Consider the following 144,179-nt stretch of genomic DNA (forward strand, 5'->3'; position numbering starts at 1 on the left):
TGACTGTCAGCATCACTTTGAGGTTATTCGAAACACTTACTACAATACTGTAAGCATCACTGAGTTGATTAGCAACTATCACTACATTACGTTTAGCATCATTTTGAGTTCATTAGCAATTCTTCCGACATCACTGTCGCAATATTTTGAGGTTCGTAGCAACCTTTACTACATTACTGTCGCATTATTTTGAGGTTCATAGCAACACTTACTACAATACTGTCAGCATCACTTTGAGGTTATTCGAAAGTTTCACTCCATTACTGTTAGCATCATTTTGAGTTCATTAGCAATTCTTACTACATCACTGTCGCATCATTTTGAGATCATTAGCAATTCTTCCGACATCACTGTCACATTATTTTGAGGTTCATAGCAACTCTTACTACATTATTTTTGCATTATTTTAAGGTTCATAGCAACTCTTACTACATTACTGTCAGCATCACTTTGAGTTTATTAGCAACTATCACTACATTAGTGTTTGCATTATTTGAGTTTATGAGCAATTCTCACGACATCACTGTAGCATCATTTTGAGTTCATTAGCAATTCTTACTACATCACTGTCGCATCATTTTGAGATCATTAGCAATTCTTCCGACATCACTGTCGCATTATTTTGAGGTTCATAGCAACTCTTCGTACAAGACTGTCAGCATCACTTTGAGTTTATTAGCAAGTATCACTACATTACTTTTAGCATCATTTTGAGTTCATTCGCAATTCCTCCGACATCACTGTCGCAATATTTTGAGGTTCGTAGCAACTTTTACTACATGACTTTCAGCATCACTTTGAGTTTATTAGCAACTATCACTACATTACTGTTAGCATCATTTTGAGTTTTTGAGCAATTCTCACAACATCACTGTAGCATTAAATTGAGTTCATTAGTAACTCTTGCGAAATGACTGTCAGCATCACTTTGAGGTTGTTCGAAACTCTTACTACATCACTGTAAGCATCACTGAGTTTCTTAGCAACTATCACTACATTACTGTTAGCATCATCTTGAGTTCATTAGCAATTCTTCCGACATCACTGTCGCAATATTTTGAGGTTCGGAGCTTCTTTTACTCCATTACTGTCGCATTATTTTGAGGTTTTTAGCAACTCTTAGTACATGACTGTCAGCATCACTTTGAGGTTATTCGAAACGTTCACTCCATTACTGTTAGCATCATTTTGAGTTCATTAGCAATTCTTACTAAATCACTTTTGAATCATTTTGAGATCATTAGCAATTCTTCTGACATCACTGTCACATTATTTTGAGGTTCGTAGAAACTCTTACTACATGACTTTCACCATCACTTTGAGGTTATTTGAAACACTTACTACATTACATTAAGCATCACCGAGTTGATTAGTAACTATCAATACATTACTGTTAGCATCATTTTGAGTTCATTAGCAATTCTTCCGACATCACTGTCGCATCATTTTGAGGTTCGTAGCAACTTTTACTACATTACTGTCGCATTATTTTAAGGTTCGTAGCAACTCTTACTACATGACTGTCAGCATCACTTTGAGGTTATTCGGAACACTTACTACATTACTGTAAGCATCACTGACTTGATTAGCAACTATCACTACATTACTGTTAGCATCATTTTGAGTTCATTAGCAATTCTTCCGACATCACTGTCGCAATATTTTGAGGTTCGTAGCAACTTTTACTACATTACTGTCGCATTATTTTGAGGTTCGTAGCAACTCTTACTACATGACTGTCAGCATCACTTTGAGGTTATTCGAAACACTTACTACATTACTGTAAGCATCACTGAGTTGATTAGCAACTATCACTACATTACTGTTAGCATCGTTTTGAGTTCATTAGTAATTCTTCCGACATCACTGTCGCAATATTTTGAGGTTCGTAGCAACTTTTACTACATTACTGTCGCATTATTTTGAGGTTCGTAGCAACTCTTACTACATGACTGTCAGCATCACTTTGAGGTTATTCGAAACACTTACTACATTACTGTAAGCATCACTGACTTGATTAGCAACTATCACTACATTACTGTTAGCATCATTTTGAGTTGTTGAGCAATTCTCACGACATCACTGTAGCATTAAATTGAGTTCATTAGCAACTCTTACTAAATGACTGTCAGCATCACTTTGAGGTTGTTCGAAACGTTCACTCCATTACTGTTAGCATCATTTTGAGTTCATTAGCAATTCTTACTAAATCACTTTCGAATCATTTTGAGATCATTAGCAATTCTTCTGACATCACTGTCACATTATTTTGAGGTTCGTAGCAACTCTTACTACATTATTGTTGCATTATTTTAAGGTTCGTAGCAACTCTTACTACATTACTGTCAGCATCACTTTGAGTTTATTAGCAACTATCACTACATTAGTGTTTGCATTATTTGAGTTTATGAGCAATTCTCACGACATCACTGTAGCATCATTTTGAGTTCATTAGCAATTCTTACTACATCACTGTCGCATCATTTTGAGATCATTAGCAATTCTTCCGACATCACTGTCGCATTATTTTGAGGTTCATAGCAACTCTTAGTACAAGACTGTCAGCATCACTTTGAGGTTATTCGAAACGTTCACTCCATTACTGTTAGCATCATTTTGAGTTCATGAGCAATTCTTACTACATCACTGTCGCAACATTTTGAGATCTTTAGCAATTCTTCTGACATCACTGTCGCATTATTTTGAGGTTCGTAGAAACTCTTACTACATGACTGTCACCATCACTTTGAGGTTATTTGAAACACTTACTACATTACATTAAGCATCACCGAGTTGATTAGTAACTATCACTACATTACTGTTAGCCTCATTTTGAGTTCATTAGCAATTCTTCCGACATCACTGTCGCAATATTTTGAGGTTCGGAGCAACTTTTATAAATAAATAAAATAAAAATAAAAAAATAAAACAGTAAAACTGAAGAGTGATCACTCAAACCCACAGGCTGAATGGGACATCTCTTAAAAATATTGAACCACTGAGTAAAACCATAGAAGCGCTCCTGTCTAGTCGGTGCTAACAAGTTAGCTGTTGCGTGAGTCCAGCTGTGCTGTCGAGGAATCCTGGTCAAAAGCCTCCACTCATCAAACAGCTGGTGTGTTGGTGGATCTGTGGATCCTGCTGGAAGAAGCAGGGTGGAGCTCTGAATGCTTCCTGTCTCAAAGAGCTTCTCTGTGCAGCTCCCATCAGCTCCTAAAAACAGGAAACCAGCAGATTCACTGTTGAACGGTGGCATTAAAATGTCTCAAAAGCTGTCCTGTCCACCATTTGTTGGTGCAAAGACATTTAAAAACACCAGTTGAACATTTTCCAAAGTTGCTCTCACCTTCTTTCAAACACCTGGAATGATTTCCTCCAAATCAAAAGAAACTGGTAAAAAAACAACAACAAAAACCTCCTGGAGAATCAAACTCCAGCCTCTGCTCCAACTGGACTTGGGACTTCAAATGACCCCCATTCACTGACTGTTGTGCTGTGGGTCTCCTGGACAAACATGGCAGGATCCTCTTGATCTCCAGGAGTTTAAAAGAGCAGCTCTTTTAAAATGGGTTCTGGCTCCGTTCAGGTTTAGAGAGCTGAGACTAAAATCACACATGAATGAAAGAGGGAACCCAAGAAAACAAGTCAGCATGAAAGAGGAGCAGATTTTAAAACTCCTCATCATTTCCACCTCCAGGAGTGAAGCCTCCCAGGACCCAAGAGGCTCCAGCTGGCAGAGCTCTCACTGGTTTCTCCACCATCTCGCTAACGTGAGCTGGAGCATCTGAGAACCAAACAGTGACCCCCTTCATTCCAGAGCCGACTCCACAAACTCTGAGCCCCCACTTTACCCACAGCCAGCAGGCCTCCTCAACACTGCATGACACACGACGACTAAATTTAACACTGAAGCGTCTCATCCAGAGATCTGTGACATGAGTCTGCTGTGGAGGGTCAATCTGTCTGTCCACATTCAGATCATTAACACAGCGACTCCTAAGCACCAGTAGAGCCTGTTCATCGTCCCTGGGTGGGCTCAAACCACCAGCCTCTCGGTTAACAGCCGAGCGCGCTGACCGATTGCGCCACAGAGACTCTGAGGCACCTGCTTTTCATGAAGAGTTTTCAGGCTAAATTTCAGTGTGTGAGGTCCACACTGCACATTTGAGGGACCATGAAGGACAGAGGAGAGTCTGACTGTCATGGTGAAAGCCTTCAGCACTAGAACTGAAACAGCCCCACCATCTTAACCCCCCCAGACCAAACAGGCTTCATCAGAAACAGACACACCTCCTAGAACATCCAGAGATCATCAGTCTGATTAATAGAACATGGCAAACAAACAAGAACATGTTATTGTTTGATCAGAAGCTGAAACAATGTTTCTATGTTTGTCTGTTCTGGTCTGAATGAAAGAGGAGGTTTTCTTGGTCATGTGACGTGGATGAGAGTTCAACTAGAACTTCCTGATTCAACAGGATTTTAGTTTGTTGGGATTTTGTCAAAGACACCAACCAAACCTCTGAGTGGTGCAGATGTCTGCTGCCTCCTCAGAGCAGACTGGAGCTCAGCCTCACTCACCTGTGGGAGCCCCAGCAGAGCCACCATGTGATGGAGTTTCAGTTTAGGATCCAAGGTCCTGGATTGAATTGGTGTTTTGTGTTTTTAGGCCTCCTGGCACCATCAGTGGTAGAGCAGAGTGGTGTAGAGGAAGCGTGCTGGGCCCAGAACCCAGAGGTCGATGGATCAAAACCATCCTGTGCTAAAAGATCAAAATAAAATGAACCTGCATCTTTAGAAATGTGTGTCTGTTAAAAAGAGGTTCATAAGGATTTTGTCTTCCTCCACAATCACCAACCATTGTGAGAGTAAACAACAGTCCACTTTCTGACTGAAGCAAAAGTAGACTTTAAAAGGTTTTTCTGATTCAACATAGCAGCTAAATTTCCATTTCCATTTCCTGAACAGGACAGGTTAAAAAAAAGGGAATGTCATGACTTCCTCTGTATGTTAGAATATGAACGACTAAAAATGTTCATGCCCAGTTTTAAGTTAGAATTAAACTGAAAACACAAAAATCTTCCCTCTTCAATCCTGTCACTCAGTGTTGTAAACTGTTTCAAACAAATTCTACTGTTCAACAGTTCAAGTGTTTCTAATGAAGCTGAATGTTCTCCTCTACTTTCCTCAACTGGGTTTCTTTCATGTCCTCCTGAGATCAAAGACAGAATTCTAGGTACAAATAAAAACACTATCAAAGCCTCCTGATGACATCATCATCAATTCTGTCTTTGATCTGTGTCTGTCCAGCCTGTCCTGAGTGGATCCAACAGTTTCCCATGGGTGACTCTGTCGTGGTCTCTCTCCTCCTGCTGTCTCCAACTCTCAGAGCGCTTCTACTGGTTTCTCTCCATCGTCCCTGTTGCTAGGCAGAGCACTGGTGAGGACTGAGGCCAGTGATGTCATCACCTCCAGCTGAGACCTGCCAGGTGGTCCTGCTTCATTCAACTCTGCTGCCTCTGCCACTGCCCTGACTGGTGAGGCTGACAGCAGGTTCTCTCTCTTCTAAACTCTCTGTTTACAATGGAGGCTGAAATCCTTGTGATTGGTGGTTCAATCATCAGGTCTGTTGAACTCCCAGGAGCCATCACCTGCTGTCTTCCTGGTGCCAAAGTTGTGGACATTATTGAACGTCTCCAGGACTCATCGACCTCCACCCCTCCTGCAGGTTCTCCCTGTTCCTGTGTGGGTTCTCTCTGGTACTCCAGCTTCCTCCCAAAGTCCAAAGACATCAAGAGGGTAGTGGTTACCTGGACACTCTAAATGACTGTGAGTGTGAATGGTTGTCTGTCTGTGTGTGTTGGTCCTGGGATGGACTGGTGACCCATCAAGGGTGAACCCAGGGCTGGACTGGCCATCTGGCCGATGCACATCTTTGGGCCGGCCCATAAATGTCATAATTTTTTTTTCAAAAGTGTATAGTTTTTAATCGACCGTAACGGTATCGGAGACGCGAAACGCGGCCCATTGGTTGATTTTCTTGAAGGACATTGGGCTCGTCCAATGAAATCTCTCAGCTCTCTCTCTTTCTCTTAGTCAAGCCATGCTGTTGCAATGGAAGTGGAGGAGTCAGATCAGACAGTTGGAGACTATTTTAGTCGCCCTTCTTCCACACAGAGGACTGATTTTTTAAAGTTTCATCCTCAACAAGATTCCATAAACCCTGTCGTCCAGAGGCTCTTCGTTAGAACGGACGGCACGACGTGGAAATGGCTGACTTATTGTGGTCAACGTCATGCTTTGTTTTGTTTTGTTTGCCCTGCTTTTAGCAAGCCCAGTGATCCAAGTGTCTTCATTAGAGGCCTGACAGACTGGAGGCATGTGCACCAAAGAGTAGAGGAGCATGAGAGAGGCATGGCACAGAGGCAGTGTGCTGAGGCCTATTTTTGAAACTGCTCCAGAGCAAGACTGGCCACCTCCTTGAGGGAAGACAGCTGACAGGACACCGTGAGCAGGTTAAGAAGCAGGGCTGGACTGGGACCAAAAAATGGCCCTGGCATTTCTCATCCCTGGCAGCCCTCCATGGTTATTTACACAATATGTGTAAGCACACGCCATACCAGAGGATGTATGCGCACATTTTGAAGTTTCAAAAATAAAAATAAAGTGCAGTATTCTACATGGAAGACAGTAACCATGTTAAAAGAGTGATACTCTTTCACTACTCAGAGACCTTCTTCTTCCACTACACGTTCCAACACCTGACGTCTCTTCTTCCCAGTCCAGCCCTGGAAAGAACACGTCGAGTTTTGGAAATTCGGCTGCTTTTCTTTTCTGGAGTCTCTCTTTTTCGGCTCCTCCTTTCTCCTTCCTCTTACTGGGCAACATTCTTCATGGCTTCTGACTGCAAGGCGGCCGCTGAGTGGTGGCACTACAACTGGATGGGTCTGTTTCTCATTTTAACACAAAACAAACTAACCGCTGTTTCTGCGTTTTTACCAGAAATATATATTTTGAAATGCCTGCTCACACCGGCCCATCCGGCTACATCCACCAAACTTTACACACATAATATAATATAGTAATATAATATAATAACCCTGAACACAAGCCCCAAAGCAGTAGTTGTTTTGTTTTTCTTCATAAAGGAGGTGCACAGTCATGACTACGATATCTCTGGCAACAAACATGGAAGGGGCTTTGGGGTCTTGTGTTTCAGCTCTGTAACTTCTGGATGGCTGAAAATGTCAGAATCAGTCCTCTCACTGACATCAACCATTGGTGTGACTTTTGGTGGCTTCAGCTCAAATGAAACCAGGGAAGAGGGGCCAGACTTTGAGGAGCCCCTTAGGGTTAGTGGATGCCCCGGGACCGTGCTTGGGCCCCTTAGCACCTAGATGGCTGAAATTCCCAGCACATGCTACTCTGGGGCATCACACTATGTGTGTAAAGTTTGGTGGATGTAGCCCAAGTACAAACACCAGAACCCAGATTTGATCCTCAATTCTGCTCCAAAAGGCTCTCGGAGTGCAGAAGTCCCAGACCCTGATTTTGCCCAGTTTCACAAGGGGATAGTTTTTTCTCTTTGAACCTAGGAAGTTGAAATTTTAGTGTGTTGTTCTGTCCTCCATAAGGATCACATCTGTGCTGGTTTGACCCCCCTAAGTCCTTTCTGCTGTCCATAAAGGGCGTGGCAAAGTCCAGTAAAGTCTTTAACTTAAGCATCATAACTGGTCAAAGTTGCTCCAAATGAGATGAGCTTTCTGGGAGGAGTTCACACCTCTGCCAGAAACCAATATTTAAAATTTTGAAGCCCCACCTCCTTCCTGAAGCTACTTCCTGTTTGGGAGGGGGTTCTAGAATTATTCCACCAGATTAGGATTTCATAAAGTTTCAGGTCTGTATCCACTGGAGAGGCCAATGAGAGCAAAAGAGCAACAGGGTCAAAGGTCAACAGGCCTCGTGTCTCAGCCAGGCCTCAAAGGGTTAAGTGAGCCTTTTGGAGCTCCTTTGAAAAAAGGCCTGTCACCAATCTTGTTCAGGACCAACATGAAGAAGGATCTTTGGAACATTTTCACATCTTTAAGACCGCCTTGACTCCTTTTTATAGCAGGAGTCACTGAACAGCACAAAGCTGCTATTGCAGCCATCAGGCCTCATTTCTGATCAGTTATTATTGTTGAAACAAAGCTGAATATCAATTATTGATTTTTATTGTCATCATTTTGAACACCTGATAAGAGAAACACAATAAAAACATTTGAAAAGGAAGGATCAGAGTGTTGTTGTACTGCAATACTTTAGTACAGCATCAGAGACACTCAGTTATTGATTGCCTGAATGATTGATTTACCCAGAAGAGGAACAGCTTTGTTGGAGCAGTAAAAATACACACATCAGAACGACAAAGTTACATTGGAAAAGAAACTACATGACATTACCAGCACAACATCTGAAGAACAGTTAGGATCAATTTAACTGGCCAGATAGTTAGGACTTCTTTAATGATATCCTTGATGAACCCAGACATCAGAGTGGTTTGTTCCCCTCAATCATAAATCTGTAAATACAGCGTGAAGTGATGGAACTAAAAGGCCACCTCTGAGTGCAGGAGTGAGCCTCTGTGACGGATGTGACGTCAGCAGACCGCCATTAGTTTGAGTCATTGTTTATATTCTTAATGCTGATTGGTCGATCTATAATGGTGACAAATGGACTTCGTAGGTAGAATAAAAATCCAGAAATTAAATGAATTTGTAGATTGTCTTATTAATCAAAAGATGAAGTATTAAAAATATTTGTTTTTTTTCCTCGAAGTGAGCGACAACTACTGGATTTTCTCACAGAAGACAAACCAAACAAACAAACAAACCAAAGATTATACACAAGAACTGAGCTAAGATTCTGAAAACAAAATGCACCCCGCCTCTCACCCGTAGACGCTGGGATAGCAGTTGAAGAGGCCAGTGACCACGAGGAAAGACAACCTGAGGCTGACGCAGCGCAGAAAAGACATCAGGCAGAACCCCTGAGAGCAGAGCTTGCTAGCATTGGTGAAGGCATGAGACTCAAGCAGGAACTCCAGAACCACTGAGAACAATTAAAGACCAACTTAAAAGAACCATGAGGTAAGAAGTTCCCCCTCAGATGTGATATTGAACACAAAGTCCCAGAAAGTAATAAAGAACTAGAGGAGCAACAATGATCTCCTGGATAAAAGTCAACACAACTGCTAGAGAACAAACTGATGACATCAATGAGTCCCTAAATAAGAGGCCACTTTGATTCTTAAGCCATGATTCAGCGCTCAGACCCTGATAAACCCTCCAGATGAGGGTTGTTCCTGATTGTCTCATGTTTGTATTCCTGCTGACCACTGACCCTGGTAACCCTCCTGATGAAGGTTGTTCCTGATTGTCTCTTGTTTGTATTCCTGCTGACCACTGACCCTGATAAACCCTCCAGATGAAGGTTGTTCCTGATTCTCTCATGTTTGTATTCCTGCTGACCCCTGACCCTGGTAACCCTCCTGATGAAGGTTGTTCCTGATTGTCTCTTGCTTGTCTTCCTGCTGACCCCTGACCCTGGTAACCCTCCTGATGAAGGTTGTTCCTGATTCTCTCATGTTTGTATTCCTGCTGACCCCTGACCCTGGTAACCCTCCTGATGAAGGTTGTTCCTGATTGTCTCTTGTTTGTATTCCTGCTGACCCCTGACCCTGGTAACCCTCCTGATGAAGGTTGTTCCTGATTGTCTCATGTTTGTATTCCTGCTGACCCCTGACCCTGGTAACCCTCCTGATGAAGGTTGTTCCTGATTGTCTCTTGCTTGTCTTCCTGCTGACCCCTGACCCTGGTAACCCTCCTGATGAAGGTTGTTCCTGATTGTCTCTTGTTTGTATTCCTGCTGACCCCTGACCCTGGTAACCCTCCTGATGAAGGTTGTTCCTGATTGTCTCATGTTTGTATTCCTGCTGACCCCTGACCCTGGTAACCCTCCTGATGAAGGTTGTTCCTGATTGTCTCTTGTTTGTATTCCTGCTGACCCCTGACCCTGGTAACCCTCCTGATGAAGGTTGTTCCTGATTGTCTCGTGTTTGTATTCCTGCTGACCCCTGACCCTGGTAACCCTCCTGATGAAGGTTGTTCCTGATTCTCTCATGTTTGTATTCCTGCTGACCCCTGACCCTGGTAACCCTCCTGATGAAGGTTGTTCCTGATTGTCTCATGTTTGTATTCCTGCTGACCCCTGACCCTGGTAACCCTCCTGATGAAGGTTGTTCCTGATTGTCTCTTGCTTGTCTTCCTGCTGACCCCTGACCCTGGTAACCCTCCTGATGAAGGTTGTTCCTGATTGTCTCTTGCTTGTCTTCCTGCTGACCCCTGACCCTGGTAACCCTCCTGATGAAGGTTGTTCCTGATTCTCTCTTGTTTGTATTCCTGCTGACCCCTGACCCTGGTAACCCTCCTGATGAAGGTTGTTCCTGATTCTCTCATGTTTTTATTCCTGCTGACCCCTGACCCTGGTAACCCTCCTGATGAAGGTTGTTCCTGATTCTCTCATGTTTTTATTCCTTCTGACCCCAGACCCTGATAAAACCTCCTGATGCAGGTTTCTGTTTGCTTTTGTAACCCAATCCTGGAATATCCATGTCTCTCTGGGTTCATGTGGAGCAGGGGTTCGAGTGCCATCTCCACCTTATCACCAGATGTTACAGTTGATTGCAACTTTAATTTTGGTTTGTAATTCTAAGATTGTACCACATAAAACACAAAAATACATTCATATGAACAATAATGAACTGGGCCCTTTAAGAAAATAAAGTGTCCTCATGTGAGTTTTCTCACTTTTGTTAACCTTGAAAGTTCGTGGGCTCCAGGTCAGAGTTCTTTCAGATCAAGTGGGGTTTGATCTGTGAGTTCCAAAGCTAATAATCCCTGAGATTGAAAGTAGCAATGAGTGCATTCTTTCTACCGTAAACTGTAGCTGGTGCTAATCCAGATGCCTGGCGTGATCCTACCACAGAGCAGATGGTTCACCTGCTATTCCAGAGCATGTAGACACTGGTGTCTGGAATCAAGCTGGGTGGCTCACCATCTCTGGAATCTACTGGAATCTTGTGGACCGCCCCCACTGATCTAAAGACACAGGCTTCCAGTCTCTGTTGTGATTCATTCAGGACTGATCTCTCTTCTGTTTCTCTGATGTTGAACAACTTTAGACCTGATTAGCAAAGCACTCAGTCCTGCTGAATGCAAGTACTTGTATGAAGATTCTCTCTAGTGGTTCAATTTCTTGAATTCAATTCTTGAATGAATTCACAGTAAAATTATTTTACACTCACACAAAAAAAAATACGCTCAGCATATTTTGACACAATAAGAATACCATTAAATATGAAACTGCTCCTGTTTAACCAACGTGTCAATAAAAATATCAACTATTTCACATGTTTAACATGCTTTAAATCAATAACCTCACCAGTTTTTGGTGAAATCAACATTTTTAGTGTTTTAACTCAGAATAAAATAAATATGCGAATAAATCCCCATTTTTCTCTCTTTGCATAAAATACACCATTTTACATGAAGACTTGTTCTCTAAACAATAACAACAAACATTCCTCACATCAGCACAAAACAGCTGTGTGCTAAGACCAGTAGAAGAAATGTGCATTTTAGGGTGCTCCTACAAACTGAGGTGCTCTTATGGCTCCAATAAACCCTGACAGAAGAATGGAGATTCAGCATAGCACCGCCCCCACAGCGTGAGGCAGCAGCAGCAGCAGCAGCAGCAGCAGCAGATAGCAGCTCATCTACCAACAGTCAAAGGATATCTCTCTGATTTGCATGTGCTCCACTCCTGAAGACGTCAGGGTTCAGACTCCCAGCAGGGTGGAAAGAGTTGGCCGACGTGATGACCGATTATTCTGGTGTCACACTGGCGTCAGGACTCCTCCTGGCTCTGATTAATGTGGTCACTACCTGCGGCGCCACAGAATGGACAGCACATCTGAAATTAGAAAGAAGAGGACAGGCTTGGACGCCTGGGATAGAGGGTTGAATGTAGTATTTGAACGATAATCAGTCTCTAATCTCAGTTTATCTCATCGCTACCAGCAAGCAGGCTCACAATAGACAAGCAAAGGGGCAGCGTGAACATGTTAATAACATGAACGTCCCGTAATGTGAGGCGTTGTACCGTGATATCTTTGAATTAGCATTTTAAGTTAATTTTATGTAAACAGTCAAATAAAATCACATTACCACGCAATGCCGTAACTTGATTTTCTTCCCGCTCTTCTTGGAAACCAAACGTCTGTCAGCCGTCTCGTCTCCTCTCCTACGCGTCTCTGCATTGAGCTGTTGGGCTGAGAGCGCCCCCTGCAGGTTCGGTGCACTTCCGTTGGGGGCAACTGGTTTTGCAGCGTTTTCATTTTGGAGCCGCTTTCTTGGTTCGCTTCCTGTTGTGCTATGCATCGTTTCTCTGTTTGCGGCGCAAAATGTGATGATGCATTTGTTTTTGTTTGTTGCATCACGCTTTTTTCACTTGCACGGCGTTAGTCTTTTTACCACCTCGTGTACATGGAGCCGGTCTGGGCCTACATCTCAGCAGACCCTTGCTACTGCTCTGCGTTGTGTTGAGTGTTGAGTGGGAGAAGGAGACTCAGTGTTTGGTATTCGCCCAAACAGGTGGTGTGATTTATTTCTGCACAGAAATAAATTTGAAAAATGCAGCAGCATTCATCCACCGGACCGGGGGCGCCACCAGAAATTTTGGGCCCCTTGAAAGATTCAAATTTTGCCCCCCAAATCCCCCCCCCCCCCCATCATCATCACTGCATTTTTTGTCAGACTTTTCATTGCCTGTTCATGGACCATGAGTTTGTGTGACTTTAAATAAACGTATAAACTTATTACAAGTTACTTAATTACAAAGCGTGGAAAACTTTCTGAAGTGCTGAATGTTGTGTTGATTTGAACTAAGAATCTGACCAAAACTTGATCATAGACCTGCGACCTAGGGTGTCCTGGTGCCACGTGCACCGGTGGGCATCCTTATGTTCAAACATGGTGTTCGTTAGGGACAAACTGTGACTTGCACAGAAGTCCAATAACTGAACACCACTCTGGTTCAGGTCGGGCCTGCCGTCCCTCCCAATCACACCCCTCCAGGTCACGCTGTCGTTGCCCACGTGAGCGTTGAAGTCTCCCAGTAGGACAATGGAGTCCCCAGCCAGGGCACCATCCAGTACCCTTCCCAAGGACTCCAAAAAGGGTGGGTACTCTGAACTGGTGTTCGGAGCATTCGCGCACACCACCGTCAGGACACGTTCCCCGACCCGAAGGCGCAGGGAAGCAACCCTTTCGTCCACGAGGGTAAACCCCAACGTACAGGCAGAGGGTCGAGGGGCAAAAACATGTGAGACAAGCCCCCAGCACCAGCACCACCCCACCTCTCCCACCAGCTCGTTGAGGTTTCACCACGTTTCAAAATAATGCGTCTCAATGGGGTTCCAGCTTTCACTGAGTGGCTGCCTTTTTTTCTGTCCCAGTCTGTGCAGAGATAAAAGCAATTCCAATCCTTTTTTGTCTTTTCCCTGCCATTTGCTGCCTTTTTGTACTTCAAGTTCATCACCAAAATATTTCCACTACATACAAACAACATGAAGACATCTTCACTTACACTGCTCACACAGTAAAGACTTCAATGCCCAGGTCGAGGCGCCGAGTCTTCTTTGTAGCAAAGTCACAAATTCAATATTTGAAGTCCAGTGAGCGAGCCAATTCCCTTTCAGCTGAAAGTGTTGCAGGACCCTTCAGGCTCTCTTGCCCCATGGTCGACCTGAGGTGACTCAGGATCAGTCTGAGTTCACTGAATGCCCTTCCTCCACCAGCAACCGTAACGGGCAGAGGGCAAAAAAATCCAAAGTGCACACAAACCTCTCCAAAAATGCTCTGGAGTTGCATTTGATAGACTGCATAGAGCAGATCAGGACGAGTGCAGTCAGAAGGGAGAGTGGCAGAATGGACTGCACTGTTTCAGGGATGCAGGCCAGTGAGATGCATTGTAGTGAACTCACACTCAGCCTTCCATGTGTTCCCCTAACAGTCAATAATTTAACTGAACTGTGATAAAGGCTGGAAGTAACACAATAAAGAAATCAACTATAAAGAATGTGTGACAGATTAGACCCACATAGGGATACCCACACGCCTCCAACCCACAAGTTGGGTTTGTGGCAGAGCACTGATGGACCGGGGCCTTAAAAACTAGAATCCTACAGCCTTTATGTACTGCTTAGCTCCTTCTCCAAACCTGGTTCCAGTAGTTTGGGTGGGCGTGTCCTCCTGAAGCTGAATCTGTGCATATTGAAGGCACCCATTAGTCATGAGTTCAGCACCAGCAAAACGTAGTATTTTATCTTGTACTGAGTCCAGTTTATCTCGCAAGTTCACCCACTTCAGCTGTTTGTTCACCGTGACGACAAAGGCAGCGTTTTTAAATGAGAACTGGCACTGCACCGCTCGCTGTAAACTTGTTCTCCTGGTTGGCTCATCGGGCCGCGTTCATCAGAACCCTGTTCTCATTCACGAGCGTTTAGAACTCTCAAGGCCAGTGAGCCTACCTTCTTGGAGAAGAACTGAGGGACCAGTTGTCTGCCTCTTTTCTTCCTCTCTTCTTTCTCCCGTCTTCCTCTTCGTTTGAGCCAACCAGACTTCATTATTACCGCTCGTTTCTCACACCGTCCATCAGCGACTCAGCGGCAGTGAGCGCACACCTGCAGCAGCGGCAGAGTGACGGAGCTCAGAGCGGCATTCGCGGGTTTGAATTGGACTGCACCATTGTGCAAGAGGGGAGGGGGATGACAATGTGATGAAGAACTCAAGAAAAAAGTAATGGAAATCGACAACCATGTTTAATTAGCTCATTTTAAAGTATCTTTTTTTTTTTTTTACTTTACAGCCCCACTGAGGGCCCCTGTCAGTGCTCGGGCCCTTAGAATCGTTCCCATGTACCCCCCCCCCCAGCAGCGCCCATGGTCATGCCATCCATTGGATCACCAGCCCTGTGAAAACCTCTTCATGTTCATGTGTACTTCATTTTACAGAGAATCCAAACGATCTGGTGGCATTTTCAGGGGACACAATGGTGCAGTGGTGAGCACTGCTGCCTCCCAGCAGGAAGGTTCCAGATTGGAGCCCCAGCTGTGTGAGTCTCCATGTTCTCTCTGTTCCTGTGTGGAGTCTCCATGTTCTCCCTGTTCCTGTGTGGTTTCTCTCTGGTACTCCAGCTTCCTCCCACAGTCCAAAGACATCAAGAGGGGACGAGGCTGATTGATACTCTAAATTGACTGTAGGTGTGAATGTGAGTGTGAATGGTTGTCTGTCTCTATGTGTTGGTCCTGTGATGGACTGGTGACCTGTCCAGGGTGAACCACCCTCATGTCCAATGTCAGCTGTGATAGGCTCCACCCCCCCACACAAACCTTGACATATAATCAGTGTAGAAAAGGAAATTTATTGACACTAATGACTAAATCTGTCAGAACTGAACTGGATAGAAACTCTGAGAATTCAGAGGAAAGACCAGGAGGGAGGAACACAATAATAGATAAGAGGAAATGTGGAGTCTGGATTCTTTTCTAGAAGGAGACGGCAATGACAGTCCTGCAGAGTGACATCACTGACATGAATGGATGACTTCAGTCACATGATTGGATGACTTCAGTCATGTGACTGGATGACAGTGTAGATACCAATGTAGAGGTTGGGGAAATAGTCTCTGAGAACCCAGCTTGAAGCCACGCCCTCCTTGTTCTTCAAAAACCCAAACAGCGACCATCAGTCTCCCTCCAATCCTGTACTTGGTTCAGTGTTGCTGTTCCATTTTGCAGCAGCAGGTGTCGCTGTGATACCAGGTTCAGTTCAAGATTCCCAACTCCAGCTCATGTTGGTGACCTCAGTGGCAGATAAAATGGCGCTTCAGTGGATCATGTGATCAACTCATGTGTGTCCTCACTGCTCCACAGGTCTGTCAAATGTTCTGTAAAATAGTTGGACCCAGCAGAGCTGCTAGATTAGGAGTTGATGGAGTCGTTGCAGATACCAGGGTCCAAAGTCCAGCTTGAACCTGGTTTGTGCAGTTCTTTGTCAAGCTAGCAGCCATTCTTTTCACTGCCAAGCTAAAGTGACTTCTGTCAACAAAGGTCAACATACAAAAGGACATTTCTACTGGCAGTTCAAGATTTTGATCAAACTCCTTTTTCAGAGCTGGAACCTTCCTCTTGTGTCAGCTTTCTGTTCCCATCTCTATGGTAACGGTCAGTTTTGACCCACGTCTTCAATCAGCTGTCAAATAAACTAAAACAATTTTCTATCCTCCAAGTTGTTTCCATCTCTTGGTGACCTTGTCAGGCTTCCTTATCCATGGAAATATTGGTTTGAATATTTAGTTGTTGGCCTCTGGACCTTTTTTTAGTCACTAAACCCTCGATTTCAGTTAAAAAAATGGTAAAATTAACCTCAAGAAAATCCTAGAAATGAACCAAAGGTTGTTGTGTTTCCTGACCGTTACTGAGGGTGTTAGAACACATCTCTGACATGGATTGGTTTGATTTAGTATTCATTTTAATATCATTAACTATTGGAACATCCATGGTGTTATGGGTCAGTTTAGACCCTCATATATTTACTTCAAGAAAAAGAGAAAAAAAGTCTCTTTTTCAGCAACAGAACTTTAATACAAACACAAAATGAAAAGCAGAACAAGCCAGAACCCAAAATATGGATTTGGAAGGTGTGACAGTCTAGACCCCACTGTCACTGTTTGTCCCTAACCCACCTCAATAAGTGCACAATTGTTTGGTGGGATAACATGGACAAACCCGGAAACAACCAGCAACATTAAAGGACGTTTATTCAACAAAACCATGCATCAAACAAATCACAACCTTCTCCTTCACCAGGGCTCTGAACTGGATCCTAAAAGAGTCAGGGTGGGGCTGGAGCCTTTCAGTAGGCGTCGAAGGCTACGCCCAAATTGGGGCGAACCATTCCCTGTCCGGAGACAGGGGAACTCGAACAGTACATGGACATGTGAATGGGTTTGGTCAATGAAGGACACTGGACATTTGTTTATTGCAAAGTAGTAGATATATATGGTCACTGAAGGACATGGTGTTTCTTTGCTGTATGTTAAGGTACACAGAACAATTTGGGAAAACAATACAACTCCCCTTAACTGGTCTTTGGTCTGTCTGGTGGGAGGGGCCATGAGAGTATATAAGGGGTGAGAGTGGGCTTACAAGGCAGTCTGCTGTTAACTCTGCTGGGGTGAGGTGCTCATTGCTGAGGTCCAGAGGTGAATATTGTTTCTCAAAAGTTCTATTGTTTCCAAGTTATGATGTTCTTTCTATTGATTAAGATAAGAGTAAACCATGGTTGATATGCGCATTGACTTATTCTTGTTGAAAGTATTGTGACTGCTAAAACACAGAATATGCATATTTGATTTATTCTTGAAAGTGTACTGCTAAAACAGACTGTACATGTTTGATCATCGTTAAATATTTTGATTTGTATCTGAGTTATTATGCTTTTGTTTTGAGCTCGTTATTTCGTTTTGATGATTTTTATTACAGACCTCTGGTCCCTTCTGTATATAGCTGCTTTATTACATTTGTGTATCACAACTGGGGAAATATTGTTACAACTTATGCAACTCTGTTGTGTTTTGCCATCAATGGTTTAATGTCTGGGTCTCACACTACCCATACCCGTGTCTGGGGTGTGACAGAAGGTCAACAAGCAACAACCAGTCAAGCAAATCAAACCAACAGAAACCAGTTACTGGTTCAAAACCAGTAAAAAACAAAAACAGAGGAAAAGTCTACGTGTGTAACAACATACGTGTGTCAAAAACTGACCCACTTCTTTTGCCAACATGAGCCCACAGTGGTGGTGTCTCTAAAGAGGTGGAGCTCTGTCCTTCACCTGCTAGGTTCCAGCAGGCAGCTCAGGTCTAGTTTTCTTCACTGAGCCTCCATGATGAGTTTCCTCTGAGAAGTTCTTGTCCAAGGTCCCAGCTGGTAAAACCATTGTCACCAGTGATACTGGGACCCTGCAGTCCAGTGGTCTTATCAGGACCACACTGGACCTGCCGTCTTTGTTTGTTGTGTTGTTGTGCAGGTCGATGGGAGAACGAGGCTGATGAGAGTCCCTGAAGCTCCCATGACTGGGAGAGGAGCTGCTGGCAGTGTTGCTGACAGTGCACTTCTGACTTCAGGTTTGGCTCTGATTGTTGCTTTATCATATTTTGATCACTGGTCCAGACAGACCCTCACTATTTGATCATTCAGTGAACAACATTTGTTGGTTTGATTTGGTTGAACTAGAGGTTCCTGACAAAGTCAAAAAGCCTTGATACAATAAACAAATTGATGAGGTTCTTTGCTGCATTTAAAACCTCACACAGGAGGAAGGTTAAATCACGTGACCATCACCTTTGTAAGGACAAGGTTTTGTCTTGATGTCATTGTCACTGCCTTTCTACAATTTCATTTAGCAGATGCTTTTGTCCAAAGCGACGTACAACACAAGCAAGAATTTAGACCTAATTAAGGAAAAGTCCAAAGGAAGCGCAAAAGTACTACAGTGGTGACTTGGTCACAGGTACCGCCATCTAGTGGCAGAAGAAGTGTCGCCCCCCCCTTTTTTTTTTTTTTTTTTTTTTTTTAATATAACAGACATACAACACAGTTAGTGCTACATAATCACTAAGTGCTGGGTCTTGGACCCTCTGACTGATTCTACCCCACAGGACAAAGAGGAGAAGAGTCAGGTTAAGTGCCTCGGTGCTCTCTGAACAATTGAGTCTTCAATTGTTTCTTAAAAGTAGAGAGGGACTCAGCAGAACGCACAGAGTTCGGTAGTTCGTTCCACCATTTGGGAACAACAGAAGTGAAGAGTCTGGCTAGGGATTTGGAGCAGCGCTGGGCTGGAAGCACCAGGCGTCTTTCGCATGCAGAGCGTAGTGGGCAAGAAGGAGAGTAGACCTGGATCAGGGATTCCAGGTAGGCTGGAGCCGTTCTTGTGACTGTTTTGTAAGCCAAGAGAAGTGCCTTGAATTTGATCCTGGCTGCCACTGGAAGCCAGTGAAGAGAAACCAGCAGCGGGGTGACATGTGTCCTTTTGGGCTGGTTGAAGACCAGATGTGCTGCTGCATTCTGGATCATCTGCAGAGGCTTGAATGAGCATAAAGGCAGACCTGCCAGAAGAGAGTTGCAGTAGTCAACGCGTGAGATGACAAGAGCCTGAACCAGAATCTGTGTGGTCTGTTGGGTCAGGAAGGGTCTGATCTTCCTGATGTTGTAAAGGGCATAACGGCAAGACCGAGAAACTGAGGCCACATGAACCTGAAAGGTCAGTTGGTCATCAATCATGAAACCCAGGTTTCTGGCTGAGTTTGTGGGTGCAAGTAGGCTCGGGTCAAGTTGGACACTGACGTGAGGCTGAACAGATGGACAAGCTGGAAAGACCATAAGTTCAGGTGGATCCAGAACACAAGGTGGAGGTCAGTCAGGACCCCAGAAGGAGACCAGCATCTGGAAGGTGGAGATGCAAAAATAAACAGTAGTATTTCCACCTCACACTCCTGCATGTATTCAAGTGAACAGGAACACAGATTCATGCTCAACTTCTCCTGTGTGTTCATCCACAGTCACTAAACAACAACAACCAAACAAAGGGGGTTTGCTAGCATGGCTGCTGAGGTAGAAAGGCTCTGTACAAACTGAGTCCTTTTACCATTTCTTTCCTGCTTCTAGCGGTGCTGTCGTCACTTCCTGTGACCGCGGGAGGGAAGGGGTCCCCCTTCAGAATAAGTTTGATATCATTGTTACTTCCTCTTCAACATGCCTTTAGCAGACCAACTCACTGACTAGCTCAGTGAGGTAGTGTGGCTGAGTGGTTCCCTCACCCAGGACGGACAGACGTGCAGTAGATGTTGTTACAGACAAGAAAACAGTTTACAATGCAGAATGTGGGAAACATGGAAATGTTAATAACAGCTGAAGAAGGAAGCTTCTGGTAGGGGAGGCAGGGAGAGCAAGCCAGCTTGATGGGGGACTGGATGGCAGACTGGTTCATGGAAGGGGAGCGCAGGCCGGTGTAACAGTAGGGAATAAGAGGGGGGGGGGCGATGCAGGCGGCGGTTGGGGCTCTGGTGGATCTGTGGAAACACAGAGACTGCGAGAAACCAAGGCCAAACTACAAAGTGCAACAAGTAATGGTAATGACAGTTCCAAAAGTGTGCAGGGAGGAGAGGAGGAGAGAGGGGGAGAGGAGAGGAGAGGAGGGAAGGGCTCCATGTAACCTGACGTGTCCCCCAGCAGTCTAAGCCTATAGCAACATAGCTATCAATGGTTCAGAGCTACCTGAACCAGTCCTAACTGAAGGCTCTGTCATAGAGGAAGGTCTTAAGCCTGGACTTAAACGTAGTTAAAGTGTCTGCCTCTCTGACCCATGGAGAGATGCTGGTTCCACAGTAAAGGAGCCCGGTAACTAAAGGCTCTACCTCCCAGTCTGTTTTTATTGATACTGGGAGTCACTAAAAGACCTGCATTCTGGGAGCGGAGTGCTCTGGTAGGACAGTAGGGACTAATGAGCTCTTTCAAATAGGATGGAGCTTTATCATTGAGAGCCTTATAAGTTAGCAGAAGGACTTTGAAGTCGATTCTAGATCCTACAGGAAGCCAGTGGAGAGATGTGTTCTCTCTTCTTAACTCCCGTCAAAACCCTCGCTGCAGCGTTCTGGACCAGCTGGAGACTCTTTAGAGAGTATTTAGGACATCCTGACAGGAGAGAGTTGCAGTAGTCCAGCCGAGAAGTGATAAATGCATGCACCAGTTTTTCAGCATCACTCTGGGAAAGGATCTTCCTAATCTTAGCGATACTTCGCAGATGGAAGAAGGCGGTCCTAGTCACATGCTTTATGTGGGAGCTGAAGGAAAGGTCCTGGTCAAAAATGACTCCAAGGTTCCTTGCAGTTGTACTCGGAGTTAGGGTGATGCCATCTAGAGTAGTGATCCGATTCAAGAGTGTGTCCCTGTGGTGTTTAGGTCCAAAAATGATTACCTCAGTTTTATCTGAATTGAGCATTAAGAAGTTACAAGACATCCAGGATTTAATGTCTTTCAGGCAGTCTTGCAGATGAGTAAACTGGCTTGTGTCGTCTGGCTCCATCGACAAGTAAAGTTGTGTGTCATCTGCATAACAGTGGAAGTTGATCGAGTGCTTCCGGATTATGTCACCTAATGGGAGCATGTAAAGAATGAAGAGCATCGGTCCTAAAACTGAACCCTGTGGTACACCATATGTAACTCTGCTGTACTCTGAATAGTCATTATTAACATGAACAAACTGAAACCTGTCAGATAAGTAGGACTTAAACCATTTTAGGGCAGTTCCTTTAATCCCAATGTCATGATCTAGTCTCTGTAGCAGGATGCTGTGGTCGATGGTGTCAAATGCAGCACTGAGGTCCAAAAGGACAAGCACAGAGACAAGACCTCTGTCTGAAGCTATAAGAAGATCATTAGAGACTCTGACCAGTGCTGTTTCAGTGCTATGGTGTTCCCTGAATCCAGATTGGAAGGCTTCAAAGAGCTCGTTGCTGTGCAGATGTTCATGTAGCTGCTCCAGGGCAACCTTCTCAAGGATCTTGGAGATGTAGGGGAGGTTGGATATTGGCCTATAGTTGGCTAACACATCTGGGTCAAGAGAAGGTTTTTTAAGTAAACGGTTGATGACAGCCTGTGGCACATAACCTGTGACTAAGGAAAGATTAATTTGGTTCAATATAGAAGTGTTGACTAGAGGGAAGGCATCCTTAAGGAGGCTTGTTGGGATGGGATCCAGCAGACAAGTGGCTGACTTGGAGGAACCGACTGCAGAAGTTAATTCTGGCAGGTCGATGGGGGAGAAGCTGTCCAAGTATGCACCAAGTCTGGGAGGTGCTTCTATGGGGACTGTAGTTTGTCCTCCATTACTGGCAATCTTCGTTCTAATATTCACAATCTTTTCAGTAAAGAAAGAAAGGAAGTCGTTACTGCTGAGAGTTGGGGGGATGCATGGCTCAACAGCACTATGGTTCTTGGTGAGCCTGCCCACGGTGCTGAAGAGGAACCTGGGGTTGTTCTTATTCTTTTCTATCAGGGACGAGTAGTAAACGCTTCTGGCATTACGGAGTTCTTTTTTATATATTAATAAACTCTCCTTCCAGGCTTGGTGGACTTCCTCGTGCTGGCTGGAATGTGTCTTCCTTTCCAGTTGTCTGGTCTTCTGTTTTAAGGCACGCAGCTCTGGGCTGTACCAGGGAACTATTCTTTTCTGGTTGATAAACTTCTTCTTCAGGGGAGCTACGGCATCAAGTGTCCCAAGGAGTGCTGCTGCAGTGCTGTCCACAAGATAGTCTACCTGTGAGGGGGTGAAATCAGCATCACTGCCCAATATATTATTACAAGATGTGGCAGCAAGCTCTGCTGGAATAAGCTCCTTAAATCTAGAAACAGCAGTGTCAGATAGACATCTACTGAAGCGGGACTTTTTCCCAGGTAGGATATAATTTGTTAAAGTAAATTCAAATGTAATTAAGGAGTGATCAGACAAGACGGGGTTCTGAGGAAGAACTATGATGCGGTCAGCTTCTATTCCATAAGTGAGTACTAAATCAAGGATGTAATTAAAAGTGTGAGTGGGTTTGTTTACCCTCTGACAGAAGCCAACAGAATCAAGAAGCGACTTAAACGCAGTGGCCAGAGAATCATCATTGACGTCCACATGGATGTTAAAGTCACCCACTATCATGACTTTGTCTGAATTCAATGCCAAGTTAGACAGAAAGTCAGGGAATTCTTCTAAGAACTCAGAATCAGGTGCAGGAGGACAGTACACCACTGCAAGTAAGAGTGGTTTCTCTGCTTTCCAGTCTGGGTGGGAAAAGCTGACAATAAGGCTCTCAAATGAGTTATAGGAACTGTTAGGTCGAGGGTTAAGCACCAAATTTGACTGATAGATTGCAGCTCCTCCTCCTCCTCTGCCAGTAGTGCGAGGTACATGGTAGTGAATGTAACCAGGAGGGGAAGATTCATTTAAACTAACATACTCATCTTGCTGCACCCAGGTTTCAGTGAGTGCTAATACACCAATCTGATAATTAGAAATTAAATCGTTCACTAGGAGAGACTTGGATGCAAGAGATCGAATATTAAGCAAACCACATTTAATAGTTTTACTGGGTTGGTTTGCTGGAGCAGTTGTTTTAATTCTAACTAAGTTGCTATAAGTTACTCCTCCAGATTTGGGTGCAGGCTTATAAAGCCTCAGGGCAGACACAGTTTCTATAGGCTGGGTGGGTGACAACACGAAGGAACCAGCAGAGGGGCGTGTTAAACTGCAGCTCTGCCTGCTGGTCTGAACTCTGGGTGCTTGTCAGGGATTAGTATGGCTAACAAACTGGCCTCTGTTCCTAGACAAGAGAGATGCACCATCCAAAGTAGGATGGACGCCATCTCTCCGAATCAGACCAGGCTTTCCCCAGAAGGAGCTCCAATTGTCTATGTAAGCCACGTTGTTATCTAAGCACCACCTAGACATCCAGCGATGGAATGAACGCATGCGGCTAAACATGTCGTCACTCGCTAAATTGGGCAGCGGGCCAGAGAAAATTACGGAGGCCGACATTGTTTTTGCGTAATTGCACACCGAAGCCATGTTAACTTTAGTTAATTCCGACTGGCGAAGCCGGGTGTCATTAGCGCCGACATGTATTACAATCTTACTGTATTTAACCTTACGTTTTGCCAGCAGCTTTAGATTTGCCTCAACGTCGCCCGCTCTGGCCCCTGGGATGCACTTTATGCTCGCTGGAGTCTCTACCTTCACGTTGCGAAGAACAGAACTGCCAATGACTTCACAGCGGGGCTGCGAGCAACAGAGCCGACATGAAGAGTTTCACTCTCAGCGGGTGTGTCGCTGAGTGGGGAAAAGCGGTTGGAAACATGAAGGGGTTGGTGGGCAAACACGGGCTTACTGCGTCTAGGTTTCCCTCGTGATGTCACCCAGCGGGACTGGCTAGTTCCCGGCTGCTCGGGAGCTGCTGGGGAGCTGCGGGGGAGCTGCTAGCGGTGGCTAGGCTAGGTGGCTCCACACCCGCTAAGGTGGACTGAGCAGCTCCTGAAGGTAAAGGACTAGCGCTAGCTTCCATGGTGCGGAGCCGAGTCTCTAACTCACTAAGCCTCGCCTCCAGGACTACAAACAAACTACACTTTTTACACGTACCATTATCACTAAAGGAGGCAGAGGAGTAACTAAACATCTGGCACATAGAGCAGGAGAGGGAGGGAGAGGTGGGGGGAGAGGCGGAAAGAGAGAGAGCGGCCATAGCTAGTGTGCTAAGGTGAGCTAGCGGACCTGTGGCAAATATAACAAATAGAACGAGGAATTTCAGAGCAAAGTCCTGCTAAAGAGTTAAGTGACAGAAACCTCTGTATTACACCAAAACGTTGTATACAGTGGTGCTTAAAGCGATTAAGTTAGCAGTACACCTGAGGGAGGATTGAGAAAGTCGAACAACACAGCGATAGTATTACAGGCAGGAAATGACGTAACATGCTCACCGGTATCGGGTCAGCAGGCAGAGAACATGAGGAAAAACTCTGAAGAGACTGATGAACAGACGATGAGCAGGTGGAGCTACAGGTGGCAGCTTGAGCCTCTTCAGGTCTGCAGCCTCCTCCAGCAGCACCAGGATCTGGGATGAGGGGAGAAGAAGATGAGTTAGTAACATGTATGAGTACAGGAGGACAGAGAAGAGGAGAGAGAAGCCCAGTGCACCATGGGAGATCCCCCAGCAGCCTAAGCCGATAGCAGCATATCTAAGGGCCAGCCTAAGCAGCCCAACTATAAGCCTGATCAAAAAGGTTGCTCTTAAAGGTCGAGAGGGTGTCTGCATCCTGGACTGAAACTGGGAGACGGTTCCACAGGAGGGGAGCCTGATAGCTGAAGGCTCTGGCTCCATTCTACTTTTAGAACTCCAGGAACCAACAGTAACCCTGCATCCTGGGAGCGAAGGGTTCTCGCTGGATAATAGGAGACTAGGAGCTCTGTCAGGTACGAAGGAGCCTGACTGTTGAGGACTTTGATGGTAGAAGGAGAATTTTGAATTCTATTCTGAGTGTGATAGGGAGCCATGCAGAGAAGCCAGTACAGGACAGACATGGTCTCTTCTACCAGTTCTAGTCAACACGCAGGCAGCAGCATTTTGGACCAGCTGGAGAGTCTTTAGGGACCTACTGGTGGAGCCTGGTAGGAGGGAATTGCAGTCATCCAGCCTGGAAGTGACAAAGGCATGGACTAGTTTTTCTGCATCTTTTTGAGACAGGATGTGTCTGATCTCAGCAATGTTTCACAAATGAAAGAAAGCAGTCCTAGAAATTTGCTGAATGTGGGCATGAAAGGACAGATCCTGATCAAAGAGAACTCCTAGGTTCCTTAGGGTGGTGCTGGGGGCCAAGGTGATACCTTCCAGGGTACCTGTCTCATTAGATAGGGTGTCTCGAAGATGTTTTGGGCCCAGGACAATGACTTCAGTTTTATTGGAGTTTAATAAAAGTTTAATAAAAGGAAATTAAGGGTCATCCAAGGGTTCTCCCCAAACTCTCAGGGTGGGTCTGACCACATCTGAGCAGGACACCATGAACAGGCTACATGAGGACATCTCAGTGTCAAATCTGTCATTTCCTGTTGCCAGTAGGTGGCGCTGTGGTCACTACTGACCTGTAGATGTGTTCAGACTGGGATGTTGATCAAACCTGGAAGTTTCAAACAGATCTGACAGGTGGAGAGGATTCAGAAGAGTTGAAGCTTCATTGTAGTTGGAGCCTGAAATTGAGGTGAGACTGAGGGCTCACAGGAGTTGCAGGTAGGTGCTGCCCCCTAGTGACCCAATGGAGAACAACATGTAATGACATGAACGTTCTCCATTTTTCCATTTCTTGAGGCCGTTACATAAAAATATGAAGTTGATCCAAGTCAGAAACCTTCAAACTGGATGTGAGTCCAGTTGTTTCAAGTAGAGTCAATGGTGACACCCCAGTAGTTTGTAGTCTGCTGGGTATCATAGAATGTTTGCTAGTGAATGAAACGTGGCAGCCCTGCACCAACTGCTCAGAGTTCATGTTGCCTGGGTGGACTGCATGTTTGTGTTCCGTCGTCTGTCTTGGAAGCCTCGTCTGCTCCTTCCTCCACAGAACTCTTTGCTCACAGGAAATTCCAGTCTGTTCATGACAGATGTGGTTTTCCAGGTCATGGAATGATTCACAGGGAATTGTTTTTGGGAGGCAGCGTCCTGGAGGGTTTGGTTTGCTCTCCGTTTGCTCAGTGATTAAATAGAAACCAACCTTTGACATGACAGTGCAGTGTGGCTGATGTTTGTGTCAAGTAAGTTGCATGGAACAAACAGCACTGCAAACTGGGTTTCAGCTGGAGGTTCAGAGGAAAGTAGAGAAGTCTTCCAGGAGCCTGGAGCTCTGTGGTGGGTTGGAGCTGAACTAGAGAGGATTGATGGTGGAGGACCAGGAACACGTCACTGGAACCAGAGCCACACTGCAAGCCAGTTTGCTCTCTTGCTTTCTTCCAAACGTTCAAATGTTCCATTAGAAGTGGAACCTTCCTGTCTCACTTTACTGAGTCCCAATGAGGGTGTGGCTAATCTGAACAGGTCAGACCAGCGTTGACTGCACACTCCAAACATCTTATTAGGAAGGGGTGGTGAACACAAACATGCTAACTTCCTTAGCGCGAGCCAGAGACCAGTCAGTTTACATTCCAGCCCTCATTTGGTCTCAAGCTTTTGGTTTGTGAGTGAAAGAAGAATGGAATCCAATGTTGTTGAGGAAGTCAAATCAGCTGAAACTCAAACATTTCTGTTTTAATGGAGAAACTCCTGGTAAAATCTGGTTTTACCATCAAAAATAATCTAAATGTTCTTTTCACCTTCAAACAAACTTTCCTTTCCCCGTGAACAATGAGCATAAATCAGCTGCAGCCATGTTTTAGGAATGTTCCTACTGTGTAGTGACCAGTGAGGAGAGGCTGTTACCATGGGGACAATGTTTACTTTGTCCTGTTACAAGGAGGAGGGATTTACCTGTGGCTGAGCATCGAAGGCAGCTTCAAGGAACCAGAAATGCCCTTATTTGGACATGACTTGGTTCAAGGATTCCCCTGAAATTCAAGGCCCTGAATGGGAAAGTTGTTACAAACCTGGTAACTTAAACAACCAACCAGTCAAACCACAGCTACCAGTTTAAACTTCAGACATGGAGGTTCATTTTCATGGTTGACTTCCAAAACTTGACTTCAGAATTCATTGAACTCAAACTTCCTCCGTGTGTGTGTGTGTGTGTGTGTGTGTGTGTGTGTGTGTGTGTGTGTTCGTGTGTGTGTGTGTGTGTGTGTGTGTGTGTGTGTGTTGTATTGGATTTGAAGGATGTCAAAGAATAGAAAACTGCCTCACCACCAGAGGGCAGTAGAACATCAACCATAGAGGCTCCCACTGAGGAATGAACACCACCACCAGCAGACGGCTCTCCCTCTCTGACAGCATTTAAAGGAGGTTTCCTGGAGTGACTGGTCTGATCAGTCACTCCAGCTTCCAGTAAACCATTCAGTTGAAAATACCAGCAAGTCCCATAAACCTCCTGAACATAGAGAGGGAAACATCCCTCAGACTAAGGACACACAATAAAAACCAAAGAAATGCTTGGGTCCAGTCCCCCCTGAATGAGGACACCTGAGCAGACCTGACTCAGGCTGACCAGGTTGTGTTTGTTCATGTTTAGTGTTGGTGAGTGTGTGTCCTTGTGTGTTTGTGAGTGTTCATATGTGTGGTGTGACTGAGCTTGATCCAGGAGTGTGGCTGAGAGGAGCAGAGAGAGAGCAGTGCTGTGTGACAGGAACTAAACTCCACGTTCCAGTACACAGAGCTTGATGGGCTCTGTTGGTCCTCTAGCAGTCAGACCTGGGTTCAACACTGCTGCAGTTCTACATCTGGACCACGTTTTGTTCAAGTCTAATTCATGTTTCCCCTTCACACAAAACTGGTCATGCATTTGTTTTAAATCAAAGAATTCTTGTACTTTATTCCATCAATGTGAACCCTTTGTTCATGGAAACCGTTTCATCTAGCAAATCTATAACCTGCACTTCTTCTGAAGATCTTGTGTCGCTCCATGTTGGAGTTCCAAAGTTGGAGGTAAGAGTGAGGGTGTGAGAGGAGGGCTGGACGGGTGAGGAGGGAGAGGTTGAAGTGGATAAAAGGCCAGGCTGCAGCACAGATAGAGGAGTTGTTGTTGCCCAGTTCTGATGGAGGAGCCAGAGTGAAAGGAGGGATAGGAACCTGAAGGAGTGAAAGGAGAGGTGTGTATGACTGAAGGGGAAACGCCTCCTGGCTCCTCCAGCTGTGATTGGTGGGAATGGTCAGTGGGCGTGACTAAGGTGTGTGTGGGTATTGTAGTACAGTTGACTAATAGCTTGGCAACCGGCCCAGAAGATACACAGACACAGAAAGTTAAAAATGACGTTCATGTTTTTCCTCTTGTCTCTTAATCCAAGTGCCAATAGAAGAACAGGTTAAAGGTGCAACTTGTAAAATGAGTATTGTATCAACCGTCCTAATCGAGGAGAAGAACCCAGAGCTTTTCCTGTCTTAAACTGACTTGGGATCTGCTGTGATGCAGGAACGGCTCAGTGGACTTGCCATCGTGAGCATAAACCACGTGGTCTCAAATCAGTCGTCATATGATGTTGTTGATGACTTTGCTGCAAGAAGCACCAGCAGAGTAAAGCTGGAGCAGTGATGAGAGGTGGAGGTGCTATTTATGTTGTATTTCATATTTTTGGTATTTCTTTCTAATTCGTTCAAAGTATTTTGATGGATTCTTTAAATAAAAGATGTCCAAGGTAAAGCTGTTCAGTTTCTTGTGAGTTTGACCACCAGCAGTGGAATTTACTGGGATGCAAGAGGGGCGCCACCAGAAAGCTCTTCAACCTTTCTCCTCATTTGATGCTGCAAAACCTTGAGAGAAGCCCAGATTCTTGACCTCTTTTTCATGCCACAGAGGCAATTGACGGCCAGGCACGGAGACCAGAATCAAGGCGTAAGACGAGGCAGGAGGAGGAAGCCCGCAGCCCAGACCACAGAAAGCGCACCACGCACATGCTCCCAAGGGAGACAGCCCAGCTCCCCGTAACACCACACCGCTTTGTTTGTAACCCGATCTGCTGACCAGCGAGACGCCACCACGCACGGCTGTCGGCTCCATAAAGGAGGGAGAGGAAGCGGAAAGGACGGAGAAGGGTCGGACCAGGTCTACTTCTAGGTGACCACTCACTATCGTCTGCCACACTGCCCCTCACGGTGGGGAGTGTAGCGCTATCCTGCCAAAATATTAACTATTAATTATTCGGGGCACCACCCTGATGAGTTCAGGGAAACTAAAATGCGACCAAACTTGTAACAGTTACCAGTCTCTAACAGAGTTTATCTACTAACAGTCAATATTCTGTAACATTAACGACCAAGGGACAGCTCTGATGTTGGAGGATGAGATCAGAACACTGGCTATTGCTGAGACACGTGACCACAAGTTTGTACACAAAAGACACTACGACTTCTCTCTTATCATAAAAATACATTTATTAACAGTGCATCAATCAATCAGCAACACGTTGGTATAACGTTTATCTAACCAAAAGACACAAGTGATAATATGTGTGTGTGTGTGTGTGTGTGTGTGTATATGGAAGAGAGAGTGAGGAGGGGGGGTGGTTGCCTAGCAACCAGTTAGCATTGCAGCGGGACTAGCAGCTAGGCTAGTTAGCTGAGGCTCGCTAGCCGCTAGTTAGCACCATGGAGGTATAAACGTGGAATGTTGATAAATAAGCGGAGCGCTTAGCGAGAGAGAGAGAGAGAGAGAGAGAGAGAGAGGACAAAGGTAAACCCAAAAATGTGTGTTAACACACTTGTGCAGTATTAATAACAGGTAACACCTTCTTGAGAGGTCACGGTTATTAATAACTAACATCAATAAATAATGTATAATGCTATGTAATTTCTGCTAATTACAGGACTTCGTCACATTAACAGAACATTCACAGACATCATACAACACATTGAGCTATTTCTCTGCCCAGAAAATGCCTCGTTAAGGGAATCCTTACTTGACCCGGTGGAGCGGTAAGGGATTTGATCTCTGTTGATCCAGCTCGGTTTGGCTCGGTGCGGAGGGCAGCAGAACGGCGGCGGGGCAGCCTGCAGGGTCTGCTGGAGTTACTGGTGGGAAGGATGAAGAAGCTGGGATGAGCTTGCTTTCTCCAGGGACCAGTTAACGCGGATTGCGTGGCTCGACGATCATTTCTCTGGACGAGTGGACCGGGGGGAGAGGTGTCCTTTGCGTAGTTCTCTGCCGTCGCTGCACTGCCAGCTCGAGGTCCGAAGAGGAGAGCCGAAGAGGTCGAACCTTCTTTGCACTGAAATTTTATCTGGTGAGGCAGATGATGTCACTTCCTGTGGGATGGTACTGGCTTTCAGCAAATAGCAGTGCGGCACGCAAACTTCCGGTCAAGCGAGGCACGAGTTTTTGGAGGGGTCAGTGGCCAGATTGAGCCCCCTGTTTATGACCCTTTGTTTCAAGAAACATGTGGGCACTCAAATGCAGGCTTCAGAAAGGGGTGTCAGGCCTCACAGGCCCAAAGTCCTTTCTTCAGCTGGACTGATTGTCACATCTCTGAATGAATCTCTTGGTCTGGTTGAGTTGGCACAACAACAGAAACATTGGTAACATTTCTTGTTACTGATGGTTTACTCTAATGTGGTCACCAGATGTTGACATTCTACTACTTGTTTGTTGAGAGTTTGCAGATCATCTCCAAAGACCCTCAAAATAAAGAGTTACCAACGTGAGTATACACATATTGTGTCGGGCTGTCGTACCCTTGTATTTCGGACCATGAGAAGAAGACACCGCCACTTCCAAAACAAAGGCTTGTCCATCTGAAAGAAATGTGACAGTGGTGAGGGGAATCTTTAGTTCATAATGTATGCTTGCTCTTCAAGATGAATAATATTTTGCAACATCGGTAAAATTTCAAGTAGGCAATTTCTTCTGAGATTAAATTCTTTTATTTGACCTCCTGGAATTCAAACCCTGCACTTGTGACAATGGAAAGGGTAGACTGAAACAGAGAAGATGGAAAACAAAGCATTTTATTCACAATGTTGTCAGAAGCTTGAATACACTAACCTGCACCTACACTCACCTGAGAGCTCACCATAAGAATAAAAATCCCACAGTCTTTACCATAGATCTGGCATGGCAAACCCTAAAATCAGCAACAACAACAAAGAATAAAAACAGGAAGAAGGTAAGACGCGTGAGTGAGAGGTAAACCTGCCCTCTGACAACCTCTGTCAAGTGTAGAGTTTTGGCAAAAGCAGTGTTTATTTGGAGTCGTTAAGAAAGCATTTATTATTCACAGCAAAGTCAGGCCCAGTCTTCTGTCCAGCTCCCACGATCGACTTGCTGAGCAGTTTGTCTGAATACAAAAATTATTTTGGGAAAAGGAAAGGAAAATAATATTTTGGGAAGGGCCAAAACACGCAAGTACAGGCTATAGGAATGTAGCCAAAACACACCAATAAAGGCTATAGGAACGTAGCCAGAACATGGAAGTACAGGCTATAGGAACATAGCCAGAACATACAAATAAAGGCTATAGGAACGTAGCCAGAACACACCAATAAAGGCTATAGGAACGTAGCCAGAACGTACTAATAAAGGCTATAGGAACGTAGCCAGAACACACCAATAAAGGCTATAGGAACATAGCCAGAACATACAAATAAAGGCTATAGGAACGTAGCCAGAACACACCAATAAAGGCTATAGGAACGTAGCCAGAACGTACTAATAAAGGCTATAGGAACGTAGCCAGAACGTACCAATAAAGGCTATAGGAACGTAGCCAGAACACACCAATAAAGGCTATAGGAACATAGCCAGAACATACAAATAAAGGCTATAGGAGCGTAGCCACAACGTACCAATAAAGGCTATAGGAGCGTAGCCTAAACGAGTCTTTCTGTAGACCTAAAACTGCTTCTGTGCTGCATCACCAAACCATGCATGGAGGCCTGGGAGTCTGAAAACATGAGCTCTCTCAGGACTGGCTTCATTACCAGTCATGTGGTCACGGGTAAAGAGACGCACAACAGTTTAAAAGTCCTTGAGACAGGAAGTCAGAGTTGGAAGAAACATGAATTAAACAACTTTATTACCACGACATCTGGTAACAGTGGCATTTCCTTCCACAGAGAATAAAGTGGTCTGGCCCGTTTGCCTTGGTCCATGGCGGAAAGACTCAGAGGTCCCTCATGGCAGCGTCCTCCTCATAATGAACTTTTGTGTGACCACGTACATATTGTTGTTGTTTCATATCCACTCACTGGAAAGTTGGCAACAATGTTGCTTTGTGTCTGCTTCCATGTAGGAACGACATCATGTCCTCTTTGTTAATGTCTTTGCTCTGTGGAAAAACAACAACTTTGAAAGTAGACAAAAGTCTAGCCTTCAGCTCTCAGGCTCCCCTCCTGTGGAACCGTCTCCCAGTTTCAGTCCAGGACCCAGACCCCCTCTCGACCTTTAAGAGCAGAATGAAGACCTTCCTTTTTGATCAGGCTTGTAGTGGGGCTGCTTAGAAGAGGTTGTTCCTCGGGAAGGTAGTGGGGTGATCTTCAGTGAGTTGTTGTGTTGAGCGCAGGCGGTGTTGAACGGATTCCAGGGTGTCTATCAACACCAACAGTAGGATAGGACGTGGTTCCTCCATGTGCGGCAGCTCAAAGTGTTGACTTCTAGACACAAATCACTATTCTACTACAATAAAGTGCTCTATGAAGAGTCTTTAATATAAAGATGACCACGTGCCCTGATGTCCACTAGATGGAGCCATTCGGTTTTTTTTTTAAGTTCTCCTCACAACCTGTGCCTCTTCATTGTCTTGTAATGCCATCCAAATTCATTGGCTGACTGCCCTCCTGTGGTGACATCCTGAAACTACCACTCTTCTTATCATGCAGCTACAGTGAACAACACCGATTGTCTGCTGCTTTTGAAGAGAAATGTGACGTCAGCAGGAGTTTTGTAGGAAATTGAAAGTGAAACTGTTTCAGTGACCCCCCCCCCCCACACACACACACACACACACACACAGGGAATGTACTTGGCCAGAGGCATTTTTACTCTATGAAGGACAACAGCTGAGCTACATGAAGGTGTAGAGACTATTCTAACCAGTCGTTACAGAACCTCCTCTCATGTGAGTATTCATTATTCTACGAGCTCATTAGTAGGTAGTGGCTAGTACGCTTTAATCCTAAGCCATGTAGTGAGGAAGTCAATCAGCACATTTATGTATCCTGTGTATGGTGCCCAGCTGGGGACAGTCATTTGAACTAAAGCCTGCATAATCACTCAATAATATTATCAACACCAACAGTAGGATAGGACGTGGTTCCTCCATGTGCGGCAGCTCAAAGTGTTGACTTCTAGACACAAATCACTGTTGTTATTATTATCAGAGACTTGAAGGTGAAAGTGTTTCTGTCAGACTGGTTGTTGAAGATTGTAAAATTACAACAATACCGATTGAAAACACACTTTTTAACCACACTGCCTTCAGACAATAAAGTGCTCTATGAAGAGTCTTTAATATAAAGATGACCATGTGCCCTGATGTCCACTAGATGGAGCCATTCGGTCTTTTTTTTAAGTTCTCTTCACAACCTGTGCCTCTTCATTGTCTTGTAATGCCATCCAAATTCATTGGCTTACTGCCCTCCTGTGGTGACATCCTGAAACTACCACTCTTCTTATCATGCAGCTACAGTGAACAACACCGATTGTCTGCTGCTTCAGGCGTTTTTATACCCTTAACAGGAGAAGAGGGAGAAGATGGATGAGTGGAAGGATGGAGGGATGGAGGGAGGGATGGATGGTGGATGGATGGTGGAGGGATGGATGGATGGTGGATGGATGAATGGAAGGATGGATTGTACAGATGGGTATTTCTACTTGTTTATTCATATTGCACACTGGTCACTGTCCTTGTATTGTACTTCATGTATTCAATATTTTTTCTATAATAAAGTTCAAATATCAGTAGCAATTCAGTTTAACTTTTTACGATGACATTACAGAAATTAAGTTCAGTGCAGTTTTTAGACACTTGACTTTCTAAAATAAAACCTTTTTTAGAAAAAGACATTTTTGATTTTTTTAAAAATTTGTTCCTTTGTTCTCTCTTTGGTTTAGTAAATGGACTCATTGTTATTTAGCACCTTTCTGCCTTAGCACTCAAAGTACTGTAGAGTCTCTCATTCACCCGTTCACATATCACACACACACACACACACACACAGACACACACACACTGAGGGTGAAGCTGCCATGCAAGGAGCTGCCTGCTCATCAGGGGCACTTAGAAGCTCAGCTTCTTGCTCAAGGGCTCTTTGACATGGTCACTGGAGGGACGTGGGGATCGAACCAGAGACACTTTCATGTGCTCGACAGCCCTCTGCCTGGGAGCCATGGAGCCACATCTGCTGTATTTGACTTCATTCATTCATCCATCCATTGTCTTCCTCTTATTCCTACACATTAAGGATCATGGGGGGTGGAGCCTATCCCAGCAGCCTTCCGGCGAGAGGCGGGGTTCACCCTGGACAGGTCACCAGTCCATCGCAGGACCAACACATAGAGACAGACAACCATTCACACTCACAGTCACACCTACGGTCAATTTAGAGTATCAATCAGCCTCGTCCCCTCTTGATGTCTTTGGATGGTGGCAAGAGGCCGGTGTTGTATTTGAATTGATGTATGTAAATAATATTGTGTGTGTGTGTGTGTGTGTGTGTGTGTGTTTCTGTAAATGTGATTTACAGCCTGAACACCATGGGGAAAACCTATTCTGTATGTAATGACACTGGCTACACGTGGCACCACAACACTAAATCTGGGGTGAGTATTCACGGGATTTTCACAACTTTCACTTTCTCCAACCTAAGAAGAACCAAATGAAATGTAGAGATTGCCTTATGTGACATGGGTCCTCTTGTAATCAATCATCAAGCTGCCACTCCATCAGGCTCAAGCATCATTGCTGGTTCTAAGCAGGCTCATGGTCCTTTCTTGCCAAGCCTCACCCTTAAACCAGCAAGTGAACCTGCTCCAGGTGCTCCACCTGCTCCAGGTGCTCCACCTGCTCCAGGTGCTCCACCTGCTCCAGGTGCTCCACCTGCTCCAGGTGCTCCACCTGCTCCAGGTGCTCCACCTGCACCAGGTGCTCCACCTGCTCCAGGTGCTCCACCTGCACCAGGTGCTCCACCTGCACCAGGTGCTCCACCTGCTCCAGGTGCTCCACCTGCACCAGGTGCTCCACCTGCTCCAGGTGCTCCAGGTGCTCCAGGTGCTCCACCTGCTCCAGGTGCTCCACCTGCTCCAGGTCCTCCAGGTGCTCCACCTGCTCCAGGTGCTCCAGGTGCTCCACCTGCACCAGGTGCTCCAGCCTGTAACTGAGGCTGGTCTGGGGCCTCCATGGTGCCTCAATGTAGAGGAGCAGCAGGAGACGTTTGCTCCATGGATCCAGAAGAGGCTGGTCTCTGGTCGGTGGGGTCATGAGGGATGAGATATTAGAAACTCATCACCCAGACCAGCAGAGGAGCAGCACTGCTGCCTGAGAACCTGGAGACATGGACCACCTCTTCCCACACCTGCTCCATCTCCTCCAGACCTGCTCCACCTCCTCCACACCTGCTCCACCTCCTTATGCTCCTGCGTGCAAACATCAGATGTGCTCTCTCCTTCACCTGGAGCAATTGGAGGTCTGGGTCTGCAGGTCAGGAGTGCTCTTTTCTCCTGAGCTGAAAGTGAACACCACTGGAAAATCAACCTCGAAGTCCTGGCTCAATCTCGACTTCAGAGGGAACGACACCAGGCTCTCTGATTGGTTGAGTGATGTCACACCTGTGTGGGGTTAGGGTTAGCCTAGGGTTACACCTGGAACCCACCTGGGAATACTCAGATGTCTATTGATGGCCTCTTAGTGCCCTGGTCTGTGCTCTGATTTTGAATATCTGATCTTAACAACAAAAGGGGACTGTAATAATGCAAATCATTAGGCTTTGCTGTAGCACGTGCAGCACAGGATGAGATACGGATACAACAGCATCAGAGGGCGGGGGTGTCACCAGCCTCGCCAGATCAGGATCAGGTGGTGGTGGCGATGGCAGGGGCCAAAAAAGCACCTTTGATCTGCATTCCCCTTGCAGACTAAAACTCAACGTTACGCACCTTCGTGAAATATGACAACAGTCCACTGACTTCATTCACTTGAATTAAAGACCACCTCTGGGGGTTCTTAATGTTTGCAAGAGGGGCTGATCTCTCACAAACCAAAAAATCCCGACAGTCTCAATGATAGAGCCTTCATCTTTTGAATTTCGGACTTAAGTAGAATTCACCAGCACCTGATCGTTCTCAGTTTTTTGTTTTTCCATCCCAAAACAAAGGCCACGTCCAAGGGGGCTGCTGCCCATTTCAGAGTATCATTTTGTCAGTGATATCACCATTCCATGGGACTGACAAAATACACTGGCTGAAGTGAAACGTTTGTCACCAGTTTTTGAAAGTGCAGTAAAAAGGTCATGAACAGTGGTTTTTTTTAGTAAAAACAGTAAAATTAAAAACAGATGTGTACAATACAATTGTACATTTATACTACACAGCCAATCATAGCATTGACAGTGCTTGTGGATGTGCCCTGCCCATAGGAGCCGCGGCACCATAAAGGTTAGCTAGCTAACAACAGTTCAGCAGACTTAAGAGACGGCAACAGCAGCTCAGTGGTTGAGTGGTAAACCCTCAAAAATATTAAAAGTAAACTAATCAAAATTTCTGGTGTAATTTGATTCTTTTAACAAGCCATGTACCTTGCTATTCTCTCATCAGGTGAATTGGTGTGATACTGGTGTGTGGCCACATCGTGCACAACTAATGTTGCTCACAGACATCCTCAGTGCACTCAGGGATCTTGTGTGTCTGCCCAGACACATGAATATTAAAGGGAACACTGCTCCCATGCTAAGGGTTTTCAGGGCAGACAAGTTGCACTTCATCCTGATATGTCAGGACCTCCTGAAAGCTGCCATCACCCCATGACCCTGTTTGACATTCATGAAGCATCTGGATGGTAGAGGAGTCAACAGCACATTCCCCCTCTGATTCACACCGTACCAATCTGACAGGAAGCAGTTTGCATAGGAACCAAATGTCAGCGTCCCCTTCATCATGGCATTCTTAAGGATCAGTGCTGGGACCACTTGTCATCATCATCTATTTTCTCCTTCTTGGTAACACTCTGTGCAATTATGGAATTAACTGTTATGCTGATTACACACAAATGTATACCTCCACCAAACCTAATGCCCCCCACCACCCTCAGTGACAGTCTGCAGTCCATCAAAATCTGTAGAGCAATCCTCTCAAACTAAATAAAAGTGCTTATTTCATCCACCCCTTCAATATTTCCATTTTCTAAGCTTTATATGATCAGGAAAAAACTGATTACCATAGCTCTTTGTAATGATGAACTGGAACCCTTGAAGGAACACTGAAGAAACACTTCAGGAACAGACAAATAGCATTCAGATCCTGATTGTCTTCTCGTTGTTTCTCTGCAGGAATACAGATCTTTAGCACCTGGTGCTACTGCAGTCTTTGAGGTTGGCTACCCAATCTACCTGAGATATGAAAATCACAAAGAGGCTGATCTACAATGTGATTATGGTGGATATAAATACACTATAAGAGAATGCAGAAACAGCTCACAGTTTCAACTGCTCTGTGGAACCGAAGGACATTACCACGTGTGCCCGCATTTTGGTAAGAGGCTAAGATTGTGTCAATATTGAGAAACCAGTTTACTGCTCAATAACATCACTAACTGGTCTGCTATTTAGGTTTTTATGGTGAAGAATTTTAACAAGTATAATACAGATTAATTATTATTACTGATGGTTACATTTTTCAAGTATTGCTCACTTCTACCTGCCATTGATTTAATGTAAAATGCTGAGTCTGAGTGCATTACATTATTTCCAATTAATGCCCTTTCCAATTAATTCATGTTGATCCTACTAACAAGAGATACTCTTGCAACAGAAAAGGAGAAATGCTTACAACAGCAGAGACAAGAGCAAGAACGACTACAACAGCAGAGACGAGAGCAGCAACGATTAGAACAGCAGAGACGAGAGCAGCAACGATTAGAACAGCAGAGACGAGAGCAGCAACGATTAGAACAGCAGAGACGAGAGCAGCAACGATTAGAACAGCAGAGACGAGAGCAAGAACAACTAGAACAGCAGAGACGACAAAAGGAACATTTAGAGCAGCAGAGACGAGAGCAAGAACAACTAGAACAGCAGAGACAGGAAAAGGAACGCCAGGAGCTACTACGACAGCAGAGGCAAGAGCAACAAGAATTATGGGAACTACAGAAGCAAGAGCACAACCAAATGGTTTACATTGACCAAGGACAAGCAACCCCCACAGAACCATTGGATGAGGTGGGTTTCCTCTTGTTATCCTTAGTATCACAACTCGGGCCATAGTGTTTGGTTTGGAACTACAGCCCTTGAGACTGTCCAGTTTTACCTTTAGTTGTGGTCTTCTCATATGGACGTCAGTTGTGCTTGTGTGTTGTGGTTTCCCTGCCTGCTTCCTGTATGTGCATTATGGTCCTGCTTCCCCCACACAACCTGACTCTCCTCTGCTAAAATCCTTCAAAATCAATTCTGCACATCCTGTTTTTTTAAAGTATGTTGTCCTCCTTTTCAATGCAGCTTTCAGTGGTGGAGCAGAAGTTTGCTGACATCCTGATGGAATTTAAAATCAGTGAAGATAAAGGCCGTACAGTGGGGAAACTGGAAGACAGGATGAAGATGCTTCAGAATGAGCTAATGATTAAGTATTTTGGAGTTGATCGTGTGACCTTTTCCTCTCTGTTAGCCATAGAACGAGCATTTGGCTATGAGGATCTTACCCTCACAGAAAGACTGAATGTGGTTAAGGCTATGTTGCAGCTGCTCCAAGACGGTGTCTCTGGCAGAGAAGACTACCTGTCAGCCTCAAAAACTAAAGAGCACATCTTTTTGCTCAGTTTATTAAAACACATGCAGAAGGAAAACCCTGACCTGGCAGTCAGGATCTTATACAGCGTCACTGAGTCTGTGTCAGCTCTTACATCTGCCAGCAGAGTGCTTCTTGGACATATCCTTTTTAATGGCATCTGGACACCAGTGGAAATCTTCCTTTTTCTGCAAAGGGTTATGAAGAGGCCAAGCAGCAAAGTCACAGCTGTCCTTGAAATAGCACTGACCCACAGACTAAGCTGTTCCTCTGTTTTAAGTGCTCTCCAGGAAAGAGATCCAGCAAATGGGCTGCGGCAACAGGTGGAGAGTGAGGATGATAAAGACCTTGACACACTGATGAGTGAAATGAGGGAAGCAAACTACCCAGAGACAATATTGAACATTGTCGAAGATGTGCTTCGACATGTCAAAGACGAGCTGGCCAAACTGCCCAACAATCCAACATTAAATAAAGACCAAATCCACAAAGGAAAAAAGAGGATATGTTCACTTTATTTGGATGATCCAGACATTGCTTGTCTTCAGAAGGTGTTGCTATTTATGTCTATAGCTGTGAAGGAGTGCACAAAGGTAACAACAACAGGACTAGCAGGATGGTTCGGAATGGTCCAAGTCCAAGGCTACTTCCCCAGACTGACTCAACTAGCATCCTTACTTGTACTGCTGCTGCCACAAGCCAGAGGAGAAAAGGGCCGGCTCATAGAAATTTCCACAGGTGAAGGAAAGACTTGCATTTTAGCAATGTTTGCAGCCATACAAGCCATCCGTGGAATCAAGCCGGACATTGTGACAAGCTCTCCAGTTTTAGCAAATCGGGACCAAAAAGAATGGGAAAACTTATTTTCCAAGCTTGGTTTGACATCATCTGTTGTTCCACCAAATAAAAGGACAAATGAAAATTTTGAAGAGCTGGTTAAAGAGGCATACAGCCAGGACATAGTTTATGGCACAATAGGGACATTTGCAGCTGACACATTGAGACAGGACTTTGAGGGGCAAACAACAAGGGGGACTAGACGGTTTGAGATGGTAATTGTAGACGAAGTTGATTACATGACCTTGGACAACGGAGTCCAAATAACATTTTTGTCTCATCAGGACAGTATTTTGAGGCACATGGAACAAGTCCTTGCTGGTATTTGGGCCCGGCTGTCTGCATGTCGACCAATAGAAATGATGGACTCATGGGAGATAAATTGGATCAGTCGACCCCAGTTCTTCCACAACACTGTGGTATCTGCATTGGATGTCTCTGAATGTGAGGACTTTTCCATCGAGGACATACTGCAGCTTGGAGTGAGTCTTAAGATTTTCTCACAAAATGAGATTGATGATTTGGTAAAAGCTGATTGTAAAGGGGAAGCCCAGGATGCAAAGCAGGACTTAATGGATACCAAGCTGAAGGCACTTGAGAAAATCATGAACAAAATTGGACCTGCTGAACAATATAAACTGCTGCGAGAATTTGAGACGATAGTTGAAGGAGGTGACCTGTTTGAATACTTCTCTGTGACTGACAACAAAGCCATCACTTATGGAGAAATCTGGCATTCACAGTCGCCAAAAGACAAAGTTAAACTGCTTCTGCTTGAGAGGGGCTGCGCATGTCAAATCATGGCAGAGAATAATCTCATCTCATGGACTGTTGACTATTTAAAATCCAAAATCAAGTATTCGGATGAATGTGATCCAATGCATAGTCAGGAAATCAAAGCCTTTATTGTGATCCCATCTTTTTTGAAGGAGTACACAGAACAGCTCTTACCGCAGTTTGCTGAGAATGCGCTTAGAGCCATTGTGATGGTAGAGGGTAGGGAGTACCTGATTGAGAAAGGCCCAGAGGCTGAGGCAAAAGATGAGGATGAAAGTAAGAGCCATCAGTATGATGCCATCATACCTGTGGACTTTGTGTCCAGTGGCGTGCTACAGAAGAGCACAAAGTGGGGGGATGGCCTCCAGCAGTTTTTAGAGATGAAACATTGCCTGGCCATTTCGCCACTGACTACAGTGACAAACTACATGTCAAACATCCATTACTTTGAAAAGTATCTCAGTGGAGAAGGCATTTTTGGTGTTTCAGGGACTTTAGGAGGAGATGCAGAGAAATCCTTCCTATCTGAACACTACAAGATCAACAGCTATGTCATACCAAATCATCGGCGTAAGAAGGTGGTAGAGCTTCCTGCGGTTCAGGTGCGAGGAGGAAACAGACTGTGGATAGAGAAAGTCTGTGAAACTGCAAAGAAAGTTGCTGACGGAGGACAGGTCGTTCTTATAATATGTGAGGATGTCAAGACAGCTAATGAGCTACACGGAGAAATGCAAAAGGATCAAATGCATCCAATCACCATGTACACAGTCAGTGGGAGGCATGAGATTGAGAATCAAACATTTAGTGGAGGAAACATTATCATTGCTACAAATCTTGCTGGACGTGGGACTGACATACGTATTGACCCAAAGGTCAACACATGTGGGGGGCTCTTTGTCCTTCTGACATATGTTCCAACAAGTCAACGTGTGGAGAAGCAAGTCTTTGGGCGCACGGGTCGTAAAGGAAATCCAGGCAAGGTACAAATGATCCTCAACACAGAGCAACTTGAGTCTGCTTACCAAGGTCAGTCTGTTGACATCATCAGGCAGCTCAGAGAACAGAGCGAGCTCAACCACATAAAGCATATGGAGAGGGAGTTCCATGTGATTGACCTGAAACAAAAACTGTTCTCCACATTTTGTGGATTTTTGGATGATTTTCGAGACAAATACACTGAGAGGGAGAAGATCAATTGTGATGGCATAAACATAAACAAAGTTCCAGAATGTTTTAAAAGCTATCGGGCAAAATTTGATTATCATCCTGCTGTGACTTCACTGAAGGAGTCATGGGCTTTCTGGCTCATTCAACAGGAAGCACACATTCGAGAAGTCCGGAAGGAAACAGACATCCAGGAATTAATGGAAAATCTTCGAGGACATTTACAACAGAGAAGCTCCTCACTTCTTAAAGGGAAAAGCAGGAACTTCCATGATCATATCAAGCAGGCAGCAAGCAGAACGGACCTACACCATTGCAATAGCAGAGAATGCTATGGTGCACAGCAATACTGGCAGAATGCTGCTGAATCTGATCCATTTTTTAGTGCTGTTGCCCTGTATAACAAGGCTTATGTAACAATCAACCTTCGCAAGAAAGGTTACATGTCTGAAGGAAAAGAGTTGCTGAAGAAAGCACAGGACTTGGTGGATGTTTTTCTGTCTGAAACAACAAACACTATGATTTTCTGCAATCTCTCATCAAAGAGTGATTTTAAAATCCACCATGAAAACACTAACCTCTTGCTGCAAATGCAGGTCAGGATGAACATCTTTAAATCTTGGAAGGGTTACATTGAGAGTGCCCTGGATAAGATTGTTGAACTTCAGAAAAGTGGAGATGATGCCATCACAGAAGACTCATCGACCTTCTCTCTCCTGGAAGAGAAAGACTTTGTCACAGCAAATGAACTTAGGAAAATGTACAGTTATGGTCTGGCAATCGTATTTGAAGTAAAAAAGAAGCCTAGATTTTCCTTTGATTCTCTCATCTGCTTTTTCATCGGTGTCTTGCAAGTGCTTGGTGGCACTTTAGTCTGTGCTTTATCATTTGGTGCAGCTACAAATATTGGCTTGGGTTTAATAAGTGAGGGAGTGTCTGACATGATTAGTGGCACTATTGGGATTTTCAAGGGAAGTTTCTCCTGGGCTGACTGGGCCATTTCTAAAAGCATCAGTATCGGAGTATCTCTGGTCTGTGGTGGATTACAGTTCCTGTGGAAACATGGACTTAACGGACTGAAGAATATAAGGACATTGATCCACAGAGGAGTTAAAGGCATTGTCGGAGGCACTAGGGCTGCGCCAGTTACAGTGATGCAGGTCATCAAACATGCAGCAAAGTATACCGCTCAGGAACTAGGAACGCAAGGAGTACTTGCTGCTGTGAATTATGGTATGTATGAAGGATTCAAGGCTACTTTTAAAGAAATATTTCAGTCAGCTTTCAAGAAGAAAGTTTTATCATTAGTTAGACAAAACCAAGCCTTGGATGATGCTCTGATTCAGTTCATCAGCCAGGAAGTACCAAAGGAAGCAATCCAAGCAAAGACAGATAACTTTGAAATTGATCCTGAGTCCAAGAAGCGCCTTCACAAATCAGTTATATACATGACCACAGAAGTCATTCCACAACTGCTAACAAACCTCACAAGGGTGCACGAGGTCATTAACATTCTGCATCAAGTGGCCAACTCTGCCTTGAGAGTTCTGGAGAAAAATAAAGCATCAAATATAGTTGCAACTGTCACCGTGGCTTTGAGTGCAGCCCAGTACATGACGTCAGTCATTGAAATGTTAAAGGCTGTTCCAACAGAAGGTATCATCAATGACCAGTTTATCCCTCAGTTTTTGACAAAAATGGAATATCTGGAAAAGGATGAAGTAAAAGATGGAAGAAAAAATTTGACAGATGTGAAACGGCTGAAAGGAGATTTCATTCAGGAAATTGCAGAGTGTGTGTCCGAAGCTTTTGTTAATGCTTTTGTAGAACACCTGGCATCCATTACCTCTCGCATCACCAATTCACGGGTAAACCACAAAATTGGGAAATGTGTTAATAATGTCCTTGGCAGACAGAAAACACAGCGATTTTTCGATGATCAGAGGACAAGTTACAAACTGAGGATGGCCACGCAGGCGCCAATGGAGCCCCTGCCAAAGGCTGAAGAACAGGAACTGTTGCTCTATGCAAAGAGTCTGGACAGCTCTGGGATACCTGCCACGGCACTTCATCTTCATATTCTCACAGAAAGCAACTTGCTGGAAGGCAAAGGTATCCGCATCACTGTCACAAATGAGCAAGGAAAAGCTCTCTATGAAGAGTACTACCCAGGGAGAGGAAAATCCCATGAAGACATAACACTTCAACTGGTTAAAAGCAAAGACACATCTCAACAGTAAGCATCACATCTTTGAAATTAATCATCACACTTGAACAGCAAAGAAATGTTTGATGACTTTGATAGCATTCAATGATTAAAATTACAGATGTATAAACATGTAATAATGAATATGTATAATAAAACTAGCACTGGCTGCACAGTGGTGCAGTGGTCAGCACTGTCGCCTCACAGCAAGAAAGTTCCGAGTCTGAGTCCTGGATGGAGCATAGGGTCTTTCTTGGTGACTCTGCATGTTCACCCTGTTCCTGTGTGGGTTCTCTCTGGTACTCCAGCTTCCTCCACAGTCCAAAGACATGCCAGAGGGGACCAGGTTAATCCAGACTCTAAATTGACTGTAGGCGTGGGAGAGCCAATGGTTGTCTGTCTCTATGTGTTGGCCCTGCCATGGACTGGCGACCTGTCCAGGGTGTACCCTGCCTTTTGCCCGACAGTCACTGGCATAGGCTCCCCCCCCCCACAACTGGAAGAAAATGGATGGATGGATGGATGGAAGACTAGCATCATAGAGTTTCTATTCCACATCACAACCCTGTTGAAAGACATATTTCTGAAACCTCCAAGTCCATGGCACTTTCTGCGACTATCGACGTATCCACAACATCTTTGTTATGGCAGGCATGATTTAATTCATTCATTCATTCATTCTTCGTCTTCCACTTATTCCTTTCTATTAAGGGTTGTGGGGGGGCTGGAGCCTATCCCAGCACGTACGGGCAAGAGGCGGGGTTCACCCTGGACAGGTCACCAGTCCATCGCAGGGCCAACCTAGAGAGACAAACAACCATTCACCCTCACATTCACACCTACGGTCAATTTAGTGTATCAATCAGCCTCGTCCCCAATTGCATGTCTTTGGACGGTGGGAGGAAGCTGGAGTACCAGAGAGAACCCACACAGGAACAGGAGAACATGGAGACTCCACACAGAAAGATCCCGCGCCCGAGCCGGGACTCAAACCCGGAACCGTCTTGCTGTGAGGCCCCAGTGCTGACCACTGCACCACCGTGCAGCCCAGGCATGATTTCATCCATCATTAAACTCACCTAAACATCTTTCACAGGAACAATGGTGACCTATCAGCTGTGAACAGAAGGATCAGAGGTGAACATCAACCATACACTGGTCATTTTAGGGTTGTGCATCCAGATGGCACAACGAGCAACGTAGACTCGGAGGGCCAGAACTGCTTATTCCATGCTATTGCCCAGGCAACCACTGATGGGCACAGAGATGTCAACAATCTGAGAAAAGATGCCGCAAATCTTCGCAGGAAGTGCAGTCAAGAAGTATGAGTACTACTTCTGTTCTGCTAATCCTCCACATACACTTACAATTGATAGACCATTTGGAAAAAGTGTGTTTTCTCTGTATTGTTGTATTGTGTGTTAGCTATAGAACACTTTATATTGGGCATGTTTTCTTACTTTAATTCTGAGTTAATAAATGGTAACATTACATAATGTTGTTACTGATAATATAGGGCCTCATCAATGAAATTGATAGCTTTTTAACTGTATTCTGTAAGAAGATATGTCTGTGTAATAATCATCTCACAGAAAAAGTTCTGACAAAGATGAGGTTGGAAGTACAGCATGTCAGCTGATTATTCGTGTGGAGAGGATGTAACTTGGACCATGTGATGGGTTCTGATATCTTTGGCTGCTCTCCTCAGCTCCAACAGAATATACCACAGAACGCTGCTCTCCTGAGGCTGCACAGACAATATGAGGAGTCCTTCAAGAATCCAGGACTTTTCACCATCATTGGGGGTACAAAAGAGACAAGAGTGGAAGACACTCGAAAATTCCTGGATGCCATCAACACCAGTACTTTATCAAGGGAACAAATCGATGAAATGAGAGCCTTCCATCTTGGTATGGTGGCAGAGTACAGAGAGTAAGCGTTTATTTATCATTCCTATCGCTTTCTGTCGTTAACACAAAAATGTTAGCAGGTCAGGTTATACATGTGTATACTACCAATACTAGTGGCAGTTCCAAGAGTTCTATTATTCCAATGTCACTATGATTAAGAACACATCTGTATCTTTTCAGCCTGAAATCTGCTCGAAAGTGCAGCAACAATGAGGTGAATGCAGATCACATTCCGCCCAAAGACAGCTATTTGACAGCATTGAGGATTCTGGATGAAAAGACTGAAAGTCCAAGGTCTCATGAAGAAGACACGAATAAGCTCCAAAATCTTTATAAAGAGCTGAGGAAGGTCAAGCACAACAACCGAGGAGACACCTTACTGTGTATGGAGGTCCGCACTGAACATCACAAAGAAGCCCTCACTACTGGGAACAGTCGGGCTGCCAAGATATGCAGGTATGTGAGATTCAGACTTACCTCACTTGTAAAAGTGTTCCAGTCTTTGGAGGACCTATGAAAAATATTGGAAGTAGAGGTATTATTTTGGGCATACATACAGGATTCCAGGAGTTTAACCTGGTGAACAAGAGAATACTCTCCTTGGGGAGCAGTGCTTTGTTATTGGACTTCTGTGCACATTACAGATTGTCCATAACGAACATCATGTTCAGCATAAGGGTGTCCACATGTGCGCTTGGCACCAGGACACCCTGGACTGCAGTTAGATGATTGACTTTGTGGACTTGAGGTCTTATGTCTTGGACACTTGGGTTAAGAGAGGAGCGTAGTTGTCAACCGATCACAAACTGATGGTCAGTTGGCTACAATGGTAGGAGAGGACGCCGGCCAGGCCTGGTAGGCAAAAAAGTATTATGAGGGTCTGCTGAGACTGTCTGATGGAGTTTTCCATAAGAAGGAGTTTTAACTCCAACCTCTGGGAGATTTCCTCTGGGAACCATGTCCCAAGGGAGGCAACAGACATTGAGTCCTAGTGGGCCATATTCCATGCCTCCCTTTTTCGAAGCAGCTAATCAGAGCTGTGGCCATAAGGTGGCCAGTGCCTGTTGTGGCGTAATCTCAGAACCCACTGGTGGACACCAGTGGTGAGGGATGCCATTAAGCTGAAGGAGTCCTATCAAGCTTTTTAGGCCCATGGGACTCCAAAGACAGCCAACAAGTACTGGCAGGCGAAGCAGTATGCAGATTTTGCGGTTGCTATGGCAAAAACTCAGACATGGAAGGAGTGCGGCAAGGCCATGGAGAAAGAATGGCTTCAAAGAGATTCTTCACCACCATCAGCCATCTCAGGAAGGGGAAGGAGTGCACTCTCAACACCATGTATGGTGAAGGCGGTGTGCTGCTGACCTTGATTCGGGATGTTGTGGATCTGTGGAGGGAATATTTAAAAGACCTCCTCAATCCTACCAACACATCTTCCAGTGAGGAGCAGTGCCTAAGGAATTTAGGGTGGGCTCTCCTAACACTGTGGCTGAGGTTCCTGAGGTGGTCAAAGAGCTCATTGATGGCAGGGTCCCAGAGGTGGCTGAGATCTGCCCGGAGTGTTTCAGGGCCCTGGATGCTGTAGGGCTTCCTTAGTTGACACAACTCTGCAGCATCGTGTGGACATGGGGGGGGGGGGGGACCTCTGGATTGGAGACCAGGGTGGTTGGTTCCTCTTTTTAAAAGGCGGACCAAAGGGTGTGTTCAAATTATCAAGGGATCTCACACCTCAGCCTTCCTGGAGAGGCCTATTGGGTGGGAGGTGCATCACATAGTTGAACCTCGGATCCAGGAGGAGCACCAGGACAGTTTTTGTCCTGGTCATAAAACAGGCACAGCTGGTGTGTTGAGGGGATCCAGTTTGGTGTCTGCAGGATCAGGTCTCTGCTTTTAGAGGACGATATGGTCCTGTTGGCTTCATCAGGCCATGATTTTCAGCTCTTGCTGGATTAGTTTGCTGCAGAGTGTGAAGCAGCCATGATGAGAATCAGCACTGCCAAGTCCGAGTCCATTGTTCTAGCCTGGAAAAGGGTGCAGTGCCATCTCTGGGATGGGGATGAGACCCTGCCCTAAGTGGAGGAGTTCAAGTATCTTGAGGTCTTGTTCATGAGTGACTGAAAGATGGATCATGAGATCGACAGGTGGATTGGTGCAGCATCTACAGTGATGCGGACTCAGCATCAATCCATCGTGGTAAAGAGGGAGCTGAGCCAAAAGGAAAAGCTTGCAATTTCCTGGTCGATCTACGTACCTACCCTCAGCTCTGGGTAATGGCCGAAAGGGTGAGATCCAGGTACAAGCACCTAAAATGAGTTTCTTCTGGGGGTTGGCAGGGCTCTCCCTTAGAGACAGGGGAGGAGGTCGGAGTAGAAGTGCTGCTCCGTCACATCGAGGGGAGTCAGATGACGTGGTTCAGGCATGATGAAGTAGCCTACTTGGGCAGCTGCCCCCTGACCTGATCCCAGATAAGTAGAAGAAATTGGAGGGATGGATGGACATTAAGGAATCAAATATTGCAATATCATCCATTAGTATAAATACCTGGGACTTACAGGAAAAAGTTACAATTTGTCCAAAAATAAATCATAGACATAGATCACAAATGCCTGAAAATCATCACAAAAATCTGCTTCCTTGTTTCTGGTGACAGGAGAAAAGATGCTACAAGTTCTAGGGCTAAAGTCAGGGAAGTTGGTCCTGAACTGCATGGGAGGCTGACCAAAAAAGGAGGATGATAGAGTACAATAGAGAAGTAGAATAGAAGATAAAGATACCTCATTACTCCTGAGGGGAGTGGTCTTGTAGTCTACATCTATGTAATCATCTATGTCCATAAAAACCTGTAACAAATCAACACAAGCTATATTAGCCAGTGATGAGAACTCCGTGAATGGAATGAAATAATTTGGTGTAGGCACAAATGAGTTTGTTAAATAGTGGAGTGTATTGGGGCACTCAGTATCGTCTGAGACCACCATCTTCTTTTCCAGTTCAGTTTCATTGCTCCATCTTCTCTGACTGTGACGGAGGCTGTAGCATCTCATCTCTTACATAATACAAACACATTGTGTTTTTTGTAAGTAGAAATCCCTGCCAGGGAGTCTCCGTACGGAGACAAAGCAAATCCAAGTGGGTGAAAGACAGCATGATGGCCTTTTGGAATCACAGAAGAAGGCTTGAAGAGTTTTAGAGTATTTCTGTTAGACCTGCCTTCACCAGGCTACCAGAATCAGCACAAGAGGAGACAGTTTGTCCACACAAGGAGCTCAAGCTTTAAACAAATGAGGTTTATTGGTGTACAATGGTCATGGTTTCTCTGAGGTACAACAAACAAGTAAGACACTGAAAACGCACGGGTGCAAAAACTAAAATTTGGAAAAACCCTAAAATCTAAACACGGGCAGCACTATAAGCTGAAAGAACGATAACAAAGGGCGACCACCAGACGAACTCTGGGGGGAAACAAGAATTTGGAGAGGAAAATAAATCAAGGCTGAGGAATCAGCGAGCCAAATTAGAAGAGGAAAGGAAATCCAAAAAGTCAGCACTCACCTGCTATAATCCGGAAAATAACTAACAAAAATACCACAGAAAAACTGGGTCTTCTGGCTCACCCCAGTGGCTCAGGAAAAAGGTGGAGTGAAATCACACTTAGAAAAAAGTTCACTCAACGAGGAGTGCTCTCTACTCGGACTAGAAAAAAATGTAACAATGAAAAACTAGAAATCAGCGACGAGGCAGCGAACTTGGAAAAAAACTTACAAATTGAACGGAAAGTGAGCAGGTCAGGACGACGAACGCTATTTAATATTCTGGCAACACAGAAACGACCAGCTCAGACTTATAGACCCCGGAGGGTCATCAGTGAAATGGCTTCAGCTGGTGTTTCCCGTGTGCCGCAGAATGACTGACAGAGGAAGCAGCCAATCACCAACCAACAGGGGCGGAACTTGGGGCTAGGCAGAGAGAGTGAGTTAGACACAGGAATGCTGGATCATAACAATGTATTGAATAAGAGTTTCTGTGAAAGTCAGAGCATCACTTTCGTCAAATGTATGTATGGAGGCAGTGAGAGTGAATAATCTGGGAAAAATCTCAATTCTCATTGTAATTTTATGGGTCAAAATTGGGAAAAAAATAATGACTGTTTTTATGATTAAAGTTGAAAACCCACTGAGTGACTGCCCCACTGCCTGAACTATGGGGCCCCACATGACACTTCAAACAAAGCACAACATCAGTCTGATCTCCATATTAAATGTATAGCAGCATGATTTACTCACTTGGGCTGTTTTTTTCCCCCCACGTATGCAGGAGGGAGATCGCTAAAGGCTTAGCTAAGGGCGACATGGAGGAAACCCTGAAGAAGATGTTCATAGTGTCTCATCCTACAACTTCACGGTCTCTCAAGCAGGATGCAGGTAACCACAACTATGATTCATAGTCATGTGCAAGAAAATCACAAACAGGACTTGTGACATGGCACAGCCCTGAACTTGAACACAACTTCTCTTTAGGACGTACACAGATTGGAGGGCCATGAGCTTCCAGCTTTCAGGCTCCTCTCCTGTGAAACCATCAGTCCTTCTCAGATCTGAGAGGGGACACCATCCCTGCATTTAAGAGTGGCCTTCATTTGCTTTTGATAAAGCTTCGAGTTCGAGCTGTTTCAGGCTTGACTTAAACCATCCCCTAATGGTAGTGTATGTGCCGACTGGCAAAGACTTGCCATTAGTCAGTGGGTTTCTCTCTCCCTTCCTTTCACCTCTTGCAGGTATTTCTGCCTTCAGAGCAGTAGACCCACAACCCACAACATTCAATATGACTTTGCTGTGTTCTCTTCCCACCTGACTCTTTTTCTTTTCACAGGTATGAAATCCAAGACCACCAGCCACAGTGCAGACTACTATGAAGTGGGCTTCAGGCTGATGATAGAAAAACACTATGATAAAGGCATCATTGACACCAGTGAGAGGGACCGTCTTGTTTCATGGGTTAACGATGGGAGCTACAAGAGCCCAAACACTCAAGAGTACCAGTCATTCAAAAGAGCACTTTCTCGATCACAAAATGCTGAATAAGATCTGAGCCATGGAAGCAGCAGTTGATGGAATGCATAGGGACATTTGCAGGGAAAAAAGTAAAAAGAAGACTAAGTTTCAGACAAGGACACACATTTGAATTTATTTAATGTCAAAGCTATTCTAGGGCTGCATGGTGGTGCAGTGGTTAGCACTGTAGCCTTACAGCAAGAAGGTTCTGGGTTCGAGTCCCGGCTCGGGCGCGGGATCTTTCTGTGTGGAGTTTGAATGTTCTCCCTGTTCTTGTGTGGGTTCTCTCTGGTACTCCAGCTTCCTCCACAGTCCAAAGACATCAAGAGGGGACGAGGCTGACTGATACTCTAAATTGACCGTAGGTATGAATGTGAGTGTGACTGGTTGTTTGTCTCTGTGTGTTGGCCCTGCGATGGACTGGGGACCTGTCCAGGGTGTAACCCGTCTCTCGACCGTTGATGCTGGGATAGGCTCTAATCATAATTAACCCTTACCAAACCAAGAACATCTACTTGCCTCTTTATCAAGGCTTCCTGTCATCGTCTCCTGCTCCCCCTGACCAAGGATGTTGTATGAATGTTTTATTTTCGTGTCTGGACGTTGGCAAAAACCATCCTATATGGGATAATACAAACACATTATATTTAAACAAAAAATAAGGTACACTTTCTGGAAAGTCATGGCTACAATTACTTTTCCAGATATCAAAAACACATGGACACATGCACAGCCACTGATTGTTACCTAGGTACAGAGAGAGGGTCCAGAGGTCCAGACGACACCATTTTATCACCAGAGACGGTTCTACATCAAGATAATTCTTCTGTAAATTCTCTAAACAAGACATGGAAAAACTCGTCCTTGCATTTATTCTTAGGAGGCTAGATTATTGTAATGGTGTCTTGACAGGTCTCAGTAAAAAATCAATCAAGCACCTGCAGCTCATCCAGAATGCTGCCGCCAGAGTCCTGACCAACACTAAGAAAATGGACCACATTACACCTGTCCTTAAATCACTGCACTGGCTCCCTGTGTGTCAAAGGATTGAGTTCAACATCCTGTTACTGGTCTATCAGTCACAGAATGGGCTTGGGCCTAAATACATGTCAGAGCTGCTGGCTGGGTATGAAGCATCCAGACCCCTCAGGTCATCAGGGACAGGTCTACTCAGCGTCCCCAGGGTCAGAACCAAGAAGGGTGAAGCTGCTTTCAGCTTCTGTGGTCCACACCAGTGGAACAAACTCCCTGAACCTCTGACTGCGTGTTCACACTGGACGCGAACGCGAATTTCGCCTGCCCGAGTAGCGAGTATTTCCGGCAACGTTTCCTTCTGCCATTTCACCATGAATATTCACAGAACTGTTGTGTTGTACCTGCCGTGGAAGGCAGAAATACACCAGAAAACTAAACGCCGTCGTATCTGGGTTATCAACACCATCTAGAGGCGAGCTCAGCTCAGTGAATTGAACCACTCGGTGAACCGAGCTCCTCCAAGGGCTCCGTCTGCATAACCTCCGCTTCAAGCGGTATTTTCGGATGACGACTGGCCAGTTTGACGACCTGCTAGCTAGGATCGGTGACAGAATGTAACGAATGGATACCACTTTATTCAACCGGTTCTTGTAATTTTTACACGTAGTGTCATATAGCACCGGGTTTCCACACATAGCCACATCAACTTGTCCGCCATCTTGTCAGTCACAGCCAGTCAGTCAGTCAGTCAGCCATGACGTCGGGACATCCTCAACGCTGATTGACTGTCTTGATGTGAATTTTTCTCCAAAGTTCAATATTTTCACCTTGTGCGAATGGCAAATATTTCACCTCGCGAATTTCGTGGCACGAATATTTCGCCTCGCGAATTTCACTCATTCGCGCCGCCAGACTGAAAATTCGCGTAATTCGCGCGTTCAAATAGACTTTGAATAGAAACTGTTCACGCAAATTTGCATTCGGTGGAAACACACAGTAAGGGGGGCACAAACTGTAAGCTCATTTAAATCAGGGCTGGAAACACTGCTGTTTCCTGCAGCCTTCTGACAGTGTATTGATTTGGTATTGATGGATTGATCTAATATTGATTTGTCTGCTGTCAGATTGATTTTAAACTTTTATTGATTTGAAATGACTTTTGAATGTTCTAATTCACTTACTTAATTTTAAACTCTTGAGAACTTTCAGTTCTCCCTCTACCTCTGTAAAGCACTCTGAATTGCCCTGTGGATAAAAGGTCCTACACAAAGAAATTTTCCTTTGCAAAAAGAAAAAAAAAAAGTCGGCAAAAAAGTTGACCAAAGTCTGGTGCTTTTTCAGTTTTCAGTCAGTGAGTAATGTTCTATTCATTTATGTAACTCTATCTCACATTGATACACAGAGTTGTTTTGAATCTTTTCAATCATGTGACCATCATCATAACAGCTGTTGACCTTGTTTGAACTAGTTGGTGGTGCTAAATATCGCCAGCTTGCTAACATTAACTAGCTCATGTTAGCTAGCTAGCTAATATTATTTTCTAATTTCAGGCCTAAATTTGAGATTGACTGTTAAAATTGTTCACCTCACCTTTGTAACACAAGGTTTTGTATTGATGATGTCATTGTAACTGCCTTTCTGATTCTTTTCATCAATTAAATGTTAGCTAGCCTGCCCTTGCAGTGTATTCCATCCATAGACATACAGTATATACATACACTAGATGCCACATTGACTGCTGAGGCTCGCTACAGCAGCGTGCCTACAGGGCGGCCATCTTGGAACAGGGCTACTTGCTCCTACAGTGCATCCAGAGACATTTACATGTGTATCAATGATTACATATCTGGAGGAATGGTGTTTCTACACAATAAAAGTGATATTTAACTGCTCAGTTGTCATGCTATTGACACCAGGTGTGTACAGAGACCAGTTTGGCTCAGTGGCTTTCTTGTGCTTGCACTCTGGTATTTGAGTGAGGTGAGTTGTGCAATGTGGTGGAGCCTAATTTTGGGGAACCCAGACACCACTAGTTTTAGTAGGTTTGAATGGTGGTTGTCAATGGCAGATTGTGTGTCTCCAGTATGTCCCCAAGCAAAAACACATCATCCGTGCCAGTCTCCTCACGGACCACATGCATGACTGCTGACATTTTGGGAACTGGCTCTGAGTGGACCTGGCCAATCACCCGCTCTGCTGCCCGCACCACCTTGACTGTGCCTTCAGTTGGAATCATAGGCCCACCATTATGTCTGAGCACAAGTAGGTGGTAGCTCTCATCATGTGAAGAGTGTATGGCGTCTGTCACCAGGCTGGCACTGCACACATCACAAGAGTCCTTTTTAGAACCCTCTGAACCACAAACCCTGTGATAAAGACCAAAGCATTGTCCACAAGACCACCAAAGCCTGTGGGAAGGGAGTTTGTCTGCAGTTTCAGCAGAGGAGATCTCAACAGCAGACGGAGAGGCTGTGTCATCCTGTGCTGCCACGTTGCCTTGCCCACTTGGTGAGACACCACACCGGACCATCAGATGCTGGAAGATGCCCTGGAACTGTCCGGCAGAGGGATTGCTGTTCCAGCCCCCTGAAGGGAAAAAAACAACACCCACACACTACAATTGCACCACAGAACTTCACTTCTTGTTTTATAAAGGCTGTAAAATGTGAACCTTACCTGGTGCTCTGATGGATTAAAGGTTCTTTACAGCTCTGAATCAAAGGCAAATTTATTTGTATAGCACCATTCATACACAGGGCAATTCATAGTGCTTTACAGAGAGAATGAGAAATTGAAAGTTAGAATCAGTTTAAAATCGAAAACATGAATTAAAACATTCAAAAATCATTTAAAATCAATTTGACAGCAGACAAATCAATATTAGATCAATCATCAATACCAAATCACCCAGATCAATCCCAAATCAATACTATCAGAAGGCTGCAGTAAACAGCAGTGTTTTCAGCCCTGATTTAAATGAGCTGACAGTTTGTGCCCCCCTCAGAGGTTCAGTTTGTTCCACAGGTGTGGACGCTGAGTAGACCTGTCCCTGATGACCTGAGGGGTCTGGATGCTTCATACCCAGCCAGCAGCTCTGACATGTATTTAGGCCCAAGCCCATTCAGTGACTTATAGACCAGTAACAGGATGTTGAACTCAATCCTTTGACACACAGGGAGCCAGTGCAGTGATTTAAGGACAGGTGTAATGTGGTCCATTTTCTTAGTGTTGGTCAGGACTCTGGCGGCAGCATTCTGGATGAGCTGCAGGTGCTTGATTGATTTTTACTGAGACCTGTAAAGACACCATGACAATAATCTAGCCTCCTAAGAATAAATGCATGGACGAGTTTTTCCATGTCTTGTTTAGAGAGAATGAAGGCTTTCTAAAGTGTTAACAATGCCATAAATAACACAAGCATTCAGTAACCCTTGATAAAAGGAGACTCACCATCAAGTTGGACCAGTTGAAGAACAAAAGGTCTTCTCCACTATCACATTTCTCCTCACTGGTCCAGACTTGGGGGACCTCTGGACTAAATGGAGAGTTGAGGAAATGGGCTTGTGGTGGCCCTGCGTTCCACAGACCTCCTGTACAGTCACCAAGCGCTGGCAGACACAGTCCTAATGGAACCAATTATTTTAAAATGACAGTAAGAAGTAATAAATAAGGCATGACAGCTTTGAAGGAACTGCCCAACATTGGTTTGGGAGTTGTGCTGTCCTGGATTGGCAGGAAAAACTCCTTGAAAGTTTTGTCTTCAAAGAAAAGTGTCCTTCTCATGTTGAGCTGTGGACATCAGCTGACTGCCTCTGTTGCCACTGCCTTGTTGGCAGGAAAAGCCTGAGCCAGAATGAAGAGGGAGTTCAAGGCAGTAGGTTTCACTGCAGAGTTTAGGCCTTCATCCAGCAAGGAACCAGAATGATGATGTCAGCACTCCTCCAGCACTGCTATGTACCTTTGAGAGGTCGGAGAACAACATGACTTCTCTCACTTGTTATAGATGTTTATCTGTATCAAGAGATAATTGATGTCATGTATATATTTGGATATTGATGTGTCATTCATGTTACATAAAACATGTTAAACGACACGGAAGGTCATGGGTTCATGTAAGGTTCAGCTTTCTGCCTCTTTAGTTTTCAACAAATATTAGTCACTTTTATGGAAATGAAGCACGACCTGCCTGCTCATTAACTGTCAACCAAACTGCTGGAGAGAGCTCATCGTTACTGGATGGGAATGTTAATGATGTCTATTAGCATAAATGGTTCCAATATTGAGCTTCCTAGCTACCTTCAGTCTCAGAGGAGCTGAGTCTGTCAGGGGGAGGCAGGGTGGAGCAGCAGGAGCCTGCTACAAAATGACATGGAGAGATGAAGGAATCCTGAGGAGTCTCTGTGTGACTGAGGTGGAGGAGACGTGGCTCCTTTGGTGCTGACAGGATTTGAGCTCCTGACTCTATTTTAGTTTATTTCAGTGTGACTGCAAACATCAGCTGCTCACCCATCAGCTAGCAAGTAAACAACAGCCCTGTTCAGTCTTCTAGCTTCAGTGGAGGAGCGGTCAGGTGACTCTGTGTGCTCATGTCAGGTGACGGCTCCATGAGAGCTCCAATCCCAGCAGTGGACTCATCCACACTCTGGAGGAGATCCAGCATTTTGTTGGTGACCCAGATTCTGGACTGACTACTGAACAGCAGGAGGAACCATCTTCCTGTTGCCTTTCTTTGATGCCTCTGTGTGAATGAGAGTGGGAGGGGTTGATCTGCTGGGAGGCTCTGAGAACACCACCCACTGCCTTTGGAGGGAGGTCATCTTGAACCTCTGCCTCTGCCTTTGCTGATGGTTCAAGATGAAAAGATGGAGAAATTGTCAGATGGTGAGGCTCTGAAGATTGGAGCCTCCACTACCCCAGTTTTCCAGAGGCTGATTCCTGAACACCAATAAAACTCTGCATCCACTTGTTCTTCATGTTCAATGGCTCCTTCCTCCTTGTTCTGATACAAAAGTCAACAGCTTCTACTGGGATGTTTTGCTTCTCATGTGAGAGGCAGCAGGATCATTCGTGTGTTCATGTTGACAGCAGACAAGGAGGAAACCTGGGAGGAGCTCAGTGACTTTTATCAGTGTGTCTCACTTCAGGTGTGAAGGCCTCTCAGTGTGAAGTTGAAAACCAGGTGGCCAGGAGTTGAACCTAGAACCTTTTGATCCGTAGTCAGACTCTTTATCCACTGCACCACCAGCCCTGTGAAGAAGGTGCTATGTTCATGTGTACTTCATTTTACAGAGAATCCAAACAATCTGGTGTCACTTTCTGGTGACACAATGGTGCAGTGGTCAGCACTGTTGCCTCACTGCAAGAAGGTTCCAGATTGGAGTCCCGGCTGTGTGAGTCTGCATGTTCTCCCTGTTCCTGTGTGGGTTCTCTCTGGTACTCCAGCTTCCTCCACAGTCCAAAGACATCAAGAGAGGACGAGGCTGATTGATACTCTAAATTGACCGTAGGTGTGACTGTGAGTGTGAATGGTTGTCTGTCTCTATGTGTTGGTCCTGTGATGGACTAGTGACCTGTCCAGGGTGAACCCACCTCTTGCCTGAAGGCTGCTGGGATAGGCTCCAGCCCCCCACAACCTTGATGGATAAGCAGTGTAGAAAATGGATGGAGGGGCATTAAACATCATAAGTCCATTTCTTTTGAGTTAGCAGTCAATAAGGAACGATCGAGTGAAGACAGCACGCTGCTACTTTATCTTTTGATTAATAAGACAATCTACAAATTCATTTAATTTCTGGATGTTTATTCTACCTACGAAGTCCATTTGTCACCATTATAGATCGACCAATCAGCATTAAGAATATAAACAATGACTCAAACTCATGGCGGTCTGCTGACGTCACATCCGTCACAGAGGCTCACTCCTGCACTCAGAGGTGGCCTTTTAGTTCCATCACTTCACGCTGTATTTACAGATTTATGATTGAGGGGAACAAACCACTCTGATGTCTGGGTTCATCAAGGATATCATTAAAGAAATCCTAACTATCTGGCCAGTTAAATTGATCCTAACTGTTCTTCAGATGTTGTGCTGGTAATGTCATGTAGTTTCTTTTCCAATGTAACTTTGTCGTTCTGATGTGTGTATTTTTACTGCTCCAACAAAGCTGTTCCTCTTCTGGGGAAATCAATCATTCAGGCAATCAATAACTGAGTGTCTCTGATGCTGTACTGTAGTATTGCAGTACAACAACACTCTGATCCTTCCTTTTCAAATGTTTTTATTGTGTTTCTCTCATCAGGTGTTCAAAATGATGACAATAAAAATCAATAATTGATATTCAGCTTTGTTTCAACAATAATAACTGATCAGAAATGAGGCCTGATGGCTGCAATAGCAGCTTTGTGCTGTTCAGTGACTCCTGCTATAAAAAGGAGTCAAGGCGGTCTTAAAGATGTGAAAATGTTCCAAAGATCCTTCTTCATGTTGGTCCTGAACAAGATTGGTGTCAGGCCTTTTTTCAAAGGAGCTCCAAAAGGCTCACTTAACCCTTTGAGGCCTGGCTGAGACACGAGGCCTGTTGACCTTTGACCCTGTTGCTCTTTTGCTCTCATTGGCCTCTCCAGTGGATACAGACCTGAAACTTTATGAAATCCTAATCTGGTGGAATAATTCTAGAACCCCCTCCCAAACAGGAAGTAGCTTCAGGAAGGAGGTGGGGCTTCAAAGTTTTAAATATTGGTTTCTGGCAGAGGTGTGAACTCCTCCCAGAAAGCTCATCTCATTTGGAGCAACTTTGACCAGTTATGATGCTTAAAGACTTTACTGGACTTTGCCACACCCTTTACGGACAGCAGAAAGGACTTAGGGGGGTCAAACCAGCACAGATGTGATCCTTATGGAGGACAGAACAACACACTAAAATTTCAACTTCCTAGGTTGAAAGAGAAAAAACTATCCCCTTGTGAAACTGGGCAAAATCAGGGTCTGGGACTTCTGCACTCCGAGAGCCTTTTGGAGCAGAATTGAGGATCAAATCTGGGTTCTGGTGCTTCTACTTGGGCTACATCCACCAAACTTTACACACATAGTGTGATGCCCCAGAGTAGCATGTGCTGGGAATTTCAGCCATCTAGGTGCTAAGGGGCCCAAGCACGGTCCCGGGGCATCCACTAACCCTAAGGGGCTCCTCAAAGTCTGGCCCCTCTTCCCTGGTTTCATTTGAGCTGAAGCCACCAAAAGTCACACCAATGGTTGATGTCAGTGAGAGGACTGATTCTGACATTTTCAGCCATCCAGAAGTTACAGAGCTGAAACACAAGACCCCAAAGCCCCTTCCATGTTTGTTGCCAGAGATATCGTAGTCATGACTGTGCACCTCCTTTATGAAGAAAAACAAAACAACTACTGCTTTGGGGCTTGTGTTCAGGGTTATTATATTATATTATTATATTATATTATGTGTGTAAAGTTTGGTGGATGTAGCCGGATGGGCCGGTGTGAGCAGGCATTTCAAAATATACAGTATATTTCTGGTAAAAACGCAGAAACAGCGGTTAGTTTGTTTTGTGTTAAAATGAGAAACAGACCCATCCAGTTGTAGTGCCACCACTCAGCGGCCGCCTTGCAGTCAGAAGCCATGAAGAATGTTGCCCAGTAAGAGGAAGGAGAAAGGAGGAGCCGAAAAAGAGAGACTCCAGAAAAGAAAAGCAGCCGAATTTCCAAAACTCGACGTGTTCTTTCCAGGGCTGGACTGGGAAGAAGAGACGTCAGGTGTTGGAACGTGTAGTGGAAGAAGAAGGTCTCTGAGTAGTGAAAGAGTATCACTCTTTTAACATGGTTACTGTCTTCCATGTAGAATACTGCACTTTATTTTAATTTTTGAAACTTCAAAATGTGCGCATACACCCTCTGGTATGGCGTGTGCTTACACATATCGTGTAAATAACCATGGAGGGCTGCCAGGGATGAGAAATGCCAGGGCCATTTTTTGGTCCCAGTCCAGCCCTGCTTCTTAACCTGCTCACGGTGTCCTGTCAGCTGTCTTCCCTCAAGGAGGTGGCCAGTCTTGCTCTGGAGCAGTTTCAAAAATAGGCCTCAGCACACTGCCTCTGTGCCATGCCTCTCTCATGCTCCTCTACTCTTTGGTGCACATGCCTCCAGTCTGTCAGGCCTCTAATGAAGACACTTGGATCACTGGGCTTGCTAAAAGCAGGGCAAACAAAACAAAACAAAGCATGACGTTGACCACAATAAGTCAGCCATTTCCACGTCGTGCCGTCCGTTCTAACGAAGAGCCTCTGGACGACAGGGTTCATGGAATCTTGTTGAGGATGAAACTTTAAAAAAATCAGTCCTCTGTGTGGAAGAAGGGCGACTAAAATAGTCTCCAACTGTCTGATCTGACTCCTCCACTTCCATTGCAACAGCATGGCTTGACTAAGAGAAAGAGAGAGAGCTGAGAGATTTCATTGGACGAGCCCAATGTCCTTCAAGAAAATCAACCAATGGGCCGCGTTTCGCGTCTCCGATACCGTTACGGTCGATTAAAAACTATACACTTTTGAAAAAAAAATTATGACATTTATGGGCCGGCCCAAAGATGTGCATCGGCCAGATGGCCAGTCCAGCCCTGGGTTCACCCTTGATGGGTCACCAGTCCATCCCAGGACCAACACACACAGACAGACAACCATTCACACTCACAGTCATTTAGAGTGTCCAGGTAACCACTACCCTCTTGATGTCTTTGGACTTTGGGAGGAAGCTGGAGTACCAGAGAGAACCCACACAGGAACAGGGAGAACCTGCAGGAGGGGTGGAGGTCGATGAGTCCTGGAGACGTTCAATAATGTCCACAACTTTGGCACCAGGAAGACAGCAGGTGATGGCTCCTGGGAGTTCAACAGACCTGATGATTGAACCACCAATCACAAGGATTTCAGCCTCCATTGTAAACAGAGAGTTTAGATGAGAGAGAACCTGCTGTCAGCCTCACCAGTCAGGGCAGTGGCAGAGGCAGCAGAGTTGAATGAAGCAGGACCACCTGGCAGGTCTCAGCTGGAGGTGATGACATCACTGGCCTCAGTCCTCACCAGTGCTCTGCCTAGCAACAGGGACGATGGAGAGAAACCAGTAGAAGCGCTCTGAGAGTTGGAGACAGCAGGAGGAGAGAGACCACGACAGAGTCACCCATGGGAAACTGTTGGATCCACTCAGGACAGGCTGGACAGACACAGATCAAAGACAGAATTGATGATGATGTCATCAGGAGGCTTTGATAGTGTTTTTATTTGTACCTAGAATTCTGTCTTTGATCTCAGGAGGACATGAAAGAAACCCAATTGAGGAAAGTAGAGGAGAACATTCAGCTTCATTAGAAACACTTGAACTGTTGAACAGTAGAATTTGTTTGAAACAGTTTACAACACTGAGTGACAGGATTGAAGAGGGAAGGTTTTTGTGTTTTCAGTTTAATTCTAACTTAAAACTGGGCATGAACATTTTTAGTCGTTCATATTCTAACATACAGAGGAAGTCATGACATTCCCTTTTTTTAACCTGTCCTGTTCAGGAAATGGAAATGGAAATTTAGCTGCTATGTTGAATCAGAAAAACCTTTTGAAGTCTACTTTTGCTTCAGTCAGAAAGTGGACTGTTGTTAACTCTCACAATGGTTGGTGATTGTGGAGGAAGACAAAATCCTTATGAACCTCTTTTTAACAGACACACATTTCTAAAGACACTGGTTCATTTTATTTTGATCTTTTAGCAGAGGATGGTTTTGATCCATCGACCTCTGGGTTCTGGGCCCAGCACGCTTCCTCTACACCACTCTGCTCTACCACTGATGGTGCCAGGAGGCCTAAAAACACAAAACACCAACTCAATCCAGGACCTTGGATCCTAAACTGAAACTCCATCACACGGTGGCTCTGCTGGGGCTCCCACAGGTGAGTGAGGCTGAGCTCCAGTCTGCTCTGAGGAGGCAGCAGACATCTGCACCACTCAGAGGTTTGGTTGGTGTCTTTGACAAAATCCCAACAAACTAAAATCCTGTTGAATCAGGAAGTTCTAGTTGAACTCTCATCCACGTCACATGACCAAGAAAACCTCCTCTTTCATTCAGACCAGAACAGACAAACATAGAAACATTGTTTCAGCTTCTGATCAAACAATAACATGTTCTTGTTTGTTTGCCATGTTCTATTAATCAGACTGATGATCTCTGGATGTTCTAGGAGGGGGGTCTGTTTCTGATGAAGCCTGTTTGGTCTGGGGGGGTTAAGATGGTGGGGCTGTTTCAGTTCTAGTGCTGAAGGCTTTCACCATGACAGTCAGACTCTCCTCTGTCCTTCATGGTCCCTCAAATGTGCAGTGTGGACCTCACACACTGAAATTTAGCCTGAAAACTCTTCATGAAAAGCAGGTGCCTCAGAGTCTCTGTGGCGCAATCGGTCAGCGCGCTCGGCTGTTAACCGAGAGGCTGGTGGTTCGAGCCCACCCAGGGATGATGAACAGGCTCTACTGGTGCTTAGGAGTCGCTGTGTTAATGATCTGAATGTGGACGGACAGATTGACCCTCCACAGCAGACTCATGTCACAGATCTCTGGATGAGACGCTTCAGTGTTAAATTTAGTCGTCGTGTGTCATGCAGTGTTGAGGAGGCCTGCTGGCTGTGGGTAAAGTGGGGGCTCAGAGTTTGTGGAGTCGGCTCTGGAATGAAGGGGGTCACTGTTTGGTTCTCAGATGCTCCAGCTCACGTTAGCGAGATGGTGGAGAAACCAGTGAGAGCTCTGCCAGCTGGAGCCTCTTGGGTCCTGGGAGGCTTCACTCCTGGAGGTGGAAATGATGAGGAGTTTTAAAATCTGCTCCTCTTTCACGCTGACTTGTTTTCTTGGGTTCCCTCTTTCATTCATGTGTGATTTTAGTCTCAGCTCTCTAAACCTGAACGGAGCCAGAACCCATTTTAAAAGAGCTGCTCTTTTAAACTCCTGGAGATCAAGAGGATCCTGCCATGTTTGTCCAGGAGACCCACAGCACAACAGTCAGTGAATGGGGGTCATTTGAAGTCCCAAGTCCAGTTGGAGCAGAGGCTGGAGTTTGATTCTCCAGGAGGTTTTTGTTGTTGTTTTTTTACCAGTTTCTTTTGATTTGGAGGAAATCATTCCAGGTGTTTGAAAGAAGGTGAGAGCAACTTTGGAAAATGTTCAACTGGTGTTTTTAAATGTCTTTGCACCAACAAATGGTGGACAGGACAGCTTTTGAGACATTTTAATGCCACCGTTCAACAGTGAATCTGCTGGTTTCCTGTTTTTAGGAGCTGATGGGAGCTGCACAGAGAAGCTCTTTGAGACAGGAACCATTCAGAGCTCCACCCTGCTTCTTCCAGCAGGATCCACAGATCCACCAACACACCAGCTGTTTGATGAGTGGAGGCTTTTGACCAGGATTCCTCGACAGCACAGCTGGACTCACGCAACAGCTAACTTGTTAGCACCGACTAGACAGGAGCGCTTCTATGGTTTTACTCAGTGGTTCAATATTTTTAAGAGATGTCCCATTCAGCCTGTGGGTTTGAGTGATCACTCTTCAGTTTTACTGTTTTATTTTTTTATTTTTATTTTATTTATTTATAAAAGTTGCTCCGAACCTCAAAATATTGCGACAGTGATGTCGGAAGAATTGCTAATGAACTCAAAATGAGGCTAACAGTAATGTAGTGATAGTTACTAATCAACTCGGTGATGCTTAATGTAATGTAGTAAGTGTTTCAAATAACCTCAAAGTGATGGTGACAGTCATGTACTAAGAGTTGCTATGAACCTCAAAATAATGCGACAGTGATGTCGGAAGAATTGCTAATGATCTCAAAATGATGCGACAGTGATGTAGTAAGAATTGCTAATGAACTCAAAATGATGCTACAGTGATGTCGTGAGAATTGCTCATAAACTCAAATAATGCAAACACTAATGTAGTGATAGTTGCTAATAACCTCAAAGTGATGCTGACAGTAATGTAGTAAGAGTTGCTACGAACCTTAAAATAATGCAACAATAATGTAGTAAGAGTTGCTACGAACCTCAAAATAATGTGACAGTGATGTCAGAAGAATTGCTAATGATCTCAAAATGATTCGAAAGTGATTTAGTAAGAATTGCTAATGAACTCAAAATGATGCTAACAGTAATGGAGTGAACGTTTCGAACAACCTCAAAGTGATGCTGACAGTCATTTAGTAAGAGTTGCTAATGAACTCAATTTAATGCTACAGTGATGTCGTGAGAATTGCTCAACAACTCAAAATGATGCTAACAGTAATGTAGTGATAGTTGCTAATCAAGTCAGTGATGCTTACAGTAATGTAGTAAGTGTTTCGAATAACCTCAAAGTGATGCTGACAGTCATGTAGTAAGTGTTGCTACGAACCTCAAAATAATGCGACAGTAATTTAGTAAAAGTTGCTACGAACCTCAAAATATTGCGACAGTGATGTCGGAAGAATTGCTAATGAACTCAAGATGATGCTAACAGTAATGTAGTGATAGTTGCAAAGAAACTCAGTGATGCATACAGTAATGTAGTAAGAGTTTCGAACAACCTCAAAGTGATGCTGACAGTCATTTAGTAAGAGTTGCTAATGAACTAAATTTAATGCTACAGTGATGTCGTGAGAATTGCTCAACAACTCAAAATGATGCGACAGTGATGTCAGAAGAATTGGTAATGAACTCAAAATGATGCTAACAGTAATGTAGTGATAGTTGCTAATAAACTTAAAGTGATGCTGACAGCAATGTAGAAAGAGTTGCTATGAACCTCAAAATATTGCAACAGTGATGTCGGAGGAATTGCTAATGATCTCAAAATGATGCGACAGTGATGTAGTAAGAATTGCTAATGAACTCAAAATGATGCTAACAACAATGGAATGAAACTTTCGAATAACCTCCAAGTGATGCTGACAGTCATGTAGTAAGTGTTGCTACGAACCTCAAAATAATGCGACAGTAATGTAGTAAAAGTTGCTACGAACCTCAAAATATTGCGACAGTGATGTCGGAAGAATTGCTAATGAACTCAAAATGATGCTAACAGTAATGGAGTGATAGTTGCTAATCAACTCAGTGATGCTTACAGTAATGTAGTAAGTGTTTCGAATAACCTCCAAGTGATGCTGACAGTCATGTAGTAAGTGTTGCTACGAACCTCAAAATAATGCGACAGTAATGTAGTAAAAGTTGCTACGAACCTCAAAATATTGCGACAGTGATGTCGGAAGAATTGCTAATGAACTTAAAATGATGCGACAGTAATGTAGTGGTAGTTGCTAAACAAGTCAGTGATGCTTACAGTAATGTAGTAAGTGTTTCGAATAACCTCAAAGTGATGGTGACAGTCATGGAGGAAGAGTTGCTACGAACCTCAAAATAATGCGACAGTAATGTAGTAAGAGTTGCTACGAACCTCAAAATAATGCGACATTGATGTCAGAAGAATTGCTAAAGATCTCAAAATGATGCAACAGTGATGTAATAAGAATTGCTAATGAACTCAAAAAGATCCTAACAGTAGTGGAGTGAAAGTTTCGAATAACGTCAAAGTGATGCTGACAGTCATGTAGTAAGTGTTGCTACGAACCTTAAAATAATGCAACAATAATGTAGTAAGAGTTGCTACAAACCTCAAAATAATGCGAAAGTAATGTAGTAAAAGTTGCTATGAACCTCAAAATATTGCGACAGTGATGTTGGAAGAATTGCTAATGAACTCAAGATGATGCAAACAGTAATGTAGTGGTAGTTGCAAATCAAGTCAGTGATGCTTACAGTAATGTAGTAAGTGTTTCGAACAACCTCAAAGTGATGCTGACAGTCATGTAGTAAGAGTTGCTACGAACCTCAAAATAATGCGACAGTGATGTCGGAAGAATTGCTTAAGATCTCAAAATGATGCGACAGTGATGTCGGAAGACTTGCTAATGAACTCAAGATGATGCTAAATGTAATGGAGTGAAACTTTCGAATAACCTCAAAGTGATGCTGACAGTCATGTACTAAGAGTTGCTACAAACCTCAAAATAATGCGAAAGTAATGTAGTAAAAGTTGCTACGAACCTCAAAATAATGCGACAGTGATGTCGGAAGAATTGCTAATGAACTCAAGATGATGCTAACAGTAATGTAGTGGTAGTTGCTAATCAAGTCAGTGATGCTTACAGTAATGTAGTAAGTGTTTCGAATAACCTCAAAGTGATGCTGACAGTCATGTACTAAGAGTTGCGACGAACCTCAAAATAATGCGACAGTAATGTCGTAAAAGTTGCTACGAACCTCAAAATATTGCGACAGTGATGTCGGAAGAATTGCTCATGAACTTAAAATGATGCTAACAGTAATGTAGTGGTAGTTGCTAATCAAGTCAGTGATGCTTACAGTAATGTAGTAAGTGTTTCGAACAACCTCAAAGTGATGCTGACAGTCATGTAGTAAGAGTTGCTACGAACCTCAAAATAATGCGACAGTGATGTCGGAAGAATTGCTTAAGATCTCAAAATGATGCGACAGTGATGTCGGAAGACTTGCCAATGAACTCAAGATGATGCTAAATGTAATGGAGTGAAACTTTCGAATAACCTCAAAGTGATGCTGACAGTCATGTAGTAAGTGTTGCTACGAACCTCAAAATAATGCGACAGTAATTTAGTAAAAGTTGCTACGAACCTCAAAATATTGCGACAGTGATGTCGGAAGAATTGCTAATGAACTCAAGATGATGCTAACAGTAATGTAGTGATAGTTGCAAAGAAACTCAGTGATGCATACAGTAATGTAGTAAGAGTTTCGAACAACCTCAAAGTGATGCTGACAGTCATTTAGTAAGAGTTGCTAATGAACTAAATTTAATGCTACAGTGATGTCGTGAGAATTGCTCAACAACTCAAAATGATGCGACAGTGATGTCAGAAGAATTGGTAATGAACTCAAAATGATGCTAACAGTAATGTAGTGATAGTTGCTAATAAACTTAAAGTGATGCTGACAGCAATGTAGAAAGAGTTGCTATGAACCTCAAAATATTGCAACAGTGATGTCGGAGGAATTGCTAATGATCTCAAAATGATGCGACAGTGATGTAGTAAGAATTGCTAATGAACTCAAAATGATGCTAACAACAATGGAATGAAACTTTCGAATAACCTCCAAGTGATGCTGACAGTCATGTAGTAAGTGTTGCTACGAACCTCAAAATAATGCGACAGTAATGTAGTAAAAGTTGCTACGAACCTCAAAATATTGCGACAGTGATGTCGGAAGAATTGCTAATGAACTCAAAATGATGCTAACAGTAATGGAGTGATAGTTGCTAATCAACTCAGTGATGCTTACAGTAATGTAGTAAGTGTTTCGAATAACCTCCAAGTGATGCTGACAGTCATGTAGTAAGTGTTGCTACGAACCTCAAAATAATGCGACAGTAATGTAGTAAAAGTTGCTACGAACCTCAAAATATTGCGACAGTGATGTCGGAAGAATTGCTAATGAACTTAAAATGATGCGACAGTAATGTAGTGGTAGTTGCTAAACAAGTCAGTGATGCTTACAGTAATGTAGTAAGTGTTTCGAATAACCTCAAAGTGATGGTGACAGTCATGGAGGAAGAGTTGCTACGAACCTCAAAATAATGCGACAGTAATGTAGTAAGAGTTGCTACGAACCTCAAAATAATGCGACATTGATGTCAGAAGAATTGCTAAAGATCTCAAAATGATGCAACAGTGATGTAATAAGAATTGCTAATGAACTCAAAAAGATCCTAACAGTAGTGGAGTGAAAGTTTCGAATAACGTCAAAGTGATGCTGACAGTCATGTAGTAAGTGTTGCTACGAACCTTAAAATAATGCAACAATAATGTAGTAAGAGTTGCTACAAACCTCAAAATAATGCGAAAGTAATGTAGTAAAAGTTGCTATGAACCTCAAAATATTGCGACAGTGATGTTGGAAGAATTGCTAATGAACTCAAGATGATGCAAACAGTAATGTAGTGGTAGTTGCAAATCAAGTCAGTGATGCTTACAGTAATGTAGTAAGTGTTTCGAACAACCTCAAAGTGATGCTGACAGTCATGTAGTAAGAGTTGCTACGAACCTCAAAATAATGCGACAGTGATGTCGGAAGAATTGCTTAAGATCTCAAAATGATGCGACAGTGATGTCGGAAGACTTGCTAATGAACTCAAGATGATGCTAAATGTAATGGAGTGAAACTTTCGAATAACCTCAAAGTGATGCTGACAGTCATGTACTAAGAGTTGCTACAAACCTCAAAATAATGCGAAAGTAATGTAGTAAAAGTTGCTACGAACCTCAAAATAATGCGACAGTGATGTCGGAAGAATTGCTAATGAACTCAAGATGATGCTAACAGTAATGTAGTGGTAGTTGCTAATCAAGTCAGTGATGCTTACAGTAATGTAGTAAGTGTTTCGAATAACCTCAAAGTGATGCTGACAGTCATGTACTAAGAGTTGCGACGAACCTCAAAATAATGCGACAGTAATGTCGTAAAAGTTGCTACGAACCTCAAAATATTGCGACAGTGATGTCGGAAGAATTGCTCATGAACTTAAAATGATGCTAACAGTAATGTAGTGGTAGTTGCTAATCAAGTCAGTGATGCTTACAGTAATGTAGTAAGTGTTTCGAACAACCTCAAAGTGATGCTGACAGTCATGTAGTAAGAGTTGCTACGAACCTCAAAATAATGCGACAGTGATGTCGGAAGAATTGCTTAAGATCTCAAAATGATGCGACAGTGATGTCGGAAGACTTGCCAATGAACTCAAGATGATGCTAAATGTAATGGAGTGAAACTTTCGAATAACCTCAAAGTGATGCTGACAGTCATGTAGTAAGTGTTGCTACGAACCTCAAAATAATGCGACAGTAATTTAGTAAAAGTTGCTACGAACCTCAAAATATTGCGACAGTGATGTCGGAAGAATTGCTAATGAACTCAAGATGATGCTAACAGTAATGTAGTGATAGTTGCAAAGAAACTCAGTGATGCATACAGTAATGTAGTAAGAGTTTCGAACAACCTCAAAGTGATGCTGACAGTCATTTAGTAAGAGTTGCTAATGAACTAAATTTAATGCTACAGTGATGTCGTGAGAATTGCTCAACAACTCAAAATGATGCGACAGTGATGTCAGAAGAATTGGTAATGAACTCAAAATGATGCTAACAGTAATGTAGTGATAGTTGCTAATAAACTTAAAGTGATGCTGACAGCAATGTAGAAAGAGTTGCTATGAACCTCAAAATATTGCAACAGTGATGTCGGAGGAATTGCTAATGATCTCAAAATGATGCGACAGTGATGTAGTAAGAATTGCTAATGAACTCAAAATGATGCTAACAACAATGGAATGAAACTTTCGAATAACCTCCAAGTGATGCTGACAGTCATGTAGTAAGTGTTGCTACGAACCTCAAAATAATGCGACAGTAATGTAGTAAAAGTTGCTACGAACCTCAAAATATTGCGACAGTGATGTCGGAAGAATTGCTAATGAACTCAAAATGATGCTAACAGTAATGGAGTGATAGTTGCTAATCAACTCAGTGATGCTTACAGTAATGTAGTAAGTGTTTCGAATAACCTCAAAGTGATGTTGACAGTCATGTACTAAGAGTTGCTACGAACCTCAAAATAATGCGACAGTAATGTAGTAAAAGTTGCTACGAACCTCAAAATATTGCGACAGTGATGTCGGAAGAATTGCTAATGAACTTAAAATGATGCGACAGTAATGTAGTGGTAGTTGCTAAACAAGTCAGTGATGCTTACAGTAATGTAGTAAGTGTTTCGAATAACCTCAAAGTGATGGTGACAGTCATGGAGGAAGAGTTGCTACGAACCTCAAAATAATGCGACAGTAATGTAGTAAGAGTTGCTACGAACCTCAAAATAATGCGACATTGATGTCAGAAGAATTGCTAAAGATCTCAAAATGATGCAACAGTGATGTAATAAGAATTGCTAATGAACTCAAAAAGATCCTAACAGTAATGGAGTGAAAGTTTCGAATAACGTCAAAGTGATGCTGACAGTCATGTAGTAAGTGTTGCTACGAACCTTAAAATAATGCAACAATAATGTAGTAAGAGTTGCTACAAACCTCAAAATAATGCGAAAGTAATGTAGTAAAAGTTGCTATGAACCTCAAAATATTGCGACAGTGATGTTGGAAGAATTGCTAATGAACTCAAGATGATGCAAACAGTAATGTAGTGGTAGTTGCAAATCAAGTCAGTGATGCTTACAGTAATGTAGTAAGTGTTTCGAACAACCTCAAAGTGATGCTGACAGTCATGTAGTAAGAGTTGCTACGAACCTCAAAATAATGCGACAGTGATGTCGGAAGAATTGCTTAAGATCTCAAAATGATGCGACAGTGATGTCGGAAGACTTGCTAATGAACTCAAGATGATGCTAAATGTAATGGAGTGAAACTTTCGAATAACCTCAAAGTGATGCTGACAGTCATGTACTAAGAGTTGCTACAAACCTCAAAATAATGCGAAAGTAATGTAGTAAAAGTTGCTACGAACCTCAAAATAATGCGACAGTGATGTCGGAAGAATTGCTAATGAACTCAAGATGATGCTAACAGTAATGTAGTGGTAGTTGCTAATCAAGTCAGTGATGCTTACAGTAATGTAGTAAGTGTTTCGAATAACCTCAAAGTGATGCTGACAGTCATGTACTAAGAGTTGCGACGAACCTCAAAATAATGCGACAGTAATGTCGTAAAAGTTGCTACGAACCTCAAAATATTGCGACAGTGATGTCGGAAGAATTGCTCATGAACTTAAAATGATGCTAACAGTAATGTAGTGGTAGTTGCTAATCAAGTCAGTGATGCTTACAGTAATGTAGTAAGTGTTTCGAACAACCTCAAAGTGATGCTGACAGTCATGTAGTAAGAGTTGCTACGAACCTCAAAATAATGCGACAGTGATGTCGGAAGAATTGCTTAAGATCTCAAAATGATGCGACAGTAATGTAGTAAAAGTTGCTACGAACCTCAAAATATTGCGACAGTGATGTCGGAAGAATTGCTAATGAACTCAAAATGATGCTAACAGTAATGGAGTGATAGTTGCTAATCAACTCAGTGATGCTTACAGTAATGTAGTAAGTGTTTCGAATAACCTCAAAGTGATGTTGACAGTCATGTACTAAGAGTTGCTACGAACCTCAAAATAATGCGACAGTAATGTAGTAAAAGTTGCTACGAACCTCAAAATATTGCGACAGTGATGTCGGAAGAATTGCTAATGAACTTAAAATGATGCGACAGTAATGTAGTGGTAGTTGCTAAACAAGTCAGTGATGCTTACAGTAATGTAGTAAGTGTTTCGAATAACCTCAAAGTGATGGTGACAGTCATGGAGGAAGAGTTGCTACGAACCTCAAAATAATGCGACAGTAATGTAGTAAGAGTTGCTACGAACCTCAAAATAATGCGACATTGATGTCAGAAGAATTGCTAAAGATCTCAAAATGATGCAACAGTGATGTAATAAGAATTGCTAATGAACTCAAAAAGATCCTAACAGTAATGGAGTGAAAGTTTCGAATAACGTCAAAGTGATGCTGACAGTCATGTAGTAAGTGTTGCTACGAACCTTAAAATAATGCAACAATAATGTAGTAAGAGTTGCTACAAACCTCAAAATAATGCGAAAGTAATGTAGTAAAAGTTGCTATGAACCTCAAAATATTGCGACAGTGATGTTGGAAGAATTGCTAATGAACTCAAGATGATGCAAACAGTAATGTAGTGGTAGTTGCAAATCAAGTCAGTGATGCTTACAGTAATGTAGTAAGTGTTTCGAACAACCTCAAAGTGATGCTGACAGTCATGTAGTAAGAGTTGCTACGAACCTCAAAATAATGCGACAGTGATGTCGGAAGAATTGCTTAAGATCTCAAAATGATGCGACAGTGATGTCGGAAGACTTGCCAATGAACTCAAGATGATGCTAAATGTAATGGAGTGAAACTTTCGAATAACCTCAAAGTGATGCTGACAGTCATGTACTAAGAGTTGCTACAAACCTCAAAATAATGCGAAAGTAATGTAGTAAAAGTTGCTACGAACCTCAAAATAATGCGACAGTGATGTCGGAAGAATTGCTAATGAACTCAAGATGATGCTAACAGTAATGTAGTGGTAGTTGCTAATCAAGTCAGTGATGCTTACAGTAATGTAGTAAGTGTTTCGAATCACCTCAAAGTGATGCTGACAGTCATGTACTAAGAGTTGCGACGAACCTCAAAATAATGCGACAGTAATGTCGTAAAAGTTGCTACGAACCTCAAAATATTGCGACAGTGATGTCGGAAGAATTGCTCATGAACTTAAAATGATGCTAACAGTAATGTAGTGGTAGTTGCTAATCAAGTCAGTGATGCTTACAGTAATGTAGTAAGTGTTTCGAACAACCTCAAAGTGATGCTGACAGTCATGTAGTAAGAGTTGCTACGAACCTCAAAATAATGCGACAGTGATGTCGGAAGAATTGCTTAAGATCTCAAAATGATGCGACAGTAATGTAGTAAAAGTTGCTACGAACCTCAAAATATTGCGACAGTGATGTCGGAAGAATTGCTAATGAACTCAAAATGATGCTAACAGTAATGGAGTGATAGTTGCTAATCAACTCAGTGATGCTTACAGTAATGTAGTAAGTGTTTCGAATAACCTCAAAGTGATGTTGACAGTCATGTACTAAGAGTTGCTACGAACCTCAAAATAATGCGACAGTAATGTAGTAAAAGTTGCTACGAACCTCAAAATATTGCGACAGTGATGTCGGAAGAATTGCTAATGAACTTAAAATGATGCGACAGTAATGTAGTGGTAGTTGCTAAACAAGTCAGTGATGCTTACAGTAATGTAGTAAGTGTTTCGAATAACCTCAAAGTGATGGTGACAGTCATGGAGGAAGAGTTGCTACGAACCTCAAAATAATGCGACAGTAATGTAGTAAGAGTTGCTACGAACCTCAAAATAATGCGACATTGATGTCAGAAGAATTGCTAAAGATCTCAAAATGATGCAACAGTGATGTAATAAGAATTGCTAATGAACTCAAAAAGATCCTAACAGTAATGGAGTGAAAGTTTCGAATAACGTCAAAGTGATGCTGACAGTCATGTAGTAAGTGTTGCTACGAACCTTAAAATAATGCAACAATAATGTAGTAAGAGTTGCTACAAACCTCAAAATAATGCGAAAGTAATGTAGTAAAAGTTGCTATGAACCTCAAAATATTGCGACAGTGATGTTGGAAGAATTGCTAATGAACTCAAGATGATGCAAACAGTAATGTAGTGGTAGTTGCAAATCAAGTCAGTGATGCTTACAGTAATGTAGTAAGTGTTTCGAACAACCTCAAAGTGATGCTGACAGTCATGTAGTAAGAGTTGCTACGAACCTCAAAATAATGCGACAGTGATGTCGGAAGAATTGCTTAAGATCTCAAAATGATGCGACAGTGATGTCGGAAGACTTGCTAATGAACTCAAGATGATGCTAAATGTAATGGAGTGAAACTTTCGAATAACCTCAAAGTGATGCTGACAGTCATGTACTAAGAGTTGCTACAAACCTCAAAATAATGCGAAAGTAATGTAGTAAAAGTTGCTACGAACCTCAAAATAATGCGACAGTGATGTCGGAAGAATTGCTAATGAACTCAAGATGATGCTAACAGTAATGTAGTGGTAGTTGCTAATCAAGTCAGTGATGCTTACAGTAATGTAGTAAGTGTTTCGAATAACCTCAAAGTGATGCTGACAGTCATGTACTAAGAGTTGCGACGAACCTCAAAATAATGCGACAGTAATGTCGTAAAAGTTGCTACGAACCTCAAAATATTGCGACAGTGATGTCGGAAGAATTGCTCATGAACTTAAAATGATGCTAACAGTAATGTAGTGGTAGTTGCTAATCAAGTCAGTGATGCTTACAGTAATGTAGTAAGTGTTTCGAACAACCTCAAAGTGATGCTGACAGTCATGTAGTAAGAGTTGCTACGAACCTCAAAATAATGCGACAGTGATGTCGGAAGAATTGCTTAAGATCTCAAAATGATGCGACAGTGATGTCGGAAGACTTGCCAATGAACTCAAGATGATGCTAAATGTAATGGAGTGAAACTTTCGAATAACCTCAAAGTGATGCTGACAGTCATGTAGTAAGTGTTGCTACGAACCTCAAAATAATGCGACAGTAATTTAGTAAAAGTTGCTACGAACCTCAAAATATTGCGACAGTGATGTCGGAAGAATTGCTAATGAACTCAAGATGATGCTAACAGTAATGTAGTGATAGTTGCAAAGAAACTCAGTGATGCATACAGTAATGTAGTAAGAGTTTCGAACAACCTCAAAGTGATGCTGACAGTCATTTAGTAAGAGTTGCTAATGAACTAAATTTAATGCTACAGTGATGTCGTGAGAATTGCTCAACAACTCAAAATGATGCGACAGTGATGTCAGAAGAATTGGTAATGAACTCAAAATGATGCTAACAGTAATGTAGTGATAGTTGCTAATAAACTTAAAGTGATGCTGACAGCAATGTAGAAAGAGTTGCTATGAACCTCAAAATAATGCGACAGTGATGTCGGAAGAATTGCTAATGAACTCAAGATGATGCTAACAGTAATGTAGTAAGAGTTTCAAACACCCTCAAAGTGATGCTGACAGTCATTTAGTAAGAGTTGCTAATGAACTCAATTCAATGCAACAGTGATGTCGTGAGAATTGCTCATAAACTCAAAATGATGCTAACAGTAATGTAGTGATAGTTGCTAAAAAAATCAAAGTGATGCTGACAGTAATGAAGTAAGAGTTGCTACGAACCTCAAAATAATGTGACAGTGATGTCAGAAGAATTGCTAATGATCTCAAAATGATGCGACAGTGATGTAGTAAGAATTGCTAATGAACTCAAAATGATGCTAACAGTAATGGAGTGAACGTTTCGAATAACCTCAAAGTGATGCTGACAGTCATGTAGTAAGAGTTGCTACGAACCTCAAAATAATGCGACAGTGATGTCGGAAGAATTGCTTAAGATCTCAAAATGATGCTACAGTGATGTAATAAGAATTGCTAATGAACTCAAAAAGATGCTAACAGTAATGGAGTGAAAGTTTCGAATAACCTCAAAGTGATGCTGACAGTCATGTACTAAGAGTTGCTACAAACCTCAAAATAATGCAACAATAATGTAGTAAGAGTTGCTACAAACCTCAAAATAATGCGAAAGTAATGTAGTAAAAGTTGCTACGAACCTCAAAATATTGCGACAGTGATGTTGGAAGAATTGCTAATGAACTCAAGATGATGCTCACAGTAATGTAGTGGTAGTTGCTAATCAAGTCAGTGATGCTTACAGTAATGTAGTAAGAGTTTCGAACACCCTCAAAGTGATGCTGACAGTAATGTAGTAAGAGTTGCTACGAACCTCAAAATAATGTGACAGTGATGTCAGAAGAATTGCTTATGATCTCAAAATGATGCGACAGTGATGTAGTAAGAATTGCTAATGAACTCAAAATGATGCCAACAGTAATGGAGTGAACGTTTCGAATAACCTCAAAGTGATGCTGACAGTCATGTAGTAAGAGTTGCTACGAACCTCAAAATAATGCGACAGTGATGTCGGAAGAATTGCTTAAGATCTCAAAATGATGCTACAGTGATGTAATAAGAATTGCTAATGAACTCAAAAAGATGCTAACAGTAATGGAGTGAAAGTTTCGAATAACCTCAAAGTGATGCTGACAGTCATGTACTAAGAGTTGCTACAAACCTCAAAATAATGCAACAATAATGTAGTAAGAGTTGCTACAAACCTCAAAATAATTCGAAAGTAATGTAGTAAAAGTTGCTACGAACCTCAAAATATTGCGACAGTGATGTTGGAAGAATTGCTAATGAACTCAAGATGATGCTCACAGTAATGTAGTGGTAGTTGCTAATCAAGTCAGTGATGCTTACAGTAATGTAGTAAGAGTTTCGAACACCCTCAAAGTGATGCTGACAGTAATGTAGTAAGAGTTGCTACGAACCTCAAAATAATGTGACAGTGATGTCAGAAGAATTGCTAATGATCTCAAAATGATGCGACAGTGATGTAGTAAGAATTGCTAATGAACTCAAAATGATGCTAACAGTAATGGAGTGAACGTTTCGAATAACCTCAAAGTGATGCTGACAGTCATGTCCTAAGAGTTGCTACTACCCTCAAAATAATGCTACAGTGATGTAGTGGGAGTTTCAACTATTCTCAAAAGGATGCTTCAGTGATGTAGTGAGATTTGCTACTAACCTCAAAATGATGCTGCAGTGATGTAGTGAGAGTTGCTACTAATGTTAAAATGATGCTGACAGTGATGTAGTAAGAGTTGCTACGAACCTCAAAACCTCAAAATGATGCAGGGTGACTTTGTGGAAAGTCTTGCACTCCCAACACATTCATTCTCACTAATGCAGTGACAGGTCAGAGCCAAGGGAGCCTCCATGTCCACAGATGTCCACATGGCAGCTGGACTTCCTTTTTCACTCCTTCCCGTTCCTCCTGGTACTTTTTGTTTGTTTGATGGTCTGAAAATGACACCCAGAGTAAATCAATACATTGAAATTAGAGATGAAATAACCTGGAGATATCAACTACTGCTTTAGATCATTTCCACACAAACCTTTCTGGTTGGCAAACATATGAGGCTCAAGGACCTGAACCAGTTCCCTGAACCCTTCCCTCTCAACAGTGCTGAGGGGCTGGCAGTCCTTCAGGATGAAATTCAGCAGAGCCTCATCCAGCATCTGCTTCCTGGAAGCTGGATGGTTAAAGATGAAGGAGAGAAGAAATGAATAGGAATTAATGATCAGTGAAGCAACTGTGAGTCAGTTGGAGAGTGGCTGTATACCTGAGTTCATCCTGGTGGATCTGGGACTTCATTCTCATGCCTGGCCCCATCATGCCTCAGCACTGAAGAGGTGCTTTTGTTGAGATGAGACGCTTCTGTCCAACAAATGCGACATTCAACCTGCAGAAAAGAACATGAGTACTCAGCTAAAAGTTCCTTTCTTCATGGTGACTGGTGTTTCTTAGTCTTAGACCACCAGGTTTCCAATGAGGTGTATCGGATACGTTGTTGTGTGCCGCTGAAATCCGTCCAATTCCAGCGTTGTTTCCTCATGAAATATGTTTGCCTTAAAGCTCATTAAAGTGTTGAACCACAATATCGTTCACCATAACTGAGTCAACTTCAAGATAACCTACTTCTACATTCCAGTCCCGGCTGCTCCTGTTCTGCTGCAGTCCAGAAAACAACAACCCGATACAAGTGGCGCTCCTTCCCACAGCTCCGGCCCGGATCCGCATGGTTCCGCTGACTGACTGTGAGACGCGCTCCCTCCAGAGTGGCACAGCCCGATGGGGGTCCTTATCTGACACGGGGGCGTAAAACAGGTGAGATAGAAAGGCCTGGTTTATTCTGCGTCGAGGGAACGCGTTGCTCTGCAATACACCGCCAAGCCGCTAGGGGGTGTGGCTTTGTCTTTGTATTGTTTACGGGGCTCTTGTCGGATTCCTCGGTTTTCTTCCGGTCACAGACAACAATTGTTGGCCATTTGTCAGTCTTTGTAGTGCCGCGAAGAGGCGTTGTAGAGGTGGTCGTACTTGAGCACCTCCTCGATAATCCTTTCTTCAGCTTGGTTCATTTTTTCTTGGAGCTTTTACCACAGAAACTTTGAAAATGGCGGTGTTGTGTTGCGACTGAACCGGAAATGACGTTTTGGGCGGACCAATCACAGTCCTCGACGTTGACGTCACCACGCGTCGACGCGATGCGTAAGCAGGATTTTTTGGAGGCGCGTTTCAGGCTACGGCGGAGGTACGAATACTACTCGACACAGAAGCATAAATCAGGCTTAAATCAGGCTTTATAGTCCAACAGGAAGTTAGCATGTCAGGGATGAGACACGCTTATCGTCCAACAGGAAGTTAGCATGTCAGGGATGAGACACGCTTATCGTCCAACAGGAAGTTAGCATGTCAGGGATGAGACACCCTGATAGTCCAACAGGAAGTTAGCATGTCAGGGATGAGACACCCTGATAGTCCAACAGGAAGTTAGCATGTCAGGGATGAGACACGCTTATCGTCCAACAGGAAGTTAGCATGTCAGGGATGAGACACCCTGATAGTCCAACAGGAAGTTAGCATCTCCATGGTTCCCTTGACCAGAAGCCAGTGGGATCGTTCCATTCTGACATCTTGATTGACATTTGTCCTTCTCTTAGCTAAATAGCTGGCAATCATTTGAAAAAAACCTTGATTTACTTTTTGTATTTTGATCTTCAGCTCATTTGCATACTTTTGTTAAAATTCTCCCCCTTTTGTCTTTTTTTTCTGCTGTTTTTAGCACAAAGTCCACCTGGTTCCTAAAGACCAGTTCAGCATGGACTACGTTGAACCTTCAGTCCGCTGCATCAGCACCCATGGACGGTTCCCCCCTGACAGGAGGATTCTGGTGAGGAACATTAGTGGGACAGCGCTCTTGTTAGAAGGGTTCTGATCCACCTTCCCTCCCCCTGTAGCTCCTCCTGTGTCCCCTCAGCGCTCTTGTTAGAACGGTTCTGATCCACCTTCCCTCCCCCTGTAGCTCCTCCTGTTATTTAGATTTATTCTGGGTCAACATCTGCATCTGTTGAAGTCCTCAGTCTCCATGCAGGTGGTGTTGTTCCAGATAAAAGGTCTCAATAACAGCATCACTCCAGGTGAAACCATTCCAAAGAAGGCTAAGTGGAGCTGGCATATCAGCCCCCAATGGAAGCCTGCTGCTGCTGCCAAGCTCTCCATGTCATCATGGAAAAGTTGATTGTTCAACTCAATGTTTTTCCCATTGGGAGGAGATTTGTTGTTCCACCATGAAGTCTTTTCTGGTGATGAGTTTGTGTGTTGTAGTAGCATGAAGACATCTTGTTATCATGATCAACTCCTCTGGCCTGGTGGAAGAACGCTGCTGTGTTTGGATTCAGACGAGTCAAATCTGAACCAGGGACTTGTAGTTTTATCCTCGGTCTCCGGACTCATAAAATGGAGACCGGCCCAGTTTGACACTTTTGAACTCCTCCATGATGTTCAAATCTCATGACTGAGATTCGTGATTGGAAACATCGGCGGTTCAGGAAAGAAAACATGTACCATTGAACATCGCTCTCATCCTTCTACTCAGAACGCTGCGGTGGACTCCACCGTGTCCAGGCTTTGGGCAGATACGTCTTCATCCTCCACCACCACCAGCCGCTCCACCCCACCCACCCTGTGCAGGTCTACATTACCAGGGTCGGATCTGGCAGGGTGGAGGATCTTTGATTCATCTTAGCTTTCCTGCTCCGGCTGTTTGAGAAACATTCAAATGGAGATGGTTGTTTGTGTCTTTCAGGCCACGCCAACGCCTCCTTCTGTCCCCACGCTTACGGCTGCCGAAACGTGCCGGTGTCTGAAAACCAGATCATTCTGGATGTGCCGGACCACCAGGTCCTCCTCACCTGCAGGTTCCTGCAGGCAGAGCCCTGTGGTGGTAGGTTTCCTGCTCCTCTGCTGGACTGATACCCTCTCCCTTTCCCCACACGTATCTGCTGTTTCTACTCTGTGCCTCCTTCTCCTCTGTCAGGCCTGGACTTCTTCCTTCTGTCTCTCCAGGATCACGTCCTGGTGGTGCCTGAGAGCAGCTCCAGCTCCAGCTCCCTGAACCAAGAACCACTGGAGAAATCAGACCACTTCATCAGCAACTGTGGCCTCAACAGCTTTCATGTCAAGTCGGTGTCTCTCAGCCTGAGTTGGTCCCTGTTCTGTATCCCTGAATGTTCCAGAGGAACAGAACTGGGCCTGACTGGGACGCTTCTGTCTGCTCAGATTTGGGTTGTGAATGCATTCAGATGTCATTTACAAGCATTGGAACTAAAGACCTGAGCCTCAAGAATATTTAGTTCTTGATTTACTTTCTCTTGCAGGGTTTCATTTTGTGCTAATTTTCTTTTGAAGATCTTTGTTTTTTGTTGTCCTTCCATTTAGCAAGTTTGGCTAAGAACCTTTTCCCCACTAAACTAATTTTCCTAAAATGTCTCGCTAACGTTTCCTTTTTCTCTGTCGTCCCTCCTGTCCTTCGTCTCCATTCTGTCTCAGCTCAGCTGTGTCTCTTGGGCTCTCTTCAACAACGGCGCCCTGCCTTGTGCCTGCCATGAGGTTGGAGGTGAGAGTGACACCTGCGAGTCATTTGGTGGTCGGTGCCGCTGCAGGCCCCACGTGATTGGCCGAGACTGCTCCATGTGGGCCGCGGGCTGCTGGGGATTCCCCACTGCAGACGTGAGTGTCAGATTGGATGAATGATGAGTAATAAGGGCTTTTAATGATGAGTGAGAGGACGGACCAAACCAACCTGTCCAACCATCAGAGGACAGTTTGTTGTTCTAGTTTCAACTCTTACTACATGACTGTCAGCATCTCTTTGAGGTTATTCGAAACTTTCACTCCATTACTGTGAGCATCATTTTGAGTTCATTAGCAATTCTTACGACATCACTGTCAGCATCATTTTTAGGTTACTCGCAACTCAAACCACATGACTGTCAGCATAACTTTACATAACATTAACATAACATAATACATATAACATTACTGTTAGAATCATTTTGGGATCTTTAGCAATTCTTACTACATCACTGTCGCATCATTTTGAGATCATTAGCAATTCTTCTGACATCACTGTCCCATCAGTTTGTGATCATTAACAATTCTTTTGACTTCACTGTCGCATTACTTTGAGGTTCGAAGCAACTCTTACTAAATGACTGTCAGCATCACTTTGAGGTTATTCGAAACACTTACTACATTACTGGAAGCATCACTGAGTTCATTAGCAATTCTTCCGACATCACTGTCGCAATATTTTGAGGTTCGTAGCAACACTTACTACATGACTGTCAGCATTACTTTGAGGTTATTCGAAACTTTCACTCCATTACTGTTAGCATCATTTTGAGTTCTTTAGCAATTCTTACTCCATCACCTTCCCATCAGTTTGAGATCATTACCAATTCTTCTGACATCACTGTCGCATTATTTTGAGGTTCGAAGCAACTCTTACTGCTTTACTGTTGCATTTTTTAAGGTTCGTAGCAACCATTACTACATGACTGTCAGCATCACTTCAAGGTTGTTCCAAACTCTTACTACATTACTGTAAGCATCACTGAGTTAATTAGCAACTATCACTACATTACTGTTAGCATCATTTTGAGTTCATTAGCAATTCTTACGACATCACTGTCGCACTCATTTTGAGATCATTAGCAATTCTTCCGATATCACTGCAGCAATATTTTGAGGTTCGTAGCAACACTTACTACATGACTGTCAGCATCACTTTGAGGTTATTCGAAACTTTCACTCCATGACTGTTAGCATCATTTTGAGTTCATTAGCAATTCTTACTACATCACTGTCACATTATTTTGAGGTTCGTAGCAACTCTTACTACATGACTGTCAGCATCACTTTGAGGTTATTCCAAACACTTACTACATTACTGTAAGCATCACTGAGTTGATTAGCAACTATCACTACATTACTGTTAGCATCATTTTGAGGTTAGAAGCAACTGTTACTACATGACTGTCAGCATCACTTTGAGGTTGTTCGAAACACTTACTACATTACTGTAATCATCACTGAGTTAATTAGCAAATATCACTACATTACTGTCAGCATCATTTTGAGTTCATTAGCAATTCTTCCGACATCACTGTCGCATCATTTTGAGATCATTAGCAATTCTTCCGACATCACTGTCGCATTATTTTGAGGTTCGTAGCAACTGTTCCTACATGACTGTCAGCATCACTTTGAGGTTATTCGAAACACTTACTACATTACTGTAAGCATCACTGAGTTGATTAGCAACTATCACTAAATTACTATTAGCATCATTTTGAGTTCATTAGCAATTCTTCCGACATCACTGTCGCAATATTTTGAGGTTCGTAGCAACTTTTACTACATTACTGTCTTATTATTTTGAGGTTCGTAGCAACTTTTACTACATGACTGTCAGCATCACTTTGAGGTTATTCGAAAGGTTCACTCCATTACTGTTAGCATCATTTTGATTTCATTCGCAATTCTTACGAAATCACTGTCGCATCATTTTGAGATCATTAGCAATTCTTCTGACATCACCGTCACATTATTTTGAGGTTCGTAGCAACTCTTACTACATGACTGTCAGCATCACTTTGAGTTTATTAGCAACTATCACTACATTACTGTTCGCATCATTTTGAGTTTATGAGCAATTCTTTCGACATCACTGTAGCATTGAATTGAGTTCATAAGCAACTCTTGCTACATTATTGTTGCATTATTTTAAGGTTCGTAGCAACTCTTACTACATTATTGTTGCATTATTTTAAGGTTCGTAGCAACTCTTACTACATTACTGTCAGCATCACTTTGAGTTTATTCGCAACTATCACTACATTACTGTTCGCATCATTTTGAGTTCATGAGCAATTCTCACGACATCACTGTAGCATTGAATTGAGTTCATTTGCAACTCTCACTAAATGGCTGTCAGCATCACTTTGAGGTTGTTCGAAACTCTTACTACATTACTGTAAGCATCACTGAGTTTCTTAGCAACCTTCACTACATTATTGTTAGCATCATCTTGAGTTCTTTCGCAATTCTTCCGACATCACTGTCGCAATATTTTGAGGTTCGTAGCAACTTTTACTACATTACTGTCGCATTATTTTGAGGTTCGTAGCAACTCTTACTACATGACTGTCAGCATCTCTTTGAGGTTATTCAAAACTTTCACTCATTACTGTTAGCATCATTTTGAGTTCATTAGCAATTCTTACTACATCACTGTCGCATCATTTTGAGATCATTAGCAATTCTTCCGACATCACTGTCGCAATATTTTGAGGTTCGTAGCAACTTTTACTACATTACTGTCGCATTATTTTGAGGTTCGTAGCAACTCTTACTACATGACTGTCAGCATCTCTTTGAGGTTATTCGAAACTTTCACTCATTACTGTTAGCATTATTTTGAGTTCATTAGCAATTCTTCCTACATCACTGTCACATCATTTTGAGTTCATTAGCAATTCTTCCGACATCACTGTTGCATTATTTTGAGGTTCGTAGCAACTTTTACTACATTACTGTCGCATTATTTTGATGTTCGTAGCAACTCTTACTACATGACTGTCAGCATCACTTTGAGGTTATTCCAAACACTTACTACATTACTGTAAGCATCACTGAGTTGATTAGCAACTATCACTACATTACTGTTAGCATCATTTTGAGGTTAGAAGCAACTGTTACTACATGACTGTCAGCATCACTTTGAGGTTGTTCGAAACACTTACTACATTACTGTAATCATCACTGAGTTAATTAGCAAATATCACTACATTACTGTCAGCATCATTTTGAGTTCATTAGCAATTCTTCCGACATCACTGTCGCATTATTTTTAGGTTCGAAGCAACTCTTACTACTTTACTGTTGCATTATTTAAGGTTCGTAGCAACCATGACTACATGACTGTCAGCATCACTTTGAGGTTGTTCGAAACTCTTACTACATTACTGTAAGCATCACTGACTTGATTAGCAACTATCACTACCTTACTGTTAGCATCATTTTAAGTTCATTAGCAATTCTTCCGACATCACTGTCGCAATATTTTGAGGTTCGTAGCAACTTTTACTACATTACTGTCGCATTATTTTGATGTTCGTCGCAACACTTACCACATGACTGTCAGCATCACTTTGAGGTTATTCGAAAGTTTCACTCCATTACTGTTAGCATCATTTTGAGTTCATTAGCAATTCTTCCGACATCACTGTCGCATCATTTTGAGATCATTAGCAATTCTTCCGACATCACTGTCGCATTATTTTGAGGTTCGTAGCAACTGTTCCTACATGATTGTCAGCATCACTTTGAGGTTATTCGAAACACTTACTACATTACTGTAAGCATCACTGAGTTGATTAGCAACTATCACTAAATTACTATTAGCATCATTTTGAGTTCATTAGCAATTCTTCCGACATCACTGTCGCAATATTTTTAGGTTCGTAGCAACTTTTACTACATTACTGTCGCATTATTTTGAGGTTCGTAGCAACTTTTACTACATGACTGTCAGCATCACTTTGAGGTTATTCGAAAGTTTCACTCCATTACTGTTAGCATCATTTTGAGTTCATTAGCAATTCTTCCGACATCACTGTCGCATCATTTTGAGATCATTAGCAATTCTTCCGACATCACTGTCGCATTATTTTGAGGTTCGTAGCAACTGTTCCTACATGATTGTCAGCATCACTTTGAGGTTATTCGAAACACTTACTACATTACTGTAAGCATCACTGAGTTGATTAGCAACTATCACTAAATTACTATTAGCATCATTTTGAGTTCATTAGCAATTCTTCCGACATCACTGTCGCAATATTTTTAGGTTCGTAGCAACTTTTACTACATTACTGTCGCATTATTTTGAGGTTCGTAGCAACTTTTACTACATGACTGTCAGCATCACTTTGAGGTTATTCGAAAGGTTCACTCCATTACTGTTAGCATCATTTTGATTTCATTCGCAATTCTTACGAAATCACTGTCGCATCATTTTGAGATCATTAGCAATTCTTCTGACATCACCGTCACATTATTTTGAGGTTCGTAGCAACTCTTACTACATGACTGTCAGCATCACTTTGAGTTTATTCACAACTATCACTACATTACTGTTCGCATCATTTTTAGTTCATGAGCAATTCTCACGACATCACTGTAGCATTGAATTGAGTTCATTTGCAACTCTCACTAAATGGCTGTCAGCATCACTTTGAGGTTGTTCGAAACTCTTACTACATTACTGTAAGCATCACTGAGTTTCTTAGCAACCTTCACTACATTACTGTTAGCATCATCTTGAGTTCTTTAGCAATTCTTCCGACATCACTGTCGCAATATTTTGAGGTTCGTAGCAACTTTTACTACATTACTGTCGCATTATTTTGAGGTTGGTAGCAACTCTTACTACATGACTGTCAGCATCTCTTTGAGGTTATTCAAAACTTTCACTCATTACTGTTAGCATCATTTTGAGTTCATTAGCAATTCTTACTACATCACTGTCGTATCATTTTGAGATCATTAGCAATTCTTCCGACATCACTGTCGCAATATTTTGAGGTTCGTAGCAACTTTTACTACATTACTGTCGCATTATTTTGAGGTTCGTAGCAACTCTTACTACATGACTGTCAGCATCTCTTTGAGGTTATTCGAAACTTTCACTCATTACTGTTAGCATTATTTTGAGTTCATTAGCAATTCTTCCGACATCACTGTTGCATTATTTTGAGGTACGTAGCAACTTTTACTACATTACTGTCGCATTATTTTGATGTTCGTCGCAACACTTACTACATTACTGTAAGCATCACTGACTTGATTAGCAACTATCACTACCTTACTGTTAGCATCATTTTAAGTTCATTAGCAATTCTTCCGACATCACTGTCGCAATATTTTGAGGTTCGTAGCAACTTTTACTACATTACTGTCGCATTATTTTGATGTTCGTCGCAACACTTACCACATGACTGTCAGCATCACTTTGAGGTTATTCGAAAGTTTCACTCCATTACTGTTAGCATCATTTTGAGTTCATTAGCAATTCTTCCGACATCACTGTCGCATCATTTTGAGATCATTAGCAATTCTTCCGACATCACTGTCGCATTATTTTGAGGTTCGTAGCAACTGTTCCTACATGACTGTCAGCATCACTTTGAGGTTATTCGAAACACTTACTACATTACTGTAAGCATCACTGAGTTGATTAGCAACTATCACTAAATTACTATTAGCATCATTTTGAGTTCATTAGCAATTCTTCCGACATCACTGTCGCAATATTTTGAGGTTCGTAGCAACTTTTACTACATTACTGTCGCATTATTTTGAGGTTCGTAGCAACTTTTACTACATGACTGTCAGCATCACTTTGAGGTTATTCGAAAGGTTCACTCCATTACTGTTAGCATCATTTTGATTTCATTCGCAATTCTTACGAAATCACTGTCGCATCATTTTGAGATCATTAGCAATTCTTCTGACATCACCGTCGCATTATTTTGAGGTTCGTAGCAACTCTTACTACATGACTGTCAGCATCTCTTTGAGGTTATTCGAAACTTTCACTCATTACTTTTAGCATTATTTTGAGTTCATTAGCAATTCTTCCTACATCACTGTCGCATCATTTTGAGTTCATTAGCAATTCTTCCGACATCACTGTTGCATTATTTTGAGGTACGTAGCAACTTTTACTACATTACTGTCGCATTATTTTGATGTTCGTCGCAACACTTACTACATTACTGTAAGCATCACTGACTTGATTAGCAACTATCACTACCTTACTGTTAGCATCATTTTAAGTTCATTAGCAATTCTTCCGACATCACTGTCGCAATATTTTGAGGTTCGTAGCAACTTTTACTACATTACTGTCGCATTATTTTGATGTTCGTCGCAACACTTACCACATGACTGTCAGCATCACTTTGAGGTTATTCGAAAGTTTCACTCCATTACTGTTAGCATCATTTTGAGTTCATTAGCAATTCTTCCGACATCACTGTCACATCATTTTGAGATCATTAGCAATTCTTCCGACATCACTGTCGCATTATTTTGAGGTTCGTAGCAACTGTTCCTACATGACTGTCAGCATCACTTTGAGGTTATTCGAAACACTTACTACATTACTGTAAGCATCACTGAGTTGATTAGCAACTATCACTAAATTACTATTAGCATCATTTTGAGTTCATTAGCAATTCTTCCGACATCACTGTCGCAATATTTTGAGGTTCGTAGCAACTTTTACTACATTACTGTCGCATTATTTTGAGGTTCGTAGCAACTTTTACTACATGACTGTCAGCATCACTTTGAGGTTATTCGAAAGGTTCACTCCATTACTGTTAGCATCATTTTGATTTCATTCGCAATTCTTACGAAATCACTGTCGCATCATTTTGAGATCATTAGCAATTCTTCTGACATCACCGTCACATTATTTTGAGGTTCGTAGCAACTCTTACTACATGACTGTCAGCATCACTTTGAGTTTATTCGCAACTATCACTACATTACTGTTCGCATCATTTTGAGTTTATGAGCAATTCTCACGACATCACTGTAGCATTGAATTGAGTTCATAAGCAACTCTTGCTACATTATTGTTGCATTATTTTAAGGTTCGTAGCAACTCTTACTACATTATTGTTGCATTATTTTAAGGTTCGTAGCAACTCTTACTACATTACTGTCAGCATCACTTTGAGTTTATTCGCAACTATCACTACATTACTGTTCTCATCATTTTGAGTTCATGAGCAATTCTCACGACATCACTGTAGCATTGAATTGAGTTCATTTGCAACTCTCACTAAATGGCTGTCAGCATCACTTTGAGGTTGTTCGAAACTCTTACTACATTACTGTAAGCATCACTGAGTTTCTTAGCAACCTTCACTACATTACTGTTGGCATCATCTTGAGTTCTTTAGCAATTCTTCCGACATCACTGTCGCTATATTTTGAGGTTCGTAGCAACTTTTACTACATTACTGTCGCATTATTTTGAGGTTCGTAGCAACTCTTACTACATGACTGTCAGCTTCTCTTTGAGGTTATTCAAAACTTTCACTCATTACTGTTAGCATCATTTTGAGTTCATTAGAAATTCTTACTACATCACTGTCGCATCATTTTGAGATCATTAGCAATTCTTCCGACATCACTGTCGCAACATTTTGAGGTTCGTAGCAACTTTTACTACATTACTGTCGCATTATTTTGAGGTTCGTAGCAACTCTTACTACATGACTTTCAGCATCTCTTTGAGGTTATTCGAAACTTTCACTCATTGCTGTTAGCATTATTTTGAGTTCATTAGCAATTCTTCCGACATCACTGTTGCATTATTTTGAGGTTCGTAGCAACTTTTACTACATTACTGTCGCATTATTTTGAGGTTCGTAGCAACTCTGAGTACAAGACTGTCAGCATCACTTTGAGGATATTCGAAACGTTCACTCCATTACTATTAGCATCATTTTGAGTTCATTAGAAATTCTTCCGACATCACTGTCGCAATATTTTGTGGTTCGTAGCAACTTTTACTACATTACTGTCGCATTATTTTGAGGTTCGTAGCAACTCTTACTACATGACTGTCAGCATCACTTTGAGGTTATTCCAAACACTTACTACATTACTGTAAGCATCACTGAGTTGATTAGCAACTATCACTACATTACTGTTAGCATCATTTTGAGTTCATTCGCAATTCTTCCGACATCACTGTCGCAATATTTTGAGGTTCGTAGCAACTTTTACTACATTACTGTCGCATTATTTTGAGGTTCGTAGCAACTCTTACTACATGACTGTCAGCATCTCTTTGAGGTTATTCAAAACTTTCACTCATTACTGTTAGCATCATTTTGAGTTCATTAGCAATTCTTACTACATCACTGTCGCATCATTTTGAGATCATTAGCAATTCTTCCGACATCACTGTCGCAATATTTTGAGGTTCGTAGCAACTTTTACTACATTACTGTCGCATTATTTTGAGGTTCGTAGCAACTCTTACTACATGACTGTCAGCATCTCTTTGAGGTTATTCGAAACTTTCACTCATTACTGTTAGCATTATTTTGAGTTCATTAGCAATTCTTCCTACATCACTGTCGCATCATTTTGAGTTCATTAGCAATTCTTCCGACATCACTGTTGCATTATTTTGAGGTACGTAGCAACTTTTACTACATTACTGTCGCATTATTTTGATGTTCGTCGCAACACTTACTACATTACTGTAAGCATCACTGACTTGATTAGCAACTATCACTACCTTACTGTTAGCATCATTTTAAGTTCATTAGCAATTCTTCCGACATCACTGTCGCAATATTTTGAGGTTCGTAGCAACTTTTACTACATTACTGTCGCATTATTTTGATGTTCGTCGCAACACTTACCACATGACTGTCAGCATCACTTTGAGGTTATTCGAAAGTTTCACTCCATTACTGTTAGCATCATTTTGAGTTCATTAGCAATTCTTCCGACATCACTGTCGCATCATTTTGAGATCATTAGCAATTCTTCCGACATCACTGTCACATTATTTTGAGGTTCGTAGCAACTGTTCCTACATGACTGTCAGCATCACTTTGAGGTTATTCGAAACACTTACTACATTACTGTAAGCATCACTGAGTTGATTAGCAACTATCACTAAATTACTATTAGCATCATTTTGAGTTCATTAGCAATTCTTCCGACATCACTGTCGCAATATTTTGAGGTTCGTAGCAACTCTTACTACATGACTGTCAGCATCACTTTGAGTTTATTAGCAACTATCACTACATTACTGTTCGCATCATTTTGAGTTCATGAGCAATTCTCACGACATCACTGTAGCATTGAATTGAGTTCATTTGCAACTCTCACTAAATGGCTGTCAGCATCACTTTGAGGTTGTTCGAAACTCTTACTACATTACTGTAAGCATCACTGAGTTTCTTAGCAACCTTCACTACATTACTGTTAGCATCATCTTGAGTTCTTTAGCAATTCTTCCGACATCACTGTCGCAATATTTTGAGGTTCGTAGCAACTTTTACTACATTACTGTCGCATTATTTTGAGGTTCGTAGCAACTCTTACTACATGACTGTCAGCATCTCTTTGAGGTTATTCAAAACTTTCACTCATTACTGTTAGCATCATTTTGAGTTCATTAGCAATTCTTACTACATCACTGTCGTATCATTTTGAGATCATTAGCAATTCTTCCGACATCACTGTCGCAATATTTTGAGGTTCGTAGCAACTTTTACTACATTACTGTCGCATTATTTTGAGGTTCGTAGCAACTCTTACTACATGACTGTCAGCATCTCTTTGAGGTTATTCGAAACTTTCACTCATTACTGTTAGCATTATTTTGAGTTCATTAGCAATTCTTCCGACATCACTGTTGCATTATTTTGAGGTACGTAGCAACTTTTACTACATTACTGTCGCATTATTTTGATGTTCGTCGCAACACTTACTACATTACTGTAAGCATCACTGACTTGATTAGCAACTATCACTACCTTACTGTTAGCATCATTTTAAGTTCATTAGCAATTCTTCCGACATCACTGTCGCAATATTTTGAGGTTCGTAGCAACTTTTACTACATTACTGTCGCATTATTTTGATGTTCGTCGCAACACTTACCACATGACTGTCAGCATCACTTTGAGGTTATTCGAAAGTTTCACTCCATTACTGTTAGCATCATTTTGAGTTCATTAGCAATTCTTCCGACATCACTGTCTCATCATTTTGAGATCATTAGCAATTCTTCCGACATCACTGTCGCATTATTTTGAGGTTCGTAGCAACTGTTCCTACATGACTGTCAGCATCACTTTGAGGTTATTCGAAACACTTACTACATTACTGTAAGCATCACTAAGTTGATTAGCAACTATCACTAAATTACTATTAGCATCATTTTGAGTTCATTAGCAATTCTTCCGACATCACTGTCGCAATATTTTGAGGTTCGTAGCAACTTTTACTACATTACTGTCGCATTATTTTGAGGTTCGTAGCAACTTTTACTACATGACTGTCAGCATCACTTTGAGGTTATTCGAAAGGTTCACTCCATTACTGTTAGCATCATTTTGATTTCATTCGCAATTCTTACGAAATCACTGTCGCATCATTTTGAGATCATTAGCAATTCTTCTGACATCACCGTCGCATTATTTTGAGGTTCGTAGCAACTCTTACTACATGACTGTCAGCATCTCTTTGAGGTTATTCGAAACTTTCACTCATTACTTTTAGCATTATTTTGAGTTCATTAGCAATTCTTCCTACATCACTGTCGCATCATTTTGAGTTCATTAGCAATTCTTCCGACATCACTGTTGCATTATTTTGAGGTACGTAGCAACTTTTACTACATCACTGTCGCATTATTTTGATGTTCGTCGCAACACTTACTACATTACTGTAAGCATCACTGACTTGATTAGCAACTATCACTACCTTACTGTTAGCATCATTTTAAGTTCATTAGCAATTCTTCCGACATCACTGTCGCAATATTTTGAGGTTCGTAGCAACTTTTACTACATTACTGTCGCATTATTTTGATGTTCGTAGCAACACTTACCACATGACTGTCAGCATCACTTTGAGGTTATTCGAAAGTTTCACTCCATTACTGTTAGCATCATTTTGAGTTCATTAGCAATTCTTCCGACATCACTGTCGCATCATTTTGAGATCATTAGCAATTCTTCCGACATCACTGTCACATTATTTTGAGGTTCGTAGCAACTGTTCCTACATGACTGTCAGCATCACTTTGAGGTTATTCGAAACACTTACTACATTACTGTAAGCATCACTGAGTTGATTAGCAACTATCACTAAATTACTATTAGCATCATTTTGAGTTCATTAGCAATTCTTCCGACATCACTGTCGCAATATTTTGAGGTTCGTAGCAACTTTTACTCCATTACTGTCGCATTATTTTGAGGTTCGTAGCAACTTTTACTACATGACTGTCAGCATCACTTTGAGGTTATTCGAAAGGTTCACTCCATTACTGTTAGCATCATTTTGATTTCATTCGCAATTCTTACGAAATCACTGTCGCATCATTTTGAGATCATTAGCAATTCTTCTGACATCACCGTCACATTATTTTGAGGTTCGTAGCAACTCTTACTACATGACTGTCAGCATCACTTTGAGTTTATTCGCAACTATCACTACATTACTGTTCGCATCATTTTGAGTTTATGAGCAATTCTCACGACATCACTGTAGCATTGAATTGAGTTCATAAGCAACTCTTGCTACATTATTGTTGCATTATTTTAAGGTTCGTAGCAACTCTTACTACATTATTGTTGCATTATTTTAAGGTTCGTAGCAACTCTTACTACATTACTGTCAGCATCACTTTGAGTTTATTCGCAACTATCACTACATTACTGTTCTCATCATTTTGAGTTCATGAGCAATTCTCACGACATCACTGTAGCATTGAATTGAGTTCATTTGCAACTCTCACTAAATGGCTGTCAGCATCACTTTGAGGTTGTTCGAAACTCTTACTACATTACTGTAAGCATCACTGAGTTTCTTAGCAACCTTCACTACATTACTGTTAGCATCATCTTGAGTTCTTTAGCAATTCTTCCGACATCACTGTCGCTATATTTTGAGGTTCGTAGCAACTTTTACTACATTACTGTCGCATTATTTTGAGGTTCGTAGCAACTCTTACTACATGACTGTCAGCTTCTCTTTGAGGTTATTCAAAACTTTCACTCATTACTGTTAGCATCATTTTGAGTTCATTAGAAATTCTTACTACATCACTGTCGCATCATTTTGAGATCATTAGCAATTCTTCCGACATCACTGTCGCAACATTTTGAGGTTCGTAGCAACTTTTACTACATTACTGTCGCATTATTTTGAGGTTCGTAGCAACTCTTACTACATGACTTTCAGCATCTCTTTGAGGTTATTCGAAACTTTCACTCATTGCTGTTAGCATTATTTTGAGTTCATTAGCAATTCTTCCGACATCACTGTTGCATTATTTTGAGGTTCGTAGCAACTTTTACTACATTACTGTCGCATTATTTTGAGGTTCGTAGCAACTCTGAGTACAAGACTGTCAGCATCACTTTGAGGATATTCGAAACGTTCACTCCATTACTATTAGCATCATTTTGAGTTCATTAGCAATTCTTCCGACATCACTGTCGCAATATTTTGTGGTTCGTAGCAACTTTTACTACATTACTGTCGCATTATTTTGAGGTTCGTAGCAACTCTTACTACATGACTGTCAGCATCACTTTGAGGTTATTCCAAACACTTACTACATTACTGTAAGCATCACTGAGTTGATTAGCAACTATCACTACATTACTGTTAGCATCATTTTGAGTTCATTCGCAATTCTTCCGACATCACTGTCGCAATATTTTGAGGTTCGTAGCAACTTTTACTACATTACTGTCGCATTATTTTGAGGTTCGTAGCAACTCTTACTACATGACTGTCAGCATCTCTTTGAGGTTATTCAAAACTTTCACTCATTACTGTTAGCATCATTTTGAGTTCATTAGCAATTCTTACTACATCACTGTCGCATCATTTTGAGATCATTAGCAATTCTTCCGACATCACTGTCGCAATATTTTGAGGTTCGTAGCAACTTTTACTACATTACTGTCGCATTATTTTGAGGTTCGTAGCAACTCTTACTACATGACTGTCAGCATCTCTTTGAGGTTATTCGAAACTTTCACTCATTACTGTTAGCATTATTTTGAGTTCATTAGCAATTCTTCCTACATCACTGTCGCATCATTTTGAGTTCATTAGCAATTCTTCCGACATCACTGTTGCATTATTTTGAGGTACGTAGCAACTTTTACTACATTACTGTCGCATTATTTTGATGTTCGTCGCAACACTTACTACATTACTGTAAGCATCACTGACTTGATTAGCAACTATCACTACCTTACTGTTAGCATCATTTTAAGTTCATTAGCAATTCTTCCGACATCACTGTCGCAATATTTTGAGGTTCGTAGCAACTTTTACTACATTACTGTCGCATTATTTTGATGTTCGTCGCAACACTTACCACATGACTGTCAGCATCACTTTGAGGTTATTCGAAAGTTTCACTCCATTACTGTTAGCATCATTTTGAGTTCATTAGCAATTCTTCCGACATCACTGTCGCATCATTTTGAGATCATTAGCAATTCTTCCGACATCACTGTCACATTATTTTGAGGTTCGTAGCAACTGTTCCTACATGACTGTCAGCATCACTTTGAGGTTATTCGAAACACTTACTACATTACTGTAAGCATCACTGAGTTGATTAGCAACTATCACTAAATTACTATTAGCATCATTTTGAGTTCATTAGCAATTCTTCCGACATCACTGTCGCAATATTTTGAGGTTCGTAGCAACTCTTACTACATGACTGTCAGCATCACTTTGAGTTTATTAGCAACTATCACTACATTACTGTTCGCATCATTTTGAGTTTATGAGCAATTCTCACGACATCACTGTAGCATTGAAATTGAGTTCATAAGCAACTCTTGCTACATTATTGTTGCATTATTTTAAGGTTCGTAGCAACTCTTACTACATTATTGTTGCATTATTTTAAGGTTCGTAGCAACTCTTACTACATTACTGTCAGCATCACTTTGAGTTTATTCGCAACTATCACTACATTACTGTTCGCATCATTTTGAGTTCATGAGCAATTCTCACGACATCACTGTAGCATTGAATTGAGTTCATTTGCAACTCTCACTAAATGGCTGTCAGCATCACTTTGAGGTTGTTCGAAACTCTTACTACATTACTGTAAGCATCACTGAGTTTCTTAGCAACCTTCACTACATTACTGTTAGCATCATCTTGAGTTCTTTCGCAATTCTTCCGACATCACTGTCGCTATATTTTGAGGTTCGTAGCAACTTTTACTACATTACTGTCGCATTATTTTGAGGTTCGTAGCAACTCTTACTACATGACTGTCAGCATCTCTTTGAGGTTATTCAAAACTTTCACTCATTACTGTTAGCATCATTTTGAGTTCATTAGCAATTCTTACTACATCACTGTCGCATCATTTTGAGATCATTAGCAATTCTTCCGACATCACTGTCGCAATATTTTGAGGTTCGTAGCAACTTTTACTACATTACTGTCGCATTATTTTGAGGTTCGTAGCAACTCTTACTACATGACTGTCAGCATCTCTTTGAGGTTATTCAAAACTTTCACTCATTGCTGTTAGCATTATTTTGAGTTCATTAGCAATTCTTCCGACATCACTGTTGCATTATTTTGAGGTTCGTAGCAACTTTTACTACATTACTGTCGCATTATTTTGAGGTTCGCAGCAACTCTGAGTACAAGACTGTCAGCATCACTTTGAGGATATTCGAAACGTTCACTCCATTACTATTAGCATCATTTTGAGTTCATTAGCAATTCTTCCGACATCACTGTCGCAATATTTTGTGGTTCGTAGCAACTTTTACTACATTACTGTCGCATTATTTTGAGGTTCTTAGCAACTCTTACTACATGACTGTCAGCATCACTTTGAGGTTATTCCAAACACTTACTACATTACTGTAAGCATCACTGAGTTGATTAGCAACTATCACTACATTACTGTTAGCATCATTTTGAGTTCATTAGCAATTCTTCCGACATCACTGTCGCAATATTTTGAGGTTCGTAGCAACTTTTACTACATCACTGTAAGCATCACTGAGTTTCTTAGCAACTATCACTACATTACTGTTCGCATCATTTTAAGTTCATTAGCAATTCTTACTACATCACTGTCACATCATTTTGAGATCATTAGCAGTTCTTCCGACATCACTGTCCCAATATTTTGAGGTTCGTAGCAACGTTTACTACATTACTGTCGCATTATTTTGAGGTCCGTAGCAACTCTTACTACATTACTTTCAGCATCACTTTGAGTTTATTAGCAAATATCACTACATTACTTTTAGCATCATTTTGAGTTTATGAGCAATTCTCACGACATCACTGTAGCATTAAATTGAGTTCATTAGCAACTGTTACTAAATGACTGTCAGCATCACTTTGAGGTTGTTCGAAACTCTTACTACATTACTGTAAGCATCACTGAGTTTCTTAGCAACTATCACTACATTACTTTTAGCATCATTTTGAGTTCATCAGCAATTCTTCCGACATCACTGTCGCAATATTTTGAGGTTCGTAGCAACTTTTACTACATTACTGTTGCATTGTTTTGAGGTTCGTAGCAACTCTTACTACATGACTGTCAGCATCACTTTGAGGTTATTCGAAACGTTCACTCCATTACTGTTAGCATCATCTTGAGTTCATTAGCAATTCTTACTACATCACTGTCGCATTATTTTGAAATCATTCGCAATTCTTCTGACATCACTGTCACATTATTTTGAGGTTCGTAGCAACTCGAACTACATTACTGTCAGCATTACTTTGAGTTGATTAGCAACTATCACTACATTACTGTTAGCATCATTTTGAGTTCATGAGCTATTCTCACGACATCACTGTAGCATTGAATTGAGATCATTAGCAACTCTTACTACATGACTGTCAGCATCACTTTGAGGTCATTCGAAACACTTACTACATTACTGTAAGCATGACTGAGTTGATTCGCAACTATCACTACATTACTGTTAGCATCATTTTGAGTTCATTAGCAATTCTTACGACATCACTGTCGCATCATTTTGAGATCATTACCAATTCTTCCGACATCACTATCGCATTATTTTGAGGTTCGTAGTAACTCTTTCTACATGACTGTCAGCATCACTTTGAGGTTATTCGAAAGTTTCACTCCATTACTGTTTGCATCATTTTGAGTTCATGAGCAATTCTTACGACATCACTGTCGCATCATTTTGAGATCATTACCAATTCTTCCGACATCACTGTCACATTATTTTGAGGTTCGTAGCAACTCTTAGTACATGACTGTCAGCATCAATTTGAGGTTATTCGAAACACTTACTACATTACTGTAAGCATCACTGACTTGATTAGCAACTATCACTACATTACTGTTAGCATCATTTTGAGATCATTAGCAATACTTTCGACATCACTATCGCATTATTTTGAGGTTCGTAGCAACTCTTACTACATTATTGTTGCATTATTTTAAGGTTCGTAGCAACTCTTACTACATTACTGTCAGCATCATTTTGAGTTCATGAGCAATTCTCACGACATCACTGTAGCATTGAATTGAGTTCATTAGCAACTCTTACTAAATGACTGTCAGCATCACTTTGAGGTCTTTCGAAACTCTTACTACATTACTGTAAGCATCACTGAGTTTCTTAGCAACTTTCACTTCATGACTGTTAGCATCATCTTGAGTTCATTAGCAATTCTTCCGACATCACTGTCGCATTATTTTGAGGTTCGAAGCAACTCTTACTACACGACTGTCAGCATCACTTTGAGGTTATTCGAAACTTTCACTTCATTACTGAAAGCATCACTGATTTATTTAGCAACTATCACTACATTACTGTTAGCATCATTTTGAGTTCATTAGCAATTCCTACGACATCACTGTAGAATTATTTTGAGGGTAGTAGCAACTCTTACTACATGACTTTCAGCATCATTTGAAATTGTTCGAATCACTTCCTACATTACTGTCAGCATCACTGAGTTTATTAGCAACTTTCACTACATTACTGTTAGCATCATTTTGAGTTCATTAGCAATTCTGACTCCATCACTGTCACATCATTTTGAGATCATGAGCAATTCTTCTGACATCACTGTCGCATTTTTTGGAGGTTCGTAGCAACTCTTACTACATGACTGTCAGCATCACTTTGAGGTTATTCGAAACACTTACTACATTACTGTAAGCATGACTGAGTTGATTCGCAACTATCACTACATTACTGTTAGCATCATTTTGAGTTCATCAGCAATTCTTCCGACATCACTGTCGCAATATTTTGAGGTTCGTAGCAACTTTTACTACATTACTGTCGCATTATTTTGAGGTTCGTGGCAACTCTTACTACATTACTGTTGCATTATTTTAAGGTTCGTAGCAACTCTTACTACATTACTGTCAGCATCACTTTGAGTTTATTAGCAACTATCACTACATTACTGTTAGCATCATTTTGAGTTGTTGAGCAATTCTTCCGACATCACTGTCGCAATATTTTGAGGTTCGTAGCAACTTTTACTACATTACTGTCGCATTATTTTGAGGTTCGTAGCAACACTTACTACATGACTGTAAGCATCACTTTGAGGTTGTTCGAAACTCTAACTACATTACTGTAAGCATCACTGACTTGATTAGCAACTATCACTACATTACTGTTAGCATCATTTTGAGTTCATCAGCAATTCTTCCGACATCACTGTCGCAATATTTTGAGGTTCGTAGCAACTTTTACTACATTACTGTCGCATTGTTTTGAGGTTCGTAGCAACTCTTATTACATGACTGTCAGCATCACTTTGAGGTTATTCGAAACGTTCACTCCATTACTGTTAGCATCATCTTGAGTTCATTAGCAATTCTTACTACATCACTGTCGCATTATTTTGAGATCATTAGCAATTCTTCTGACATCACTGTCACATTATTTTGAGGTTCGGAGCAACTCTAACTACATTACTGTCAGCATTTCTTTGAGTTTATTAGCAACTATCACTACATTACTGTTAGCATCATTTTGAGTTCATGAGCAATTCTCACGACATCACTGTAGCATTGAATTGAGTTCATTAGCAACTCTTACTACATGACTGTCAGCATCACTTTGAGGTTATTCGAAACACTTACTACATTACTGTAAGCATGACTGAGTTGATTCGCAACTATCACCTCATTACTGTTAGCATCATTTTGAGTTCATTAGCAATTCTTCCGACATCACTGTCGCAATATTTTGAGGTTCGTAGCAACTTTTACTACATTACTGTCGCATTATTTCGAGGTTCGTCGCAACACTTACTACATGACTGTCAGCATCACTTTGAGGTTATTCGAAAGTTTCACTCCATTACGGTTAGCATCATTTTGAGTTCATTAGCAATTCTTACTACATCACTGTTGCATCATATTGAGATCATTAGCAATTCTTCCGACATCACTGTCACAATATTTTGAGGTTCGTAGCAACTCTTACTACATTATTTTTGCATTATTTTAAGGTTCGTAGCAACTCTTACTACATTACTGTCAGCATCACTTTGAGTTTATTAGCAACTATCACTACATTACTGTTAGCATCATTTTGAGTTGTTGAGCAATTCTCACGACATCACTGTAGCAGTAAATTGGGTTCATTAGCAACTCTTACTAAATGACTGTCAGCATCACTTTGAGGTTGTTCGAAACTCTTACTACATTACTGTTAGCATCATCTTGAGTTCATTTGCAACTCTTCCGACATCACTGTCGCAATATATTTTTAGGTTCGTAGCAACTTTTACTACATTACTGTCGCATTATTTTGAGGTTCGTAGCAACACTTACTACATGACTGTCAGCATCACTTTGAGGTTATTCGAAAGTTTCACTCCATTACTGTTAGCATCATCTTGAGTTCAATAGCAATTCTTCCGACATCACTGTCGCAATATTTTGAGGTTCGTAGCAACTTTTACTACATTACTGTCGCATTATTTTGAGATTCGTAGCAACTCTTAGTACATGACTGTCAGCATGACTTTGAGGTTATTCGAAACGTTCACTCCATTACTGTTAGCATCATTTTGAGATCATTACCAATTCTTCTGAACTCACTGTCGCATCATTTTGAGATCTTTAGCAATTATTCCGACATCACTGTCGCATTATTTTGAGGTTCGTAGCAACTCTTAGTACAAGACTGTCAGCATCACTTTGAGATTATTTGAAAGTTTCACTGCATTACTGTTAGCATCATTTTGAGTTCATTAGCAATTCTTACTACATCACTGTCGCAACATTTTGAGATCATTAGCAATTCTTCTGACATCACTGTCACATTATTTTGAGGTTCGTAGCAACTCTTAGTACATGACTGTCAGCATCAATTTGAGGTTATTCGAAACACTTACTACATTACTGTAAGCATCACTGAGTTGATTAGCAACTATCACTACATTACTGTTAGCATCATTTTGAGTTCATTAGCAATTCTTCCGACATCACTGTCGCAATATTTTGAGGTTCGTAGCAACTTTTACTACATTACTGTCGCATTATTTTGAGGTTCGTAGCAACACTTACTACATGACTGTAAGCATCACTTTGAGGTTATTTGAAAGTTTCACTCCATTACTGTTAGCATCATTTCGAGTTCATTAGCAATTCTTACTACATCACTGTTGCATCATTTTGAGATCATTAGCAATTCTTCTGACATCACTGTCACATTATTTTGAGGTTCGTAGCCACTCTTAGTACATGACTGTCAGCATCACTTTGAGGTTATTCGAAACGTTCACTCCATTACTGTTAGCATCATTTTGAGTTCATTAGCAATTCTTACTTAATCACTGTCGCATCATTTTGAGATCATTTGCAATTCTTCCGACATCACTATCGCATTATTTTGAGGTTCGTAGCAACTCTTACTACATTATTGTTGCATTATTTTAAGGTTCGTAGCAACTCTTACTGCATTACTGTCAGCATCATTTTGAGTTCATGAGCAATTCTCACGACATCACTGTAGCATTGAATTGAGTTCATTAGCAACTCTTACTAAATGACTGTCAGCATCACTTTGAGGTTGTTCGAAACTCTTACTACATTTCTGTAAGCATCACTGAGTTTCTTAGCAACTATCACTTCATGACTGTTAGCATCATCTTGAGTTCATTAGCAATTCTTCCGATATCACTGTCGTATTTATTTTTAGGTTCGTAGCAACTTTAACTACATTACTGTCGCATTATTTTGAGGTTCGTAGCAACACTTACTACATGACTGTCAGCATGACTTTGAGGTTATTCGAAACGTTCACTCCATTACTGTTCGCATCATTTTGAGATCATTACCAATTCTTCTGAACTCACTGTCGCATCATTTTGAGATCTTTAGCAATTCTTCCGACATCACTATCGCATTATTTTGAGGTTCGTAGCAACTCTTAGTACAAGACTGTCAGCATCACTTTGAGGTTATTTGAAACGTTCACTCCATTACTGTTAGCGTCATTTTGAGTTCATGAGCAATTCTTACGACATCACTGTCGCATCATTTTTAGATCATTAGCAATTCTTCTGACATCACTGTCGCATTATTTTGAGGTTCGTAGCAACTCTTCCTACATGACTGTCAGCATCACTTAGAGGTTATTCGAAACACTTACTACATTACTGTAAGCCTCACTGACTTGATTAGCAACTACCACTACATTACTGTTTGAATCATCTTGAGTTCATTAGCAATTCTTCCGAAATCACTGTCGCAATATTTTGAGGTTCGTAGCAACTCTTACTATATTAATGTTGCATTATTTTAAGGTTCGTACCAACTCTTACTACATTACTGTCAGCATCACTTTGAGTTTATTGGCAACTATCACTACATTACTGTCAGCATCATTTTGAGTTGTTGAGCAATTCTCACGACATCACTGTAGCAGTAAATTGAGTTCATTAGCAACTCTTACTAAATGACTGTCAGCATCACTTTGAGGTTATTCGAAACGTGCACTCCATTACTGTTAGCATCATTTTGAGTTCATTAGCAATTCTTACTACATCACTGTCGCATCATTTTGAGATCATTAGCAATTCTTCCGACATCACTGTCGCAATATTTTGAGGTTCGTAGCAACTCTTACTACATTACTGTTGCATTATTTTAAGGTTCGTAGCAACTCTTACTACATTACTGTCAGCATCACTTTGAGTTTATTAGCAACTATAACTCCATTACTGTTAGCATCATTTTGAGTTGTTGAGCAATTCTCACTACATCACTGTAGCATTAAATTGAGTTCATTAGCAATTCTTACGACATCACTGTCGCAATATTTTGAGGTTCGTAGCAACTCTTACTACATTACTGTTGCATTATTTTAAGGTTCGTAGCAACTCTTACTACATTACTGTCAGCATCACTTTGAGTTTATTAGCAACTATCACTACATTACTGTTAGCATCATTTTGAGTTGTTGAGCAATTCTCACGACATCACTGTAGCATTAAATTGAGTTCATTAGCAATTCTTCCGACATCACTGTAGCATTATTTTGAGGGTAGTAGCAACTCTTACTACATGACTTTCAGCATCATTTGAAATTGTTCGAAACACTTACTACATAACTGTCAGCATCACTGAGTTGATTAGCAACTATGACTACATTACTGTCAGCATCACTGAGTTGATTAGCAACTATCACTACATTACTGTCAGCATCACTGAGTTTATTAGCAACTCTCACTACATTACTGTTAGCATCATTTTGAGTTCATTAGCAATTCTTACGACATCACTGTCACAATATTTTGAGGTTCGTAGCAACTTTTACTACATGACTTTCAGAATCATTTGAAATTATTCGAAACACTTACTACATTACTGTAAGCCTCACTGAGCTTATTAGCAACTATCACTACATTACTGTTAGCACCATTTTGAGTTCATTAGCAATTCTGACCCCATCACTGTCACATCATTTTGAGATCATTAGCAATTCTTCCGACATCACTGTCGCATTTTTTGGAGGTTCGTAGCAACTCTTACTACATGACTGTCAGCATCACTTTGAGGTTATTCGAAACTTTCACTTCATTCCTGAAAGAATCACTGAGTTTATAGCAACTATCACTACATTACTGTTCGCATCATTTTGAGTTTATTTGCAATTCTTACTCCATCACTGTCGCATCATTTTGAGATCATTGGCAATGTTTCCAACATCACTGTCGCATTATTTTGAGGTTCGAAGCAACTCTTACTACATCACTGTCAGCATTACTTTGAGGTTATTCGAAACTTTCACTACATTACTGTTAGCATCATTTTGAGTTCATCAGCAATTCTTCCGACATCACTGTATCATTATTTTGTGGTTAGTAGCAACTCTTACTACATGACTGTCAGCATCACTTTGAGGTTGTTCGAAACACTTTCTATATTACATTTAGCATCTTTTTTAGTTCATTAGCAATTCTTACTAAATCACTGTCGCATCATTTTGAGATCATTAGCAATTTTTCTGACATCACTGTCGCATTATTTTGAGGTTGGTAGCAACTCTTACTACATGACTGTCAGCATCACTTTGAGTTTATTAGCAACTATCACTACATTACTGTTAGCATCATCTTTCGCAATTTTAACAACATCATTGTAGCATTATTTTTAGGTTATTAGCAACTGTTCCTCCATTACTTTCGCATCATTTTGAGATCATGAGCAATTCTTCCGACATCACTGTAGCATTATTTTGAGGTTTTGAGGTACCTTTGTTTGTAACCTCGTCCCCACTGATCCTGGATCTGCTCGACGTTCCTGCCTTTTAAAAGGAAGGTTTTCATCACCACTGTTGCAGGATGTGCTGCTGATGGAGAATTGTTGGGTGGAGGTTCATTGAAGGAGTTTGGTGCTGGACCTGCTCTACTAGTAAAGAGACATGAGAGAACTTTGTTGTGATTTGGTGCAATACAAATAAAAATGACTTGACCAGTGTCATTTGTGGTCTTTTGTTAATTGCATGTCACATGAAATTATTATTGGTCACTTTTCTAGCAACAGTCTCACAGCATCAAGACAAGAACACTTCTACTTTTGATGATGACAGTTTGTTCAACACTAAACTTCAACCAGGGTGAAGGGTGACTGTCTCATTCAGGTTCAACCCTTTGTTAGACTCTATTAAGTCACTGACTCCTGCAAGGACAAACTCTGTAATCCTCCTTAGTAGCTTTGGTTCCTTGCAGCACAGAAAGTCCATTCACTGATGTAGGAACTGGAAAACTTAGAGCTCCGTTCCTTCCTCCATTGAGCAGAACAAACACAGAACAGAGAGCAGTTCCTCCTACAGTTCTCAGAAAGTCTGAGGGCACCAAAGAAAGGAGGGAAATGCAATCAATGTTGAATTATTTTACATTTCTTATATTTGATCAAAGATAGAACTTAATAAGCGTCCATCAACCTGCAGGACAAACTCCTTCACTGTGTGGGAGGTTCAGAGTCCCTGGTTTGATTGCAGCTTTGACCTGAGCAGGTGTTCATCCACATCTCAGTAACAGGGGACACTTTATCACACCAGTGGACAAACATCAGCATTCATCACCCAGCAGCTCCTCTGATCAACAGAACAAGCTGAAGTATTCTGAAGAATGAGGGCATGGATCCCTCTACCTCTCACATGCTAAGCTAGCACTCTACCATTGGAGCTAAGTCCCCTTTTGAGCTTCCATTTGAGTTTTCTGTTCCCATCTCTATGGTAACGGTCAGTTTTGACCCACATCTTCAATCAGCTGTAAAATTCACTAAAAACAATTTTCTATCATCCAAGTTGTTTCCATCTATTGGTTTCCTTGTTAGGCTTCCTTATCCATGGAAATATTGGTTTGAATATTTTGTTGTGGGCCTCTGGACCTTTTTTTAGTCAGTAAACCCTCGCTTTCAATAAAAAAATGATAAAATGAACCTTTGGGTTTGGCATAAAAGTCTTTTTTTTCAGCAACAGAACTTTAATATAAACACTAAATGAAAAGCAGAACAGGCCAGAACACAAACTCTGCTCTGCCGTCCTTCCTGGTTACTGGGCATGGACTGCTGGAAGGGGCATTTTCCTCAGAAAGGGACAAGACGTTCATCCACTCTCACCTCTGGCCCTGGGTTGAATGTTGGTGCAAGGAGCTGCACCCATCTTTCCCAGACATCCCCAATGGGGGCAAGCTTGTCAGTTCTTGCTCCGGTGTCTCTGTCGTCAAATCTGAGGACTCTTGATGTTTGTTGAAAGTTCTGAAGTGGCCTTGTGGCCCGGAAAATATTTCTGCCTGTCGATGCGTCCCAGAGACGATCAGTGGCCTCACTGCAGGATCTGAACACTCCAGGAAGAAGAAGAACACCAATAGAAGCATCCAGGTGTCCCTCATCAATGTCTTTCCACTTGTCACCATGGACTTTTTTTCCTTTGAGGTTTGTCACAGCAATGCTGACTCTTTTTAGTGACAGTGGCATGAACAGAACCATCAACCATCAACAGCTCCAAACATGTCTTGATGTCACTGCCTCTCGTCACAGCAAACCTTGTGATTCCAGGGCTCATTTTGATGACATCAGCAGCAGCTTCCCTGCCATGTACATCAGGAGACACTGAGCTCCAGCCAGTGTTCCCTCTAGTTTTTCATGTGTCTGGTTATCCTCACAAGCTCCCTGAGCTCACTGAGGACCACTGTGAGCACCGTCTGAGGTAGGACCTGCATGGAGGCCAGAGAGAGAGAAGAATCAGGGACAAGGATCTGTCGGTTTGCTGCTTTATGAAAATATTGTAAATGATTATTATTCTTCATAATATTGTTTTAGTAACCTGCTTAGGAGTTGTGAATGATGCAGAGTCCATGGGAAACAGCTAATGCTGTGGTACCCCCCCCCCCAAGTTACTGTACAAACCTCAGAAACCTTTTGCCATAATAAGACAAGATGTTGTTATAGAGATGTAAAGATAAACCTATAGAGATGTACATGTATATAGATGTAGTCAAGTCAAGTCAGTTTTATTTGTATTGAACCAAGTCACAACAAAAGTTCTCTCATTACTCTTTACTAGTAGAGCAGGTCTAGAACCAAACTCCTTCAATGAACCTCCACCCAACAATTCTCCATCAGCAGCACATCCTGCAACAGTGGTGATGAAAACCTTCCTTTTAACAGGCAGGAACGTGGAGCAGATCCAGGATCAGTGGGGACGGCCTTCTGCTTTGACCGGTTGGGGGGAAAGAGAGCAGGAGAGCAGGGCAGAGACAAAGACAGATAATGGAGGAAGACAGATACGCAGAAGGAAAGAGAGGGACAGAGATAAAGAGAGAGAGAAAGGGAAGAGACTGATGGACAGACGATGAGCAGGTGGAGCTACGGGAGGCAGCTTGAGCCTCTTCAGGTCTGCAGCCTCCTCCAGCAGCACCAGGATCTGGTAGCAGCGGTAGTGATGAGTGGAGTAATCCAGGATTTCGTTTTGAAAAACGTGTATTGATGACGTATTTAGTGACGTCCAAATCCTCGCCGACCGGCAGTGACCACGTGACTGATTCAGGACCTGGTTCTCTGGCTTGGCGTGAGATTCTAAACCACTAAAGCCTGATTTATGCTTCTGTGTCGCGTCGACGCAAACCCCAACAAAATCCTGCCTCCGTGTCGCGTCGACACGTGGTGACGTCAACGTCGAGGACTGTAATTGGTCCGCTCAGAATGTCATTTCCGGTTCAGTCGCAGCACAACAACACCGCCATTTTCAAAGTTTCTGTGGTGAAAGCTCCAAGAAAAAATGGACCAAGATGAAGAAAGGATTATTCGCGGCACTACAAAGACTGACAAATGGCCAACAATTGTTGTCTGTGACCGGAAGAAAACCAAGGAATCTGACAAGAGCCCCGTAAACAATAAAGACAAAGCCACACCCCCTAGCGGCTTGGCGGTGAAGAGCAGAGCAACGCGTTCCCTCGACGCAGAATAAACCAGGCTTTCCAGTCGCACCTGTTTTACGCCCCGTGCCAGATAAGGACCCCCATCGGGCTGTGCCACTCTGGAGGGAGCGGTCTCACAGTCAGTCAGTGGAACCATGCGGATCCGGGCCGGAGCTGTGGGAAGGAGCGCCAATTGTATCGGGTTGTTGTTTTCTGGACTGCAGCAGAACAGGAGCAGCCGGGACTGGAATGTAGAAGTAGGTTATCTTGAAGTTGACTAAGTTATGGTGAACGATATTGTGGTTCAACACTTTAATGAGCTTTAAGGCAAACATATTTCATGAGGAAACAACGCTGGAATTGGACGGATTTCAGCGGCACACAACAACGTATCCGATACACCTCATTGGAAACCTGGTGGTCTAAGACTAAGAAACACCAGTCACCATGAAGAAAGGAACTTTTAGCTGAGTACTCATGTTCTTTTCTGCAGGTTGAATGTGGCATTTGTTGGACAGAAGCGTCTCATCTCAACAAAAGCACCTCTTCAGTGCTGAGGCATGATGGGGCCAGGCATGAGAATGAAGTCCCAGATCCACCAGGATGAACTCAGGTATACAGCCACTCTCCAACTGACTCACAGTTGCTTCGTTGAGAATTAATTCCTATTCATTTCTTCTCTCCTTCATCTTTAACCATCCAGCTTCCAGGAAGCAGATGCTGGATGAGGCTCTGCTGAATTTGATCCTGAAGGACTGCCAGCCCCTCAGAACTGTTGAGAGGGAAGGGTTCAGGGAACTGGTTCAGGTCCTTGAGCCTCATATGTTTGCCAACCAGAAAGGTTTGTGTGGAAATGATCTAAAGCAGTAGTTGATATCTCCAGTTTATTTCATCTCTAATTTCAATGTATTGATTTACTCTGGGTGTCATTTTCAGACCATCAAACAAACGGTGGCCAAAAAGTACCAGGAGGAACGGGAAGGAGTGAAAAAGGAAGTCCAGCTGCCATGTGGACATCTGTGGACATGGAGGCTCCCTTGGCTCTGACCTGTCACTGCATTCGTGAGAATGAATGTGTTGGGAGTGCAAGACTTTCCACAAAGTCACCCTGCTGACAGTTTGGCCCCAGTCCAAAGAGGCATGATGGAGGACTGGGCCATCACCAACAAAGTCAAGTGTCTTGTGAGCGACGCAGCACCAAACATGACAGCATCCACTAGACAGCTCCAAATTCACCACTCAGTCTGCACTGCACATCGTCTGAATCTTGGAGTCAGAAAATCCTGTGATCAGATCCCCACTTCCATCATCAGACACAAAGCCAGGAACACTGTCACATCCTTCAGATCAGCACTACAGCCAAGGAGAAGCTGGCTCAGGTGCAGCAACAGATGGGAGGGCCAACCCTGAAACTCATCAGTGAGGTGCCAACACGCTGGAACAGCACACACAGCTGTCAGGGCTGCATGATGAGAGGGAACCAGTGTGGGAACCTCTGGCCTCTCTAAGACAGATTTGACTCCACTGACAGCTGAGGAGTTCACCACTATAGGAGAAGCACTTCTAGTAAACAGAGGTCATTCTAGTAGCCTGGTCCCTCTGTGGTTGAGCTATAATTTTAGGAAATATGGTCATTATTCAATGGTGACATCTCTCTGCTGAATAATGTAGAACTGAACGGATCCACTGGACCTTCTTTTTACAAACAGCAGCATGCAGCAGCTGTCCTGAGTGGAAAACTGCACATTTCTGTTGGTGAGAGTTCATCAAGTGATGGACTTTGTCTCTCAACAGAAGCTGTGTGGAAAAACCCTGCAGCTACGAGCGCTTCAGATTCTGAGAGTGATTCTTACGCATTGGCTGGTTTAACCTGGCGTCTGACCGTGGAGGTGGCCGAGAGGAGCGTGACATGGCTGCACAGGTAAATCAACTAAAGCAGAGTTAGTCTTTGGCAGCAGGCCAGGCCGACAAGTGCTAATGTCTCTGACTGACTGACTGATGAAGTTGGACCATTGGTCAGCCACAATGATGCATGACCCCCAATAGTGGCCTGGGTCTTGATGAAGCTCACAAGACTGTTAGCATCATTTTGATGTCATGAGCAACTCTCACTACATCACTGTAGCATCAATTTGAGGTTATTAGCAACTCTCATTAGATCACTGTAGCATCATTTTGCGGTTCGTAGCAACTCTCACTACATCACTGTAGCATCATTTCTGAGGGAAGTAGCAACTCTCATTACACTGCTTTAGCATTATTTTGAAATTACTATCAACTCTCACCACATCACTGTAGCATCACTTCTTAGGTTTGTAGCAACTCTCATTACATCACTTTAGCATCATTTTGAGGATAGTCGCAACTCTCACCACATCACTGTCAGCATCATTTTGAGATTCGTAGCAACTCTCACTACATCACTGTAGCATCATTTTGAGGTTCCTCGCAACTCTCACCACATCACTGTAGCATTATTTTGAGGTTCGTAGCAACTCTCACCACATCACTGTAGCATCATTTCTTAGGAAAGTAGCAACTCTCATTACATCACTTAAGCGTGATTTTGAAATTACTATCAACTCTCACCACATCACTGTAGCATCATTTTGAGGTTCGTAGCAACCCTCACCACATCACTGTAGCATCATTTCTTAGGTAAATAGCAAACCTCATTATATCACTGTAGCATCATTTTGCGGTTCGTAGCAACTCTCACGACATCACTGTAGCATCATTTCTTAGGGAAGTAGCAACTCTCATTACACTGCTTTAGCATTATTTTGAAATTACTATCAACTCTCACCACATCACTGTAGCATCACTTCTTAGGTTTGTAGCAACTCTCATTACATCATTTTAGCATCATTTCTTAGCTTAGTAGCAACTCTCACTACATCACTGTCAGCATCATTTTGAGCATCCTAGCAACTCTCACTATATCACTGTCGCATCATTTCTTAGGTTAGTAGCAACTCTCATTACATCACTGTAAGCATCATTTTGACATTAGTAGCAACTCTCACTACATCACTGTAGCATAATTTCTTAGGTTCGTAGCATCTCTCATTGCATCACTTGATTATCATTTCTTATTTGAGAAGAAACTCTTATTACATGACTGTAGCATAATTTTTAGATGAGTAGCAACTCTCACTACATCACTGTAGCTCTATTTTCAGTTAAGCAGAAACTCTTACTTCATCACTGCAGATTCATTTTGAGGTTCGTAGTAACTCTCACTACATCACTGTAGCATCATTTTGAGGTTTTAAGCAAATCTCATTACATCACTGTCGCATCATTTCTTAGGTTAATAGCAACTCTCATTACATCACGTTCGCATCATTTTGAGGTTCGTAGCAACTCTCACGACATCACTGCAAGCATCATTTTGAGATTAGTCGCAGTTTCACTACATCACTGTAAGCATCATTTTGAGGTTCGTCGCAACTCTCTTTACAACACTGTGGCATCATTTTGAGATCAGTAGCAACTCTCACTACATCACTGTAGCATCATTTTGAGATTAGTCGCAGTTTCACTACATCACTGTAAGCATCATTTTGAGGTTCGTCGCAACTCTCTTTACAACACTGTGGCATCATTTTGAGATCAGTAGCAACTCTCACTACATCACTGTAGCATCATTTCTTAGGTTAGTAGCAACTGTCATGACATCACTTTAGCATCATTTTGAGCATCGTAGCAACTCTCACCACATCACTGCAGCATCATTTCTTAGGTTAGTAGCAACTCTTATGCATCACTTTAGCAACATTTTGAGATTCGTAGCAAATCTCACTACATCACTGTCACCATCATTTTTAGGTTTTTGACAACTCTCCCCATATCACTGGAGTATTATTTCTTAGGTTTGTATCAAATCTCATTACATCATTGTCCGCATCATTTTGACATTAGTAGCAACTCTCACTACAACACTGTAGCATCATTTCTTAGGTTCGTAGCATCTCTCATTACATCACTTGATTATCATTTCTTATGTGAGAAGAAACTCTCACTACATCACTGTAGCTTTATTTTCAGTTAAGAAGAAACTCTCACTACATCACTGTAGCTTTATTTTCAGTTAAGAAGAAACTCTCACTACATCACTGTAGCTTTATTTTCAGTTAAGAAGAAGCATTTTTTGAGGTTATTAGCAAATCTTACGACATCACTCTCAGCATCATTTTGAGATCATTAGTAACTTTAATTACATCACTGTAGCATCATTTTGAGGTTCGTAGCAACTCTTCCTACATCACTGTAGCATCATTTTGAGGATAGTAGCAACTCTCACTTCATGACCGTCAGCATCATTTTGAGTTCATTTGCAATTCTTCTGACATCACTGTCGCATCATTTTGAGTTCATTAGCAATTCTTACGACATCACTGTCGCATCATTTTGAGGTTATTAGCAACTATTACTACATTACTGTCAGCATCACTGAGTTTATTAGCATCTATCACCACGTTACTGTTAGCATCGTTTTGAGTTCAATAGCAATTCTTACGACATCACTGTCATCATCATTTTTAGGTTACTCGCAGCTCTAACCACATGACTGTCAGCATCACTTTGAGGTTGTTTGAAACACTTACTACATTACTTTAAGCATCACTTTTAGTTTATAAGCAACTATCACTACATTAATGTTAGCATCATTTTGAGTTTATTAAAAATTCTTCCTACATTACTGTCGCATTATTTTGAGGTTATTAGCAGCTCTTACTAAATTACTGTTAGCATTATTTTCAGGTTCGTTTTTAACTCTTACTACATGACTGTCAGAATCACTTTGAGGTTGTTAAAAACTCTTACTACATTACTTTAAGCTTCACTGAGTTTATTAACAACTATCATTACATCACTGTTAGCATCATTTTGAGTTTATTAGCAATTCTTACGACATCACTGTAGCATTATTTTGACGTTATTAGCAGCTCTTACTACATTACTGTCAGAATCATTTTGAGGTTATTAGCAGCTCTCACTAGATTACTGTCAGCATCATTTTGAGTTCATTAGCAATTCTTACTACATTACCGTTGCATTATTTTGAGGTTAGTAGCAACTCTTACTACATGACTGTCAGCATCACTTTGAGGTTGTTCGAAACACTTACTACATTACTGTAAGCATCACTGAGTTTATTAGCAACTATCACTACATTACTGTTAGCATCATTTTGAGTTTATTAGCAATTCTTACGACATCACTGTATTATCAATTTGAGGTTAGTTTCAACTTTTCCAAAATTACCGTCAGCATCATTTTGAGTTTATTAGCAATTCTTCCGACATCACTGTCCCATTATTTTGAGATTATTAGCAATTCTTCCGACATCATTGTCCCATTATTTTGAAGTTCATAGAAACTCTTACTACATGACTGTCAGCATTACTTTGAGGTTATTCGAAACTTTCACAACATTACTTTTAGCATCATCTTGAGTTCTTGAGCAATTCTAATGCGGTTCGAGGCCACGCTGGTTCACTGAGCGAGAAGGTGAGCCTTGAAAACGGCATCGGCCGAGCTTCCTGGGCTTTGGATACCCTGGTGAATTCCCCAAATGTGGGAATCTCAACTGCATAATTTCTGACAGTGGGGGACTGCGTCCGCGCTCTCCCCTGTGATCGTGTGAAAAAACGAAAGAAAGAAAGAAAGGCCGACGACGGCGGCAACAACAACGGTGACCGCCTGTCCCGGCCAGTTGGCGGTCTCCTCTTGTGCTGGCCAGCCTGAGGAGACCGCGGAGGACGTAGCCTCGATGAGCTCCCAGTATCTCTCACACCTTCCAGCCCTAAATGAAGAGGGCAGGGTTTCTGCCACATTTAGTTGAGGGTCATGGTATCTGACAAGCCCTGGGCTCAGGACAATACATCCACGGCTCGTCTTCGCAGTAAGTGGAATGATACCAGAGAATTCATGCGTGGGAGGAGATCAACTTGAAAACCCGGACTCTCAATTCTTACGACATCACTGTCGCATCATTTTGAGATCATTAGCAATTCTTCTTACATCACTGTCGCATTATTTTTAGTTTCATAGCAGCTCTTACTACATTACTGTGTCATTATTTTAAGGTTTGTAGCAACTCTTAATAAATTACTGTCAGCATCACTTTGAGTTTATTAGCAACTATCAATACATTACTGTTAGCATCATTTTGAGTTTATTAGCAATTCTTACGACATCACTGTATTATCAATTTGAGGTTAGTTTCAACTTTTCCAAAATTACCGTCAGCATCATTTTGAGTTTATTAGCAATTCTTCCGACATCACTGTCCCATTATTTTGAGATTATTAGCAATTCTTCCGACATCATTGTCCCATTATTTTGAAGTTCATAGAAACTCTTACTACATGACTGTCAGCATTACTTTGAGGTTATTCGAAACTTTCACAACATTACTTTTAGCATCATCTTGAGTTCTTGAGCAATTCTAATGCGGTTCGAGGCCACGCTGGTTCACTGAGCGAGAAGGTGAGCCTTGAAAACGGCATCGGCCGAGCTTCCTGGGCTTTGGATACCCTGGTGAATTCCCCAAATGTGGGAATCTCAACTGCATAATTTCTGACAGTGGGGGACTGCGTCCGCGCTCTCCCCTGTGATCGTGTGAAAAAACGAAAGAAAGAAAGAAAGGCCGACGACGGCGGCAACAACAACGGTGACCGCCTGTCCCGGCCAGTTGGCGGTCTCCTCTTGTGCTGGCCAGCCTGAGGAGACCGCGGAGGACGTAGCCTCGATGAGCTCCCAGTATCTCTCACACCTTCCAGCCCTAAATGAAGAGGGCAGGGTTTCTGCCACATTTAGTTGAGGGTCATGGTATCTGACAAGCCCTGGGCTCAGGACAATACATCCACGGCTCGTCTTCGCAGTAAGTGGAATGATACCAGAGAATTCATGCGTGGGAGGAGATCAACTTGAAAACCCGGACTCTCAATTCTTACGACATCACTGTCGCATCATTTTGAGATCATTAGCAATTCTTCTTACATCACTGTCGCATTATTTTTAGTTTCATAGCAGCTCTTACTACATTACTGTGTCATTATTTTAAGGTTTGTAGCAACTCTTAATAAATTACTGTCAGCATCACTTTGAGTTTATTAGCAACTATCAATACATTACTGTTAGCATCATTTTGAGTTCATTAACAATTCTTACTACATCACTGTCACATCATGTTGATATCATTAGCAATTCTTACGACATCACTATAGCATTATTTTGAGGTTCGTAGCAACTCTTACTACATGACTGTCAGCTTCACTTTGAGATTGTTCAAAACTCTTACTACATTACTGTTAGCATCATTTTGAGTTTATTAGCAACTATCACTACATGACTGTCAGCATCACTTTGAGTTCATTAACAATTCTTCCGACATCACTGTAGCATTATTTTGAGGTTATTAGCAACTCTTACTACATTACTATCAGCATCATTTTTAGGTTACTCGCAACTCTAACCAGGTGACTGTCAGCATCACTTTGAGGTTATTCGAAACTTTCACTCCATTACTGTTAGCATCATTTTGAGTTTTTTAGCAATTCTTATGACATCAGTGTAGCATCATTTTGAGTTCATTAGCAACTCTTCCGACATCACTGTCGCATTATTTTGAGTTAAGTAGCAACTTTTACTACATTACTGTCGCATTATTTTGAGTTCAGTAGCAACTCTTACTACATGACTGTCAGCATCATTTTGAGGGAGTTTGAAACTCTTACTACATTATTGTAAGTATCACTGAGTTTATTAGCAACTATCACTACGTTACTGTTAGCATCATTTTGAGTTCATTAGAAATTCTTCTGAAATCACTGTCGCATCATTTTGAGGTTATTAGCAATTCTTCCGACATCACTGTCGCATTATTTTGAGGTTCGTAGCAACTCTTAGTACAAGACTGTCAGCATCACTTTGAGGTTTTTCGAAAAGTTCACTCCATTACTGTTAGCATCATTTTGAGTTCATGAGCAATTCTTACGAATTCACTGTCGCATCATTTTGAGATCATTAGCAATTCTTCCGACATCACTGTCGCATTATTTTGAGGTTCGTAGCAACTCTTACTAGATGTCTTTCAGCATCACTTTGAGGTTGTTTGAAACTTTCACTCCATTACTGTTAGCATCATTTTGAGATCATGAGCAATTCTTACTAAATCACTTTCGCATCATTTTTAGATCTTTAGCAATTCTTCTGACATCACTGTCGCATTATTTTGAGGTTCGTAGCAACTCTTCCTCCATGACTGTCACCATCACTTTTGAGGTTATTCGAAACACTTACTACATTACTGTAAGCATCACTGAGTTGATTAGCAACTATCACTACATTACTATTAGCATCATTTTAAGTTCAATAGCAATTCTTCCGACATCACTGTCGCAATATTTTGAGGTTCGTAGCAACTTTTACTACACTACTGTCGCATTATTTTGAGGTTCGTAGCAACTCTTACTACATGACTGTCAGCATCACTTAGAGGTCATTCGAAACACTTACTACATTACTGTAAGCATCATTTTGAGTTCATGAGCAATTCTTACTAAATCACTGTCGCATCATTTTAAGATCTTTAGCAATTCTTCTGACATCACTGTCGCATTATTTTGAGGTTCATAGCAACTCTTACTACATGACTGTCAGCATCACTTTGAGGTTATTCGAAATACTTACTACATTACTGTAAGCATCACTGACTTGATTAGCAACTATCACTACATTACTGTTAGCATCATTTTGAGTTCATTAGCAATTCTTCCGACATCACTGTCGCAATATTTTGAGGTTCGTTGCAACTTTTACTACATTACTGTCAGCATCACTTTGAGGTTATTGGAAACTTTCAATCCATTACTGTTAGCATCATTTTGAGTTCATTAGCAATTGTTACTACATCACTGTCGCATCATTTTGAGATCTTTAGCAATTCTTCTGACATCACTGTCGCATTATTTTGAGCTCCGTAGCAACTCTTACTACATGACTGTAAGCATTACTGACTTGATTAGCAACTATCACTACATTACTGTTAGCATCATTTTGAGTTCATTAGCAATTCTTCCGACATCACTGTCGCATTATTTTGAGGTTCGTAGCAACTCTTAGTACATGACTGTCAGCATCACTTTGAGGTTATTCGAAAGTTTCACTCCATTACTGTTAGCATCATCTTGAGTTCATTAGCAATTCTTCCGACATCACTGTTGGAATATTTTTTGTTTCTTAGCAACTTTTACTACATTACTGTCGCATTATTTTGAGATTCGTAGCAACTCTTACTACATGACTGTCAGCATGACTTTGAGGTTATTCGAAACGTTCACTCCATTACTTTTAGCATCATTTTGAGATCATTACCAATTCTTCTGAACTCACTGTCGCATCATTTTGAGATCTTTAGCAATTCTTCCGACATCACTTTCGCATTATTTTGAGGTTCGTAGCAATTCTTAGTACAAGACTGTCAGCATCACTTTGAGGTTTTTCGAAACGTTCACTCCATTACTGTTAGCATCTTTTTGAGTTCATGAGCAATTCTTACGACATCACTGTTGCATCATTTTGAGATCATTAGCAATTCTTCCGACATCACTGTCGCATTATTTTTAGGTTCGTAGCAACTTTTACTACATTTGTGTCGCATTGTTTTGTGGTTCGTCGCAACTCTTACTACATTACTGTCAGCATTGCTTTGAGTTTATAAGCAACTATCACTACATTACTGTTAGCATCATTTTGAGTTTATTAGCAATTCTCACGACATCACTGTAGCATTGAATTGAGTTCATTAGCAACTCTTACTAAATGACTGTCAGCATCACTTTGAGGTTGTTCGAAACTCTTACTACATTACTGTAAGCATCACTGAGTTTCTTTGCAACTATCACTACATTACTGTTAGCATCATTTTGAGTTTATTAGCAATTCTTCCGACATCACTGTCCCATTATTTTGAGGTTCGTAGCAACTCTTACTACATGACTGTAAGCATCACTTTGAGGTTATTTGAAAGTTTCACTGCATTCCTGTTAGCATCATTTTGAGTTCATTAGCAATTCTTACTAAATCACTGTCGCAACATTTTGAGATCATTAGCAATTCTTCTGACATCACTGTCACATTATTTTGAGGTTCGTAGCAACTCTTAGTACATGACTGTCAGCATCACTTTGAGGTTATTCGAAAGTCTTACTGCATTACTGTAAGCATCACTGAGTTTCTTAGCAACTATCACTACATTACTGTTAGCATCATTTTGAGTTCATTAGCAATTCTTCTGACATCACTGTCGCAATATTTTGAGGTTCGTAGCAACTCTTACTACATTACTGTAAGCATTTCTGACTTGATTAGCAACTATCACTACATTACTGTTAGCATCATTTTGAGTTCATTTGCAATTCTTCCGACATCACTGTCGCATTATTTTGAGGTTCGTAGCAACTCTTAGTACATGACTGTCAGCATCACTTTGAGGTTATTGGAAAGTTTCACTCCATTACTGTTGGCATCATCTTGAGTTCATTAGCAATTCTTACTACATCACTGTCGCATCATTTTGAGATCATTAGCAATTCTTCTGACATCACTGTCACATTATTTTTAGGTTCGTAGTAACTCTTACTACATTATTCTTGCATTATTTTAAGGTTCCTAGCAACTCTTACTACATTACTGTCAGCATCACTTTGAGTTTATTAGCAACTATCACTACATTACTGTTAGCATCATTTTAAGGTTGTTGAGCAATTCTCAGGACATAACTGTAGCATTGAACTGAGTTCATTAGCAACTCTTACTAAATGACTGTCAGCATCACTTTGAGGTTGTTCGAAACTCTTACTACATTACTCTAAGCATCACTGAGTTTCTTAGCAACTATCACTACATTACTGTTAGCATCATCTTGAGTTCATTTGCAATTCTTCCGACATCACTGTCGCATTATTTTGAGGTTCGTAGCAACTCTTCGTACAAGACTGTCAGCATCACTTTGAGGTTATTCGAAACGTTCACTCCATTACTGTTAGCATCATTTTGAGTTCATGAGCAATTCTTCCGACATCACTGTCGCAATATTTTGAGGTTTGTAGCAACTTTTACTACATTACTGTCGCATTGTTTTGAGGTTCGTAGCAACTCTTACTACATGACTGTCAGCATCACTTTGAGGTTATTGGAAACTTTCACTCCATTACTGTTAGCATCATTTTGAGTTCATTCGCAATTCTTACTACATCACTGTCGCATCATTTTGAGATCATTAGCAATTCTTCTGACATCACTGTCACATTATTTTGAGGTTCGTAGCAACTCTTATTATATTACTGTTGCTTTATTTAAAGTTTCGTAGCAACTCTTACTACATTACTGTCAGCATTACTTTGAGTTTATTAGCAACTATCACTACATTACTGTTAGCATCATTTTGAGTTGTTGAGCAATTCTCACGACATCACTGTAGTATTAAATTGAGTTCATTAGAAACTCTTACTACATTACTGTCAGCATCACTTTGAGGTTCTTCGAAACTCTTACTACATTACTTTAAGCATCACTGAGTTTCTTAGCAACTATCACTACATTACTGTTAGCATCATCTTGAGTTCATGAGCAATTCTTACTAAATCACTGTCGCATCATTTAAAGATCTTTAGCAATTCTTCTGACATCACTGTCGCATTATTTTGAGGTTCGTAGCAACTCTTACTACATGACTGTCAGCATCACTTTGAGGTTATTCGAAACACTTACTACATTCCTGTAAGCATCACTGACTTGATTAGCAACTATCACTACATTACTGTTAGCATCATTTTGAGTTCATTAGCAATTCTTCCGACATCACTGTCGCAATATTTTGAGGTTCGTAGCAACTTTTACTACATTACTCTCGCATTATTTTGAGGTTCGTAGCAACTCTTACTACATGACTGTCAGCATCACTTTGAAGTTATTGGAAACTTTCACTCCATCACTCTTAGCATCATTTTGAGTTCATTAGCAATTCTTACTACATCATTGTCGCATCATTTTGAGATCTTTAGCAATTTTTCTGACATCACTGTCGCATTATTTTGAGGTTCGTAGCAACTCTTACTACATGACTGTAAGCATTTCTGACTTGATTAGCAACTATCACTACATTACTGTTAGCATCATTTTGAGTTCATTAGCAATTCTTCTGACATCACTGTCGCATTATTTTGAGGTTCGTAGCAACTCTTAGTACATGACTGTCAGTATCACTTTGAGGTTATTCGAAAGTTTCACTCCATTACTGTTAGCATCATCTTGAGTTCATTAGCAATTCTTCCGACATCACTGTCGGAATATTTTGAGATTCGTAGCAACTCTTACCACATTATTGTTGCATTATTTTGAGGTTCGGAGCAACTCTTACTACATTATTGTTGCATTATTTTAAGGTTCCTAGCAACTCTTAGTACATGACTGTCAGCATCAATTTGAGGTTATTCGAAACACTTACTACATTACTGTAAGCGTCACTGAGTTGATTAGCAACTATCACTACATTACTGTTAGCATCATTTTGAGTTCATTAGCAATTCTTCGGACATCACTGTCGCAATATTTTGAGGTTCGTAGCAACTTTTACTACATTACTGTCGCATTATTTTGAGGTTCGTAGCAACACTTACTACATGACTGTAAGCATCACTTTGAGGTTGTTCGAAACTCTAACTACATTACTGTAAGCATCACTGACTTGATTAGCAACTATCACTACATTACTGTTAGCATCATTTTGAGTTCATCAGCAATTCTTCCGACATCACTGTCGCAATATTTTGAGGTTCGTAGCAACTTTTACTACATTACTGTCGCATTGTTTTGAGGTTCGTAGCAACTCTTACTACATGACTGTCAGCATCACTTTGAGGTTATTCGAAACGTTCACTCCATTACTGTTAGCATCATCTTGAGTTCATTAGCAATTCTTCCGACATCACTGTCGCATTATTTTGAGGTTCGTAGCAACTCTTAGTACAAGACTGTCAGCATCACTTTGAGGTTATTCGAAACGTTCACTCCATTACTGTTAGCATCATTTTGAGTTCATGAGCAATTCTTACTAAATCACTGTCGCATCATTTAAAGATCTTTCGCAATTCTTCTGACATCACTGTCGCATTATTTTGAGGTTCGTAGCAACTCTTACTACATGACTGTCAGCATCACTTTGAGGTTATTCGAAACACTTACTACATTACTGTAAACATCACTGACTTGATTAGCAACTATCACTACATTACTGTTAGCATCATTTTGAGTTCATTAGCAATTCTTCCGACATCACTGTCGCAATATTTTGAGGTTTGTAGCAACTTTTACTACATTACTGTCGCATTGTTTTGAGGTTCGTAGCAACTCTTACTACATGACTGTCAGCATCACTTTGAGGTTATTGGAAACTTTCACTCCATTACTGTTAGCATCATTTTGAGTTCATTCGCAATTCTTACTACATCATTGTCGCATCATTTTGAGATAATTAGCAATTCTTCTGACATCACTGTCACATTATTTTGACGTTCGTAGCAACTCTTATTACATTACTGTTGCTTTATTTAAAGTTTCGTAGCAACTCTTACTACATTACTGTCAGCATTACTTTGAGTTTATTAGCAACTATCACTACATAACTGTTCGCATCATTTTGAGTTTATGAGCAATTCTCACGACATCACTGTAGCATTGAATTGAGTTCATTAGCAACTCTTACTAAATGACTGTCAGCATCACTTTGAGGTTGTTCGAAACACTTACTACATTACTGTAAGCATGGCTGAGTTGATTAGCAACTATCACTACATTACTGTTGGCATCATTTTGAGTTCATTAGCAATTCTTCCGACATCACTGTCGCAATATTTTGAGGTTCGTAGCAACTTTTACTACATTACTGTCGCATTATTTTGAGGTTCGTAGCAACACTTACTACATGACTGTAAGCATCATTTTGAGGTTATTTGAAAGTTTCACTTCATTCCTGTTAGCATCATTTTGAGTTCATTAGCAATTCTTTCTACATCACTGTCGCAACATTTTGAGATCATTAGCAATTCTTCTGACATCACTGTCACATTATTTTGAGGTTCGTAGCAACTCTTAGTACATGACTGTCAGCATCACTTTGAGGTTATTTGAAAGTTTCACTGCATTCCTGTTAGCATCATTTTGAGTTCATTAGCAATTCTTACTAAATCACTGTCGCAACATTTTGAGATCATTAGCAATTCTTCTGACATCACTGTTGCAATATTTTGAGGTTCGTAGCAACTTTTACTACATTACTGTCGCATTATTTTGAGGTTCGTAGCAACACTTACTACATGACTGTAAGCATCACTTTGAGGTTATTCGAAAGTTTCACTCCATTACTGTTAGCATCATTTTGAGTTCATTAGCAATTCTTTCTACATCACTGTCGCATCATTTTGAGTTCATTATCAATTCTTACTACATCACTGTCAAATCATTTTGAGATCATTAGCAGTTCTTCCGACATCACTGTCGCATCATTTTGAGTTAATTAGCAATTCTTCCGACATCACTGTCACATTATTTTGAGGTTCGTAGCAACTCTTACTACATTATTGTTGCATTATTTTAAGGTTCGTAGCAACTCTTACGACATTACTGTCAGCATCACTTTGAGTTTTTTAGCAACTATCACTACATTACTGTCAGTATCATTTTGAGTTGTTGAGCAATTCTCACGACATCACTGTCGCATTGAATTGAGTTAATTAGCAACTCTTACTAAATGACTGTCAGCATCACTTTGACATCACCGTCGCATTATTTTGAGGTTCGTAGCAACTCTTACTACATGACTGTCAGCATCACTTTGAGGTTATTCGAAACACTTACTACATTACTTTAAGCATCACTGAGTTTCTTAGCAACTATCACTACATTACTGTTAGCATCATCTTGAGTTCATTAGCAATTCTTCCGACATCACTGTCGCAATATTTTGAGGTTCGTAGCAACTTTTATTACATTACTGTCGCATTATTTTGAGGTTCGTAGCAAAACTTACTATATGACTGTAAGCATCACTTTGAGGTTTTTCGAAAGTTTCACTCCATTCCTGTTAGCATCATTTTGAGTTCATTAGCAATTCTTACTACATCACTGTCGCATCATTTTGAGATCATTAGCAATTCTTCTGACATCACTGTCACATTATTTTGAGGTTCGTAGTAACTCTTACTATATTATTGTTGCATTATTTTAAGGTTCCTACCAACTCTTACTACATTACTGTCAGCATCACGTTGAGTTTATTAGCAACTATCACGACATTACTGTTAGCATCATTTTAAGTTGTTGAGCAATTTTCACGACATAACTGTAGATTTGAACTGAGTTCATTAGCAACTCTTACTAAATGACTGTCAGCATAACTTTGAGGTTGTTCGAAACTCTTACTACATTACTTTAAGCATCACTGAGTTGATTAGCAACTATCACTCTATTACTGTTAGCATCATTTTACGTTCATTAGCAATTCTTACTACATCACTGTCACATCATTTTGAGATCATTAGCAGTTCTTCCGACATCACTGTCGCAATATTTTGAAGTTCGTAGCAACTCTTACTACATTTCTGTCAGCATCTCTTTGAGTATATTAGCAACTATCACTACATTACTGTTTGCATCATCTTGAGTTCATTAACAATTCTTCCGACATCACTGTCGCATTATTTTGAGGTTCGTAGCAACTCTTAGTACAAGACTGTCAGCATCACTTTGAGGTTATTCGAAACGTTCACTCCATTACTGTTAGCATCATTTTGAGTTCATGAGCAATTCTTACTAAATCACTGTCGCATCATTTAAAGATCTTTAGCACTTCTTCTGACATCACTGTTGCATTATTTTGAGGTTCGTAGCAACTCTTACTACATGACTGTCAGCATCACTTTGAGGTTATTCGAAACACTTACTACATAACTGTAAGCATCACTGACTTGATTAGCAACTATCACTACATTACTGTTAGCATCATTTTGAGTTCATTAGCAATTCTTCCGACATCACTGTCGCAATATTTTGAGGTTCGTAGCAACGTTTACTACATTACTGTCGCATTATTTTGAGGTTCGTAGCAACACTTACTACATGACTGCAAGCATCACTTTGAGGTTATTCGAAAGTTTCACTCCATTACTGTTAGCATCATTTTGAGTTCTTTAGCAATTCTTACTACATCACTGTCGCAATATTTTAAGGTTCGTAGCAACTCTTACTACATTACTGTTGCATTATTTTAAGGTTCGTAGCAACTCTTAGTACGTGACTGTCAGCATCACTTTGAGGTTATTCGAAACTTTCACTCCATTACTGTTAGCATCATTTTGAGTTCATTAGCAATTCTTACTACATCACTCTCGCATCATTTTGAGATTATTAGCAATTCTTCCGACATCACTGTCGCAATATTTTGAGGTTCGTAGCAACTCTTACTACATTACTGTCAGCATCACTTTGAGTTTATTAGCAACTATCACTACATTAATGTTAGCATCATTTTGAGTTGTTTTGCAATTCTCACGACATAACTGTAGCATTGAACTGAGTTCATTAGCAACTCTTACTAAATGACTGTCAGCATCACTTTGAGGTTGTTCGAAACTCTTACTACATTACTGTGAGCATCACTAAGTTTCTTAGCAACTATCACTACATTACTGTTAGCATCATCTTGAGTTCATTAGCAATTCTTCCGACATCACTGTCGCAATATTTTGAGGTTCGTAGCAACTTTTACTACATTACTTTCGCATTATTTTGAGGTTTGTAGTAACACTTACTACATGACTGTAAGCATCACTTTGAGGTTGTTCTAAACACTTACTACATTACTGTTAGCATCATTTTAGTTCATGAGCAATTCTTACTAAATCACTTTCGCATCATTTTGAGATCTTTAGCAATTCTTCTGACATCACTGTCGCATTATTTTGAGGTTCGTAGCAACTCTTCCTACATGACTGTCAACATCACTTTTGAGGTTATTCGAAACACTTACTACATTACTGTAAGCATCACTGAGTTTATTAGCAACTATCACTACATTACTGTTGGCATCATTTTAAGTTCATTAGCAATTCTTCCGACATCACTGTCGCAATATTTTGAGGTTCGTAGCAACTTTTACTACATTACTGTCGCATTTTTTTGAGGTTCGTAGCAACTCTTCCTACATGACTGTCAACATCACTTTTGAGGTTATTCGAAACACTTACTACATTACTGTAAGCATCACTGAGTTTATTAGCAACTATCACTACATTACTGTTAGCATCATTTTACGTTCATTAGCAATTCTTCCGACATCACTGTCGCAATATTTTGAGGTTCGTAGCAACTTTTACTACATTACTGTCGCATTTTTTTGAGGTTCGTAGCAACTCTTACTACATGACTGTCAGCATCACTTTGAGGTTATTCGAAACACTTACTACATTACTGTAAGCATCACTGACTTGATTAGCAACTATCACTACATTACTGTTAGCATCATTTTGAGTTCATTAGCATTTCTTCCGACATCACTGTCGCAATATTTTGAGGTTCGTAGCAACTTTTACTACATTACTGTCGCATTTTTTTGAGGTTCGTAGCAACTTTTACGACATTACTGTCACATTATTTTGAGGTTCGGAGCAACTCTTACTACATGACTGTCAGCATCACTTTGAGGTTATTCGAAAGTTTCACTCCATTACTGTTAGCATCATTTTGAGTTCATTAGCAATTCTTACTACATCACTGTCGCATCATTTTGAGATCATTAGCAATTCTTCCGACATCACTGTCGCAATATTTTGAGGTTCGTAGCAACTTTTACTACATTACTGTCGCACTATTTTAAGGTTCGTAGCAACTCTTCCTACATTACTGTCAGCATCACTTTGAATTTATTAGCAACTATCACTACATTACTGTTAGCATCATTTTGAGTTTATTGGCAATTCTTACGACATCACTGTAGCATTAAATTGAGTTCATTAGCAACTCTTACTACTTTACTATTTCATTTTTTAAGGTTCGTAGCAACCATTACTACATTACTGTAAGCATCACTGAGTTAATTAGCAACTATAACTACATTACTGTCAGCATCACTTTGAGTTTATTAGCAGCTATCACTTCATTACTGTTAGCATCATTTTGAGTTGTTGAGATATTCTCATGACATCACTGTAGCATTAAATTGAGTTCATTAGCAACGCTAACTGCTTGACTGTAAGCATCACTTTGAGGTTGTTCGAAACTCTTACTACATTACTGTAAGCATTACTGAGTTTCTGAGCAACTATCACTACATTACTTTTAGCATCATCTTGAGTTCATTAGCAATTCTTCCGACATCACTGTCGCAATATTTTGACGTTCGTAGCAACTTTTACTACATTACTTTCGCATTATTTTGAGGTTTTTAGCAACACTTACTACATGACTGTCAGCATCACTTTGAGGTTATTCGAAAGTTTCACTCCGTTACTGTGAGCATCATTTTGAGTTCATTAGCAATTTTTACTACATCACTGTCGCATCATTTTGAGATCATTAGCAATTCTTCCGACATCACTGTCGCATTATTTTGAGGTTCGTAGCACCTCTTACTACAAGACTTTCAGCATCACTTTGAGGTTATTCGAAACGTTCACTCCATTACTGTTAGCATCATTTTGAGTTCATGAGCAATTCTTACTAAATCACTTTCGCCTCATTTTGAGATCTTTAGCAATTCTTCTGACATCACTGTCGCATTATTTTGAGGTTCGTAGCAACTCTTCCTTCATGACTGTCACCATCACTTTTGAGGTTATTCGAAACACTTACTACATTACTGTAAGCATCACTGAGTTGATTAGCAACTATCACTACATTACTGTTGGCATCATTTTAAGTTCATTCGCAATTCTTCCGACATCACTGTCGCAATATTTTGAGGTTCGTAGCAACTCTTACTACATGACTGTCAGCATCACTTAGAGGTTATTCGAAACACTTACTACATTACTGTAAGCATCACTGACTTGATTAGCACCTATCACTACATTACTGTTAGCATCATTTTTAGTTCATGAGCAATTCTTACTAAATCACTGTCGCATCATTTTAAGATCTTTAGCAATTCTTCTGACATCACTGTCGCATTATTTGGAGGTTCGTAGCAACTCTTACTACTTGACTGTCAGCATCACTTTGAGGTTATTCGAAACACTTATTACATTACTGTAAGCATCACTGACTTGATTAGCAACTATTACTACATTACTGTTAGCATCATTTTGAGTTCATTAGCAATTCTTCCGACATCACTGTCGCAATAATTAGAGTTTCGTAGCAACTTTTTCTACATTACTGTCACATTATTTTGAGGTTCGTAGCAACACTTACTACATGACAGTAAGCATCACTTTGAGGTTATTCGAAACACTTACTATGTTAGTGTAAGCATCACTGAGTTGATTCGCAACTATCACTACATTACTGTTAGCATCATTTTGAGTTCATTAGCATTTTTTCCGACATCACTTTCGCAATATTTTGAGGTTCGTAGCAACTTTTACTCCATTACTGTCGCATTTTTTTGAGGTTCGTAGCAACTTTTACTACATTACTGTCACATTATTTTGAGGTTCGTAGCAACTCTTACTACATGACTGTCAGCATCACTTTGAGGTTTTTCGAAAGTTTCACTCCATTACTGTTAGCATCATTTTGAGTTCATTAGCAATTCTTACTACATCACTGTCGCATCATTTTGAGATTATTAGCAATTCTTTCGACATCACTGTCGCAATATTTTGAGGTTCGTAGCAACTCTTACTACATTATTGTTGCATTATTTTAAGGTTCGTAGCAACTCTTACTACATTACTGTCAGCATCACTTTGAGTTTATTAGCAGCAATCACTACATTACTGTCAGCATCACTTTGAGCTTGTTCGAAACTCTTACTACATTACTTTAAGCATCACTGAGTTTCTTAGAAACTATCACTACATTACTGTTAGCATCATTTTGAGGTTATTCCAAACACTTACTACATTACTTTAAGCATCACTGAGTTTCTTAGCAACTATCACTACATTACTGTTAGCATCATCTTGAGTTCATTAGCAATTCTTCCGACATCACTGTCGCAATATTTTGAGGTTCGTAGCAACTTTTACTACATTACTGTCACATTATTTTGAGGTTCGTAGCAACTCTTAATACATTATTGTTGCATTATTTTAAGGTTCGTAGCAACTCTTACTACATTACTGTAAGCATCACTGAGTTTCTTAGCAACTATCACTACATTACTGTTAGCATCATCTTGAGTTCATTAGCAATTCTTCCGACATCACTGTCGCAATATTTTGAGGTTCGTAGCAACTTTTACTACATTACTGTCACATTATTTTGAGGTTCGTAGCAACTCTTAATACATTATTGTTGCATTATTTTAAGGTTCGTAGCAACTCTTACTACATTACTGTAAGCATCACTGAGTTTATTAGCAACTATCACTACATTACTTTAAGCAACATTTTGAGTTGTTGAGCAATTCTTCCAACATCACTGTCGCAATATTTTGACGTTCGTAGCAACTTTTACTACATTACTTTCGCATTATTTTGAGGTTTGTAGCAACACTTACTACATGACTGTCAGCATCACTTTGAGGTTATTCGAAAGTTTCACTCCATTACTGTTAGCATCATTTTGAGTTCATTAGCAATTCTTACTACATCACTGTCGCATCATTTTGAGATCATTAGCAATTCTTCCGACATCACTGTCGCATTATTTTGAGGTTCGTAGCAACTCTTAGTACAAGACTGTCAGCATCACTTTGAGGTTATTCGAAACGTTCACTCCATTACTGTTAGCATCATTTTGAGTTCATGAGCAATTCTTACGACATCACTGTCGCATCATTTTGAGATCATTAGCAATTCTTCCGACATCACTGTCGCATTATTTTGAGGTTCGTAGCAACTCTTAGTACAAGACTGTCAGCATCACTTTGAGGTTATTCGAAACGTTCACTCCATTACCGTTAGCATCATTTTGAGTTCATGAGCAATTCTTACGACATCACTGTCGCATCATTTTGAGATCATTAGCAATTCTTCCGACATCACTGTCGCATTATTTTGAGGTTCGTAGCACCTCTTACTACAAGACTTTCAGCATCACTTTGAGGTTATTCGAAACGTACACTCCATTACTGTTAGCATCATTTTGAGTTCATGAGCAATTCTTACTAAATCAATTTCGCCTCATTTTGAGATCTTTAGCAATTCTTCTGACATCACTGTCGCATTATTTGGAGGTTCGTAGCAACTCTTACTACTTGACTGTCAGCATCACTTTGAGGTTATTCGAAACACTTACTACATTACTGTAAGCATCGCTGACTTGATTAGCAACTATCACTACATTACTGTTAGCATCATTTTGAGTTCATTAGCAATTCTTCCGACATCACTGTCGCATTATTTTGAGGTTCGTAGCAACTCTTAGTACATGACTGTCAGCATCACTTTAAGGTTATTCGAAAGTTTCACTCCATTACTGTTAGCATCATCTTGAGTTCATTAGCAATTCTTCCGACATCACTGTCGCAATATTTTGAGGTTCGTAGCAACTTTTCCTACATTACTGTCACATTATTTTGAGGTTCGTAGCAACACTTACTACATGACTGTAAGCATCACTTTGAGGTTATTCGAAACACTTACTATATTAGTGTAAGCATCACTGAGTTGATTCGCAATTATCACTACATTACTGTTAGCATCATTTTGAGTTCATTAGCATTTCTTCCGACATCACTGTCGCAATATTTTGAGGTTCGTAGCAACTCTTACTACATTATTGTTGCATTATTTTAAGGTTCGTAGCAACACTTACTACATGACTGTAAGCATCACTTTGAGGTTGTTCGAAACTCTTACTACATTACTGTAAGCATTACTGAGTTTCTTAGCAACTATCACTACATTACTGTTAGCATGATCTTGAGTTCATGAGCAATTCTTCGACATCACTGTTGCAATATTTTGAGTTTCGTAGCAACTTTTACTACATTACTGTCGCATTATTTTGAGGTTCGTAGCAACACTTACTACATGACTGTCAGCATCACTTTGAGGTTATTCGAAAGTTTCACTCCATTACTGTTAGCATCATCTTGAGTTCATTAGCAATTCTTCCGACATCACTGTCGCAATATTTTGAGGTTCGTAGCAACTTTTACGACATTACTGTCGCATTATTTTGAGGTTCGTAGCAACACTTACTACATGACTGTAAGCATCACTTTGAGGTTATTCGAAAGTTTCACTCCATTAATTTTAGCATCATTTTGAGTTCATTCGCAATTCTTACTACATCACTGTCGCATCATTTTGAGATCATTAGCAATTCTTCTGACATCACTGTCACATCATTTTGAGGTTCGTAGCAACTCTTACTACATTACTGTAAGCATCACTGAGTTGATTAGCAACTATCACTACATTACTGTTAGCATCATTTTGAGTTCATTAGCAATTCTTCCGACATCACTGTCGCAATATTTTGAGGTTCGTAGCAACTTTTACTACATTACTGTCGCATTATTTTGAGGTTCGTAGCAACACTTACTACATGACTGTCAGCATCACTTTGAGTTTATTAGCAGCTATCACTTCATTACTGGTAGCATCATTTTGAGTTGTTGAGATAATCTCATGACATCACTGTAGCACTAAATTGAGTTCATTAGCAACTCTTACTACATGACTGTCAGCATCACTTTGAGGTTGTTCGAAACTCTTACTACATTACTGTAAGCATTACTGAGTTTCTTAGCAACTATCACTACATTACTGTTAGCATGATCTTGAGTTCATTAGCAATTCTTCCGACATCACTGTCGCAATATTTTGAGTTTCGTAGCAACTTTTACTACATTACTGTCGCATTATTTTGAGGTTCGTAGCAACACTTACTACATGACTGTCAGCATCACTTTGAGGTTATTCGAAAGTTTCACTCCATGACTGTTAGCATGATCTTGAGTTCATTAACAATTCTTCCGACATCACTGTCGCAATATTTTGAGGTTCGTAGCAACTTTTACTACATTACTGTCGCATTATTTTGAGGTTCGTAGCAACTCTTAGTACAAGACTGTCAGCATCACTTTGAGGTTATTCGAAACGTTCACTCCATTACTGTTAGCATCATTTTGAGTTCATGAGCAATTCTTTCTACATCACTGTCGCATCATTTTGAGATCATTAGCAATTCTTCCGACATCACTGTCGCAATATTTTGAGGTTCGTAGCAACTTTTACTACATTACTGTCACATTATTTTAAGGTTCGTAGCAACACTTACTACATGACTGTAAACATCACTTTGAGGTTATTCGAAAGTTTCACTCCATTACTGTTAGCATCATTTTGAGTTCATTAGCAATTCTTACTACATCACTGTCGCATCATTTTGAGATCATTAGAAATTCTTCTGACATCACTGTCACATTATTTTGAGGTTCGTAGCAACTCTTACTACATTATTGTTGCATTATTTTAAGCTTCCTAGAAACTCTTACTACATTACTGTCAGCATCACTTTGAGTTTATTAGCAACTATCACTACATTAATGTTAGCATCATTTTAAGTTGTTGAGCAATTCTCACGACATTACTGTAGCATTGAACTGAGTTCATTAGCAACTCTTACGAAAAGACTGTCACGATCACTTTGAGGTTGTTCGAAACTCTTACTACATTACTGTGAGCATCGCTGAGTTTCTTAGCAACTATCACTACATTACAGTTAGCATCATCTTGAGTTCATTAGCAATTCTTCCGACATCACTGTCGCAATATTTTGAGGTTCGTAGCAACTCTTACTACATTACTTTCGCATTATTTTGAGGTTCGTAGTAACACTTACTACATGACTGTAAGCATCACTTTGAGGTTGTTCTAAACACTTACTACATTACTGTAAGCATCACTGAGTTGATTAGCAACTATCACTACATTACTGTTAGCATCATTTTGAGTTCATTAGCATTTCTTCCGACATCACTGTCGCAATATTTTGAGGTTCGTAGCAACTTTTACTACATTACTGTCGCATTTTTTTGAGGTCCGTAGCAACTTTTACTACATTACTGTCACATTATTTTGAGGTTCGTAGCAACTCTTAGTACGTGACTGTCAGCATCACTTTGAGGTTATTCGAAACTTTCACTCCATTACTGTTAGCATCATTTTGAGTTCATTAGCAATTCTTACTACATCACTGTCGCATCATTTTGAGATCATTAGCAATTCTTCCGACATCACTGTCGCAATATTTTGAGGTTCGTAGCAACTCTTACTACATTACTGTCAGCATCACTTTGAGTTTATTCGCAGCAATCACTACATGACTGTCAGCATCACTTTGAGTTTATTAGCAACTGTCACTACATTAATGTTAGCATCATTTTGAGTTGTTGAGCAATTCTCACGACATAACTGTAGCATTGAACTGAGTTCATTAGCAACTCTTACTAAATGACTGTCAGCATCACTTTGAGGTTGTTCGAAACTCTTACTACATTACTGTAAGCATTACTGAGTTTCTTAGCAACTATCACTACATTACTGTTAGCATGATCTTGAGTTCATGAGCAATTCTTCGACATCACTGTTGCAATATTTTGAGGTTCGTAGCAACTTTTACTACATTACTGTCGCATTATTTTGAGGTTCGTAGCAACACTTACTACATGACTGTCAGCATCACTTTGAGTTTATTAGCAGCTATCACTTCATTACTGGTAGCATCATTTTGAGTTGTTGAGATAATCTCATGACATCACTGTAGCACTAAATTGAGTTCATTAGCAACTCTTACTACATGACTGTCAGCATCACTTTGAGGTTGTTCGAAACTCTTACTACATTACTGTAAGCATTACTGAGTTTCTTAGCAACTATCACTACATTACTGTTAGCATGATCTTGAGTTCATTAGCAATTCTTCCGACATCACTGTCGCAATATTTTGAGTTTCGTAGCAACTTTTACTACATTACTGTCGCATTATTTTGAGGTTCGTAGCAACACTTACTACATGACTGTCAGCATCACTTTGAGGTTATTCGAAAGTTTCACTCCATGACTGTTAGCATGATCTTGAGTTCATTAACAATTCTTCCGACATCACTGTCGCAATATTTTGAGGTTCGTAGCAACTTTTACTACATTACTGTCGCATTATTTTGAGGTTCGTAGCAACTCTTAGTACAAGACTGTCAGCATCACTTTGAGGTTATTCGAAACGTTCACTCCATTACTGTTAGCATCATTTTGAGTTCATGAGCAATTCTTTCTACATCACTGTCGCATCATTTTGAGATCATTAGCAATTCTTCCGACATCACTGTCGCAATATTTTGAGGTTCGTAGCAACTTTTACTACATTACTGTCACATTATTTTAAGGTTCGTAGCAACACTTACTACATGACTGTAAACATCACTTTGAGGTTATTCGAAAGTTTCACTCCATTACTGTTAGCATCATTTTGAGTTCATTAGCAATTCTTACTACATCACTGTCGCATCATTTTGAGATCATTAGAAATTCTTCTGACATCACTGTCACATTATTTTGAGGTTCGTAGCAACTCTTACTACATTATTGTTGCATTATTTTAAGCTTCCTAGAAACTCTTACTACATTACTGTCAGCATCACTTTGAGTTTATTAGCAACTATCACTACATTAATGTTAGCATCATTTTAAGTTGTTGAGCAATTCTCACGACATTACTGTAGCATTGAACTGAGTTCATTAGCAACTCTTACGAAAAGACTGTCACGATCACTTTGAGGTTGTTCGAAACTCTTACTACATTACTGTGAGCATCGCTGAGTTTCTTAGCAACTATCACTACATTACAGTTAGCATCATCTTGAGTTCATTAGCAATTCTTCCGACATCACTGTCGCAATATTTTGAGGTTCGTAGCAACTCTTACTACATTACTTTCGCATTATTTTGAGGTTCGTAGTAACACTTACTACATGACTGTAAGCATCACTTTGAGGTTGTTCTAAACACTTACTACATTACTGTAAGCATCACTGAGTTGATTAGCAACTATCACTACATTACTGTTAGCATCATTTTGAGTTCATTAGCATTTCTTCCGACATCACTGTCGCAATATTTTGAGGTTCGTAGCAACTTTTACTACATTACTGTCGCATTTTTTTGAGGTCCGTAGCAACTTTTACTACATTACTGTCACATTATTTTGAGGTTCGTAGCAACTCTTAGTACGTGACTGTCAGCATCACTTTGAGGTTATTCGAAACTTTCACTCCATTACTGTTAGCATCATTTTGAGTTCATTAGCAATTCTTACTACATCACTGTCGCATCATTTTGAGATCATTAGCAATTCTTCCGACATCACTGTCGCAATATTTTGAGGTTCGTAGCAACTCTTACTACATTACTGTCAGCATCACTTTGAGTTTATTCGCAGCAATCACTACATGACTGTCAGCATCACTTTGAGTTTATTAGCAACTGTCACTACATTAATGTTAGCATCATTTTGAGTTGTTGAGCAATTCTCACGACATAACTGTAGCATTGAACTGAGTTCATTAGCAACTCTTACTAAATGACTGTCAGCATCACTTTGAGGTTGTTCGAAACTCTTACTACATTACTGTGAGCATCACTAAGTTTCTTAGCAACTATCACTACATTACTGTTAGCATCATCTTGAGTTCATTAGCAATTCTTCCGACATCACTGTCGCAATATTTTGAGGTTCGTAGCAACTTTTACTACATTACTTTTGCATTATTTTGAGGTTTGTAGTAACACTTACTACATGACTGTAAGCATCACTTTGAGGTTGTTCTAAACACTTACTACATTACTGTTAGCATCATTTTAGTTCATGAGCAATTCTTACTAAATCACTTTCGCATCATTTTGAGATCTTTAGCAATTCTTCTGACATCACTGTCGCATTATTTTGAGGTTCGTAGCAACTCTTCCTACATGACTGTCAACATCACTTTTGAGGTTATTCGAAACACTTACTACATTACTGTAAGCATCACTGAGTTTATTAGCAAATATCACTACATTACTGTTAGCATCATTTTAAGTTCATTAGCAATTCTTCCGACATCACTGTCGCAATATTTTGAGGTTCGTAGCAACTTTTACTACATTACTGTCGCATTTTTTTGAGGTTCGTAGCAACTCTTACTACATGACTGTCAGCATCACTTTGAGGTTATTCGAAACACTTACTACATTACTGTAAGCATCACTGACTTGATTAGCAACTATCACTACATTACTGTTAGCATCATTTTGAGTTCATTAGCATTTCTTCCGACATCACTGTTGCAATATTTTGAGGTTCGTAGCAACTTTTACTACATTACTGTCGCATTTTTTTGAGGTTCGTAGCAACTTTTACGACATTACTGTCACATTATTTTTAGGTTCGTAGCAACTCTTACTACATGACTGTCAGCATCACTTTGAGGTTATTCGAAAGTTTCACTCCATTACTGTTAGCATCATTTTGAGTTCATTAGCAATTCTTACTACATCACTGTCGCATCATTTTGAGATCATTAGCAATTCTTCCGACATCACTGTCGCAATATTTTGAGGTTTGTAGCAACTCTTACTACATTATTTTTGCATTATTTTAAGGTTCCTAGCAACTCTTACTACATTACTGTCAGCATCACTTTGAGTTTATTAGCAGCAATCACTACATTACTGTTAGCATCATTTTGAGTTGTTGAGCAATTCTCACGACATCACTGTAGCACTAAATTGAGTTCATTAGCAACTCTTACTACATGACTGTTAGCATCACTTTGAGGTTGTTCGAAACTCTTACTACATTACTGTAAGCATTACTGAGTTTCTTAGCAACTATCACTACATTACTGTCAGCATCATCTTGAGTTCATTATCAATTCTTCCGACATCAGTGTCGCAATATTTTGAGGTTCGTAGCAACTTTTACTACATTACTGTCAGGATCACTTTGAGTTTTTTAGCAGCTATCACTACATTACTGTTAGCATCATTTTGAGTTGTTGAGATATTCTCATGACATCACTGTAGCATTAAATTGAGTTCATTAGCAACTCTTACTACATGACTGTCAGCATCACCTTGAGGTTGTTCAAAACTCTTACATTACTGTAAGCATTCCTGAGTTTCTTAGCAACTATCACTACATTACTGTTAACATCATCTTGAGTTCATTAGCAATTCTTCCGACATCACTGTCGCAATATTTTGACGTTCGTAGCAACTTTTACTACATTACTTTCGCATTATTTTGAGGTTTGTAGCAACACTTACTACATGACTGTCAGCATCACTTTGAGGTTATTCGAAAGTTTCACTCCATTACTGTTAGCATCATTTTGAGTTCATTAGCAATTCTTACTACATCACTGTCGCATCATTTTGAGATCATTCGCAATTCTTCCGACATCACTGTCGCATTATTTTGAGGTCCGTAGCAACTCTTAGTACAAGACTGTCAGCATCACTTTGAGGTTATTCGAAACGTTCACTCCATTACTGTTAGCATCATTTTGAGTTCATGAGCAATTCTTACTAAATCACTTTCGCCTCATTTTGAGATCTTTAGCAATTCTTCTGACATCACTGTCGCATTATTTTGAGGTTCGTAGCAACTCTTACTACATGACTGTCAGCATCACTTAGAGGTTATTCGAAACACTTACTACATTACTGTAAGCATCACTGACTTGATTAGCAACTATCACTACATTACTGTTAGCATCATTTTGAGTTCATGAGCAATTCTTCCGACATCACTGTCGCATTATTTTGAGGTTCCTAGAAACTCTTACTACATGACTGTCAGCATCACTTTGAGTTTATTAGCAACTATCACTACATTAATGTTAGCATCATTTTGAATTGTTGAGCAATTCTCACGACATAACTGTAGCATTGAACTGAGTTCATTAGCAACTCTTACTAAATGACTGTCAGCATCACTTTGAGTTTATTAGCAACTATCACTACATTAATGTTAGCATCATTTTGAGTTGTTGAGCAATTCTCACGACATAACTGTAGCATTGAACTGAGTTCATTAGCAACTCTTACTAAATGACTGTCAGCATCACTTTGAGGTTGTTCGAAACTCTTACTACATTACTGTGAGCATCACTAAGTTTCTTAGCAACTATCACTACATTACTGTTAGCATCATCTTGAGTTCATTAGCAATTCTTCCGACATCACTGTCGCAATATTTTGAGGTTCGTAGCAACTTTTACTACATTACTTTCGCATTATTTTGAGGTTTGTAGTAACACTTACTACATGACTGTAAGTATCACTTTGAGGTTGTTCTAAACACTTACTACATTACTGTTAGCATCATTTTAGTTCATGAGCAATTCTTACTAAATCACTTTCGCATCATTTTGAGATCTTTAGCAAGTCTTCTGACATCACTGTCGCATTATTTTGAGGTTCGTAGCAACTCTTCCTACATGACTGTCAACATCACTTTTGAGGTTATTCGAAACACTTACTACATTACTGTAAGCATCACTGAGTTTATTAGCAACTATCACTACATTACTGTTAGCATCATTTTAAGTTCATTAGCAATTCTTCCGACATCACTGTCGCAATATTTTGAGGTTCGTAGCAACTTTTACTACATTACTGTCGCATTATTTTGAGGTTCGTAGCAACACTTACTACATGACTGTCAGCATCACTTTGAGGTTATTCTAAACACTTACTACATTACTGTAAGCATCACTGACTTGATTAGCAACTATCACTACATTACTGTTAGCATCATTTTGAGTTCATTAGCATTTCTTCCGACATCACTGTCGCAATATTTTGAGGTTCGTAGCAACTTTTACTACATTACTGTCGCATTTTTTTGAGGTTCGTAGCAACTTTTACGACATTACTGTCACATTATTTTGAGGTTCGTAGCAACTCTTACTACATGACTGTCAGCATCACTTTGAGGTTATTCGAAAGTTTCACTCCATTACTGTTAGCATCATTTTGAGTTCATTAGCAATTCTTACTACATCACTGTCGCATCATTTTGAGATCATTAGCAATTCTTCCGACATCACTGTCGCAATATTTTGAGGTTCGTAGCAACTTTTACTACATTACTGTAGCATTATTTTGAGGTTAGTAGCAACTCTTACTACATGACTGTCAGCATCACTTTTAGGTTATTCGAAACTTTCACTACATTTCTGTTCGCATCATTTTGAGTTCATTAGCAATTTTTACAACATCATTGTTGCATTATTTTGAGGTTATTAGCAACTCTTCCTCCATTACTGTCGCATCATTTTGAGATCATGAGCAATTCTTCCGACATCACTGTCGCATTGTTTTGAGGTTTTGAGCACCTGTGAAGGTCAAACTGATGCTTTCTTGACTTTTTCAGTCCTCCATGTTGAAGTCCACCATGCTTTTGATTGGCTCTGATTCTCTGTGGCAAAATCCAACAAGAGGCTCCAAAAATGTCCTGAATGTCACAAGAATGCACAGGACAAGATGTTAGTTTCCTTCATGTCTGCAGTTCCTACACTGGAAAGTAAAGTCAATGCTGTTCCTCTGCTGAAACCTGGGATCGGACCAGGGACCTTTAGATCTTCAGTCTAAGGCTCTCCCAACTGAGCTGGTTCAGTTCTGAGTGAGGGCCCTGCTTCTCTCATTTATAATCTCTTCCACTCTCACTGGACCTTAGAGAGGATTGGAGCTTCTGAAGTCCTGACACATTGAACAGTTCTCCAGGACCATTTTTGATGAAGGTCTGGATCACACCAGCCTTTTTTGTTTGTCTTCTTGCACCACCGTGCCGCCCCTACTAGTCGTCTACATATCAGTGTTCTCAGTATTGCACGAACATTCACATCAGTATTGTGCTAATATTTTATTTCCTGGCTCTTCAATCCTCCTATTATGAAGTTGATTGCTTCAGCGACCAGGAGACGTTATCATTGGCAGCTAGTTTACTATTATTGCTGCTGCTGTTGTTGGTTGTGTGTCTGTCTTCCATCCCCCTGTCCCTCTGTCTTTCTCTCTGCTTGTCTTTCACCCTCATCTTGTTCCCATCTTTTTGTCATTCTCTCCCTCCTTTCTCTCTGTCTTTTGTCTTTCCTTCTCTATATTTGTCTTCTGCTGTCTGTCCTGTCCTGCTCTCTTTCAACAACCAACCAGTCAAAGCAGACGTCCGGTTAAAAAAATATGATAAAAGAACTCTTGGTTTGATTTGGCTTGAGACATGAAGAAGATAGGATTGTTTTCCTTTCATTTTAGAAGCTTTTCCAGATTCATGAAAAGATCATCAATCAGTGCAGTATTTCAGACAGACTTCTGGTCCGTGAGGACGAGGAATCCAGCACAGATCCACAGAACTCCAACTGCCATCTTTGATGGTTCCTTTACAGTCTGTAGGGTGGAGAGATCCTCCTGAGTCTGGCTTGGAATGTTTGTCTGTGGATGTGTTGGCCCTGTGATGGACTGGTGACCTGTCCAGGGTGAACACGGCCTGTCGCCCAAAAGCTGCTGGGATAGGCTCCACCCCCTCATGACCCTGAACAGGATAAGCAGAAGACAATGGACAGAAGTCCTGACACATTGAACAGTTCTCCAGGACCATTTTTGATGAAGGTCTGGATCACACCAGCCTTTTTTGTTTGTCTTCTTCCAGTGTCCTCAACATTGTGTGAGCCAATAATTCCACATCTGTACCAGACACACCTCTGGTTGGTGGGTTGATGGATCTTTCTGTTCTAACAGTGTCTTTTATCTTGCTTTTATCTTTTATCTTTTCTATCTTTTCTTTGTATCTGCATTCTGTGGTGCACAGTGGCTCTGGAAGAGCGCTCTAACTATTGTCACTGTACCCCCCCCTCCCATACAACGAAAATAAAAGATTCTGATTCCGATTCTGACACACACACACACACACACACACACACACACACACACACACACACACACACACACACGTGTATCAACATGATGTTCCGAATGTTTCACTGTCTGTGGTTGTCCAGCTCTCCTTGCCTCTTCACTGTCATTGTCAGAACTCGGAGCAGTCTTCCTCTCCAGGTGATGTCTCTGAGTGATGATGATTGCTGTCTGTTCAACCAGCTTCATTTGTTGATATCTGAGAAGGACTGAAGACAGCAAAGTGTGCTGATTGGCCAACAACCCCTCACAGGTCAAAGGTCACTGCTCTGAGGCGGACCAGTTTACTGTAACAGTGGTGGCACCATCCACTGCTGGCGCTCTCTTCAGTGCTTCTTGTTTCTGCCCTTTGTGTGTGAGCTCCTAGAGCAGCTGGTCCGCCCCCCCCCCTTTTCTTTTCTATTCCTCTAATTTATTTTTTGATTTTCTATTTTTGTAATTCATCATCGATCTCGGCTCACGGTCGCTACACTCTTGACCTCCTGTGAGCCTTGAAGAGAGAGAAGCCACCTTTGTGTCGGAGAAGAGCAGCTTAGTCCAGGCAGCCAGCAGCCTGAGACCAGAGGGTAGCCAATCAACGCGCTTCCCTTCTTCATCGAGCGAATCTCAGCGGGAGCCACGGTCGACGAGGTGGAGGCTTTGGAGGCCGTCCTCCCACCAGTTCGTTGGAGAGGCGTCGTACATCGATGGGAGAATCCAGCTGAGCACGTGAGCCGGTTACGTTGGTTTTCACCGATTCAGGCCTGGACTCCTGTCTCGCTGCCAAACTCCGCCTGACTCCGTAGAGCTGGTCAGCCTCCACTCAGTCCTCTTCATTTGGTTGGAGGTCACCATCGTTCATCCTACACACCTTTCCACCTGCCTCTTACGTTCTTCACCAGTTTACTGTAACAGTGGTGGCACCATCCACTGCTGGCGCTCTCTTCAGTGCTTCTTGTTTCTGCCCTTTGTGTGTGAGCTCCTAGAGCAGCTGGTCCGCCCCCCCCCCCTTTTCTTTTCTATTCCTCTAATTTATTTTTTGATTTTCTATTTTTGTAATTCATCATCGATCTCGGCTCACGGTCGCTACACTCTTGACCTCCTGTGAGCCTTGAAGAGAGAGAAGCCACCTTTGTGTCGGAGAAGAGCAGCTTAGTCCAGGCAGCCAGCAGCCTGAGACCAGAGGGTAGCCCATCAACGCGCTTCCCTTCTTCATCGAGCGAATCTCAGCGGGAGCCACGGTCGACGATGTGGAGGCTTTGGAGGCCGTCCTCCCACCAGTTCGTTGGAGAGGCGTCGTACATCGATGGGAGAATCCAGCTGAGCACGTGAGCCGGTTACGTTGGTTTTCACCGATTCAGGCCTGGACTCCTGTCTCGCTGCCAAACTCCGCCTGACTCCGTAGAGCTGGTCAGCCTCCACTCAGTCCTCTTCATTTGGTTGGAGGTCACCATCGTTCATCCTACACACCTTTCCACCTGCCTCTTACGTTCTTACGTTCTTACGTTCTTCTTTGTTACGTTGGTTTTCACCGATTGGACAACTGGACAACTCATTCATTCATGCAAGCCACTGATCCACAAGACCTCATTGATGAGCTTCAACCTGAGACTGATTGTTTCTCATTGGACGAGACACCCATTCAATGAGACTCATTGTCAGTCCATTGAAATCTACTGGTGTTCCTGGTGAGTTGATTTAACAACATGAGCTGACAGAATCTACGTTCAGGTAGGAACCACCACATCCAGGGGTCTGGACCTTTGAGCAGGCAGAGCCATCAAAGTAGCAGACTAAGCTAGCAGACATTAGCATTGAGAAGAAACTGATACCTGAGCCTACTTTTGGGTCTGGTCAGGTGATGACACAATAATATGACATCATTGTCAGACTGACGCCTGCTCAACACTGACCAAACGCCACCCTATTGCATTGTGGGAAATTTCTGCTTGGCTCGCGTCCATCAAAACACACAAAGAAATTTCTCCAGAATCAGGATTGACAGTGGATACAACTGAGTCCACACTGGTTTTTCATTCTGAGTCGGGTGCAGGTGTGGAATTTCAGACACAGTCTGTGTTTGTGTTGTTCATTCAGTGATTTTTCTTACAATTCCCAATCAAAGCCCCACATTGCTAATGAACTCAAAATGATGCTAACAGTAATGTAGTGATAGTTGCTAATAAACTAAGTGATGCTGACAGTCATGTGGTTAGAGTTGCTTCGAACTTCAAAGTAATGCGACAGTGATTTCAGAAGAATTGCTAATGATCTCAAAATGATGCGACAGTGATGTCGTAAGAATTGCTAATAAACTCAAAACGATGCAAACAGTAATGTAGTGATAGTTGCTAATAAACTCAGTGATGCTTAAAGTCATGTAGTAAGAGTTGCTAAAAACCACAAAATAATGCGACTGTGATGTCGGAAGAATTGCTCATGATCTCAAAATGATGCGACAGTAATCTAGTAAGAGCTGCTAATAAATTCAAAATGATGCTAACAGTAATGTAGTGAAAGTTTCGAATAACCTCAAAGTGATGCTGACAGTCATGTGGTTAGAGTTTCGAGTAACCTAAAAATGATGCGGACAGTAATGTATTAAGAGTTGCTAATAACCTCAAAATAATGCGACAGTGATTTCAGAAGAATTTCTAATGAACTCAAAATGATGCTAACAGTAACGTAGTGATAGTTGCTAATAAACTCAGTGATACTTACAATAATGTAGTAAGAGTTTCAAACTCCCTCAAAATGATGCTGACAGTCATGTAGTAAGAGTTGCTACTAAACTCAAAATAATGCGACAGTGATGTCGGAAGAGTTGCTAATGAACTCAAAATGATGCTAAAGTGATGTAGTAAGAGATGCTAAAAAACAAAAAATGATGCTGACGGTAATGTAGGAAGAGTGGAAACTAACGTTAAAATGATGCTACACTGATGTCATAAGAATTGCTAATAAACTCAAAATGATGCTAACAGTAATGTAGTAAGTGTTTCAAACTACCTCAAAGTGATGCTGACAGTCATGTAGTCAGAGTTGCTACGAACCTCAAAATAATGCGACAGTGATGTTGGAAGAATTGCGAATGGTCTCAAAATGATGCGACAGTGATGTAGCAAGAATTGCTAATGAACTCAAAATGATGCTAACTGTAATGGAATGAAAGTTTCGAATAACCTCAAAGTGATGCTGACAGTCATATAGTAAGAGTTGCTACAAAACTCAAAATAATGCGACAGCGATGTCGGAAGAATTGCTAATGAACTCAAAATGATGCTGACGGAAATCTAGTAAGAGCTGCTAATAATCTCAAAATGATGCTACAGTGATGTTGTAAGAATTGCGAATGATATCAAAATGATGTGACGGTCATGTATTAAGAATTGCTAATGAACTCAAAATAATGCCAAAAGTAATGTAGCGATAGCTGCTAATAAACTCAGTGATGCTTACAGTAATGTCGTAAGTGTTTCGAATAACCTCAAAGTGATGTTGACAGTCAAATAAGAGTTGATACTAACCTAAAAATAATACAACAATAAAGAAGTAAGAGTTGCTACGAAACTCCAAATAATGCGACAGTGATGTCAGAAGAATTGCTAATGAACTCAAAGTGATGCTAACAGTAATGGAGTGAACGTTTCGAATAACCTCAAAGTGATGCTGACAGTCATGTAGTAAGTGTTGCTACGAACCTCAAAATATTGCAACAGTGATATCGGAAGAATTGCTAATGAACTCAAAATGATGCTAACAGTAATGTAGTGATAGTTGCTAATAAACTCAGTGTTGCTTACAGTCATGTAGTAAGAGTTTCGAACAACCTCAAAGTGATGCTGACAGTCATGTAGTAAAAGTTGCTAATGAACTCAATTTAATGCTACAGTGATGTCGTAAGAATTGCTAATAAACTCAAAATGACGCTAACAGTAATGTAGTGACAGTTGCTAATAAATTCAAAGTGATGCTAGCAGTAATGTAGTAAGAGTTGCTATGAACCTTTAAATAATGCAACAATAATGAAGTAAGAGTTGCTACGAACCTCAAAATAATGCGTAAGGGATTTCGGAAGAATTGCTAATGATCTCAAAATGATGCGACAGTGATGTAGTAAGAATTGCTAATGAACTCAAAATGATGCTAAATGTAATGGAGTGAAAGTTTCAAATAACCTCAAAGTGATGCTGACAGTCATGTAGTGACAGTTGCTTCTAACCTCAAAATGATGCTAACAGTAATGGAGTGAACGTTTCGAATAACCTCAAAGTGATGCTGACAGTCATGTGGTTTGAGTTGCGAGTAAATTAAAAATGATGCTGACAGTGATGTCGTTAGAATTGCGATTGAACTCAAAACCTTGCTAACAGTAACGTAGTGATAGTTGCTAATAAACTCAGTGATGCTTACAGTAATGTAGTAAGTGTTTGGAACAACCTCAAAGCGATGCTGACAGTCATGTAGTAAGAGTTGCTACTAACCTCAAAATGATGCTAACAGTAATGTAGTGATAGTTGCTAATAAACTCAAATATTGCTGACAGTAATTTAGTAAGTGTTTCGAACAACCTCAAAGTGATGCTGACAGAAATGTAGTAAGAGTTGCTACGAACCTAAAAAAAATGCGAAAGTGATGTCGGAAGAATTTCTAATGATCTCAAAATGATGCGACAGTGATGTAGTAAGAATTGCTAATGAACTCAAAATGATGCTAAAAGTAATGGAGTGAAAGTTTCGAATAACCTCAAAGTGATGCTGACAGTCATGTAGTAAGAGTTGCTACGAACCTCAAAATAATGCGACAGTCATGTAGTAAGAGTTGCTACGAACCTCAAAATATTGCGACAGTGATGTCGGAAGAATTGCTAATGAACTCAAAATGATGCTAACAGTAATGTAGTGATAGTTGCGAATCAACTCAGTGATGCTTATAGTAATGTAGTCAGTGTTTCGAACAACCTCAAAGTGATGCTGACAGTCATGTAGTAAGAGTTGCTAATGAACTCAAAATAATGCGACAGTGATTTAGTAAAAATTGCTAATGAACTCAAAATGATGCTCAAAGTAATGTCGTGAAAGTTTCGAATTACCTCAAAGTGATGCTTACAGTCATGTAGTAAGTGTTGCTACAAACCTCAAAATATTTTGACAGTGATGTCGGAAGAATTGCTAATGAACTCAAAATGATGCTAACAATAATGGAGCGAACGTTTCGAATAACCTCAAAGTGATGCTGACAGTCATGTAGTAAGTGTTGCTACGAACCTCAAAATATTGCGACAGTGATGTCGGAAGAA

The 144,179-nt window shown here is 41.3% G+C and overlaps 1 protein-coding gene and 2 non-coding genes across 3 annotated transcripts; 2 read left to right on the plus strand and 1 right to left on the minus strand.

Annotated features, from left to right (window-relative positions):
- Positions 1-4,021: 4,021 nt before the first annotated feature.
- On the minus strand, positions 4,022-4,095 carry trnan-guu (transfer RNA asparagine (anticodon GUU)). The gene has a single exon. It is a non-coding gene; the product is annotated as a tRNA-Asn (tRNA).
- A 29,218-nt stretch (positions 4,096-33,313) lies between these two features.
- LOC147270368 (uncharacterized) lies at positions 33,314-55,042 on the plus strand. The gene is made up of 10 exons (XM_086186853.1): positions 33,314-33,437; positions 35,065-35,140; positions 37,861-38,062; positions 38,342-38,748; positions 39,025-44,324; positions 45,391-45,616; positions 46,003-46,226; positions 46,385-46,660; positions 50,519-50,625; positions 51,074-55,042. Exons 2-10 carry the CDS (start codon positions 35,075-35,077, stop codon positions 51,283-51,285), a joined length of 7,020 nt encoding a protein of 2,339 aa, XP_086042979.1. The 5' UTR covers positions 33,314-33,437; positions 35,065-35,074; the 3' UTR covers positions 51,286-55,042.
- A 7,625-nt stretch (positions 55,043-62,667) lies between these two features.
- Positions 62,668-62,741, plus strand: trnan-guu (transfer RNA asparagine (anticodon GUU)). The gene has a single exon. It is a non-coding gene; the product is annotated as a tRNA-Asn (tRNA).
- Positions 62,742-144,179: the final 81,438 nt, after the last annotated feature.

Source organism: Aulostomus chinensis, chromosome 1, assembly GCF_037954235.1.
Source record: "Aulostomus chinensis isolate RoL2024-O1b breed Wild chromosome 1, RoL_Achi_v1.0, whole genome shotgun sequence".
Lineage (NCBI taxonomy): Eukaryota > Metazoa > Chordata > Actinopteri > Syngnathiformes > Aulostomidae > Aulostomus > Aulostomus chinensis.

Bases quoted from the DNA above. Each gene is read 5' to 3' on its own strand.
- LOC147270368 (XM_086186853.1), top strand. From the start codon at position 35,075: ATGGGGAAAACCTATTCTGTATGTAATGACACTGGCTACACGTGGCAC. The intron at 38,749-39,024 runs GTGGGTTTCCTC...TTTTCAATGCAG, and splicing joins CCACAGAACCATTGGATGAG to CTTTCAGTGGTGGAGCAGAA. The intron at 50,626-51,073 runs GTAACCACAACT...TTCTTTTCACAG, and splicing joins GTCTCTCAAGCAGGATGCAG to GTATGAAATCCAAGACCACC.